At 43.0% G+C, this 144,179-nt stretch overlaps 1 protein-coding gene across 1 annotated transcript; it reads left to right on the forward strand.

Annotated features, from left to right (window-relative positions):
• The first annotated feature begins 3,124 nt into the window (after window positions 1–3,124).
• LOC126176329 (prolactin-releasing peptide receptor-like) lies at window positions 3,125–103,382 on the forward strand. The gene is made up of 3 exons (XM_049923480.1): window positions 3,125–3,457; window positions 102,706–103,313; window positions 103,358–103,382. Exons 1-3 carry the CDS (start codon window positions 3,125–3,127, stop codon window positions 103,380–103,382), a joined length of 966 nt encoding a protein of 321 aa, XP_049779437.1.
• Window positions 103,383–144,179: the final 40,797 nt, after the last annotated feature.

Here is a 144,179-nt window from a genome sequence, read left to right on the forward strand (position 1 = left end):
AATTAGGGACACTGTTGCTCCTGGGGTATCGGCGAGGACCATTCGCAACCGTCTCCATGAAGCTGGGCTACGGTCCCGCACACCGTTAGGCCGTCTTCCGCTCACGCCCCAACATCGTGCAGCCCGCCTCCAGTGGTGTCGCGACAGGCGTGAATGGAGGGACGAATGGAGACGTGTCGTCTTCAGCGATGAGAGTCGCTTCTGCCTTGGTGCCAATGATGGTCGTATGCGTGTTTGGCGCCCTGCAGGTGAGCGCCACAATCAGGACTGCATACGACCGAGGCACACAGGGCCACACCCGGCATCATGGTGTGGGGAGCGATCTCTTACACTGGCCGTACACCACTGGTGATCGTCGAGGGGACACTGAATAGTGCACGGTACATCCAAACCGTCATCGAACCCATCGTTCTACCATTCCTAGACCGGCAAGGGAACTTGCTGTTCCAACAGGACAATGCACGTCCGCATGTATCCCGTGCCACCCAACGTGCTCTAGAAGGTGTAAGTCAACTACCCTGGCCAGCAAGATCTCCGGATCTGTCCCCCATTGAGCATGTTTGGGACTGGATGAAGCGTCGTCTCACGCGGTCTGCACGTCCAGCACGAACGCTGGTCCAACTGAGGCGCCAGGTGGAAATGGCATGGCAAGCCGTTCCACAGGACTACATCCAGCATCTCTACGATCGTCTCCATGGGAGAATAGCAGCCTGCATTGCTGCGAAAGGTGGATATACACTGTACTAGTGCCGACATTGTGCATGCTCTGTTGCCTGTGTCTATGTGCTTGTGGTTCTGTCAGTGTGATCATGTGATGTATCTGACCCCAGGAATGTGTCAATAAAGTTTCCCCTTCCTGGTACAATGAATTCACGGTGTTCTTATTTCAATTTCCAGGAGTGTATATATACATATTACATAAAAAGTATCCCTGACAACGATATTTTGTTTATATATTTGAATTTCCCACGGTAAAATGGCCTAGAAGCACATACTTTAATATTAGAAATAGAACCCATGTCAGACAGTGTTATTTATTAAATAATCTTTAGAGAATGTATTACAAAACTACGTAAGAAAATATGCCAGGAAAGCTTTGCTGTATATGAACCTAGCTTTCTCGTGGTTTACACAAACAACGTCCCTTTCAGGTCTCAGATTCTATATATTTAAGACGTAGTTTAAACGAAATACTCATTCTGATATCTGTTGTTTATTATGGAACGCAAACTACATACAGCTGACTATACATTACTGTGGTTCTCACTCTGAGTAAATTATTCCTCAAAAGTCAGATGAAGAATGACTCTGGAGCTGTTCGTGGCACCTGTTGAAAAGCTGGCGCTGAATGGCTTTTATTAACTTTGAGCCGAATTAGGTGGGAACATAGTCGAAAAGTTTACATTTTAAATACGTTTGTATTAACTAGAACATTATTTAATGGTGAAATCAGTGGTGGCTCGTAAATTCGAAATTATCTCACAAACGCGGGCCCATGTTTGCTAGAACATTTTTATGAACACCTTCCTAACGTTTTCAGGACAACTTCTATTTACAGCGACACTGTATACTTCCCGTGGGGTGACTACCGCTAGATTAGGAATGACTGGTGCAGCAGGAAAGGCAGTTCGATAATGTACAAATGATAACACCGTATACGCGATCTTGTGTGTGTCCTTTTATACGTAAAGAAGTGCATCCATCGACAGGAGAGGTGAGTGAATTTCGCTACCAGGCATCTAGAGGCGCCGTAGTTGATGGCAGTCTCCGCGCGACGCCGGCAGCGCTGCGGTCGGCTCCTGCTGCCGCGCATGCGCGCAGCACAGGGCTGTGGACCACGCCTGGGGGAGAAACGACGCTCAGTCTGCGACCAGTTGTGCGTCGGTGCGGTCGAAGCCGGAGGGCGCTCCACGGTCTGCGGAACGTCGCGGTCGCGTTTACGATCGCACTGTTTGGCTTCAAACGTTCGTATCTTTTGCGATCACTGAATAGTGATACTTAGCGTGAGACTGACACGTGTGAAGGATCAAGTCTCTTTTGGAGCAAATGCTAACAGAAAGTGGAAGTTTTCTAGGATGTGCTGCAGTAGACAGAGCACGTAAACATTGATTGTTTGATAGCTGAGGGGCTCTTCAGATGCTCTGCTGTATCTCTACCAGATTCGATTCTCTTGCTCAGTACCTGCACGCTCAGCTCTGTTTCGATGGCGTACACCGATAATAAAATGGCAGGACGGATATGCATTGTAGCAGCATTGTTTGGAAAGTAAACAATGTACGAATGGAAGTTACTATTCGGAAGCTAAAGTTTTTTGATTCTTTGAGGTGTTTCTGAACAGTAAGAAATAACAAAAATATCCCATATTTTTTTCTGAATGTGAAGACATCGTAGTGTAACTTATCATGAAAGAAACAGCAATGTACTCTACCCACGATCGTGATAAGTATACCACAAATGTAGCGTTGCTGTGATTACGGGTTAAGCGAGTCAAAATGATTTCTAGATCTTTCTGTTTCACTGAATAGAGTTGTGGTTCCTACGTCTATAGGAAGCTACCGTGTGGTGTGTGGCAAGGGTACGTTGCACAGTAGTGTCCTTTTTACGTCAGTGTTACTCCTTTCATTGTTAGTTGTGGCACAATAAGAACTGTCATTTCGCTATTGTGCAGACCCGAACGTGATGACTTGCAAAGAGGTGTTTAGGTCATGAAGACTGAGAACACACAGTGACCAGACAGCCAACACATGGTGTGTATTTGTTTGTGGCTGACGGTATATAGACCAGTTGTGTCCTTCCCACCCCAAGTTTATTCCATTCTCTGATACTTTCATGTAAGGCCAAAAGTATTGAATTGCAAAGAGAAGAGCGTGACAATGGGAAATACTGTGATCTGACAGGCAGTGTGTTCTGTGAAGGGCAGTAGAGTCACTTCACCCGAATTTAATTCATCCGCTGATGCTTCCATGTGAGTCCTAAAAGTGTTCGCGTGTAAACAGATGTTTGGGAGGTGAAAATGTGGGACACACAGTGATCCGAGGATGGCTCTTATACTGTCAGTAGTTGAGCTGGGAGCGTGCATCGTGCGTTCGTGACGGGAGTGGGTGAGGCGTGAGTGTGAGAGGCCATGGAGGCGCCCTTCGAGCTGGCGGACGTGCTGGAGTACAACGGCACACTGTGGGTGAACGAGGAGGACCCGGTGCAGCTGACCTGGGTGCAGGCGCTGCTCGGCCTGCTCTACGGCGCCATCTTCGTCGTGGGGGTGACGGGCAACCTGCTGGTGCTGGTGGTGGTGGCGCGCGCGCGGCCCGCCCACACCCTCACCAACCTGTTCATCGGCAACCTCGCGCTCAGCGACCTCATGCTGTGCCTGCTGTGCGTGCCCTTCACGCCGCTCTACACCTTCATGGGCCGCTGGGTCTTTGGCGCCTTCCTCTGCCGCGTAGTCGTGCTGGCACAGGTCAGTACCTCTTTCGAACTGGGGGCAATCCTGAACGTCACTCACTCATGTGTACATATGAAATGCATATACTCAAAGCCTACACTCCTACATGTACAGGGTGTTACAAAAAGGTACGGCCAATCTTTCAGGAAACATTCCTCAGACACAAAGAAAGAAAATATGTTATGTGGACATGTGTCCGGAAACGCTTACTTTCCATGTTAGAACTCATTTTATTACTTATCTTCAAATCACATTAATCATGGAATGGAAACACACAGCAACAGAACGTACCAGCGTGACTTCAAACACTTTGTTACTGGAAATGTTCAAAATGTCCTCTGTTAGCGAGGATACATGCATCCACCCTCCGTCGCATGGAATCCCTGGTGCGCTGATGCAGCCCTGGAGAATGGCGTATTGTATCACAGCCGTCCACAATACGAGCACAAAGAATCTCTACATTTGGCACCGGGGTTGCGTAGACAGGTGCTTTCAAATGCCCCCATAAATGAAAGTCAAGAGGGTTGAGGTCAGGAGAGCCTGGAGCCCATGGAATTGGTCCGCCTCTACCAATCCATCAGTCACCGAATCTGTTGTTGAGAAGCGTACGAACACTTCGACTGAAATGTGCAGGAGCTCCATCGTGCATGAACCACATGTTGTGTCGTACTTGTAAAGGCACATGTTCTAGCAGCACAGCTAGAGTATCCAGTATGAAATCATGATAACGTGCTCCATTGAGCGTAGGTGGAAGAACATGGGGCCCAATCAAGACATTACAAACAATGTCTGCCCAAACGTTCACAGAAAATCTGTGTTGATGACGTGATTGCACAATTGCGTGCGGATTCTCGTCAGCCCACACATGTTGATTGTGAAAATTTACAATGTGATCACGTTGGAATGAACCCTCATCCGTAAAGAGAACATTTGCACTGAAATGAGGATTGACACATTGTTGGATGAACCATTCGCAGAAGTGTACCCGTGGAGGCCAATCAGCTGCTGATAGTGCCTGCACACGCTGTACATGGTACGGAAACAACTGGTTCTCCCGTAGCACTCTCCATACAGTGATGTGGTCAACGTTACCTTGCACAGCAGCAACTTCTCTGACGCTGACATTAGGGTTATCGTCAACTGCACGAAGAATTGCCTCGTCCATTGCAGGTGTCCTCGTCGTTCTAGGTCTTCCCCAGTCGCGAGTCATAGGCTGGAATGTTCCGTGCTCCCTAATACGCCGATCACTTGCTTCGAACGTCTTCCTGTCGGGACACCTTCGTTCTGGAAATCTGTCTCGATACAAACGTACCGCGCCACGGCTATTGCCCCGTGCTAATCCATACATCAAATGGGCATCTGCCAACTCCGCATTTGTAAACATTGCACTGACTGCAAAACCACGTTCGTGATGAACACTAACCTGTTGATGCTACATACTGATGTGCTTGATGCTAGTACTGTAGAGCAATGAGTCGCATGTCAACACAAGCCCCGAAGTCAACATTACCTTCCTTCAGTTGGGCCAACTGGCGGTGAATCGAGGAAGTACAGTACATACTGACGAAACTAAAATGAGCTCTAACATCGAAATTAAGCGTTTCCGGACACATGTCCACATAACATCTTTTCTTTATTTGTGTGTGAGGAATGTTTCCTGAAAGTTTGGCCGTACCTTTTTGTAACACCCTGTATATCTGTGCTCTACGAACCCATGTGAAGTGCAAGGTTCCAGTGGTTGAAATGGCTCTAAGCACTATGGGAATTAATATCTGAGGTCATCAGTCCTCCTACTTAAACCTAACTAACCTAAGGACATCACACACATCCATGCCCGAGGCATGACTCGAACCTGCGACTGTAGTAGCAGCGCGGTTGTGGACTGAAGCGCCTAGAACCGCTCGGTCACAGCAGCCGGCAAAGTGCAAGGCAGAGGCTCCTTCCCACTGAACCAGTTATTAGGTCTCTTCTCATTCCATTCACGTATGGAGCACAAGAAGAATTTATAAATGCCTACATGCCGGCTCCAATTACACTAATCTTGCTTTGTGGTCCCTACAGGTGTGATGTGTAGGAGGTTGTAGTATCTCTTTGATTGCTGGCCGCTGTAGTCGATCGGTTCTAGGCGCTTCAGTCCGAAACCGCACTGCTGCTACGGTCACAGGCTCGAATCCTGCCTCAGGCATGGATGTGTGTGATGCCTTTAGGTTAGTTAGGTTTACGTAGTTCTAAGTCTAGGTGACTGATGACCTCAGATGTTAAGTCCCATAGTGCTTAGAGCCATTTCAACTATTTTTTATCCTTTATTCCTTTTTTTAAAAAAATAGAGGTGGAGCCCCTCCACGCCCACACCGGCATGATGGCCAACTCAATAGGTCTACTGCCATCTCTGCATAAGGGTTAGTATTCACTAAAGTGAGGTGCCGCAGGATGTGGGTACTGCGATGTTAGCGTACGTCTAGTGAAGGTTAACCATTAATACGCGCTCATCTGGAGATAAATTGGGTCGAAGTCGAACGAAGGGTAGCGGTTTGAAGGGCAGAGGAAAAAAAGTGCCAAGGCAAGAGCCAAGGGAAAAACACCTCTGCCTTAGTTAGGTCGGGTGGTAAGACCAGTAGCAGATGTCTTGCTGCCTGCAATAGGTCGTGCAAGGATAGGCTTTGTTAGTAGTGGGTATAATGCGTGTCGATACCTTTGACGTTGTGCGGTGGTGTTGCTCGGGGGCTGCCGCTGGGTGCCGGTGTAGAGCTCTCGTTCAGCGTCAGCAACCTTCAACAGGTTTGTCATCGTTTTTGTGTCCGATAGGTCATATATCGGATGCACAATGTAGGGGGATGTTTGCGAATTGTTTGTGCGTCAGTGGGCGAGCTCGTCGGTGTCCCTGCTGTGGCCTGTTGGTCGGCTCTAATAGCAGCTGGTATTTACCATTCAGTGTTGCTGATATGCAGGGGCTTGCCGACGTTTGTCGCTTGTTTGTGTATGTTAGTTCACCATAGGTGGCTATGCCCTAGTTAGTAAGTGTCTTTGGCCGCTTGTGCTTCCACCTATGGTTGTGGTACCTTGATTCCTCGCTTATACTTTGATTAAAATAGGTTTACTATTGGCGTTTCAGCATGTCCAGTGGTAGGGGCTGGGTGTTAGCTATTCCCAGTTCTTCCTTGGAGTCCATGCGCTTCCCTTGATGCCTGTTCTACAGGCACAATCAGCGTATAGGGATGGCAGAGAATTTGGCATCTGAGCCATGCCCTCAAATGAGTGGCACAGTTCTCTACCTGACTGCACACTGCCTCTACTTCCATGCTACACTGTGTGAGTGTGCAGACGCGGATGAGGAGGAAACTGCGAAAGTGCTGCATTAAGTGGAAATGCAGTCTCACTGTATGAGATTTTTTGTATTTATATGAAGATGGTATCTGTTCTTTCGGACTTTCTATCTCTGGCACACCTCCCGTGAGACCCACATTGGCAGCTTATTGTCCTGCACTATATTCGTAGTGCCCCTGCCCATCATACTCATTACTCGCGGCTTATGATGACGGTATCTGTCCGAAAGAACAGATACCATCTTCATATATATATATATATATATATATATATATATATAGTTAAGGCTCACCGGCCATTTGACCATCTTCTTCTGTGCAGATGCACAAACAGTGCCCGAACTCTTACAGGAATCGGCAGTAAAGCCGCAAGTAATGAGTACGATGGGCAGGGGCACTATGAATATAGTGCAGGACAATACGTTGCGAATGTGGGTCTCACGGGAGGCGTGCCAGAGATAAGTCCCTGCAGTCACACTGTTCTCTGTGTCATCGGTGGCTCAGATGGATAGAGCGTCTGCCATGTAAGCAGGAGATCCCCGATTCGAGTCCCGGTTGGGGCACACATTTTCAACTGTCCCCATTGACTTATATCAACGCCTGTATGCAGCCAGTGGTATTAATTTCATTGTAACTTTTTATATTTCATACTGCTCAACAACAGATTACAAAAGAGAAACAAATTTTCAGCGTTATTTAGTTATTTTTAGCACGCTGAAGGCGTAACATAATTTTTATCTGGTACAAATTAACAGCATACAGACAGACACAGACAATTTCACAGATTTTTACACCCAGGTTGCCACATGATAGTGACTTAGTTTTATAATCGAAAAAAAAACCTCTTCACAGAACATATGAGGGGCAGTCAAGAAGTAATGCAACACATCTGCTTCCTGAATCCAGGCTGTATTTCTTTGGGATTCCAGTACCTCATACTATTCCCTAATCTTCTGGCTACAAAACTAAGTTTTTCAACATAATCCCCGGTGATTGATTGACTCTTGGTAGAATATTGTATCTCTGTACAATGTGACAGCTTTATGTCACCTTATCGCGATGGGTTGTATGCCCACATGGTACCACTCTAATAGCCAACGTCATAACCAACGTCTTGCTGCATCAATAACCTTCCCAACATCCATGTACTGCTTCCCATGGAGTGCATTCTTTATTGGGCGAAACAGACGGAAGCAGAAGGTGCTAGATCTGGGATGTATTGTGAATGAGAAAGAACAATTAGATGAAGTTTTGTGAGCTCCTCTAGGGTGGCGCCGAACATGCTGTAGCTGTTTCTTCAGTTTCCTGAGGGTAACACAGCTGTGTGCAGCAAACCAAGACATGGGATATCAGATAGGTTTGCGTGACCTTGTTGCAAAGATGACAGACGCCTTGCTCAAAGGCTCAATGTGCTTTTGTTCACTGTGAAGTGTCTGTAAACATTCTGGAAGCGCCTATGAATATCTGGTTTTCCGCCGAAAGAAACTCAATCACAGCTCTCTGCTTGGAATGCACTACCATTACAAACGCCTTTTTTTAAGGCTACGGTGTGTATACTGCTGCCACCTCTCAAGACTTCATGAAACTAGAGGGGTAGAAGTACGAATGTTCCAGCACATTGCACAACAAATTCCACATTATTTTCAACGGAAACTGGCCGAGAAAAAATGTGTTACACAACTGTTCGAACACCGCTCATATGTTGATCGAAATATTTTATCACATTTGCAACCTCAGTATGGAGGCATGGAAACTCTTCTTGAGGAAAATAATGACGACCTCAAGGACTTTTTAAAGTAAAAGAACTTGCGTTTTAAAGAGGAATTACTCTGCAGATCAACCAGTTATATCCGCACATGCAAAGTGGCGCTGTCAACTGAAACTGAGATCTCGAAGACAGATGTAAGATTGGCAGTGCGCTAAAAACATTTAGAAAGCTACCCTTGTAATACATTCAAGGCCACAATGACTTCTTCAAAACCCATGTTTCCTTTGATGCCAGTGAGTTTAAGGAATAGGACGGCGTTTTTGCCAGTATTTGGTCACATAATGCGATTTTCTTTTTTAATGCATTCCCATCAACTCAGAAACATTTGTTTTTCACCCTACAGTGTAGGCAGTGTGCAATCTATTCCAGTTTTGGTCCTTGCTCTCCTTTCTCCTTCAAAGATTCAACAATAGCGAGTTTTAAATCTAAATATTGTTTCAGGTGTTTCCTTTGACTTAACCAATGTACTTTGATGTATTATATAAAGTCTCCATAGTCTTCAAACGGTTCCATCGAAAAGTGTTGCAACTTACAGTATAATAACCTGTACAACTTCAGAAAATTTGCTATTCATACCACAAATTCCAAAACGTTCTCCATGCCTGCAAATTTAGTGCAGAGTGCTTCCTGATGTACAGAACAATGAAACTTGTCTGTTTATCAGTGGAATCTTTTGCTCTTTCATCGTCAATTAAATCTTCAAATTCTTTCCACAGGGTGTTGCAATATAGTTCCATAGCAAATCTGAGGTACCTGTCTATTATACGGCTGCATAATATTTATTGAGAATTCTCACCCTTCTTCCTGTCATTTCCGTGGCGTGGTCGTGCGGTAGCGTTCTCGCTTCCCACGCCCGGGTTCCCGGGTTCGATTCCCGGCGGGGTCAGGGATTTTCTCTGCCTCGTGATGGCTGGGTGTTGTGTGCTGTCCTTAGGTTAGTTAGGTTTAAGTAGTTCTAAGTTCTAGGGGACTGATGACCGTAGCAGTTAAGTCCCATAGTGCTCAGAGCCATTTGAACCTGTCATTTCCATTAATTTTGAACGCTTGTGAACTTTGTTTATACCACGAACAAATAGCGAAGGATAAACATCGCTAACACAGCAATTCTGCCAAACTGAGAAAGTCATGCTGACCAAAACATGCTGCACTGCAGTACTAAATGATATCTCACACTGTGCCTGGTACTTCCGAGAAGGACAGAGCATAGCATGGACAGGCTAAGCATGTATCTGCACGTGGCCTGCACATCGTTCTTGTGTGTGGTTTGGCACGCCAAGGCAGACCCTGCTTAGAGCCTTGCTGCATGAGCATATGGCTGTATGAGCCAGCAAATCTGCTTCCCACCACACACGTCTGTCAGTCACAAAAGTAATCGAAGAGTGCTGGTTTCTGAAACTTTGTAAGTAGGCTTTCACGTGATAGTTAGTGCTTATATACAAGCATCTCCCAGTTCAGCTTTTGTGGCCGAGCGGTTCTAGGCGCTTCAGTCTGGAACGGCACGACCGTTACGGTCGCAGGTTCGAATCCTGTCTCGGGCATGGATGTGTGTGAGGTCCTTAGGTTAGTTAGGTTTAAGTACTTCTAAGTTCTAGGGGACTGATGACCTCAGATGTTAAGTCCCATAATGCTCAGAGCCATTTGAACCATTTTTTTAGCTCAGCTTTTATATCGCTGTGGCACTCTTCCGTGTCGCAAATAAACCGTGAACATTTGTGCTGCCCTTCTCTGTATTCACTCAATATCCTCTGTTAGTCCTACTTTGCACAGGTCCCAAACACTGGAGCTGAAGCGACAAATGAAAATTTGTACCAAGGCTGGGATTCAAAGCTGGGTTTCGTGCTCTCTAGGTAGACGTGCTAGACACTACACCACCCTGTCACAGTGGCTTTGCACAACTCCTTACACTGCCCTGGCATGAGTCCTTTCTCAATCGAAATTCCCATTCACACGTCAGCCCATTTGGTATTTCCCCTAAACTGAACGGCACTGCAGAGGCTCTCCAGCTGTATTGGAATAGCACCTCAGCATAGAACGAAACAGGGAATTCTGCCCGAAACCCAGGCACAGGTGCTTTAATCAAAGCAGCTGGAAAGGCTCTGCAATGCTGTTCGGGTTTAGGGGGAATGCCAAGTGGGCTGATGCATTCATGGGAATTTGTACTGAGGAGGAAGGCATGCTAGGATATTACTTGCAGTTGTGCAAAGCCACTGTGTCAGGGTAGTGTAGAGCCTGGCACGTCTACCTAGTGAGGAGAAGACCCATGTTTGGATCGCAGCCTCGGTACAAATTTTCATTTGGCGCATCAGTCTGCATGTATACACCATAGAATGAAAGTCTGCCGTCTCTGACCTCTATCTGGATTGATGTAATTACTACATTTCATATCCTGACAAGTTGTCATTCTGATGTATTTTTATGAGTTGACTGATTGCTTTTGCCATTAGTTAATGGTGTAGCAATAAGATGGTTCAGTTTTTTCGTTTTGTGAAGTACACAGTTTACATTTTTGAAGACTCAAAGCAAGTTTCTAATCTTTTCACGACTTTTAAATCTTATAAAGATCTGAATAAATGTTTCGGCAGCTTTTTTCAACAGTACTTAATCATAGAGAACTAAACCATCTACAAAAACTTGCATTTTCTGTTAGTATTTTCTACCAGGTCATTCACATACAACACGAACAGCAGGGGTTCCAGCACACTTCCCTGAGGCACACTTGATGCTACTGCCAGTCACAAATTTCCCTTGATGCCCCATATGATCGTATACTCGATAATGTTTCATGTCAGGTGTGTATGCAAGAGGGCAGGGGAGGCTTGCGACATGATGAGCCACAAACCTTCCTCCCAAGGAACAGTGTAGTAAAAGCTACTATATTTTAGCATAGCCTATATCAGTGTCCAAATTTCTCTGTCCTCGCCTGACGAATAATATATCAAAACTAAGTGTCGGAAATGGCAAGAAATTCTAGGAATTACAGGCTATTCTTGAAGCAGATTACTTTTCTGTTGCTTGTCTGTGAGCTAATCCATCTGGGTGAGCATCCAGCCACTTCGACTGGATAGAATATACCAGCGAGGAAGAGGTGCTCACTCACAGCTTGACTGTGCATGGAGCCAACCACAAACCCCTTGTTGTTCATGACACCACAGGTAGAACTGGCAAACCATAAAGATTTGAATAAGGAAGGCAGAAAGGGAGCGAGCATCCCCTAAGAAAAGTGCTTTTCCAGCAGGACAATGTTGCATCTGCTGTGTTATCAGGAACCACTGTGCATGGTCTGCTTGCAGCAGAACAAAGATCATGTGTGCCTCTGGCTGGGCTACCACTGACACCACGACACTGCCAATTATGGCTACTCTCGTTTCATGAAATAGCTGACTGGACCATCGTGGAATGGTGCTCTGTTTCCGGCAGCGATGAGAGTAGGCAAATGATGAGCATACATGTGTATGGCGTAAACCTGGTAAGCTACCTATTCCATAGCGCATTCGGCCACGACACGCAGGTTCTTTTCCAGGCTTCCTGGAGTGGAGATTCATCAGCTACAACCCATAGTTCCGTTTGGTATTACTGCAGCAAGATAAAGTACCAAAACCAGTGCCCACTACACTGCACAGGATGTTATCCCTGAGCTATGTGTTCTTCATGGTGGCCGGCCGAAGTGGCCGTGCGGTTAAAGGCGCTGCAGTCTGGAACCGCAAGACCGCTACGGTCGCAGGTTCGAATCCTGCCTCGGGCATGGATGTTTGTGATGTCCTTAGGTTAGTTAGTTTTAACTAGTTCTAAGTTCTAGGGGACTAATGACCTCAGCAGTTGAGTCCCATAGTGCTCAGAGCCATTTGAGCCATTTCTTCATGGTGTACAATAGCCCTGGTCAGCAACATCACGTGATCTTTTGCCAATTGACTATATATGGGATATTATGAAGTAGAAACTTGCATGTACTTCTGTGTCAGGAATAGCCATTCCCCTATTGTAACAAAAGGCACATTATTCTTAGGACAGTCTATTAAAAGGTGCCATATGGAATCTTTATGATCGTTTGGATGCGAAAATACGTGTATGCATTGCCACCAGAAGGGGCACACAGTGTATTGATGCGACTCTTTGGACATATATGCGTGTCTCAAAAAAAAAAAAAAAAAAAAAAAGTGTGTGAAATCTTATGGGACTTAAATGCTAAGGTCATCAGTCCCTAAGCTTACACACTACTTAACCTAAATTATCCTAAGGACAAACACACACACACCCATGCCCGAGGGAGGACTCGATCCTCTGCCGGGACCAGCCGCATAGTCCATGACTGCAGCGCCTCAGACCGCTCGGTGAGTGTCTCATTTGGTCCGAATTTGTTATCATACACTCCTACAATGATGAACCATCTCTGAAATTACATCTCAGTAAACTGGCCTTCTCCATGAGGGTGTTGCATTCTTTTTGGCAGTGTATGGCAGTCATGATGTTCAGTTACCTAATATTGTTTTCTCAACTTTAATAACAATTCTTCACAGTGCCTTGCCTTGTGAGAAAGTTCTCTGGCTTCAGGTACTTAGTACTACCCATGTGATGCAAGGGGAAGGAGGGGGGAGGGTCGCTAGTTTTCTGCAGTTTCGACTTATATGGCATTTACAAGTGATTAAGGTGTCGAAAATACATAAGTTTCCAACACTATTAAATTTAGTAAACAAGATCTGAGTTTAAATGGCTCTCGTCGGCATTCTTCACACAGACCAATGGTATGTATCAGATACAAAAAAATCTCGTGAAGGAGGATTCGTGGTTTGTACATGTGTCAGTAACGTACACTGTACTGGTTAAAAGCTTGCAGGAGCAGCTTCAATAATGAAGCTAAGTTGAAACTGCTGTGGAAATTATACTACATGGTGGAGTCCATGGCAAAAAAGTTCTCATTATTTTGTCAGCATGATAGTCCACGCAATATAAAATCTAAATGTGCGCTAAATATTATTAGTCTTGCACTTTGTATTATGTATTATCGAGGCGCACACCTTGCAGACCTTCTCAAACGATTTTAAAGAAACTATTTGGTAAAAAAATTCATTTTTGCTTTGCTTATAGCTTTATATGTCACGTTCATGATGAAATGCTCATCATTTCGTTAATGGCCAAAGTTATTGTGATATTTACATGGAAGTATGGCACTGTGCGAAATTCGAAAAAGTTTTCAATGAAAACTAGAGTTCCCTATGAGATCGCGCTTGGTGCATATTACACAATATGTTGCAGCATATGAAATTTAGCTAACATATTGAATCTCACCATTCTCGAGAAAATTGGTCTGACATAGCAGACTCATTTGCGATCGCGCCAGCGATAAAGCCAGAGTGAAATACCCATGACATTCCTCATATTGCATAAGAAGTTTCAGACATCAAAGTGAGATTATGGTAAATGATAACACACAAAGAAGAGGATTTTACCATATCGTTGTTATGTAAAACTCTATTATCTACCGTCTTATTCCAATAACTACAGACTTTTTCGATGAAACATTGTAATTTTTAAGTGCCATCGATAGCTTGTGAGACAAGAAATGGTATGGGTTTTGGAACAACATAAGTGAAGGCATTACACGTTTTTTTTAACCAAGGATGTGACTTTTCATAAGGTAATGACCTTACTTTTCCTCAGTTCCTCACTTAATAAACCTAATAAACCACCGTTCAGAATTCTCTCACAATTGGATCTGCACAACATGCTAGTGAGGTACGACTGTGTAAACTAGGCTGAGTTTTTGGAAAAGAAGCAAATTTTAACATGGCAACCAGAGAAATGTGTAGGTTTTACTCAAAATTCGCCACTCATGACGCTTCTCTGACAGTTATAAATGGTTAATAAGCCAGGCAAAAACAAATCGCTGCATTTCCAGCGAAATTCTTTTTAGATACTAACCAAAGCAGAGGTGCCAGTTGATCTTTGGGAATGGCCACCATGCAAGTGTGGACATGGAGGGCTCCATTTAATATTTACAGAAAATGTGAGCTTAGGCTTCAGTTTAGAATGTCACTTCCCCTCCAGTCCTCGGCATTTCCCCTACATCGGCTGCCCGTAACCACCACCACTATCACTCTCCCCACATGTGCCCTGCCATCTGCAACATCTACTGGCCACAGTATTCTATATGCACTATAGTTCCTGTGAACAGAGGAAAATATAACAAACGCAACACGGAAAAATCAAAGAAGTCGATAAGCTTAAGTATTTGGGAGAATTGATACAATCAAATGCGTTAAATAGCACCAGAAGTAAGGAAAGATAGAAGTAGCATACAAACTCGCCTAAAAGCAATATAATGAAAGATCAGTATCATTCCAGTCAAAAATTAAACACTGTGCAACAGTAATTAAACCGTTTTTCCAATTTTTTTACTTTTCTTGGTGCATATACTTTAGAGCTCGCATTAATATGTGTCTGAACTTTGACCACAGTTATTCTCTATTTGTCACACTTGGACTTAATGCACTCAGTCTGTTAAGAAGGTTGATAGTAACTGTCTATTAATTTAGAACACAAACACTCTCCCGTCTTTCTTGATGAACTTAATGCGTTTGGTGACCATAGTACAGCACCTTCAAAGCTAATTTATCTCTTTGGTGACACTTGACAATTTCCAGTCTGATATATGTATTCTCACATTAGCAGTGGTATCTAATACACTGCAGATTTCCTAAGTCTCAAGTCATCGTTTACTGTCTCTGAAAGGGATTTGGTCGTTGCCAGTGGGCAGTACACACATTTGATACCTTGCTGTCATGAAATTCTATCGATTTTTCGAGATACGGTGCTCGTGTATGCAATGTAGGCTATCTTTTACAGTTGGTCTTCATAGGGTGTTGGTTGTGGTGTGGTCTTTTGCTTGAAGGTGCGTCAAATTTGGCAGTCGCTATAGCCGTTTCTCTGGACCACGTCGCTGACGGTTTTGGGCTTTCTTCGTCGGATATCTGTGGACCACCTTGTTCAGTATTCCTTGCTTCTGTGACGACTGATGACAGCTAGAGGCGTGGAGGTACTGGCCCGTGTGGGTTTCCTTCCGACAGACGCCATGTCCCAGTATTTCGTCCAGTTTTCTCTCTACCAGAACATCCAGGAATGCCAGCTTACTATTTTGATCCACTTCCATGTAAAACTGAATTTGGTTGTGGATAGAATATTAAGATGCTGCAAGAAACTTGAAGCTCATCTTTCCTGTGAGGCCAATTATGAATGTATTGTCAACGTACCTGTAGAAGACTAACAGTTATAATGGAGCTCAGTCTAGTGCCTTGTCCCCAAAGTCTTCTGTGTACATATTGGACACCACAGGTGACAGAGGACTACCTATAAGCACGCCATCAGTCTGTTCGTAGTGAAGTCTGTCAAATGCACATCTTTGCGTGAGGAAACTATTTCGTGTAGCTTCCTGGTGCCAGAACCGCTATGTCACGGGATTCCATTTAAATTTCCTGTTAGTACACCGTCAATAGTTTAAATCAGTTCTTTGGAATTTGCAAACTTATTTCCTGCAGTAGTTTTCGTGTAAAAAGAGTTTCTAGTAACAATTAACTGTTGATACATCCATTTTCAGTAGAGAAATATATTTCTGTTTCAGGAGTTTGCAATCTTGGGCTATAGTGAGAACTTTGCAGAGCTGATTTAGAGCTTGTTTATTCACCTAGTTTATATTTTGCTTATGTTCCAACTTCAGTAGCGCGTCAGTTGCGTAATTTTCTCTTCTGTGGGAGGTCTGTTTGTATTTTCTCAGTTACTCCTGACTGCTTTGTTAGTATTATCTGAGATCGTAATTAGTTTTTTTTACACAGTACGATATGGGTAGGGACTGTGTTTGCTGTGGGCGGACGCAAGGAGAATTGGCTGTTGTCCGTAAACAGTTGGTAGCTGAGTTGGCCACTGTCGACAGGCTTTTTGCTGCTACTCAAGAGCTGTGGAGATACTGGGACGCCAGTGACAAGACCTGCGACACCGTTAGTGCGACTGGAATACCCTGGTGACCTGGTTATCGCTGCGTCTTCAAATACGCAACATCTGACCTGTCTCTCTACACTCCAGAGTGGGTGGCAGACAGTGGTGGATTCGCGTGCTACTGGGCGGAAGGCAAAAGAGAGAACAGGCTGGACGGCTGGCTTGTTACGCCTTAGCAACAGGTACGAGGTGCTACCCAGTGCTGAAAGTACTTCTGAGCCAGCACGGTTTGCCTCTCCTGTTGGGCCAGCGGCCGATTTTCCTGTCCACTCCGGACAAGTGCAGAGGGTGCGTATGCTAGTGTTTGAAAGCTCTAACATTCGGCGAGTAATGGAGCCCTCAGGGTTACAGGAACCAGGGAGCGAAAGAATGCAGTCTGCACTCAGGTGTGTTAGCAAGAGTGACAGTAAACAAATTGCAGAGTATTTTAGTAGTCAACATCAAATATTCATTGCTGAGGAGAAGATGTGGAGGACAAATGGAAACAATTCAAAAGCAGCGTTCAGTAAGTATGTTCCGAGCAAGGTTTTAAGTGGTCGGAAAGACCCACTTTGGTTTAATAACCATGTTAGAAACCTGCTACATAAAGAGAGCTTAAACATGGATTCAAGAGTAATCAAAAACCGAGAATAAGCTTAAGGAGAACAATGAGAGAAGCGTTCAATGACTTTGAAAGTAAAATATGGTCAACCATTCTGAGTCAAAACTATAAGAAGTTTTGGGGTCTCAGGTAAAACTGTAAGCAGTTCGAAATTCCCTGTTCATTCACTCAGTGACCACACAGGCACCGAAACGGAAAATGACAGAGAGAAAAGGTCGGAATACTGAATTCCGTCTTCCAAAATAGCTTCACCGCGGAAGATCATAATACGGTCTCTCCTTCCAACCACCGTACGAACGTCGAAATGGCGAATATTCGGGTAGCCGATCGAGGAACAGAAAAGCAACTACAGTTGTTTAGTAGTTTAAACACGTTAGGACCTATAAGATTCTACAAAGATTATGCGAAAGAACTTGCTCCCCTTCTAGGAGTAATTTATCGTAGATATCTTGAGCAACGAAGGGTACTTATCGTTTGGAAGAAAGCGCAGGTCATTCTCGTTTTTAAGAAGAGTCATAGGACAGAGGCACACAATTATATTCCTATATCGATGACGACAGCTTGTTGTAGAATTATGGAACATGTTTTACGCTCAAGAATTTGACTTTTTGGAGACTGAAAATCTCCTCCATAAAAATCAACATGGGTTTGGCTAACAGAGATCATGTGAAACTCAGCTTGCTCTGCTCCTAGATGAGATCCATAGCGCTGTAGACAACGGCGCTGAGGTTGATGCCGTGTGGCTTGACTTCAGAAAGGTATTTGACACCGTTCCGTACCGCCGTTTAGTGGAATAAATGCGAGATTATCGAGTATCGGACCAGATTTTGCGACTGGATTTAAGACTTCCTTGCATTAAGAACTAAGTATGTCGCTGTTAAAGGAACAAAATCGTCAGATGTAAAGGTAATTTCCGGAGTGCCAAAGGAAGTGTGATAGGACCATTATTGTTTGCAATGTATACAAATGACCTAGTAGATAGTGTCGGATGTTCTTTAAGGCTGTTCACGGATAATGCGGTTCTCTATAACAAAGCAGCAACGCCAGAAGACAGTATCAATTTACAGGACGACCTGCAGAGTACTGTTGAATTGTTCAGGTTCTGGCAGTTGACCCTGAACGTAAATAAATGTAACATGTTGCGCATATATAGGAAAATAAGTCAACTACTGCGCAACTACACCAATGATGACAAAATGCTGGAAATGGTATCCACCATAAAATATTCAGGAGTAACTATCCAGAGTGACCTTAAGTGGAAGGACGACATCAAATAAATAGTAGGGAAATCAGGTGCCAGACTGAGATTCATCGGTAGAATTTTAAGGGAATGTAACTCATTCACGAAAGAAGTAGCTTACAAGTCGCTTGTTCGACTGATTCTTGAGTACTGTTCATTAATGTGGGATTCTCACCAGATAGGACAGATAGAAGAGAGAGAGAAGGTCCAACGAAGAGCGGTGGGTTTTATCACGGGATCGTTTAGCTGGCAACAGAGCGTTACGGAAGTGATAAACAAACTCCACTGGCAGACGTTACAAGAGAGGCGTTGTGCGTCGACTTTTTAAGCAACAGAATGCAGTATGTTGTCCTTGACAACGATTGTTCATCAGAGACAAGCGTATCGTCAGAAGTACCGGATGGAAATGTGACAGAAACGCTAGTCTGTTCTAAATACACTACTGGCCATTAAAATTGTTACACCAAGAAGAAATGCAGATGATAAACGGGTATTCATTGGACAAATATATTATAATAGAACTGACATGTGATTACATTTTCACACAATTTGGGTGCATAGATCCTGAGAAATCAGTATCCAGAACAACCACCTCTGGCCGTAATAACAGCCTTGATACGCCTGGGCATTGAGTCAAACAGAGCTTGGATGGCGTGTACAGCTACAGCTGCCCATGCAGCTTCAACACGATAGCAGAGTTAATCAAGAATAGTGACTGGTGTATTGTGAAGAGCCAGTTCCTCGGCCACCATTGACCAGACGATTTCAGTTGGTGAGAGATCTGGAGAATGTGCTGGCTAGGGCAGCAGTCGAATATTTTCTGTATCCAGAAAGGCCCGTACAGGACCTGCAACATGCGGTCGTGCATTATCCTGCTGAAATGTAGGGTTTCGCAGGGACCGAATGAAGGATAGAGCCACGGGCGTACCACATCTGAAATGTAACGTCCACTGTTCAAAGTGCACTCAATGCGAACAAGAGGTGACGCAGACGTGTAACCAATGCCACCCCATACCATCACGCCGGGTGATACTCCAGTATGGCGATGACGAATACACGCCTCGAATGTGCGTTCACCGCGATGTCGCCAAACACGGATGCGACCATCATGATGCTGTAAAGAGAACCTGGATTCATCTGAGAAAATGACGTTTTGCCATTCGTGAACCCAGGTTCGTCGCTGAGTACACCATCGCAGGAGCTCCTGTCTGTGATGCAACGTCGAGGGTAACCGCAGCCATGGTCTCCGAGCTGATAGTCCATGCTGCTGCAAACGTCGTCGAACTGTTCGTGCAGATGATTGTTGTCTTGCAAACGTCCCCATCTATTGAGATCTCGACTGCTAGTGATACGAGGCCGTTGGAATGCAGCACGGCGTTCCGTATTACCCTCCTGAACCCACCGATGCCATATTCTGCTAACAGTCATTGGATCTCGACGAACGCGAGCGGCAATGACACGATACGATAAACCGCAATCGCGATAGGCTACAATCCGACCTTTATCAAAGTCGGAAACGCGATGGTACGCATTTCTCCTCCTTACACGAGGCATCACAACAACGTTTCACGAGGCAACGCCGGTCAACTGATGTTTGTGTATGAGAAATCGGTTGGAAACTTTCCTCATGTCAGCACGTTGCATGTCTCGCCAGCGGCGCCAACCTTGTGTGAATGCTCTGAGAAGCTAATCATTTGCATATCGCAGCATCTTCTTCCTGTCGATTAAATTTCGCGTCTGTAGCACGTCATCTTCGTGGTGTAGCAATTTTAACGACCAGTAGTGTAAATAAATCATCTAGCGGAGAGAGTATGCATCAATCTCCTGATGATGCTCTTGTGGTGTGTGGAAACGTGTGTCCGATGAATCAGTGTAGGACGATGCAGGATGACTTAAATAAAATTTATAGTTCATGTGGTCTCTAAATGTAGAAGAATGGAAGTTAATACGGACAAGTAGCAAGATCAGACCTGTAATGTTAGGGTACAGTATTACTATTGTCCTGCTTGACACAGTCAAGTCGTTTAAATATCTGGGCATAACGTTGCAAAGTGATATGAAATGGAACGAGCATGTGAGAACTTTGGTAGGGAAGGTGAATGGTAGACTTTGGTTTATTGGGAAAGAGTAGTTCACCTGTAAAGGAGACCGTATATAGCGCGCTAGTGCAACCCATTTTTGAATACTGTTCGTGTGTTTAGGATCCGCACCAGGTCCGACTAAGGAAGAAAGGAAGTTAAGAGGCGGATTGCTTGATTTATTACCGGTAGCTTCAAATAACATGCAAGTATTACAGAGATGCTTCTGGAACTCAAATGGATATCTCTGGAGGGAAGGCGACGTTCTTTTCGAGGACCAGCATTTGAGGCTGACTGCAGAACGATTCTGCTGCCGCCAACTTACATTTCACCCAAGGACCATGGAGATAAAATTAGAGAGTTTGGGACATGTATGGAAGCCGGCCGGTGTCGCCGAGCGGTTCTAGGCGCTTCAGTCCGGAACCGCGCTGCTGCTTCGGTCGCAGGTTCGAATCCTGTCTCGGGCATGGATGTGTGTGATGTCCTTAAGTTAGTTAGGTTTAAGTAGTTCTAAATCTGGGGGACTGATGACCTCAGATGTTAAATCCCATAGTGGTCAGAGCCATATGAACCAACACGTCTGGAGGTATACAGACACTCGTTTTTCCCTCGCTGTATTTAAGAGTGGAACAGGAAAGGAAATTAGTAGTAGTGGTACAGTATACCCTGCGCCACGCACCATATGGTGGTTTGCGGCCAATGTACGCTGGAGCGCCAAACAAACTGTTATGGCCGTGCGTATTCAAATACAGAGATAAGTAAACAGGCAGAATACGGTGCTGCTGTCGCCAACGCCAATATAAGACAGGTGTCTGGCGCAGTCGTTAGAACGGTTACTGCTGCTACAATGGCAGGTTATCAAGATTTAAGTGAGTTTGAACGTGGTGTTATAGATGGCGCACGAGCGGTGGGACACAGCCTCTCTGAGGTAGCGATGAAGTGGGATGTTCTCGTACGAGCATTTCACGTGTGTGCTCTGAAAATCAGCAATCTGGTAAAACATCAAATATCCGACGGCCGGAGAAAGATCCAACAAGAACGGGTCCAACGACGACTGAAGAGAATCGTTCGACGTGTCGGAAGTGCAACGCTTTCACAAATTGCTGCAGATTTCAATGCTGTGCCATCAACAAGCGTCAGCGTGCGAATCATTCAACAAAACATCATCGATTTGGGTTTTCAGAGCTTTGATGACTGCACGACAAAGCTTTACGCCTCGCCTGGGCCCGTCAACATCGACATCGGACACTTGATGACTGGAAACATGTTGCCTGGTAGGAATCTTGTTTCAAATGCTATCGAGCAGAGGCAGGTGTACAGGTGTGGAGACAAATGCTCTTCCAAGTCATTTGCTGTCTTTGATAGAATTACAGTGTCATCGGCAACCCTCAAAGTTTTTATTTCTTCTCCCTGGATTTTAATTCCTGTTCCAAATTTTTCTATTGTTTCCTTTACTGCTTGCTCAATATGCAGATTGAATAACATCGGGGATAGGCTACAACACTATCTCACTCCCTTCTCAACCACTGCTTCCCTTTCATGCCCCTCGACTCTTACAATTGCCATCTGGTTTCTGTACAAATTTTAAATAGCCTTTCACTCCCTGTATTTTATCCTTGCCACTTTCAGAATTTGATATAGAATATTCTGATCAACATTGTCAAAAGCTGTCTCTAAGTCTACAAATCCTATAATCGTAGGTTTACCTTTCCTTAACCTTTCTTATAAGATAAGTCGTAGGGTCAGTATTGCCTCACGTGTTCCTACGTTTCTACGGAATACAAACTGATCTTCCTCGAGATGGGCTTCTGCCAGTTTTTCCATTTGTCTGTAAAGAATTCGTGTTTGTATTTTCCAACCGTGACTTATTAAACTGATGGTTCGGCAATTTCCACACCTGTCAGCATCTGCTTTCTTTGGAATTGGAATTATTATATTCTTCTTGAAGTCTGAGGGTATTTCGCCTGGCTCATACATCTTGCTCATCAGGTGGAAAAGTTTTGTCATGGTTGGTTCTCCCAAGGGTATCAGTAGTTCTAACGGAATGTTGTCTACTCCGGGGGCCTTGTTTCGACTTAGGTCTTCCAATGCTCTGTCGAATTCTTCATGCAGTATCATATATTCTATCTCATCTTCATCTACGTCCTCTCCCATTTCCATAATATTGACCTAAAGTATATCGCCCTTGTATAGACCCTCTATGTACTCCTTCCACCTTTCTGCTTTCGTTTCTTTGCTTAGGACTGGGCTCTTGATATTCATACAATTGGTTCTCAATTCTGAGTAGTCCTCTTAGATTGTTTGCAGATGATGCTGTCATTTACCGTCTTGTGAAGTCATCAGATGATCAAAACGACTTGCAAAATGATTTATACATCTGTATGGCGCGAAAAGTGGAAACTGACCCTGAATAAAGAGAAGTGCGAAGTTATTCACATGAGAACTAAAAAAAATCAGCTAAATTTCGATTACAGGATAAGTCACACAAATCTGAGGGCTATAAATTCAACTAAATACTTAGGGATTACAATTACAAATAACCTAAATTGGAACGATCACGTAGATAATATTGTGGGTAGAACAAACCAAAGACTGCCATTCATTGGCAGAACACTTAGAAGGTGCAACAAGTCTACCAAAGAGATTGCTTACACTACGCTTGACCGCCCTATTCTGGAATGCTGCTGTGCGGTGTGAGATCCGCAACAGGTACTGGCGGATGACATCGAAAAAGTACAAAGAAGGGCAGCTCGTCTCGTATTATAGCGAAGTAGGGGAGATAGTGTCACAGACATGATAGGTGAATTGGAGTGGCAATCATTAAAACAAAGGCGTTTTTCGTTGCGACGGGATCTTCTCATGAAATTTCAATCACCAGTTTTCTCCTACGATTGCGAAAACATGCTGTTGACACCCACCTACATAGGGAGAAATGATCATCACGATAAAATACGAGAAATCAGGGCTCGCAGGGAAAAATTTAAGTGCTCGTTTTTCCCGCGTGCCGTTCGAGAGTGGAACGGTAGAGAGACAGTATGAAGGTGGTTCATTGAACCCTCTGTCAGGCACTTTATTGTGAATAGCAGAGTAATCACGTATATGTAGATGTAGATTCTCCAAAGGTCTCTTTAATTTTCCTGTAGGCAGCATCTATCTTACCCCTAGTGATATAAGCTTCTACATCTTTACATTTGTCCTCTAGCCATTCCCGCTTAGCCTTTTGAAATTTCTGCGATCTTAATTTTTGAGATGTTTGTATTCCTTTGTGCCTGCTTTATTTACTGCATTTTTATATTTTCTCCTTTCATCAATTAAATTCAATATTTCTTCTGTTACCCAAGGATTTCTAATAGCCCTCGTCTTTTTACCTACTTGATCCTCTGCTGCCTTCACTACTTCATCCCTCAGAGCTACCCATTCGTCTTCTACTGTATTTCTTTCCCCCATTCCTGTCAGTTGTTCCGTAATGCTCCCTCTGAAACTCTGTACAACCTCTGATTCTTTCAGTTTATCCAGGTCCCATCTCCTTAAATTTCTACATTTTTGCAGTTTCCTCAGTTTAAACCAATAAATAGTTCAATACGAATAAATAGTGGCCCGAGTCCACATCTGCCCTTGGAAATGTCTTACAATTTAAAACCTGGTTCCTAAATCTCTGTCTGACCATGACAAAATCAGTCTGCAACATTGCGGCATCTCCTCCACGTATACAACCTTCTTTCATGATTCTTAAACCAAGTGATGATTAAGTTATTTCCGTGCAAAATTCTACTAGGCGGCTTCTTCTTTCATTCTTTACCCCAGTTCATATTCACCTACTACTTTTCCTTCTGTTCCTTTTCCTACTACCGAATTACTATTAAATTTTCGTCCCCCTTAATTATCTGAATAATTTCTTTTCTCTCATCATACATTTCTTCAATACCTTTATCATCCCTAAACTCAGATTGGAATGTATACCGCAGAGACAGGCTGGACAGTGAAGGGGGAGGCGTGTTTATAGCGATAAGAAGTGCAATAGTATCGAAGGAAATTGACGGAGATCCGAAATGTGAAATGATTTAGGTGAAGATCAGGTTAAAGCAGGCTCAGACATGGTAATTGGATGTCTCTATAGGCCCCCTGGTTCAGCAGCTGTTGTGGCTGAGCACCTGAAGGATAATTTGGAAAATATTTCGAGTAGATTTCCCCACCATGTTATAGTTCTGGGTGGAGATTTTAATTTGCCGGATATAGACTGGGAGACTCAGACGTTCATAACGGGTGGCAGGGACAAAGAATCCAGTGAAATTTTTTTAAGTGCTTTATCTGAAAACTACCTTGAGCAGTTAAACAGAGAACCGACTCGTGGCGATAACATATTAGACCTTCTGGTGACAAACAGACTCGAACTATTTGAAAAAGTTAACGCAGAACAGGGAATCAGCGATCATAAAGCGGTTACGGCATCGATGATTTCAGCCGTAAATAGGAATATTAAAAAGGGTAGGAAGATTTTTCTGTTTAGAAAAAGTGACAAAAAGCAGATTTCAGAGTACCTGTTGGCTCAACACAAAAGTTTTGTCTCAAGTAGAGATAGTTTTGAGGAACAGTGGACAAAGTTCAAAACCGTCGTACATAATGCGTTAGATGAGTATGTGCCAAGCAAGATCGTAAGAGATGGAAAAGAGCCACCGTGGTACAACAACCGAGTTAGAAAACTGCTGCGGAAGCAAAGGGCACTTCACAGCAAACATAAACATAGCCAAAGCCTTGCAGACAAACAAAAATTACGCAAAGCGAAATATAGTGTGAGGAGGGCTATGCGAGAGGCGTTCAATGAATTCGAAAGTAAAGTTCTATGTACTGACTTGGCAGAAAATCCTAAGAAATTTTGGTCTTATGTCAAAGCGGTAGGTGGATCAAAACAAAATGTCCAGACACTCTGTGACCAAAATGGTACTGAAACAAAGGATGACAGACTAAAGGCCGAAATACTAAATGTCTTTTTTCCAAAGTTGTTTCACAGAGGAAGATTGCACTGTAGTTCCTTGTCTAGATTGTCGCACAGATGACAAAATGGTAGATATCGAAATAGACGACAGAGGGATAGAGAAACAATTAAAATCGCTCAAAAGAGGAAAGGCCTCTGGACCTGATGGGATACAAGTCAATTTTACACAGAGTACGCGAAGGAACTTGCCCCCCTTCTTGCAGCGGTGTACCGTAGGTCTCTAGAAGAGCGTAGCGTTCCAAAGGATTGGAAAAGGGCACAGGTCATCCCCGTTTTCAAAAAGGGACGTCGAACAGATGTGCAGAACTATAGACCTATATCTCTAACGTCGATCAGTTGTAGAATTTTGGAACACGTATTGTGTTCGAGTATAATGACTTTTCTGGAGGCTAGAAATCTACTCTGTAGGAATCAGCATGGGTTTCGAAAAAGACGTCCACGAGACTCAGAGGGCCATAGACACGGGTTAACAGGTAGATGCCGTGTTTCCTGACTTCCGCAAGGCGTTCGATACAGTTCCCCACAGTCGTTTAATGAACAAAGTAAGAGCATATGGACTATCAGACCAATTGTGTGATTGGATTGAGGGGTTCCTAGATAACAGGACGCAGCATGTCATTCTCAATGGAGAGAAGTCTTCCGAAGTAAGAGTGATTTCAGGTGTGCCGCAGGGGAGTGTCATAGGACCGTTGCTATTCACAATATACATAAATGACCTGGTGGATGACATCGGAAGTTCACTGAGGCTTTTTGCAGATGATGCTGTGGTGTATCGAGAGGTTGTAACAATGGAAAATTGTACTGAAATGCAGGAGGATCTGCAGCGAATTGACGCATGGTGCAGGGAATGGCAATTGAATCTCAATGTAGACAAGTGTAATGTGCTGCGAATACACAGAAAGATAGATCCTTTATCATTTAGCTACAAAATAGCATGTCAGCAACTGGAAGCAGTTAATTCCATAAATTGGCATTAGGAGTGATTTAAAATGGAATGATCATATTAAGTTGATCGTCGGTAAAGCAGATGCCAGACTGAGATTCAATGGAAGAATCCTAAGGAAATGCAATCCGAAAACAAAGGAAGTAGGTTACAGTACGCTTGTTCGCCCACTGCTTGAATACTGCTCAGCAGTGTGGGATCCGTACCAGATAGGGTTGATAGAAGATATAGAGAAGATCCAACGGAGAGCAGCGCGCTTCGTTACAGGATCATTTAGTAATCGCGAAAGCGTTACGGAGATGATAGATAAACTCCAGTGGAAGACTCTGCAGGAGAGACGCTCAGTAGCTCGGTACGGGCTTTTGTCAAAGTTTCGAGAACATACCTTCACCGAAGAGTCAAGCAGTATATTGCTCCCTCCTACGTATATCTCGCGAAGAGACCATGAGGATAAAATCAGAGAGATTAGAGCCCACACAGAGGTATACTGACAATCCTTCTTTCCACGAACAATACGAGACTGGAATAGAAGGGAGAACCGATAGAGGTACTGAAGGTACCCTCCGCCACACACCGTCAGGTGGCTTGCGGAGTATGGATGTAGATGTAGATCTGCGGAGCTAGTTGTCATATAAACTTGGACTACTGCGGTAGGCGTGCTCTTCGGGTCATTAAGGCTACAATATTGCGTTCACTATGCTATTCGCAGTAACTTATCCGCGTTCCTATTTTTTATTTCTTATTAGCTTACTCCTGCATTACACCTATTTGATTTTATATTTATAACCCTGCATTCACCTGACCAGAAGTCCTGTTCCTCCAGCCACCGAACTTCACTAATTCCCACAATGTCTAGTTTTAACCTGTCCATTTTCCTTTATAAATTTTCTAACCTACCTGCCTGATTAAGGGATCTGACATTCCAAGCTCCGATCCATCGAACGCCAGTTTTGTTTCTCCTGATAACGACGTCCTCTTGAGTAGTCCCTGCCCGGAATCCGAATATGAACTGTTTTACTTCCGGAATATTTTAGCCAAGAGGACGCTATCATCATTCAACCATACAGCAAAGCTGCATGCCATTGGGAAAAATTACGGCTGTAGTTCCCCCTTGCTTTCAACCGTTCGGAGTACCAGCACAGCGATGCTGGTTTGGTTGATGTTACAAGGCCAGTTCAGTCAATCATCCAGACTGTTGCCCCTGCAACTACTGAAAAGGCTGCTGCCCCTCTCCAGGAACCACACGTTTGTCTCGCCTCTCAACAGATACCCCTCCAGTGTGGTTGCACCCACGGTTCGGCTATCTGTATCGCTGAGGGACACAAGTCTCCGTAGCAATGGCAAGGTCCACGTTTCGGGGGGGGGGGGGGGGAGAGACTTTATCTTACGACACCAATAATTGATGACATGTTCCGGATTCTTAAAATCTTCAAGTTCATTAGTCCTGTACAAAATTAAGATTCGACCAGCAGCTCCAGACAACACGTCTCTGCCCAATGAATTTACATAAAACTGAAACATAACTATTCTCGCGCAGCAGGAAGTCTGTCCATCATGACTCACCTTTCCAATCTGATAAGGCAGTGCCCCTACTTCGCTTGGGAGCCTGTTCTAGGCGATGCTCCGAAGACACCCGAGGAGCTTCGTTTGTCTTTTCGTTTAGCTTTTGCTGTCAGTTATGAACGTAAATCTGACCTTAGAAGCAAGTAGGCGATAGCTTGCTATTTAGAGATACTTACTCCAGAATGTTAAGTAAGTTTCATGCACCGTCATTACAATATTAACAAAAGCAAGTTAGCATTTTGGCGCGCAGCCTCCGAACATGTAAGCCAATCACATTGATAGACTACAATTCTGGCTGTGTTTCCCACGAGAAAGGTACCATCTGCTACTGGGCCTCACCCCACTGACTGCATCACATGCATAATGCAACAACCTCTACTGCTCTGAGAACAGAATCTTGGGGCTGGATGTGATGGCTACGAAAGTCAGAAATATCACTTGGTAGGTCCATGCCGTGGAGAACACCTGCTGTATTGCGTTCCAAAGGTGTACTGATCGCTACCGAGAACGTGGCCATAATGTGTTGGCTCATGAGCGTATACGGCTTGTGCCCCACAATGACGGAAACTTAGGTCCAGCTGCGCACTCTGTGGTGTGATCAGTTATTACGCCAGGCTCAGTTGGTGAAGAGCGTAAAGCGACGTCGAAGTGTTAAGAGCGAGTGCCAGCAGGCCTCGGCGATGTGGAAGTGAACACGTGAGCTATGACGGGGCTCAACGCACATATTGGACAATCCTCCGCCGTCCACGCGTTATGTTTGTTACACCCACCCCGTGCATGCGATGTAATGCAAATCGTTTCCTGCAGACAACCTTGTAGGTGGGGCACCCACAGCTATGAGTAGTCTTCTTGGGTATTAATATATCGCTTCAGTTGAATTTCGTCCTTTATTTCTAGATCACTAACGGTTTCGTGGCTCTAAAAGCCACCTTCAGCTCTAATGTTTTAGTTATATTGAAACCTTCCAGTCTCCTCTATATCTCTTTTGTTACGCAACCTTCCCTTCTACAATAACCTATGAAACCTCCCCTTAGGATTTCTATCTCTTGCTTAATAATAACAAATGAAATTTTCCCTTTGAAATAAATACTCTTTCTCAATCCTCGCATAAAAATTTAAATGCTGCTTATTAAAAGTGATTTTCTGATTATTTCGACGAAACATAGAATGTGCCGTCGTCGTGGCCCTCAGTCGTTACCTGCAATAACCCAAAACTGTTCCTTACCTTTCTTACTGTTACTGGATCGCCATCTGACTGCTACATCGAACTGCGACATGAATATACTTACTCTGTTTTACTATACTCTATTAGCTGCTGGTGGGCTGTCATAATAAGTGGCTGTATTTATTGCCAAAGCTGACGTTATTCTTTAATAGCAAAGCTGACGTCATTCTCTAATTAATTTGACCGAAGTTACATAATTCATAGTTAAACGTTTTCTTGACCACAATAAATTTTTGCAAAGTTTTACGTTGATGGTTTTTAGGGATGGAGATAATAATCAGTAATGTAACATTGCAGGCAAAAGTTAATTACATTCTGAATGAAATGATTTTACAAACGTTCAAATGGGACTTACTTTTTACAATAATCTTACAACTAGCATTGCGCAAACATACCTTCAGTAGTCTTGAGTTTCTAAAAAAAAAAAAAAAAAAAAAAAAAAAAAAAAAAAAAAAAAAAAAAAAATTCAATAATATTAGTTCCTCTTATGATAATAGTTAGCTGATGTCTCTGTACATCCGTTTATAATCTCTTGTAAATCATAGCTGGTGGCTGGCAGGCGCTTACTACTGACTTCCTACGAACGCTGAAGTGCGGTCTCTCCCGCCAACAATGCTTTCTGGTGCAGACAATACCTGCTACCATTACAAAATGTATTAATGCGCGGTCTTTCCCGCTCTTTTCTTAAAATGTATCCATACGCGGTCTCTCCCGCCCTTCCAATGTGCGGTCTCTCCTGTCAACAATACTTTGGTGCAGACATTCCCTGCTACCACAATTATTTCCAACATGACAAATATTAATTATTCCTATTTCATCCTATTAATAAAATATATACATCTTTCATAAATTGTAGTTTGACAATAGACAATAGAAATATACACGTCTTACAATATGTTCATCTGAAGATGGGGTTTTTATTGCCACGAGACCGGTAGTGATCTAGAAATGAAAACTAAATACAGCCGAAGCGGTGTATTAATACCCAAGATGACGAATCGTCTAGTTTCGTGAAGTAAGCGCTACACATTTATTATTTTTCATTTCGTATCTTTGTCAGTGATTAGGCGCTCACTTTAGAAAAAAATATCTCTCTGCTGCTGATTCGTTTTCACTTATCAGCGGAGAAAACAAATGTTTCAAATGGCTCTAAGCACTATGGGACTTAACATCTGAGGTCATCAGTCCCCTAGACTTAGAACTACTTAAACCTAACTAACCTAAGGACAACACACACTTCCATGCCTGAGGCAGGACTAGAACCTGCGACCGTAGCAGCCGCGTGGTTCCAGACTGAAGCGCCTCGAACCGCTCGGCCACAGCGGCCGGCCAGAGAAAACATAAATAACCGAAAGTGAAAGACGTTACAAACTTGTAGACCTGACTCAAGACAAATAGCGAGCACGTATTTGCAACAGATCGATAATACAGCGAGTTTTTCCGATATTTGCATTGTCTTAATCATTTAAAGAATCAACATTCAACTGCAGATGCTTTGATGCAATAAAACCAGTAGCCAGCTCCGCAGCCAAAGACGGGGAGGTAGCCTAAACTGGTGTCCAAAATTAAAGCAGCTAACCGCTATTTCCCCGTCCTGTGTCTAATTCACGCTATAATCATACAAACTGTCAACCAGATGTCCGTACGATCGTGTTCTGCACGGAAGATAACATTCCGCTCAATTGATAACTACACCAGCGATGACGTCATGGCACCTATCAGACGGGTGTTTGTCGGGTAGTCGCACATCCACTTCACTGTGTACACAGTCACAGACTTTGCAGCATGGCACAGAGAAGATGCCTACCAGACTCTCTTCGGTGGAGGGCCATAGACAGAAAGGAAGCAGGATAGTCACAAACTGATGTGGCCCGATGGCTTAATGTGAATCGTTCTGTTGTTCCTCGGAAGTGGCGACAGTTTACAGAGAACGAAACTATATCCCGGAGACCAGGACAGGACCGACCACACGTAGTTTCAGAAGAGAGGACAGTTATTTGGCTGTAAGGACACGAGAGTACCGCCTTAGTGCTGCATGGCAACTTAGCATATGAGCTCGCAGCATCCACTGGACGTTTCGTATCGAGGCAAACGGTGTACAGATGACTTCGGAAGAGTGGCCTTTATTGTCGGAGATTTGCTGTGTGTCTGCCTCTGGCGCGTCTTCACAGAAGGGAACTTCTAGAGTGGAGTCATCAAAATGCCACCTGGACGGTCGAACAGTGGACCAAAGTTGTTTTCACAGACGAGTCCCGATTTAGTCTGGAGAGTGATTCTCGATGGATTCGCATCTGGAGGGAACGTGGAACACGATTTCTGGACTCAAACATTGTGAAAGGAGACCGATATCAAGGAAGATCCCTAACAGTGTGAACAGGGATTATCTTTACCGCTCGAATGCCTCTTCATGACATTGTACGAGTAAATCGACAAGGTTTAACTGCTGTCAGGTATCGTGACAGGGACTTGGGACCTCATCTGCGGTTGTAGCGAGGTGCTGTGGACCAAGACTTCGTATTTATGGATATTAATGTTCGACCTCACAGAACAAGTGTGGTTGGTTCAAATGGCTCTGAGCACTATGGGAATTAACATCTGAGGTCATCAGTCCCCTAGAGCTTAGAACTACTTAAACCTAACTAACCTAAGGACATCACACACATCCATGCCCGAGGCAGGATTCGAACCTGCGACCGTAGCAATCGCGCGGTTCCGGACTGAAGTGCCTAGAACCGCTCGGCCACTGCGGCCGGCCAAGTGTGGTTGATATTTTCTTGGAAACGGGAGATACTGCACGCATGGCGTGGCCTGATCGCTCTCCCGATTTGAATCGATGCACTAGGGAAACGGCTTGTATAACGTCAGCGTCCACCAATCACTCTCCAAGACTTACGAGCTGGTCTGCAAGACGAATGGGCGTTATTGCCTCAACGTGAAACTGATTACATCATTGCCAGCGTGCCCTGTCGTTTGTCAGATCTATATTGTTGCCAGAGGTGGTCACTGAGTACTTTAACAATTGTCAGAATGTTGTGCAGATCCGTTAAGCTGGAAAAATCGAAGATAATTTTTTGTCTACCGTTATTCATGTTGCAGTTGTTTACGTTCTGTATTCTTTACATTGTTTCAATTTTACTGTCATCTGTTTGTACTGTTTTCTGGCACAATAAATGCAACCTTGTAAAATTTCCGTTTTTTTTGCTTTAATTTTGGAAAGCAGTGTACATAATACAGAAAGTTTGGCCCGACGCTGGAGAACTGCGGTGAATGTCGATTTATTTGTGTTGTCTGCAACCGTCTTGTGAGCACAGTCGCTAGTGGTTAGGTAGGAAAATGTTGTGTTTACTATCTCCAGACTGACCTACAGTGTGCGACTTTCTGGCCACTTCCCACACGAAACATACGTGGAAAACATGTGCCAACCTTCAATTATTAAGAAAAGGCTTCCTCAGCCTGCAATAATAAATTAACCCGAGGCTCATACGGGAGCAGTAACAACAGTGATCTTCAGAGGTTCTTTTTACAGATAACTCAATGCTTGTGACTGATCATGAGCCAGAAGGTATTTTGACTAACAAGACTTTTGACCAAAGACCAGAATTAAACATACATTAATAGAGCGTAGTTTTCACAGGCGTTCCTCACACTGTAACAGTTCTTCTGGTTTGGAATAGTTATTTATAATTATCTAACTGAACTGGATTCGCAACAACAAGAGAACATGAGTTGGATTTAAACGTAAGAGTTACTGCTTTTACTCTCAAATATACAACTACAAAAATAATTTTCGAATGTTTGTGTTTCACTTTCAGTATGTGCGAAAAAGAAGTTTTTTGGCATTCCTGTAATATATCTATATGAGGTAATTAATGATTTAATCTGATTGTATTAATTAGCTCATTATTAATTAAAATACAGCCACTTACTTGCATTAAATTTTCTGTATCGATGTAACCTGATACATCCATTGTCTGCACTAAGTTAGTCACTCTAATGCGTGATGTAACCAAATTATGCAGTACGACTTATGAACATCAGCACATGTCAGACGGGTTAATGAAACGAAACTGTCCTCTTGCAATGACGTCATAATGAACTGCATGTTCTCCTGTTTTCCTTTAAAGCTAGCATTATTCTGTTGTCAACACAAAACTGTAAACTGGACATGTGTGTTGAATTCACTCACAGATATCCACATGAGCAAATGTATTTAGTTTCGTCATCTTTTGCTGCTTCTGTATTCTTGGAGATGTGGTTCGTCTATGCAAACAAATGGAAAGTTGTTTGTTTCGTAGCACACACGTTTGTCTTTTTTTTTACTTGTGCAATATCTTCAGTCACCTGTAATACATGTTTGTCAGGCGTATACAATAATTGCGCTAAATAATGGTTCCAGATAAGTTCCTATATTACGGTTTTTTGTTATTATCTTGTTAGGTAGCTTGTCTGGTATCAAATATATGGGAATATTATGATTAAAATTATGGTATTGTGAGAACTGCCGTGTGTGTAATCGAAATCTAACTGAAATATTACGAACTTAAGATATTCCAGCCTGCAGTAGTCCCTGTTATCAACTTTGTGTAAGCAGTCGATCTATTACGCGTGATGGTTACCAAATAATTGGACTTATATCACACGGGATGGCCGCATAGATGCATGCATCGTGGATTTCACGGTCTAATAGTCGACATCATCGAGTGCCAAACGTCATTTCTAGCCGTCTCCGCGGACAAGAAATTGCAATCCGCTAGTCTCTCACCCCCATCCGCAAGTCTTTTATCCGTGTTTGTGGCTATTAAATTTTTATAGATCTTGTAACCTCCCCACAAAATAAATTCCGTAATCTCCCAACAGTAAAAACAATATAATTATTTATTTCATTCACATTCAGCGTAACCTTCCAATAGTTTATTATTCCGTAACCTAGGAATAATAAAATTGTGACTCACTTATAACCTTTTAATATTTGATTGTGAATTTAAACTGGTAAATTTTGGACGTCAGCAGTGCTGCGTCATGGCCCTGAAATATCATTCTGAATAAATTGAAAATTCTTACCTCAATGAAGTCGCCGGATAACGCATATATACCTGCTCTTACAATAAATTTTTGTGGAACAGCCCAGTGCAATGCTGGCCGATAGATTTGTCATGTATAAAAAGAACAACTGATTTTTCTTAGCAATAATCGGGATGACCATGGATTGGGGAAATTAGTAAATTCTTTAAATTGAGATGAGTGATTGTCAAAAGTTACTTTTTATAAGAAAGATTATTATTAAGAGATGTTTTTAGAAACATTTACATGAGACTTGATGTAACAATACTACGTATGCGCGAGGCTGCTTTTACCTTATACTGCAACGCTCAGGCTCCGCCATCGCTCCACCACGACCGGCCCAGCCAACACGATACACACGACTGCTCGCTAGCAACTACTTGTAACACAGTTCCTACTGCAGTCAACTCTGCTCTTTGGTCTCAGATTCTCTTATAGCTTACATATCGCAGGTAGCGCGTGAGCATCCCATCGAAATCACACCTGCTCGAGTGCGCTAGCAACAAATTCCTTAATCATGGACCTCTTACAATCTCTTCAGCCTGTTATCCACTTGTGTGTCCGCAGCTCGTTGCAACCTGTAGGTCAGTGGGTGCCGGGTTGGGTTCTCGGAGATTTTATCCGCTGGGGGACTCTGTGTTGTCTTATCCTCATGATCATTTGATCATCACCGACGCGCAGGTCACCGAAGTGGCTTCAGATAGGCGGCCGAACGACGCCAGAGGGAGAGTGGTGGAGGGGGGGGGGGGGATCTCCAAGCCAATATTGCCATATGTCGAGTTTCCAGAGGCATGAATTTCTTAACACGTCCATGCCCCCACCGCTATCCTTACATGCAAGTCAGCGTTTCCATACGTCGAAATTAGAAAAGTTATTTAAGCGACTTTCAAAATGACGACAAGTGGAATTATTTATGTGAGAGTTGCGCATATGTCCCGAACTTCCCAACGGAAAGAGCTTATAGAGTCGTTGACGAAGAAAACACGAACCCACAATGTCTGGTATGGAAACCGGAATTCCGTAAGAATCGTTGGGAAACATCCAGTACGTTAATAAGGTAGGTATCTGCCTTCTGACTTGTGGTGATCTGCATAGGTCATACGGCATACTTTTGGTAATATCACACGTCAAAGTGATTTTCGACAGAGTAAAATCAGTTTTGAAATCTTTTTGAACCGTATTCTGCCTCTGTACAAAAATCTAACACACGTATGCGAGATGTCGTGCCAGCTCGCATTAAGCTGCAAGTAAGTCTGAAGTACGTATCTGGCAACTGGAGCCACTGCAATACACGTATCGCATTCCGAAGAGCACAGTTCCTAATTTTTATGTTATCTACAGTACATTGAAGGTACATCGGAAGGTAAGATCTTTGTCTCAACAGTTCAGCTTTGTTTTTATCTTTCAGAGTTATTCAAGGGTTTGATAGGTCGCAGACCCTGTAAATATACGTGTTTTCTGGTACTTTACTTAATTCTCTAACCGAACTTCATACTTCTGTGCACAACACTCATTAGTCAATGATAGCGCCAGTTTGATCGCTGGCGTGTTTTTTAAGTAAGTAACGTTTTTAAATAAAAATAAAACAAGTAGACTTTTCTTAGCAATTTTTTTACATGAAAGCCTGTACTACAATCTAATTTTCTACATAATGACCATCAATATTTACACATTTATCTTTGCGTACAATAAGCTTTGAATATCACTTATTAGCGACGGGATGATTAATTGTGTTCATAACAGAAGTAGTTTGATTGATCTGCCCTAGTTGCATTTACCTGTATAAGTACTATAAGAAAGTAGCCACAGAAGTATTCTTGTGAAGGGAGATATATATACATCTTGACTGTAGAACATTTATATGGTTTTAACTAGGGCAATGTTTAAGATGAGTCAAGCAGAGCAGAGCAACACGCAACAGCCTTCAGCTGTGAGCACTGATGATAATGATGTAGTAAGATGAGAGCTTTTAAAGATGGCCGTACGAAAGTGCATGATGAGGAACAAAGCGGGCGCCATTAACTCATTACTGACGATCTGGTGCAGAAAGGTAACGAAAAAGTGAGGGAAAACAGACGCCTTACGATTTCGAGGTTATGTGATGGGTTTCCTCAGGTGCCAAGAAGAGTGCTTTATGCAGTTGTTAGAGAACGTTTAAATTATCGAAAGTTACGTTCAGGCGGGCAGATTTCTACGAGGATAGCTTTCAGAGCTGTCTGTACAGTATGATAAGTGCCTTAATATTCGTTTGAATTATGTAGAAAAATTGATTAAAGTACAGGATTTCATGTAAAAATAAAATTGCTAAGAAAAGTCGACTTATTTTTATTTCAAGCCGGTGCACTCTTACAATAGCACGCCTCGTATTTACATACGATTTTAATGAGCATCAACAGTAGTTTTAAATCTCTAAGGCTGCAAATAAATTTTCATTTCACCGTAATACACTCCTGGAAATGGAAAAAAGAACACATTGACACCGGTGTGTCAGACCCACCATACTTGCTCCGGACACTGCGAGAGGGCTGTACAAGCAATGATCACACGCACGGCACAGCGGACACACCAGGAACCGCGGTGTTGGCCGTCGAATGGCGCTATCTGCGCAGCATTTGTGCACCGCCGCCGTCAGTGTCAGCCAGTTTGCCGTGGCATACGGAGCTCCATCGCAGTCTTTAACACTGGTAGCATGCCGCGACAGCGTGGACGTGAACCGTATGTGCAGTTGACGGACTTTGAGCGAGGGCGTATAGTGGGCATGCGGGAGGCCGGGTAGACGTACCGCCGAATTGCTCAACACGTGGGGCGTGAGGTCTCCACAGTACATCGATGTTGTCGCCAGTGGTCTGCGGAAGGTGCACGTGCCCGTCGACCTGGGACCGGACCGCAGCGACGCACGGATGCACTCCAAGACCGTAGGATGCTACGCAGTGCCGTAGGGGACCGCACCGCCACTTCCCAGCAAATTAGGGACACTGTTGCTCCTGGGGTATCGGCGAGGACCATTCGCAACCGTCTCCATGAAGCTGGGCTACGGTCCCGCACACCGTTAGGCCGTCTTCCGCTCACGGCCCAACATCGTGCAGCCCGCCTCCAGTGGTGTCGCGACAGGCGTGAATGGAGGGACGAATGGAGACGTGTCGTCTTCAGCGATGAGAGTCGCTTCTGCCTTGGTGCCAATGATGGTCGTATGCGTGTTTGGTGCCGTGCAGGTGAGCGCCACAATCAGGACTGCATACGACCGAGGCACACAGGGCCAACACCCGGCATCATGGTGTGGGGAGCGATCTCCTACACTGGCCGTACACCACTGGTGATCGTCGAGGGGACACTGAATAGTGCACGGTACATCCAAACCGTCATCGAACCCATCGTTCTACCATTCCTAGACCGGCAAGGGAACTTTCTGTTCCAACAGGACAATGCACGTCCGCATGTATCCCGTGCCATCCAACGTGGTCTAGAAGGTGTAAGTCAACTACCCTGGCCAGCAAGATCTCCGGATCTGTCCCCCATTGAGCATGTTTGGGACTGGATGAAGCGTCGTCTCACGCGGTCTGCACGTCCAGCACGAACGCTGGTCCAGCTGAGGCGCCAGGTGGAAATGGCATGGCAAGCCGTTCCACAGGACTACATCCAGCATCTCTACGATCGAATCCATGGGAGAATAGCAGCCTGCATTGCCGCGAAAGGTGGATATACACTGTACTAGTGCCGACATTGTGCATGCTCTGTTGCCTGTGTCTATGTGCCTGTGGTTCTGTCAGTGTGATCATGTGATGTATCTGACCCCAGAAATGTGTCAATAAAGTTTCCCCTTCCTGGGACAATGAATTCACGATGTTCTTATTTCAATTTCCAGGAGTGTATTTACACTCAGTGATTAAAGCAAAAAAATTGTTAGTATTACACTGAAATAAAAAATATCTTTACAGTGTTGACTGGTGGGCAGTAATATGAACCTCAACAAAGTTCACTCTCACACACCATACTATGTAATAATTTCGTCTGTTCAAACGACTTGGCCGAGCGGTTAAAGGCGCTACAGTCTGGAGCCGCACGAACGCTACGGTCGCAGGTTCGAATCCTGCCTCGGGCATGGATGTGTGTGATGTCCTTAGGTTAGTAGGTTTAAGTAATTCTAAGTTCTAGGGGACTTATGACCACAGTAGTTGAGTCCCATAGTGCTCAGAGCCATTTGAACCATTTTTTTGTTCAAACGACTATGTGTTATACATATGCAAATAAGTGGTTTGAAGGGGATCGTGAATGCTAGAATGACAGGTCGCACTGTATTATAACATTTTTTTTTTCACTATAGAATGTATTGGTTGAAGACAAAGACCATTATTTTGACATGACGCTTACTTTTCACGTACATAAACGACGGATTCTAGATGTGTGCTGTCGAACGAACCAGAGCAGATTGAGACCAGGATCCACCTAACGGCGGGCGCTGATAACCTCGCTGTTGTGCGCCCTAAAACACTAATCATCATCATCATCCACCTAACGGCAGTTGCTGAAGCTTGTAGGCATGGTGGGAAAGGCGACATCGTGCGAGAAAGTTAAACCCCTTTGAATTTTTTTAACCTAAAAAAAGCTGGCATTACAGTGTACAAGTACGGTGCTTCCACATGTAAGCCGCAGTGGTTAGCACACTGGACTCGCATTCGGGAAGACGACGGTTCAATCCCGTCTCCAGCCATCCTGATTTAGGTTTTCCGTGATTTCCCTAAATCGTTTCAGGCAAATGTCGGGATGGTTCCTTTGAAAGGGCACGGCCGATTTCCTTCCCCATCCTTCCCTAACCCGAGCTTGCGCTCCGTCTCTAATGACCTCGTTGTCGACGGGACGTTAAACAGCACTACCCTAACCTAACCTAACCACATGTAAGCTGACTAAACGCTATTGGTGGTCGGGTAATGCACGTGTAAGTTGTTTATACCTGTGGGAACACGGCTATACTGTCAATTCATTTCATCCACCTCCGTAGCTGAGTGAGTCTGACTGTCGCGTTTTGGGCCGGGGTTCAATTCCCAGTGCTACAAGGGGTTTTACCTCGGTGGGAGGACTGGACCAGGGTCTTGTCAGCCCCATGATGTCAACCGGGCTGCAGCCTGAGCGAAAAGAAGACAATGACCGTAGCCTACAGAGTGGTCTGCTCTCCCCACCCCTCTTACGCCGCGTTCGAATGACGTCATACGTCATTAGATGGCGTGGCGGATGATCGGTATCGCGTGCCCCTCTGGGCTTGACCGCGGACTTTAAAACTGTGATATTATTGATGTATTTTGTAAGTTACTACTACGTGTCGTAATTAGAGAAACGGGTTAGTTGAAACTAGCCGAGGAAAATTTCAGAAACATTGTGAAGTTAAATGAAGGTGTGCTTCAAGTTGTCGTTACATCTTGCACACTGTTACATGTTATCCATGGAATGTACGTTACACCATTACCATCCCACTGTGCTACACTTCACGATTTACGAGGTGGTCACAATCAAACTTTCCCAACTTGAGAGGGCCACCACGAAAACCAGCGATCGTAGGACGATTAAAATTTCTGGGAACATATGTTCAAAAATGGTTCAAATGGCTCTGAGCACTATGGGACTTAACATCTGAGATCATCAGTCTCCTAGACTTAGTACTACTTAAATAACCTAAGGACATCACACACATCCATGCCCGAGGCAGGATTCGAACCTGCGACCGTAGCAGCAGCGCGGTTCCGGACTGAAGCGCCTAGAACCGCTCGGCCACAGCGGCCGGAACGTATGTAAGGACATGCGAAAGAGGAGTAACTAATTCACCATTGAAAAGAAACGCACATTTCAATTCCCACATGAAAGTGTAACATTTGTCAATCGCGTACTGTGTTTACGTTCCAGGTTACAAACGTTGTCCATGTGACAACCATCTGCATCCACGACATCCTGGAACCGCACTAGAGATAAGATTTTACAATTCTTCGCAGTACTTTTTGAACGGTGGACTAGGAAGCGTTCAGCTGTCGTGACACAGTTCGTGCACTGCTTGAAGCTCGCCATTGCGTCCAGCATTCTCAGCAATGACAACAGTAACTTCATCGACAATTTGTGGCGAAATGGGCCGTCAGCTTCCCCAAGGAGTAATTTGCAAAACGCCAGTTAATTCGAACTCCCGAATCATGTTCTTCAACCCCGCTGCGGAAAGAGGACCTCTCCGTATTCCTTTAATGCGTCGACAGACAAGAGCAGAACTACTGCTTTTAGTTTGATAAAACAGTTTTACGAGTGAACTAGTCACTTTGTCCACGCCCATGTTGACTGTAATACACACCGATGCTTGTGTTTCGACCCTGTGTCGTCGTACCAGTACCGGCGCCTACATTACATTACACTTATCGTTTCCCATAAATCCCTTGGAGAGGAGTCTCCGGGATGTGGAGAGAGTGTCATAGGCTTTGCTTTTCTTTTACTCAGGTACATGGATATCGTACAATTCTAATGCAGACAGAGTTATGAGCTATAATACTTGTGAAGATATTCATCGAGATGGAGTAGAAGGATTTGGCCAACTGGAAGTTCTTTAATTCACTCTGAAACCGATCTTTATCACTAACAAGACCTTTGATATGCTGTGGTAAGTTATTGAATATATCAGTACCCATGTATTTGACTCCTTTTTCTACTAATGTTAAGGTTTTATAGTCCTTATACCGATTGTTTTTGGTTCTGGTATTATAGTCATGTTTTGCACTATTTTGTGTAAAAAGAGACACATTGGAAATGACAAAGGACATTAATGAGTATATGTACTGAGAAGTAGCAGTTAGAATACCAAGTTTCATAAAGAGGTCTCTGCATGATGATCTAGGACTGACACCGGATATAATTCTAATGACGCGTTTCTGAATTTTGAAAATGTTCTCTTTGTGGGAGGAGTTTCCCCAAAAGATGATTCCATAAATCATTAGTGAATGGAAGTAGGTCGAAAAGCTAACTTTTTCATTTTGAAATCACCTATTGCTGCTATCATGCGTACTGCAAATGTAGCTGAACTAAGGCGTTTCATTAAGTCTTGAGTGTGAGTTTTCCAATTTAGGTTGTGGTCTATTTGTAGTCCTAAAAATTTGACACTGTCTACAGCTTTAATTTCATTGTTTGAATACATTATACTTAAAGGGTCAGGTATTGTTTGTGAGGTACTAAACTGTATGTACTGGTTCTTGTCAAAATTCAGTGACAATCCATTTGCTGTGAACCACCCTAACCAAGTGACAGTGCTAATCCTGAGGAGCCAAGTCTGAAAATCATTCCCACACAAACAACAAAGGAACACCGTCCTAACAGGTCCAATGGTACCGACCGGCCGCCGTCTCATCTTCAGCCCTTAGGCGTCATCGGATGCGGAGACAGAGAGGCTTGTGGTCCCGGCCGTTGTCAGTTTTCGTAACCGGTGCCACTATTTCTCAATCAAGCGTTCTTCAACTGGCCACTCAAAAGCCAACTGCACCCCACTTGCCACCGGCAAGCGGCGGATCTGGACGGTGACCCATCCGAGTGCTAGCCAAGCCCGACAACGCTTAACTTTAGTGATCTGACGGTAACCAGTGTTACCACTGCGGCAAGGGCGTTAGCGCAACATTCTTACCCACACGGTAAACAGTTTCCCGTGTAACTGGCTCAAGTAGCGAAAGTTTAATTACAGCCACGCCGTAATAAGATTGCGCATGGTGGCTAAGGTGGTGGTAAGGCTACCGGACTTGTATTCGGTAGGATGACCATTCAAATCCAGACATGTTATGTGAGCCTTTTCTTAACTAATTTGTGCCTAATTTTATTCTGAGAAGCTCAGTAATGTATGTCAATACCGTAAATGTAAATTTGATTCAAAAAGTACATGAAGTGAACTGAAGCGCAGCCGGACAGCAAGAAACTCTTTAGAGCGCAGTCCCCGCAACGGTAGTAGTTGTGAATCTTTGAGTATGGACTCTTAAAAAAAATTATTTATTTAAAAAAAGAGGACTGTTAATCTGTATCTTGTGGAAAGAGGGCATGTTGCTAAGCCCTCGCTCAGAACGTATTGTTACATTTAATGAAAATTGCTGTTTCAGTGATAAAACCGAGTAAAGTATATGTCATAGTTGCCAAACATTTATGTATACAAATTTTCTGGAAGTGAAGAATAGAAATATCTTGTTTTTGGAAAAGGAGGTGAACTTCATTGTCGTCGCTGGCTACCAATCGACAGAATTGTAAGTGTACAAAGTTCACTAAAATACAGGAAAGGAAATGCATTCTCTATAGTTTTCATACGTTCATATAGTTTCAATACGTAACATCCTCTCATAATTTCTTAATTGCAGTAATTGGATTATGTTCTTGTATAATAGTATGGTGCTGAACTCTACTGACCAATTTTGATGCAGCAGGACGTGTGATTTGAAGGAAGTTTGTGTGCCAAGCAGATTACTGTTTGATCTTACTTACTTAAAACAGTGGTCCCTTAGGTATGAAAGCTCCGAAAACTTGGGCTCAAAGCTATCCGCAATATGGCCAAGTAACCAACAGAGTCGTATTTTAAACCTTAAAGAACAATAACTTCCTCCAAATTATAATACGTCATCAAGTGGTGCAGAAGCTGATCATTCAAGGAGGCAGCAATCAAAATTCAGGTACCAGTTACGACTAAAAGTAAAAATCTCAATCAAAAATCAATCTCTCTCTCTCTCTCCAAACACATATATAAATATTCATATTACTATTAAGATAAAAGTCATTTTACAGGCTTTCAGTGATTTCCAGCCGGCCGGTGTGGCCGTGCGGTTCTAGCCGCTTCAGTCTGGAACCGCGTGATCGCTACGGTCGCAGGTTCGAATCCTGCCTCAGGCATGGATGTGTGTGATGTCCTTAGGTTAGTTAGGTTTAATTAGTTCTAAGTTCTAGGCGACTGATGACCTCAGAAGTTAAGTCGCGTAGTGCTCAGAGCCAACCAAGCCAGTGATTTCCATACGCTGCTTATAACCCTACCACTACTATTGTAATTTAGTATGCTTTTACCTAAATAACAGAAACTCTGTCTCTATGTTGCCACGTATAACCCTCTTACAATATAAAATACACTATGGGAGAATAGTCCTGTTAATAGGAAAAGCTAATCAATAGAGTTACCCTTTTTACAGGATTTGACAGTGTGTTATGTCTAATGGAAAAGTAAATCAGACTATTCAATTCTTTTCCTACGGTCTTACCCAATGGTTAGAAAGAAACACAGTATGAATAGTTCCAAGTTCATTTAGTGGTTTAATATATATACTAACGGTCCCCAGCCTATCCAGGCAGTGAAACAGTGAAGTATTGGAAAAGCAGAAGTATGAATTTTGCCTATTTTCTTGCTACTGTTTAAGTTGCTTCTTCAAACAAATATTAATCCACGTAAACAGTATTGGACAACACCCTTATACAGGCTTTTCATAGGAGCAAAAGTCCAGTAGATAACTTCAAGTAAATTAAAAAAAAGCACTTTCCATAATCAACAAACTTAAATAATAAAATACTTAGATACTAAAGAGCACACTTTTTATAGTGAACATTTCACTTCAAGAAAAACTCTTTCTTACTGGAATTTACTTTCAAAAACTATTATTCTTTGAACTCAGTTTAGTCATTTAACAGATTCTAGTAACTTGGCTACACTCTGATTTAATTTTACGTAAGCAAACTTTACGATAACACTTTGCAATAGTTAAGAAAACTTTCATTATTTACGCAAAGCCGACCGTTGTGGCCGAGCGGTTCTAGGCGCTTCATTCCGGAACCGCGCTGTTGCTACGGTCGCAGGTTCGAATCCTGCCTCGGACATGGATGTGTGTGATGTCCTTAGGTTAGTTGGGTTTAAGTAGTTCTAAGTCTGGGGGACTGATGACCTCAGATGTTAAGTCCCATAGTGCTTATGGCTATTTGAACCATTTGCACAAAAACAACTTAAACGGTGCCTCTTTGTATTAACTTGGCACATCATAAATCTATAAAACAGAATACTCAGATTAATCAAACACCAGGAAGGATGCCTATAAAGGTATTTGATTAAGATGAAATAACAGGGTAAACCAATTTCTTTAAAGTTCAATAATGATTATTAAAAGACAATTTAAATTAGTTGACGCTGTACAAAAGCAAAAATGAAAAAAATTTAAGGACGAAAAAGGACTTCTGCTGAACGTGGGCTTCACAAACATTCGCAAATACCTTTAGATGCCCGGTTTTCATTTGCTGTTCATCTTCACGTAATCACTGTCATTTATCTCATGTAGAATCGTAATATGGACGGTGCCAGAGACTAATTATTACTGCGGGTATTGGTAGTTGCGTCCTGGGATATCGATATCCGCCTCGACGAAGGCTTTTATCCTCGAAGCAATGATTACCGAGCATATATCTCCATCACCACATACCTCTAGCCATTGCGCACAAAACATCATTTTGGACCTCAATATGTGTGTGTGTGTGTGTGTTTGGTGTGTGTGTGTGTGTGTGTGTGTGTGAGAGAGAGAGAGAGAGAGAGAGAGATCTAGATAGTTCCATCTCGTTTGGAAGGTTTTAGAACCTAAAGCTCTGTACGGCATTCAAGCAACCTCACATGCTATATGTCACCACAACAACGCTCGGCAACATTTATCAAAAAATGTCGACGCATTCTTGGGGAAACGACGGCTTCTTTGGCAGCTGAGCAACAGAATGTTGAGCGCAGTTAATGTGTTACGGCAAAATAAATAATATAAAAATAAAATAAAAAATACTACGCGTTTATGTAATCTTGCTATCGTGTTCTTTGTTGAAATAATACACATTTATCTACAAGTGTAATCCGTGAGCCGGCGAGAAGCGAGGAGCGGAAAATAAATGGCTTAACGCCAGGTCTTCCCTGTCTGCGCGTCCGACAGACAAATCACCCATCGATCACGTAGAAAACTACGTCACGTACAAAAACCCATCTTTGACCAGTTCTTAAGGGCCGTTCCTCATGCTGGTAGCCTTTCCTATCCTTGAAACAGAGAGAGAAAAAAAGGATAAGATTCAAAGAAAATCTCCATGTTGTTTTACTCAGGGAGAGTGTTTCTAATACAATGAGTAACGTTAATATTCAGCCACTATGAGATTTTTACTTTGTAGTCTCATAACTTCATTCTTAACAAAACAAACAGAAAACATAACCAAGTGTTATATGAAGTTTTATATCTTGTGAATAATAGAATAATCTGTGGGGAGCGCACTAGAGTGTTTTATTCACCATGTACCGAGGGATAATTCGATCTCGATTAGACTACGGCTGTCAATTCTACCACACTGCGTCAAAGATTCATCACTCCAAATTAGATACTCTTCAATATAGAGCCATTCGTACCTGTCTTGGAGCCATGCGATCGACGCCCACCAACGCCCTTTTAATAGAAGCAGGGGAGATGCCCTTGAGCATTAGGCGCCAAATGTTATCGGACAAATTCTACATTCAAGGCATGGCCATTATGGACAGTTCCGTCTATCAAAGTAGAGACTGCATTTATCGACTGTGGATTGCATCCCACAGAAGTGCCAGCCGTTTGTGCAGCTTTGACACTTGGTCACCTGTCATACATTCTATACAGCATTCAGCGCATCTACCTGTTTTTGAATATGATCTTCAAACAATCTGCTCCCAGATCCCAGTCCATTATTTAAGTACGACCTGGCTGGACAGTACTAATGTCAACGTTGGCTTCAATCGTCCCGTTCAAGCACAATGGCCGGGTTTTCTCTGTGTATATACCGATGGCTCCAAAATTCCGCAAGAAGAGTGTACAGGATGCGCTTTTTTCTGCCCTCAGATACAGATCCGCGAAACCTTCAAACTGCCTACGAGCATTTCTATTTTCACGGCGGAGACAGTGGCAGTTTTGGAAGCACTTAAGTTTGTCTCTAGCACTTCCTTCCCCATGATATTGATAGTATCTGACTCGCAAAGCGTTCTTAAAACATTCAGTACAGTCGATGGAACAAATCAACCAACAGTTATATCTTGGATGTGATATCTGAATATATTCGCAGCACACGCACGGGCCGGACGATCCATTTGTTGTCGGTACCTTCCCACTCTGGTATCCTCTATAATGATGAAGCTGATGCATTAGCCAAACAAGCGGCAACCTTAGGCACCGTCCTGGATCTGCACCTTCCTTATACAGACTACTTACGTGAAGTCAAGGATTGCGCAAGACAACAATGGCAGGAAATGTGGAACGTTTCTCAACAGACAAAAGGCGGTTATTACGCAGTGCTACAACCTCGGATTCCTTCACAGCCGTGGTTCATGAGGACACATCTGGACCGATCCACGATTTCTACCATCATAAGACTCCGCTTCAATCATGCCTCTTTCCCACAACATCTACATCAGATCAACGTTTGCAGTTCACCAGCATGTGAGTGTGATCCTGAGTCGGAAACTGATGTCAACCACATCTTATTTATGTGCCCCAAATTTGACCGTGAACGGTTAGTCTTTCTGAAGACATTGCTGAGTATAGGCTACCATCTTCCTCAATCAGCTTCTTCTCTTTTGTGTACTAAAGACGTTCGTCTATATAAAGTGATAGTTAACTTCATCAAGAGTACTGGTTACAATCTGTATGTTTTTAATGGTGTACGTAAATTATAAATATGTCTTGCTGATGAAGATATTTCAGAATTGGTGTGATTTGTAAGCCAAGACACTTTTAATTATTTTCCAATTCAATTCAATTCAATTTTTAAAACAGTATGTACAAAACTGTAACAGTTAAGTTTTTTCTTGTAAATATGCATTTCTGTATTTGTTTATTCAATTATGTGTACATTGTCACTATGTGTTGTCGATGGCTAGATTGAGTACACCCTCAAAGGCCAAATAAACAAAAAAAATAGAATAATCTTTATCAGGTTGCCCTCCATGGGGTGGGTGCACGCAACGACTGTGGTTATATTGGGTTAGATGGAGCAGCGATAAGTCGTGGAATTAAGTTGCTTTAATATGACATTTATAGTCACAACGCCGATCAGATTTCGACCTGTGTCAGGTCATTATCAATGCAGTGTGGAATTGTAGCAGTTGTTCGTGCTCGAGTGAATGCTTACACAGTTCAATCATTGAACTGTGTAAGCATTCACTTGAGCACGAACAACTGCTACAATTCCACACTGCATTGATAATGACCTGACACAGGTCGAAATCTGATCTGCGTTGTGACTATAAATGTCATATTAAAGCAACTTAATTCCACGACTGATTGCTGCTCTATCTAACCCAGAATAATCTTTATTAACGTCAGTTACAAAAATTGTTTGATAATACGCTTTAGATAAAACTAGGTGCTGTTTCCACGTTACTTTAATGTTCGGACACTTTGAATGTTTACCGTCTTACCTCCTTGCCTAGGGACGCCAGATGAAAGTTGATGTCGTCAAGCCCTGAATCAAAATTGCGCAACGCATAACCGGGGAGAGGAGCTTGAGAGCGCTACCTAGAGAGCGCGTCTTTTCTTTACGATACTAGGCAAGGGGCTGGAGGGCTCACACGCTGATGTGTGGGTCCCTGCATTCTATAGCTTCTATTTTAAATAAATTCCTTTAACTTGACTTCTCTGTGATTTTTAAGGTATGTAAAAGACTGATGACAGTTGATTACCTATTTAGTTTGAACATTATCACTCGACTTTACAGCGATAGCGGCAATTGTTTCAGTTTACAGATATTACAATTTTACAACTTATAGCTCGGGTATATTATATAGTAATCTGCACGCACATTTCTACGGGTAAGACGGAATTGCGTCGGCCAAATGTATACCACCAAAGTCTCTCCATATTTTACCTTGGACATTCACTATGTGAGGAGGATAACGGGCAAACTGGGGACCAGATACTTTAACACAGGGGGTCAAATTTCCGGAATTAAACGAGCACATTCATTACCTTACACAATCCGAAGCTGGAAATAAAAGAATTAGTACAAATATTCAAATACCTGTCTTCCATGCGTGAACACTGAGACAGACGCACTGAGGGTCCGTCTGCTCACTTACCCGTCTTCTGTAACACTCCTAGAATATGGCGGGCACCCGGAGGTCTTCCTGGGCCCCGGTGGAGGGGATGGTCGAACCACTTGGCCGTGACCAACCTCTCCACCCCAAATCTTGTGACACTGGAAAGTGTTTGACTTTTACCTGCCTGTGCTGTCTCTCTGATCCCCTAGCCAGGAATAAGGTTGGCACTACTATACTACAGAACTACTTCATAACAAGGATTTGGCCACGCTTTACGGAAAGGTGTGAGGAGATTAGGAAAGTTCATGTGCAGATTCACATCCACGTACAAGAAATGCATAATACACGACACATATAAATACGTATTATGAAGCCTGACACATTTCTTTTCACCCGTCCACATGGGTTCTGTTGCACCCGCGGCCGGCCGCGTCGTGTAATAAAATTGGCTGCGGAACCGTCTCTGTTTCTATTTCCCGGTGCGAGCGAGCAGCGAAACCTGCTGCTTATAGAGTGGAAACTACTGTACCGTTTCAACTTGCCAGAACTAATTACTTGAGGAGAAATTTTTATAAAAAATTGGTATTTCAATATCTTGTCGAGTAGCCATTCTATTGTATCACTTCTTTCAAACGCTGGGACGTACTACTAATGACCTTTTTTAAATAATCAGTACACAGGTCCACTCAATCTTTTTCTAATGAATGCTTCGAAGTTTCTTTTAGGATAGTGGTGTTTTTCTAATACGTCGCTCTAGCTCTCCGCATACATTCTCAATAAGGTGGAGATCTAGTGATTGGGGTCGTGGTTGTAAGACTTTCGGGCAATTGTACAACAAATATCCCTGCAAAATGCGAGCCTTATGTTTCGGGTCATTGTTCTAGTGGAGTGGCCGAGCGGTTCTAGGCGCTACAGTCTGGAACCGCACGACCGCTACAGTCGCAGGTTCGAATCCTGCCTAGGGCATGGATGTGTGTGATGTCCTTAGGTTAGTTAGGTTTAAGTAGTTCTAAGTTCTTGGGGACTGATGGCATCAGAAGTTAAGTCCCATAGTGCTCAGAGCCATTTGAACCATTGTTCTAGTAAAACGTGAACGTGTTTAGTATCCCCATTTTTTCAGCAAATTGCTTTTTAATATGTTCATATAGGCGTATTTGCCTGTAATACCGTCGTTGAACACTAATTCGCTCTGTCCAAATGTGGATATGCAGCCCCAGACAATAACAGTGCCAGCTCCATACTTTACAGTCGACTTAATGTTTGTGGCAGTAAACTCTTCACTCTTCTTCTGCCGACGCCATCATTAGTCCATTCGACATAAAAATGTTAAATTTACTTTCGTCGGTGAAATGACTCGTTCACGATGCCTCCTAATAAAGTCATCACCTTAATCCAATCTCTTCTTTCGGTTCCGTTCATTCACATACGGTTCCTTTATAGACACTCTTCCGCTGTAGTCACTATCTTTCAATGCTCTGCGAATCGTTTGAGGATGTTCGTTTTTTTCTAGTGGCGTTTAGCAGCTCACTTCCTAATCTGGATCTACTGAATGTAGGATATTTTTTTTTATTATTTTTGGTATTAAATTCGACTTCTTCGGTTGGCCCTTTTGAGGTAAAGAGTCTATACGGTCCTCGTTTTTGAATCGTCTGACGATGTCACCCCTGTACTCTTACCCCTGTTGAGCGCAGTACCAATTTGTCTATATGATTCACCTTTCAAAATGGTTCAGATGGCTCTGACCACTATGAGAATCTGAGGTCATCAGTACCCTAGACTTAACACTACTTAAACCTAACTAACCTAAGGACATCACACACATTAATGCCCGAGGCAGGATTCGAACCTGCGACCGTAGCGGTCGCGCGGTTCCAGACTGAAGCGCGTAGAACCGCTCGGCCACAACGACCGGCGATTCACCTTTCGCGTAGTGAAAAATCACAAGCTGTCGTTATATCAAAACTGGTATTATTTTTGCGTAGCATTGTGCCATTTGGACAGTCGACCGCGCTTGTAAGCAAACACTGCCTCCCAACTCAGAGTACACAACTTGCCGTGAAGGATCAAAGTAGGTGACACATTGCCAACTCCGAATATCGAGCAGTGTTTCATTTAAATCGGATTGTTTAATAACTGTTATAGGCTTTGTAAGAAAAGTTCAAGCTTTTATTTACTGGACATCGGCCTTAATATAATACTTGATTACTTTTTGTTTTTTGTTTGTCAAGAATAATGTTACCCTCCGTCGGAGGTTCGAGTGGTCTCTCGGGCATGGGTGTGTGTGTGTGTCGTCCTTAGCGTAAATTAGTTTAAGTTAGATTAAGCAGTGTGTAAGCTTAGGGACCGATGACCTAAGCAGTTTGGTCCCATAAGACCTTATCACAAATTTAAATTTAAAAAATAAAGTTATGTTGCTACAATGTAAAAATCTCATGGTGGCCGAATGTTACCTTTACTCACCGTAAGTTTACGGAACCAACGGCAGTGTAATACGCTACAAGAAGCTTGTTGGCTTCCCGGACAGTGTACTGTTCAAAGATACGGACGGTCCACTCATATAAATGTGACCGATGCATATGTGCGACGTCAGCGTGTAATAACCACTTACAGAAGACACGTGGCAGCACTAGCAGTGGAGGGCTTATAAAGCATGTTGGGGGGAGGTGGGGGGGAGGACCCGGAAAAACAGCGGAGTTGTTGTCAAAATGCAGAAAGGGGGAGATTTATCTGAAGTCCATAAGGGCATGATCATTGCAAAAAAATGGCTCTGAGCACTATGGGACGCAACTGCTGAGGTCATCAGTCCCCTAGAACTTAGAACTACTTAAACCTTACTAACCTAGGGACATGACACACATCCATGCCCGACGCAGGATTCGAACCTGCGACCGTAGCGGTCTCGCGGTTCCAGACTGTAGCGCCTAGAACCGCTCGGCCACCCCGGCCGGCATGATCATTGCCTTTCGGGTCAAGTGTGGAAACATTCCCGAAACGGCTATGTTCGTAAACTGTCTGGGTGTCGCCGCGGTGAAAGAATACCGTGCATGGCAAAATGGCGGTATCCGAAATCGGCGCGGAGTCAACTGTGGTGCATCACAGGCCGCATAGATGGGTGAGCGACGGCTGCGGAGATGTGTACGGCCTAGTAGACGTGCAACTATCGAGCACCTGACCGCGCAGATGAACCACGGGGCCACCAGCAGTGTCTCGTGGACGACCGTTAAGCGAACGTTGCAGGGTATGTACTTCCGCTCCTGGTTCATGCACCCATACTGAGCAAGGATGCCCATACTGGGAGCAAGAAAGGGGGAGGGGGGCTCCCACCACCTCTCAGGGAAAGGAAAAAAATAGTGTAGCCACGTGATTTTCTTTCAGGAAAATTATCACAAAGTTGGTATTATGCAGGTTTTTAACAGAGTTGGAACTGAACACTTTTATAGCAACTTACAAGTCACCGTTCGTGTTCCAAGATTTTAAGAATCCTCCACAGCCTCATTTCTCGCCCCCACCCCCCTGCGAACTATAGTATGGGCGCCCTTGAGGCTGACTGCTGTTCATTGGCGATCAAGGCTGCAATTGGTATGCCAATACCGCAACTACACGTCTACTAAGAGGTGAGAGGTGGCATTTTCGGATGAATGACGTTTTTCGCTACATCAGACAGATGGCCATTAGCATGTATGGTGCGATACGTCTGAAAGAAAACACCCTGCAACAGACACTAGTAAGTCAACACAAGTATACATCAGAGATTCACTCTGTGTACTGCTGGCTATAAAAATTGGAACAGCGTAGAGCAATGCAATAAATGTCAAATTAAAATGAACTGAAACAGTAAGCACTAACGCTTTCTACGTTCTGCTTGTAAGGAGAAATTACGGAACGGGTTTCCCACACAGAAAACGTATTTGAATGTTGACTGCTCCTGAAAATATCTTACTGCGTCTCGTCTGTGCCACGTCTGCCACCATGAGTGAGGTCGACACTGTGGCCTCTCGATACAGTGGTCTAGTTTATCGATCTGCGATGCTGCTGCTCTCTTTGGTCGTGATACAGCGACTGTCGCACAAACACTGAATCAGAGGTTTCAGGAGGGGACAATCAATTTCAATCAGCATCTTTACGGCCGCACGCGACTAGCGCCTGAGAGGATAGAGATATTCTTCGCTCAGCCGCACAGGATCGCACAGCGTGTCAGCTACATTGAGCCAGGAAATGGGCTTGTCTGCAGCAAGACAAGTATCCACGATGGCTGGGGCACCACGGACTGTCAGTACTACTATTGTCGCGGCTTCCCTTTGACGCAGCAGCAGAGGCAGTGGTGCGCCCAACGACAAGAGTGAACAGATAGAGGAGTGACACCACATTGTCTCCTAGGGCGAATCCCCGTTCTGCTTGCGGCATCAGATGTATGGGGGCTCCGATAATAACAAACCTATCCCGTTTGTGTTCGTTATACGGACCCATAACCCAGCGCAGGTGAGTATAAGTTACCAATGGGTACACAACAGATCACGTTTGGTTCGCACACCTAGTAATTTGTACACTAGACATTTCATTCCTGACTTCGAAGTCTCTGTGGCATTATCTGTAAACCAGATAACACAGGACTGTATGTTGCGTGTTGGCTGTACTGCCGTGGCCTGCATCCATATACGTAGAACGGTGATCGACTCTTACCCTGGTCATTACGTTCTCCGGATCTCTCACCTCCAGGCTGACAATAAACTGACACACAGCCTCTCACTAGCTACTACGATTGATGAACAGTGGCGCAGAGCTGAAACAGCACGAATGGCGTGCTTGTATATCTCATCCAGGCTCTGTTCCACTCCACACCAAGCCACAATAAAGCGACTGTTGCTGCAAGAGGTGGCAGCTCTGTGCGCTGAATTTCTCACCCAGTATATGCCCAAATCACGTAGAGATTCAGTGTCTCCTAGTATAGCGTATAAATACAATAAGTAAAATTTCGTTATTAATTATTGCTATCCATCCTGATATCGTAACTTTAATGGCGAGTACTGTATTATTTATTTCAACTTACATATCGTCCAACCACCACAAGGGCAAAATAAGAGAAACTGGGGCTATACAAAAGGAAAAACTTTCTTCGCATGCGAGCATTGACAAATAGGATAAGAAATGAATAAAGTGATTCTGGTATACCATATTCCCTCTGCGGATCGCCGTTGCGGAGTACGCTTGTAGGTATACGAGGGTCACTCCAAAAGAAATGCACACTATTTTTTTTAAATCCATCTTTTATTCTACATGTTTGAAAGTTTTACAATGTGCAGATACATTCTATAGGAACAATATTTTCATTTCCCCACATAATTTCCATCCCTCTCAACTGCCTTACGCCATCTTGGAACCAGCGCCTGTATACCCACACGGTAAAATTCTGGACCAACCTGTTGGAGCCACTGTTTGGCACCGTGCACAAGGGAGTCATCATCTTCAAACCTTGTTCCACGAAGAGAGTCTTTCAGTTTCCCAAAGAGATGATCGTCACATGGAGCCAAGTCAGTGTTGTCCATCCGAGTTTTGTGATCGCTTCCATGGTTTTTTGACTGACATGTTGCCGTGCATTGTCGTGCAACAGCAAAACATCCTGCTTTTGCCAACGTGGTCGAACACGACTCAGCCGAGCTTGAAGTTTCTTCAGTGTCGTCACATATGCAGCAGAATTTATGGTGGTTCAACTTGGCATGTGTCCACAAGCAAGAGTCCTTCGGAATCGAAAAACACCATAGCCATAACTTTTCCAGCAGAAGGTGTGGTTTTGAATTTTTTTTCTTGGGTGAATTTGCATGATGCCACTCCATTGATTGTCTCTTCGTCTCTGGTGAAAAATGATGGAGCCATGTTTCATCACCTGTCACAATTCTTCCAAGAAATTCATCTCCACCATTCTTATACTGTTCCAAAAGTTCGGTACATACCATTTTTCTTGTTTCTTTGTGAGCCACTGTCAACAACCTGGGAACCCATCTGGCACAAACCTTTCTTAACGCCATTACTTTCAGTATTCTGCAAACACTTCCTTCCCCTATCCCAATGTAGCGTGACAATTCGTTCACTGTGATGCGTCTGTCAGCAGTTACCAATTCATTAACTCTCTGCTTATTGTCTGGAGTGTGTGTAGTACGAGGCCTGCCGCTGCGAGGACAATCCTCAATATTGCCGTGCCCGCTTTCATCACGTAACTGCTTGCCCACCGACTTAATGTACTGCGATTGACAGCAGCATCTTCATACACCTTTATCAACCTCTTGTGGATGTTTCCCACTGTCTCGTTTTCACAGCACAGAAATTCTAGACAGCACGTTGCTTCTGACGAACGTCAAGTGTAGCAGCCATCTTGAAGACATGCTGTGACGGCACCACTCACGGGAACAGGTTGAACTAAGTTTGAAAACAAACGGGAAGAATGTATCTACACACTGTAAAACTTTCACACATGCAGAATGAAAACTGTATTTTTACAAAAATAGTGTGCATTTCTTCTGGAGTGACCCTCGTATTTATATTATTTCAACAACTAAAAAAGATAAATTGAGCTATAATAAATGAGAGCTTTTGTTTTTAGTATCTTTTACTCATCTACTTATTTATTTACCATGCCCTGTTACATTCACCACAGTGTTGCGCAGATTCCAAAGTTACGGTTGCTTAGTAACGATTTATACATTCACGATCTCTTCCAGTTGAGTACGTCATAAACCTGTTATCAAAGATGGCTAACTGATATGTACTAAAACAAATCTAACTTAAGGCAGTATAAATGTTACATTAACGCATTCAGCTTGTGAATATATGTACTACAATATGGGAAAACTACACAAAAAATTGTTCCAGTTTGAGCTTAACAGGGACGAACGTGAACAAGATAAGAGTTTCTTACAGATTTGAAACTTTATTACCAGTTTCGAACATCAACAGTGCCAGTTTTCACCTCGCTACAGTCTATTAACCATGTAAATTACAATATATTACTAAATATTTTCTATGGTTTCCGGAATAAATGACTTTCTTTTGACAGTCAAAACATTTATGAAGTTTGAAAAGATTCTTTCAACTTCAATGGCGTTAGAAGTCAGAACTTCAATTCATTACTATCACTAAAAGAATATCGGAAATCTCTAACTTCCTCGTTCGCTCTGAGATGACATCACAAACAAAACGTTACCCAACATTTCGAATGCTCATCTTATTTACTGGAACAGATTGTGAGTCTTCAACATCGTCAAGTCGCTACTCCTTCGTGAAGTAATCCTGTGTTCCCACATCAGACACCAAACAAAGTTCTTATGGAAGAGCCGTTCACTTACTCTTCCAGAATGTAGTTTCCTGCAGAACTGTTATGTACCAGAAATATTCCCTGAAATTAGCTGGTGGTTAGAATAATTTTTGCAATACTTTTTAACACGAAACGTAGTGCGGATGTGTTGCGTAAGGAGAATCGTTTTTTACCAAGCCAGTCTCCAATTCAGACCGAAACGCTTAGTAAAGTATTTAGAAAACGGTGTAAATTTCAGAGCGAAATGAAACTTTATAAATATTTCAATCCTTTACGAAACCTGTTCTCGCTGACTACCCCCACAAAATGATGAAAGAAAAAAAAGTTTATCGCTTAGCATATTTTCGCTACGTGTACAGCAAAGCTCGGCATTAGGCATGACGTATTAATTTATTACTTTTTACTATTAATTCTATTCACAACTCATTTTGCAGACAATATCAAAATACACCACTGAACGTACACGCAAAATTATATCATTATACGACATGGAGAGAAGACATCATAAACATTGAAGTCCACAGCTCGTGGTCTCGTGGCTAGCGTTGGTGCCTCTGGATCACAGGTTCGATTCCCAGCCGGGTTGGGGGATTTTCTCTGCTCGGGGACTGAGCGTTTGTGCTGTCCTCATCACTTCATCGTTATCATTCGTGTCAGTGGCTAGACTGGATTGTGTAAAAGTTGAACTGTGTAAAAATTGGGACTTTGTACGGGTGCTGATGACCACAGTTGAGTGCCCCACTCACGAAACATCATCAAACCAAACATCATCAAACCAAACATCATCAAACCAAACATCATCAAACCAAACATCATCAAACCAAACATCATCAAACCAAACATCATCAAACCAAACATCATCAAACCAAACATCAAACCAAACATCATCAAACCAAACATCATCAAAAATATTGAAATGCGTGAAAAACTAGCTCTTGCTTAAAACGGAGCGCAAAGTAGCCGGACTGTGCTCACTCAGTATTCGATAGTGAGAGCACTTACCGACATCCAACAAACTTTAGACACAATTTCAAACATTTCCTGATCTTTTCCTCGTTTCGAATCCAACCTCAAATGCTCAACACATCAGCTCGTCTGTAAAATAATCAGACTTTTAAACTGTTTTATACTCGCGGCTTCAAGTCTTTGTTTACTGGTTAATCAGAAACAACTGCACCTATAATGATTAATGAACCTGCAGAAGATACATCAGTTACAGAAAGTTTTGATTTATCCGTAAAGTTTTGAAACGTTTCGTAATTTACAGTCATAATGATATTATTGTCAAAAATAGGACGAATAATACGTACGCTTATATTGTTCTAATTTTAATTATAATGTATAGTTTTTTACATATAATACGAGGGTTGGAACTTTAATAGTGGCAACTATTGATTCACAGCTCGTACAAGATAGATATGTGTTTCAAAGTTTTACTGACCTTCAAAGTAGTCACCAGCATTGTGTATAGCCCGTTGCCAGCGATGTGCTGTTCATTTTTGGAACACAACCTACGACCAGCTTAGAGGCAGAAATGATGACACTTTCTGCGGAACCTGACCCATCATTTTGCAGGACAAAGCTCAAGCACGTACATGATGATGATGATGTTTTGGTTTGTGGGGCGCTCAACTGCGTGGTTATCAGCGCCCGTACAATTATCCAATCTTTGCTCAGTCCAATTTCGCCACTTTCCTGGATAATGATGAAATGATGAGGACAACACAAACACCCAGTCATCTCGAGGCAGGTGAAAATCCCTGACCCCGCCGGGAATCGAACCCGGGACCCCGTGCTCGGGAAGCGAGAACGCTACCGCGAGACCACGAGCGGCGGACGACAGTGCAAGCTGTTACTGATTTGTTTGACTGATGGGGCTGCTAAGTGCTATCCCACCTACTGCACTCCCCTGACTTAAGCCACCGTAAGTTCAACTCGGTTTCTAAACTGAAGGAAACACTTCACGGCATTCGCTTCAGAACTGCTACAAATTCGTCGGGCAATAGACGCTCGAACTGGCAACACAACTGGCACTGCTAAGAGTATCCTACAACTTCCACATCGCTGGCAACGGGTTATCCACAATGCTGGTGACTACTTTGAAGGTCAGTAAAGCTTTGAAACACGTATCTATTTTGTATGAGCTGTAAATAAATAGCCGGCCGCGGTGGTCTAGCGGTTCTGGCGCTGCAGTCCGGAACCGCGGGACTGCTACGGTCGCAGGTTCGAATCCTGCCTCGGGCATGGGTGTGTGTGATGTCCCTAGGTTAGTTAGGTTTAAGTAGTTCTAAGTTCTAGGGGACTTATGACTTAAGATGTTGAGTCCCATAGTGCTCAGAGCCATTTTTTTTTTTTTTTTTTTTTGTAAATAAATAGGTGCCACTATTAAAGTTCCAACCCTCGTATTTGAAGCAAACAGTGTTCGTTCAATATCTTTTTCATTATGAAAACACCTTTCAAAAGTTGGAGTAATGTTTTCTAAATATCAAAATTTACTATACATACGGCACTGATGTCTGGTGTTCCTATTTTTTGGATGAAAGACATACCATGCACCTGCTTTCGGATGATTTTATTTTAGAGACAGTTTCATTCACATTTGTGTTAAATTTCCTTTTCTGCCTGAGACGAAGATCTCTTGGCAATCTACGTGATGACTTTTGTTTTGCGTTGGATATAAATTTCTGTCACCATAAGTCTTTAGGAATTCTCTTCATATTAGGTGCAGTGCTTGAAAACAATACAACATGTACATTGGCTGCAGCAAAATTCGGGTTTGACAAATCCTCGCGATGAAAAATACGTCTATCTTCCTCCACAAACGAAGCCAAACTGACATTAACTTCCATAACATCATCTACAGATAATAATAATTTTAAGAAAAGGCTGCCGAAGTGTTCACGTACAAGTTTTGTGCAATCTCATGACAATATTGAGAACTACATGCACTGTTGAGTGTAAAACTCCAACACAGTAATGGAGAGTTAAACATATTACTACGGCACTTTGAGCCTTTTGATCCCATTAAAATAACAAGAGTAGTAATCGAACTGAAACTACGATAAAGGATGGATAACACTTTGGCTAAAAGTATCTGGTGCTAAGAAGAGAGAGATCTACGTAATTCAGAAGACAAGCTGTAGTGAAGAACTGTAACTCCAATACCAGTAATACTGTAAATAACTCCAAATAAAATACTCCAACAGTAAGACAAAAAATTTTGGAAAGTTAGCCGGCCGGAGTAGCCGAGCGCTTCTAGGCGCTTCAGTCTGGAACCGCACGACCGCTACGGACGCAGGTTCGAATCCTGCCTCGGGCATGGATGTGTGTGATGTCCTTAGGTTAGTTAGGTTTAAGTAGTTCTAAGTTCTAGGGAACTGATGACCTCAGATGTTAAGTCCCATAGTGCTCAGAAACATTTGAACCATTTTTTTGGAAAGTTATTAAACAAGCTAAAAACATAAATAGCGACCTAAATAAAACTGAACCCACGGAAAATAGCTCTGGTAGAAATGGTAACACTTTCAAATTATTAGTTTCTCAGAGTAGCAGCAAACGTTGCACCGGTAGTATGCAATCAAATACAGATGTGTTAGATTTGTTTGTGCAGACGCTATGAACACAAATGGTTTTCTCCTTCAAAAATACAACCCGTAAGGAGATTGCAAAATTAGAGTAACTAAAAGTTGTTCATCTGATGACAATGATGGTATTTCTAGCAGAAAATTAAAAATTTCGCGTTGAATTGATAGACTTCCCCTTATCTTGTATTTGTAATCAATCAGAGTGCATTTCCTGACAGACAGATATGCTGTAGTGATACCATCTATTAAACTGAAGCAAAGCAAACCACCTCTAGTTACGTAACTATTTCAGTCTTTATAGTCTTTTAAAAAAATTTGCATAAAGTGGTCTATGACAGAATACTCATTTATCTGAGCACAAATTGTCAACTGCCTCTCAGTTTAGCTTCAGTAAAGGATTATCCTCGTAGAAAGCAATGCAATAGCTTACAAATGTAGTCCAGGCAGAGTTAAACAAGAAAAAGTACCCTGTTGGTATTTTTCGTGACCTTGGCGAAACTTTTGATTGTGTGGATTACAGAATTTTACTTCACAAACTAAGAGTACGGCCTGCATCATTAATAGCATCCCTGTTGCATGTATGGAGCTTAACTTTATAACAGAAATCAGAGGGTCCTTATTGGCAGACAGTCACAGACATTAAACTGAGCTCAAAATGCGGAAGCGTAATGACGAGTGTGGGATCTAACAAGGATCTGCTTTGGGTCCACTCTTGTTTCTAACGTACATAAATGATCTTCCAACTTCAAAGGACGGCTCAAAAACTGTTATGGTTGCTGTTGACACAAGCATAATAATCAAAAGTCCAAACTCAGCCCTGCTGGACACAGTTCAGGTAACAGCTCAGCAGTCCTACAAGTGCTTCTTAGCAGTTTAAGTCTCAATCTCACAAAAATTAGTGTTATGCTGTATCAAACAAGCTAAAAAACTTCTTTATAGCATCATAAATAGACATTAAACCTCATACACATAGTGCACTGTAATGTGTAAAATTCCTTGCGGTCTAGTTGAATAACCAGTTAACGTGGAGTCGACACATGATAAATTAAACACTAAGTTCAGACAAGCTTGTTTTATCCTTCGAGGTATCACTCAATGTGTTTATCTAAAAACAGATTTGTCGGTTTATTCTGCGTATTTTTATTCTTTGTTGTGTTATGGAATTGTCTTCTGGGTCAAAAAAAAAAATAGTACAAGAATAAATAATGGTCTGCAGAAGTAGGCAGTAGAAACATTGTAAAATCTTCCAAAAGAGATTTTAAGAATCTTGGAATTCTTGCACTCACTTCCCCATACGTTTAGTACTTAATGGTTCTTAGTCCTGCCAGTAAAAATCAATTTTGGCTGAACTCTCATCTACACAATCAAAATGTAAGGCACAAAAGTAATTTTCATGTAGACTTTGCCTACCTGTCTACGACTCAGAGTGAAGCTATGAACTCTGGTCCAAATACATTCAAGAAACTTCCAAGTAATAGAAAGCAAGAAATTGAGAATCTTAGCCAGTTCAAAAGAAAATTAATAACTTAGCCTACCTCATTATCCGCTCGTTCTGCAAATTATCTGAATATCTAGATTCAAAGATCGAAAATTTCTGTTAGCTACATGGCAAGTAGCAGCATTCGTTCTGAAGGTACATGGCAATTTGTAAAGTACTGTAGACAGAGCTTTATACTTACAGATGCGGATAACCATTTTCTTTGAAAAATACCTATATAGCCAAGGGAATATTAAGTTACCAATAGGAAATAAACAGCAGCTATACAGTATAACTAAAATGGCAACAGATTTTTCCAAAATTCTTTCTTCATTAAAATTAGATGGCAGTAGCAAGAATACCGTATTGCTAGTTTACTGTTGATACGGTATACAATCTATGGCTTGCTTACCTTGTGCCAACGTATATCGCGATTCGCTACACATCGCTAAAGATCTGAGGGCTTGTATATTAATAATAATGATAAAATTCAGATTGTTGTAACTACTTATTACAAATGAATGAAATCAGTCACGCTCTTTCTAATAATTTGCCGCTCTCCTTTCTCTTGTCTTCCTGTTTCGGAGACATCTGACTTGTATCATTTCTCAAGTGAGCGCTCTGGCTACAGAATAGAGTACGGTAAGAACACCTATGAAGTGAGCATACAGTTGCACAGAACAGTATTTTTATCGACAACATTTATACATTGCCTCCAAAGTCACGTGACCGTACTACAGCGTTGAGGACTCTCCAGAGATGCCATGCAAATAATGAATGTAACTGCAACGCTATTTACGGCAGGTATCTTTTTAAAGTGTCGTGAATTTTGTATTCATTTGTATCTTAACAATTTGCTTTCGACATCTGCGACGAAGTTGGCTAAAACCTTAAACCTTTGAAGAGAAGAAGGGACTTTCGCTTGTTTGCGACGAACGGAACATCTCAGATGTTGCACTTGATCATGTTGCAAAGTGATTTATACAAGATATCTGTATGTTGTGAAAAGTGGCAGCTGACTCTAAATAATGAAAAGTATGAAGTCATCCACATGAATACTAAAAGGAATCCAATGCTTTCCGTTGCGCTATAAATCACGTAAATGTAAAGGCTGTGAATTCACTTAAGTACTTTATGGATTATAGTTATGAATAACTTAAGTTGTAACGAACACAGATAATGTTGCGCGCAAAGCGAACCAAGGAAGGAATGAAAACTGTGTTTAACGTCCCGTCGACCTCGAGGTCATTAGTGACGGAGCACAAGCTCGGATGGTGTCAAGGATGGGGAAAGAAATCGGCCGTGCCCTTTCAAAGGAACCATAGCGCATTTCCCTGGATCGATTTAGGGAAATCACAGAAAACTTAAATTTGGATGGCCAGTCGCGGGTTTGAACCGTCGTCCTCCCGAATGCGAGTCCATTCGCTAACCACTGCGCCACATCGCTCGCTTAAAGCGATTTGTTGGCGGAACCATGGAGGTATAATAAGGAGAAACGACGATACAGACTGTACGTTGTTTTGAAGCCGGCGTCGCCATGTTAGATGCTCCGCAACATTAGCAGACGATTACTTCTTGTTCTTAATTTCTGTCGTGCGCACGCAGCAGTTGTTTTATATAGTAAATGTTACAATGCTTTAGTGAATAACACAGCGTCAATAAGGCATTTTCAGACATTTTTCTGGTCTTAAGAGCATTTGATCCAGTAATACGACGCATTTCACAATGTTAACGTAATTTTCGTTTTGTTACACGTTTCGAATAACCAAGAAGAGATTTATGTGATATGAAAAGGCTGCTTTCGTAAGCAGGTATTTTCTTAAACACGGACTAAAGTAATTGACGTTCTATGTCCTGTTTCCGAAAATGCTCTAAGCATATTAAGTTATGTTTTAGTCGGTTTCCAGTCTTTCCTTCTCACAGCGTTCACCCAGCGATAGTTTCGAGTTGGACTGATAGGAAATCTAAAGTTAAATGGCGGAAGTAAAACCACTATGTACAGTAAAATTACAGCAGAACCAAAGTTCATACAAATAAACAATACCGGGTGATCAAAAAGTCTGTATAAATTTGAAAACTGAATAAATCACGGAATAATGTAGATAGAGAGGTACAAATTGACACACATGCTTGGAATGACATGGGGTTTTATTAGAACCAAAAAAATACAAATGTTCAAAAAATGTCCTACAGATGGCGCTTCATCTGATCAGAATAGCAATAATTAGCATAAAAAAGTAAGACAAAGCAAAGTAGATGTTCTTTACAGGAAATGCTCAATATGTCCACCATCATTCCTCAACAATAGCTGTAGTCGAGGAATACTGTTGTGAACAGCACTGTAAAACATGTCCGGAGTTATGGTGAGGCAATGGCGTCGGATGTTGTCTTTCAGCATCCCTAGAGATGTCGGTCGATCACGATACTCATGTGACTTCAGGTAATCCCAAAGCCAATAATCTCACGGACTGAGGTCTGGGGACCTGGGAGGCCAAGCATGACGAAAGTGGCGGCTGAGCACACGATCATCACCAAACGACACGCGCAAGAGATCTTTCACGCGTCTAGCAATGCTTTGTTTTCTTTTTTGTTCTAATAAAACCCCATGTCATTCCAAGTATGTGTGTCTATTTTTACCTCTCTATCTACATTATTCCGTGGTCTATTAAGTTTTCAAATTTATGCTGACTTTTTGATCAGTCGAAATATCGCTTGAACGGGTTCAAATGGTTTAAATGGCTCTGAGCAATATGGGACTTAACATCTATGGTCATCAGTCCCCTAGAACTTAGAACTACTTAAACCTAACTAACCTAAGGACAGCACACAACACCCAGTCATCACGAGGCAGAGAAAATCCCTGACCCGCCGGGAATCGAACCCGGGCTTCAACGGGCCCACTTATGAATGAAATGTGATTTCATAGCACCTGAGACCATAATCAGAATGATTAGTACATCTGTAAATGCCCCAGGATGGCAGCTGTGATCAAAGAATTTCCATCAGAAGCTAATGTTTGAGGCAACTAATATGACGGAACTCAGCTCCCAGTTTGTGACGTAATTACAACTCCCCCTATTATACCTCCATGGACAGACCAGTTGGAATCTGTAACAGATCCACTAAAGATACTGCCTACACTACGCTTGTCCGTTCCCTTCTGGAGTATTGCTGCGCGATATGGGATCCGCATCAGCTAGGATTGAGGATGACATCGAAAAAGTTCCAAGAAGGGCAGCTCGTTTCGTATTATTGCAAAACAGAGAAAGTGCCCCGAATATGGTACTCGATGTAGAGTGGCATTCAATAAAACAAAGGCATTTTTCGTTGTGGCAGGAACTTTTCACGATATTTCAATCACTAGCTTTCTCCTCCGAACGCGAAAATAACTTGTTGCGCTCACGTAACTAGCGAGAAATGATCATTGTAATAAAATAAGACAAATCAGAGCTCGTACGATAAAATTCAAGTGTTCCTTTTCCTCAGGCGATGTTCGAGAGTGGAACATGGTTCGATGAACCCCTCCGCCAGGCCCTTAATTATGAACTGTAGATTGTATTGTATTGTATGTTAACCGGGGATCTAGAAACGACGGAGAGGCTCCGTCCCCGCCGCAGCCGCAGTGGTCCACTTAACCCCTCCGCCGCCCCACACCGAACCCAGGGTTATTGTGCGGTTCGGCCCCCGATGGACCCCCCAGGGAACGTCTCACACTAGACGAGTGTAACCCCTATGTTTGCGTGGGAGAGTAATGGTGGTGTACGCGTATGTGGAGAACTTGTTTGCGCAGCAATTTCCGACATAGTGTGAACTGAGGAGGAATAAGGGGAACCAGCCCGCATTCGCCGAGGCAGATGGAAAACCGCCTAAAAATCTCCACAGATTGGCCGGCTCACCGGACCTCGACACAAGTCCGCCGGACGGATTCGTGCCGGTGACCAGGTGCTCCTTCCCGCCCGGAAAGCCGTGCATTAGACCGCACGGCCAACCGGCCGGGCTGCACGTAGTCATGTAGGTATAGATGTACGAGGTCTGTTCAAAAAATTCCGAAATTTTTCCACAAAATTTTTCTACGCTTACCTTTTACTAATTGTGCGTAGTCTCCTTCAAAATATACTCCTCCATCGCTCCCAACGCCGTTTTCTCTTCCGGAAGCAGTTCTGGCACGCCTGTTGCTGGATCGCGCGAAGCGCCGTCTGCGAATTTTCCTGATCTTGTCAGTCGTTGCAAGATTTTGAACTTTGTAAATAAAAAAAAAAGTTCACAGGGGTCAGGTCTGGAGAGTACGGAGGATGAGTTAGCTCAGTGGTCGTGGTGGTTGTTGGGATGTTTAAGGGGGACTAAACAGCTAAGGTCATCAGTCCCCCATTAGCTCAGTGATTTCGCTTTTTGTGCAGTAGTCACACACCTACAGGGATGAATGTGCGGATGCGTTTATACTGACGCAGGAGCCATGAATTGTCAGGTTTCAGGCCGTTTGCATCTGACAATATTTCGTGAGATGATCGAACTGAAATTCTTTTGCAATCTCTCAGTCAGTCAGTCTTCGAGTGGCACGCACAATTTCGCTTATGTTCCTGACATGAGCGCCGTCGGTAGACGTCCTTAACGAAGGTTGTCTTTAACTTCCGTCCGGCCATTCTTAAACCGTGTGAACCATTCGTAACACCGAGTACGGCTAAAGCACTCAGCACCGTAGGCTTCCTGCATCATTTGGTGTCTGTCTCTAAAGGTTTTCTTGAGTTTATTATTAAACGATTAATAAATACAAAGATTAATTAATAACAACATCTTGTTGTATTCCTGTTATCCTCCGCCAAGCCTCTTTATTCAGCTTATATTCCTTGTCGATGCTGCGATGTTCGATTACTCCATTTATGTGGTCTGTCAAAGAACGTCTGTCGGGTGGTTTCCATTCATAAACCTTCTTTGGCCACCGATGATCTGGCATTTTCATCATATGCCTGTACCATTTTAATGATTTTCTTTCAATTCTATCACTGTATCATTTGCCTCCATTCTAGCGCTTTCTTCCTCATTAGTTTTTCTTTCGATTCTTGATATTCTGGCACTCCTACGCAAATAATCCATTTCCACAGCTGTTAGTCTTCTTTTAAGATCCGCATTTAAGAGCCATACTTCTGATCCATAGCACTGATTCAACCACTATCTTACCTACTCTTTTCTTATTGTTGGAAATATTCTTATCCCACCAAAAAGAATACATACACCCTAACACTTTTCTGCTTTGCTGTATTCCATATTTTACTTCTGTATGGCGCAATCCATTTTTATCAACATGTGCCCCGAGACATTTAAATTTCTCTACCTGTCTCATAACTGCTTTGTCATTGATGTGCACGTCAAATTTAGCATCACAAGATACTCTGTTTTTGTTACCCTCATTTGTAGTCCCCATCTATTGTATTCCTGATATAAATAAATGTCGTATCGTGAACTCAAGCTTATAATCATCTTCTTGAGTTTCACGCAAAATTTAATGCAGACTCTTTGCTCCTCTAACTCTGCCATCTCGGAATTCGCAAGCTCTGCTACACAACGTCCAACTCAACACAGCACTGAACAATAACTAACAGACGTACAACAATGAAACTTCCGGCAGTTACACATTAAACACAGGCGTGTGCAAGGCTGCCAACCGGATTTCGCTCCAACACACCATTGGCGCGAAACTACGAATGTTCCGGAGTTTGTGAACAAACCTCGTAGATACAAATCTTACCTGCCGATTAACACTGTTTGAAGTGTGTGTACACTGAACAGTTTGACTGACAGCGCACTATCAGATTTATCTAGCATTTGTCTCGTCAGTAAACAGCTATACAGTCATATGGATGATGGCTCTGAGCACTATGGAACCTAAATCTGAGGTCATCAGTCCCCTAGAACTTAGAACTACTTAAACCTAACTAACCTAAGGACATCACACACTTCCATGCCCGAGGCAGGATTCGAACCTGCGCGGTTCCAGACTGAAGCGCCTAGAACCGCTCGACCACACCGACCGGCTACAACCATATAAATTAACCCTACAGTATTAACTATTTATAGGCTGTGTCTCGATATATTTCATATACCGCCTCTAACTAGTATGATAACTGCGATTAGACCTTCTTCGTTGTACTTGGCTACGAATATTTGTTTCCCCCTATGGCGTATGTGTATTTGCATCTACAGCAACAACAGTGATTCACGACTGCTGCTACTGATAAATAAATGTGTAAAAACAGGGCAAACGTTTTAGTCTTGGTGCAAAACGAAAGTAAACAGCGTTATACGGAAGTCACGAGACAATCGCAGTTTTATGTTGCCGACATGTGCAGTCCACTATGCTCACTGCATAGATATTCCTACTAAGTGACAGCGGAAGAAGAGATCGATAAATAGCGAGTAAAAGTGCGAAGGTCTAAACTGCAGAACCGCACGGAAGAGACTGATATGAGCTAGGCTTCCATTTTGTAAACGTTGTCTCTTATTTTCACTCAAAGGATGAAACAAATATGGCAGAATATGCATTTTTTATTTGATATTAAAGACGTGAACTTCAAAACTAACGTGTAACATACCGGTATATGCACATATGCTAAAATGTGTCGTTTAATTGTCACTACGAAACTGATCCAGCAGTTCACAGTTAATTAACATAAACACGGTCCGTAGTAAGCCGTAACACTATTTTTATTTAATCGTGCGATTAGCTAATTTCGCCTACTTGTTACTATCAAGCACTTGTAACATTGAAAAGCACTACATTGTCTGCATCCGTCGCACGCATAACTAACACTTTACACACCTCATATTAAGATAAAATATTACTACGCAAATTTCTTCTACGGGCCATATTAAGCATATGGAGGCTGTGGATCCCAAGAAATACAAAATTTTAACTCCACAATTAGGTGTAAGTTTGTCCAGTCGCATGTGCGGCAGCTACGTACTTTCGGCAGCCGATTTCCGAGAAGGTTATAAAGCCCTTAGTGGGCTCTAGCGTTTCTTGGAAATGTAAAGAAGAGACTTCCAAGTCCCAGTGAATGCGTGGCGGTGAAACTCCGCCCCCACTGTGCCTTTTCAAGAAACGACCTGCGACCAGAAAATTGCCTTGCCGTTCCTTTTTTTGCCCTTTGCGCCAGGTGCCGCCTTCTTGTTCACAAACTGCCTTTCACGCCCTTAGGATAGACTCCCGAACTCAGCACACCGCAGCTACACACGTGCTGCCCCTTAGCTGACAACGTTTTGCTGTAAACAGACAATTGCGCTGCTGCGCCAATTGAAGGAAAAGTAGAAATTCAACAGTGTAATTTATTCGTCAGTGTAAATTCGGAACTACAGTTGCCGCTATACGGCTTCAACTGCATTCCAACGAACTTTCATTGTGATGTCAGCGCAACAGAAACGTAAATGCGTTGGAGATAATACCGCATTTTTAATTGAAATTCGCAAATTTGTTGTGGAACATATACGAAACTCCTACAAAATATTTGCTGATTTGGTTAAAGTATACGAGGTGTCGTTTGCGCTCTATGTTGTAACGTTCCATGCCACCGATCAAGGGAAGTTCTGATGGCGAAAGAGCTGATTTATATTGCCAGTGACGTAACTATGTTTTCGTTTCGATCGAGGGGAAATATTGAGTATTAACGTAACAACCAGTTTAATCCTTCGTTACTGTCGTACATTAGTTTAACGTTGTTAGCGTGGTTGTGTTTCCGTAATACTATGTTAGTTGTTTTTATTTGGAAACAAAAGAAAACGTGTTTCGTTCGAAATGCTGATGAACACATTATCAGTGAACCTTGACAACATATGTCAATTGCCAGACGATTTGCTTTTTCATAACAGCATTACGTTCTTAATGTTTGGAAAAGCTTTTTTAAATTTTTCAATCATAATGCTTACGTTGTCAGAAACAAGAGAAACAGTAAGTACATTTATATTGTCATATTTTAGTTGTGATGTATAGTTTGCTTACACGTAATACTTGGGGCAGTGTTCACTTAGTGCTTTCTTTAGCCTTGAAACACCTTCCACACTCTTGAACAAACTGTCAGAAGCACAAAAATTTACTGTATGGTATCCTATTGGCTGCCTCCAAACTGACAACGAGACGCAATGGCGACATCTGCTGCTTACCGAGAACAACCGCGACAAGTGGACGGCGCTCTGTAGAATTTAGCCGCAGATTTGGTTGTGAATTAATAGAGCTGTGTGGCTCTGCAGAGGCAGACGCAGTGGCCCTAACGCCTGTCTGTTATGACAAGGTTGCGGCTGACCACAACTCACGCAGGCAGAGGTTATCACTACAGTGCAACGTCGACCTCCAGACCTACGCTTTCAGCCGTTTCTTCCTCATTTGCATATAGTTATCAGGTACCAGTACACATTTTCCAGAAGACAGTTTCTTCATCTACGGCGATCTACTTGTGTTACTTGCCTTGCTTCGTCCATTCTTAGTAATGTTACTTCCAAGATAAAGAGAACACTTCCATTTCTTTGGATATTGTGGCGCTCCAGATTCTAGTGTCGAACAAATCGTTATTAGCGTTGCAACTATTGTTCATTTCCTACGTCACTGCTTTGTTTAATCTTAAGCCATGCTACTGGGTAAAGTATGTTGCCTATTTATTTAATTAAGTCTCCACTGTTGACCGTACGTACAGTTAGAGGGGTATGGACAGGACTCTCTTCAGATGCTGATATCTGCCGATATTCTCAGAAAAAAAAAACTTGTAAGTTCAAAATCTGACATTTGTGTGGAGAATGAATAATAATATCCAAAGTGAAATTTATGGGAAAACTTTCAGAACCATTGGGGATGAGACCTGGGGTTAGACAAGGCGATGGGTTATCGCCTTTGTTGTTCAGTGTACTTCTAGATAGAGTCCTGGAAGAATGGGAAAATAAACCTGAAGAAGAAAATTGCTGGAAACCAATTTCATTATCAACCAAGAAAATAACCTACGAATCCCTTACTTAGACTTTACGGGAGTTACTTGTGAGATGGCTATAAAACATATAGAAACTCTAAAAGAATGTGCAGAGAAAGTCGGCCTGCAGATATTGTTTGAAAATACAGTGTTTACAACAACAAATTTAGAAATTTTCCAGTTACAAACCAAATATGGAGAAATTAACACTGTAAATAGCTAGAAGAAATTATCTCTGAAAATATGCACAACAAGAAAGAATACAAAAATCTCGTAAAGTTTTAGGATTAGTGAAAAACCTCTGTGATAAAAAATGCTTATCTTTAAATGCCACAATTAATCATTACAAAACAGTAATTCTTCTTTCAGGAGTGCTAGTTCTGCAAGCTCAGGTGATAGAGCACTTGCCGCGAAAGGCAAAGGTCCCGAGTTCGAGTCTCGGTCGGGCACACAGTTTTAATCTGCCAGGAAGTTTCATATCAGCGCACACTCCGCTCCAGAGTGAAAACCTCATTCTGGAAACATCCCCCAGGCTGTGGCTAAGCCATGTCTCCGCTATATCCTTTCTTTCAGGAGTGCCAGTTCTGCAAGGTTCGAAGGAGAGCTTCTGTAAAGTTTGGAAGGTAGGAGACGGAAAGCTGTGAGCAGCGGGCGTGAGTCGTGCTTCAGTAGCTCAGATGGTAGAGCACTTGCCCGCGAAAGGCAAAGGTCCCGAGTTCGAGTCTCGGTCGGGCACACAGTTTTAATCTGCCAGGAAGTTTCATATCAGCGCACACTCCGCTCCAGAGTGAAAATCTCATTCTGGAAACATCCCCCAGGCTGTGGCTAAGCCATGTCTCCGCTATATCCTTTCTTTCAGGAGTGCTAGTTCTGCAAGGTTCGAAGGAGAGCTTCTGTAAAGTTTGGAAGGTAGGAGACGGAAAGCTGTGAGTAGCGGGCGTGAGTCGTGCTTCAGTAGCTCAGATGGTAGAGCACTTGCCCGCGGAAGGCAAAGGTCCCGAGTTCGAGTCTCGGTCGGGCACACAGTTTTAATCTGCCAGGAAGTTTCATATCACTGCACACTCCGCTGCAGAGTGAAAATCTCATTCTGGAAACATCCCCCAGGCTGTGGCTAAGCCATGTCTCCGCAATATCCCTTCTTTCAGGAGTGCTAGTACCCGTGGTCTAGGGTCAGTCTGCTTTCGGCTGCGGTGGGACGAGGACGTCCGCTGCGCCCCGCCGTGCGCGACCGTGAGCGCTTGCTTGTGTTTACCTTCTCGCGGCGCGAGTTGTATTTGTTCCAAGTTCAGTGCGACTATGGCACACACATGGCACCACGATACGATCAAAATTACTTTCCAACCAGATCACGCGCGTCCTCGAGCCTATGAAATAGAACAGTTCATACGCGACGATCTACGTTTAGATCCGGCGACTGTCGTCGGAATACATTTTTCTATAACGGCGAGCGTGGTTCATGTTAAAATGACCAGTGCAGAGGTCTGCGCGACAGTGGTGTCTAAATACTCGAACTCTCTCAGATTCAAACATTCTGACGGGCATATCGGTGCAGTGACGGTGGATCATGCAGGCATGGGCCTAAGGACTGTACGGGTTTTTGAGCTCCCCTTCGAGGTCCCTGAGGAAGTTGTCAAGGACGCCTTCCGACCATATGGCAATGTTATCAGCCACGTTGCAGAAAAGTGGCAAACTTTCTCGACGTATAAGGTCTACAATGGTGTGAGCCAAATTAAACTTGAGCTCAAGAAACATGTGCCGTCCTATTTGAACATCGGTGGCTGTCGTGCAATCATCATGTACGACGGTCAACCGCGTACCTGTTCCGGATGTGGGCAGGAAGGCCATGTTCGATCGAGCTGCTTACAACGTAGAATTACGCAGATACCAGTAGGAGACTCCGTTTCCCCGACGAGGACGACAATCCTGCCCCTCACGTACGCTCAGACGGCGATGCGCACCATAGTTGAGGACGAAACGGGCGATCAGACATCCATCGACGTCAGCAGTACCAAGGGAGGAAGAGGAAGGACCCTCGGTGCCAACCCATATGTCGTCCCCCTCCACAGCAACAACAGCAGCAACAGTCCCACGGACTCCAGACGCAACATAACATTCAGAACGCGATGGACGTGGACGCGAACATTGTCCCGACCGCGGCTTTCCTAGCGGAAGGTGATACGACGCTGGATTGCCTCCCACATTCGGATACGGATGTCCACGTTCGAAAGCAACGTTCGCCTCGACGACGCAAGCGACGTCGGCGGACCCCTTCTGACAATTGCCTCCTACACACGGCCGGTCAGGAAGGTGACATCTCATCAGACGCAAGGATGCTGCGCCTGCTGAGGATCTAAGTGGTGTAGACGGTTCACTTGCCCATACTACGAGTGCCCAGTTACTTCTTGCACCACAGACGCGGAAGGTCGCGTCGATGGATGGCGCTCCGTCTACCTCTACCAAAGACGACGTACGTAAGAGAGATTTAGGTGCCGATCAGCTACACAGCATCGTGTTGCACCCACTGTGGTCGGACGATGTTGAGGAACTTCCTGAAGAGGGCACGGGTGACAGGGGAGGGGGTGGCGTTAGGGATGCCATTCCTAGCGTGAAAGACTCATAATTAGTAACGTGTTTGGTGGGTCCGGCATCTCTTGCGGTTAGCTTTGATTGCCATGGCGTCTACCCTAGGTGAAGAGGCTAGGCAGCACACCTTTCGCCTTGCCACAATCAATATCAACGCGATAAGGGCGCCACACAAACTGACAATGCTACATCGCATGCTTGATGCGGCGGACATCGACGTGGCCCTCTTACAGGAAGTATGTGTCGCTAGTTTCTCTGACTTCTACGAATATACCGCCCACATCTCCCACGCCTCTTCTATCGATTGTGTTGTGGCTGTTCTGCTACGGGACGGTTTGGTGGCTACGGACGTACTGTACTTACCGAGTGCAAGAGCCATGGCAATAACTGTCAACGGTGTACGACTCATCAATGTATATGCCCCTTCAGGATCAGGGAGACGGAGAGATCGGGCCCGCTTTTTTCGGAAGATATTAACGCGTCTATTTATGGGCCGCGTAGACGATATGGTGATCGGAGGAGATTTTAACTGTACATTATCTCCGTCTGATCAGCAGCCACATCACGTCCCGTGTGCGGAATTGGAAATGATAGTGCGTGACCTCCACCTGATCGACACGTGGCGCCACTTCCATGGCCCAGCTCCTGGTTACACCCATTATACGAGTCATTCACCAAGTCGGTTAGACAGGATTTACGTCACACGCACCCTTTCGACGGCGACGAGAGGAGCAGAGCTCTGGCCCACTGCATTCACCGACCACACAGCCTATATTTGCACCATTGCCCTCCAACCTGCACGTGTGTGGCGCAGTAGGCCCCCCCTGTAAACTGAACGTCGCCCATCTGGACGAGCCGGCATGTAAAGGTACTATCGAAGAGTCGTGGAACGCGTCCTTACAGCGTCGTGGTCGTTACCGATCGACCCTCAGTTGGTGGATTGAATGTGCGAAGCCTGCTCTTAGGCGCATCTTCATGGCTTACGGCCGGGAAGCGGCGGCATGGAGGAGGAGCACGGAAAACTTTTATTACACCGTCCTACGGAAATGTCTTGCTATGGAGCCCTCACCTGACAGGCAGATCATAGTCAATCGCGTGAAAGCGCAGCTCGTCTCCTTAGCACGCCATCATTTACAAGGCGTTGTTATACGGTCGCGTGCTCCAGACATGATACAATCAGAAAGGCCATCTATGCATCACGTGCTCCTAGAACGCAGGAGGCGCCGTAGGGCACTGGTAACCGACATGATAACGGACGACGGACGACGGACGACACGTGGCAGAACAAGCAGATATAGCAGAAGCCTTCTATGGGCATTACGCTCAGCTGTATTCAGCAGTGCTCCCTGATATGGCGACGGTAGACACCGTTTCAGCACATGTCCACGATACAGTTCCACCAGACATGGTACCGACTTTACTGGGAGAAGTGACAGAAGAGGAAGTGCTCGACGGCATTGGTAAAGGTGCTCCCCATAAATCACCAGGAATCGATGGATTACCATTAGAGTTCTATCGAGCATTTAAACAACTGTTGGTCCCGTGTTGGGTTGAAATTTGTCAGGAATTGATGTCCCCGGGTATACCGTTGCCTGCACCGTTCTTGGAAGGACTGATTGTCCCCATCCACAAGCCGAAGGGACGGAATCATGTCCGCGATTATCGCCCCTTAACGTTATTGAACAGCGACTTCAAGATCTTTTCGAGGCTGCTATCAGAACGGCGGCACACTATTGCACGTCCTGTCCAGCGATAAGATGTCCTGGGGGGGGGGGGGGGGGGACCCAACAACATCAGAACTGCGTTATGTCGTTACAGAGATCTCATCTCCCTTGCACGGGTGAGACGTTTGCCGGCAGCCCTGGCGTCTATCGACTTTAGCCAGGCTTTTGACCGTGTGGGCCACACTTTCCTCACGGTCGTTCTACGGCGCATGGAATACCCCGACCCCCTTATCACAGTGCTGACACGCCTTCTGCATGGGGCTACTTCTCGAGTTCTTGTTAATGGAAGACTGACGGCACCCATGCCGATCCGCCGATCAGTACGACAGGGATGTCCATTATCAACATTGTTATTTGCATTGGCCTTAGAACCTTTGTTGTGTGGTCTCCGAGACAGGCTCACTGGGATACAGTTCGGCGGATCCATCTATCGCTGCACCGCATATGCGGATGATTTGATGATAGTCATACGAGGAGCTGACGATATGGCCGCAGCGTTCGACCGGATTGCAACCTACGGTACAGCTTCTGGTAGCCAAATCAACGTTGACAAGTCTGTCGCCTTGAGCATCGGGGTTGGGCTACCGCAGGAACACATTACCCCCTTACGCTTCAGTGATACTGTCCGCTGCTTGGGCTTAGATTTCATGAACGACATGCGACGCGCGACGACGCTCAATCATCGATGCCTTCTTAACAAAATTAGGGCCGGAATTGCAAATCAGCGCTTGCGATCCCTCAACATCGTTCAGCGGGCGTATTATGCCAATGTATACCTTGCGTCCCGCATACCGCATGTCGCCCAAACGCTACCCATTCCGAAACCCTTGGCTCGTAGCATTATGACAGCGCTGGGGTACTTCGTCACCGTTGGTATGTTACTGAAGATCAGATACCTCTTACCCTCCCCAAGGAAAAAGGTGGTCTCGGGCTGGTTAACGTCCATGATAGGGCCATTGCCCTCTATGTTAGCTCACATTTATGTCTGCTGCGCCGTTGTTCTACGAGCCTCACGAGTCTGCTTCTGACGGCGCTACGACCTGCTTCACTAAGAGCGCCGGTGCCACTACAGGACATCCCAGCGCCCCTCTTTTATATAGGACGTTTCTATTTAGAACAAAGTTATTGCAGTGTAGCGCTCACGACACCACAAATGGCCACAACTCGACGCCTATATCACGACATGCTGCAACACCGCCCCCTAAATGTGGTAGAACTAAAATATCCTGACGTACGGTGGCGCGTGGTGTGGAAGGCTGTACACGATGCCATGCTTGATTCCGATGTTTCCCAATGGTACGTAGTCGTTAATGGGAAGCTGGTGACGCAAGAACGTCTCTACAATATCCACATGGCAGAATCTCCCAATTGTGTGGGTTATAATACAGTAGATTCTGACGAGCCCCACCTCAGCTGTGGAGAGGCGGAACCGGTTTGGCACCTAGTGCGGCAGATGCTGGCTTATCTCTTGCGAGTTAGGCCGGAGCGTATATCTGCACGCACGTTATTGTTTCCGGATGAGACATTTTACCCCAAGACTCGAACCAACTCCGTCACCTGGATACGTGGACATGCGGTCCATTACCTCTGTCGCGACGGACACAAGAATTTCCTTGACTTCTGGCTCTATTTGCAAGAAAGACATCATGCTATTTCCGGGCATACCAGATATCGACAGTGCTTCGCAAACTACCTATGGAGTGCCTTTCACAGCCCGCCGTGCAGCTGGAATGTTCCAGGCAGTGGCAGATGAGGTCAGAACGAACTGCAAACGATCATATATTGAACAATCTTTATCAGTGGGCGCAGTCACTGGGAAGCCTAACTACGACGTGGTAGCTTTCTTTTCATGTTATTTCTGTTTCAATCTTCGATGGTGTCTTCATTCTGTTTTAGTTTTCCAGGCTTGATTAACTATGACTGTTCGCACATTGATATCTATATACATAAAAAAGATTAAAAAAGTGGGCAGGAGACCTGCGTTCGAATCCAAATAAATACACAAGAACAAAATAAAAAAGGGGTAGCGTCTTTGATTCATAATCAAAACGTCTTCCGTCCCGGGTTCGATCCCCGCCACTGCCTAAACTTTGATAAATAATCAGCATTGGCGGCCGAAGACTTCCGGCATAAGAAGTCAGCCTCATTCTGCCAACGGCCTTGTCAAAGAGGGCGGAGGAGCGGATAGAGGTTCAGGGCACTCTCTTGTCGTAGGGTGGGAAATTGCCCCTAAAGGCGGAAGAATCAGCAATGATCAACGACATGACGATGCAGAAGGCAATGGAAACCACTGCATTAAAGACACGTAACGTGTATCCACAGGACATGTGGCCTTTAATTGAAGAAGTGTCATGATCATCTCTCCATTGGCAAAAGATTCCGGAATAGTCCCCCATTCGGATCTCCGGGAGGGGACTGCCAAGGGGGAGGTTACCATGAGAAAAAGATTGAATAATCTACGAAAGGATAACGTTCTACGAGTCGGGGCGTGGAATGTCAGAAGCTTGAACGTGGTAGGGAAACTAGAAAATCTGAACAGGGAAATGCAAAGGCTCAATCTAGATATAGTAGGGGTCAGTGAAGTGAAGTGGAAGGAAGACAAGGATTTCTGGTCAGATGAGTAGCGGGTTATATCAACAGCAGCAGAAAATGGTATAACAGGTGTAGGATTCGTTATGAATCGGAAGGTAGGGCAGAGGGTGTGTTACTGTGAACAGTTCAGTGACCGGGTTGTTCTAATCAGAATCGAGAGCAGACCAACACCGACAACGATAGTTCAGGTATACATGCCGACGTCGCAAGCTGAAGATGAACAGATAGAGAAAGTGTATGAGGATATTGAAAGGGTAATGCAGTATGTAAAGGGGGACGAAAATCTAATAGTCATGGGCGACTGGAATGCAGTTGTAGGGGAAGGAGTAGAAGAAAAGGTTACAGGAGAATATGGGCTTGGGACAAGGAATGAAAGAGGAGAAAGACTAATTGAGTTCTGTAACAAGTTTCAGCTAGTAATAGCGAATACCCTGTTCAAGAATCACAAGAGGAGGAGGTATACTTGGAAAAGGCCGGGAGATACGGGAAGATTTCAATTAGATTACATCATGGTCAGACAGAGATTCCGAAATCAGATACTGAACTGTAAGGCGTACCCAGGAGCAGATATAGACTCAGATCACAATGTAGTAGTGATGAAGAGTAGGCTGAAGTTCAAGACATTAGTCAGGAAGAATCAATACGCAAAAAAGTGGGATACGGAAGTACGAGGGTCAGTCAAAAAGTAATGCCTCCTATTTTTTTTTCTACGTTTAATTGTCAGGAAATTTAAATGCAATTACATAGGTTGAAAACCACAACATTGAGGATCATTTTGTCATTTTTCAATGTAATCTCCGCCCATCTCTACAGTTTTGGTCCATCTTTGAACAAGGGCATGTATCCCAGCACGGTAAAAATCACAGCTCTGCTTCCTAAGCCATTGACGCACGGATGTTTTGACGGCCTCCTCATCTTCAAAATGAATCCCACGATGAGCTTCTTTTAGTGGCCCAAACAGATGGAAGTCTGATGGTGCCAGGTCAGGGCTGTATGGGGGATGAGGCAAAACTTCCCATCCAATTTTGACAATCTCGTCAGAGGTGTGACGACTGGTGTGTGGTCTTGCATTGTCATGCAAAAGAAGAACATCTGCCATTGATTTTGTTGGGCGAACTCGCTGAAGACGTGCTTTAAGTTTGTTGAGGGTTGTGACGTATTGAACAGAATTTATTGTGCATCCCTGCTCCAAAAAATCAACCAGAATCACACCCTCTGTATCCCAGAAAACTGTTGCCATAACTTTCCCTGCCGATCGCACAGTTTTGAATTTTTTCTTCCTCGGCGAGCTTGTGTAACGCCACTCCATTGACTGCCTCTTTGATTCGGGTTCAAAAAAATGCACCCATGTTTCGTCCCCGGTCCAATTTTTTTCAGAAACTCATCTCCCTCCAAACGGAAGCGCTGCAAGTGTTGGGAGGCTATTGTTTTCCTTGCCTCTTTATTCTGATCGGTTAACATTCTTGGAACCCACCGTGCACAAACTTTTGAGTACCCCAATTGTTTAATAATCGTGATCACACTGCCTTTACTAAGAGAAATAATGCGACACACTTCATCTGCAGTCACCCGACGGTCACCACGAATGATGTCATCAACTTGCTGAATGTTGTGTGGAGTCACTGCACTCACCGGCCTGCCGCTCCGCTTTTCGTCAGTCAACGGTGTTTGCCCTTCAGCTTCCTTACAACGACGAACCCATCGTCTAACAGTGCTGACATCCACTGGCACAACACCATACACCTTCTTCAGTCTTTCATGAATGCGTATGGGCGTTTCACCTTCTGCATTCAAGAATTCAATCACACAACGCTGTCTCAAACGAACATCGATGTCGGCCATCTTACAAACTTCTGCTGTGCTGCCACCTGTTGACACAGAAAGTTACTACTGCAGTGGATTGCAGAAGAAGGTTTGAGGAATGGCGCCAAATTCAAATTTTTCACTTAACTTAATTTCTTTAAGTAGAAAAAAAATGGGAGGCATTACTTTTTGACCGACCCTCGTACTAAGGAATGACGAGATACGTTTGAAGTTCTCTAACGCTATGGATACAGCAACAAGGAATAGCGCAGTAGGCAGTACAGTTGAAGAGGAATGGACATCTCTAAAAAGGGCCATCACAGAAGTTGGGAAGGAAAACATAGGTACAAAGAAGATAGCTGCGAATAAGCCATGGGTAACAGAAGAAATACTTCAGTTGATTGATGAAAGGAGGAAGTACAAACATGTTCCGAGAAAATCAGGAATACAGAAATACAAGTCGCTGAGGAATGAAATAAATAAGAAGTGCAGGGAAGCTAAGACGAAATGGCTGCAGGAAAAATGTGAAGACATCGAAAAAGATATGATTGTCGGAAGGACAGACTCAGCATACAGGAAAGTCAAAAAAACCTTTGGTGACATTAAAAGCAACGGTGGTAACATTAAGAGTGCAACGGGAATTCCACTGTTAAATGCAGAGGAGAGAGCAGATAGGTGGAAAGAATACATTGAAAACCTCTATGAGGGTGAAGATTTGTCTGATGTGATAGAAGAAGAAACAAGAGTCGATTTAGAAGAGATAGGGGACCCAGTATTAGAATCGGAATTTAAAAGAGCTTTGGAGGACTTACGGTCAAATAAGGCAGAAGGGATAGATAACATTCCATCAGAATTTCTAAAATCATTGGGGGAAGTGGTAACAAAACGACTATTCGCGTTGGTGTGTAGAATATATGAGTCTGGCGATATACCATCTGACTTTCGGAAAAGCATCATCCACACAAGCATCGAAGCTGCTTACAAGAATAATATATAGAAGAATGGAAAAGAAAAATTGAGAATGCGCTAGGTGACGATCAGTTTGGCTTTAGGAAAAGTAAAGGGACGAGAGAGGCAATTCTGACGTTACGGCTAATAATGGAAGCAAGGCTGAAGAAAAATCAAGACACTTTCATAGGATCTGTCGACCTGGAAAAAGCGTTCGACAATATAAAATGGTGCAAGCTGTTCGAGATTCTGAAAAAAGTAGGGGTAAGCTATAGGGAGAGACGGGTCATATACAATATGTACAACAACCAAGAGGGAATAATAAGAGTGGACGATCAAGAACGAAGTGCTCGTATTAAGAAGGGTGTAAGACAAGGCTGTAGCCTTTCGCCCCTACTCTTCAACCTGTACATCGAGGAAGCAATGATGGAAATAAAAGAAAGGTTCAGAAGTGGAATTAAAATACAAGGTGAAAGGATATCATGATACGATTCGCTGATGACATTGCTATCCTGAGTGAAAGTGAAGAAGAATTAAATGATCTGCTGAACGGAATGAAGAGTCTAATGAGTACACAATACGGTTTGAGAGTAAATCGAAGAAAGACGAAGGTAATGAGAAGTAGTAGAAATGAGAACAGCGAGAAACTTAACATCAGTTGATGGTCACGAAGTCAATGAAGTTAAGGAATTCTGCTACCTAGGCAGTAAAATAACCAATGACGGACGGAGCAAGGAGGACATCAAAAGCAGACTCGCTATGGCAAAGAGAAGTCTACTAATATCAAATACCGGCCTTAATTTGAGGAAGAAATTTCTGAGGATGTACGTCTGGAGTACAGCATTGTATGGTAGTGAAACATGGACTGTGGGAAAACCGGCACAGAAGAGAATCGATGCATTTGAGATATAGTGCTATACACGAATGTTGAAAATTAGGTGGACTGATAAGGTAAGGAATGAGGAGGTTCTACGCAGAATCGAAGAGGAAAGGAATGTTAGGAAAACACTGATAAGGAGAAGGGACAGGATGATGGTACATCTGCTAAGACATGAGGGAATGACTTCCATGGTACTAGAGGGAGCTGTAGAGGGCAAAAAAAAAAAAAAAAAAAAAAAATTAAAAAAAAAAGAGTTCTGCAAGGTTCGCAGGAGAGCTTCTGTAAAGTTTGGAAGGTAGGAGACGAGGTACTGGCAGAAGTAAAGCTGTGAGTAGCGGGCGTGAGTCGTGCTTCGGTAGCTCAGGTGGTAGAGCACTCGCCGCGAAAGGCAAAGGTCCCGAGTTCGAGTCTCGGTCGAGCACACAGTTTTAATCTGCCAGGAAGTTTAATATCGGCGCACACTCCGCTGCAGAGTGAAAATGTCATTCTGGAAACATCCCCCAGGCTGTGGCTAAGCCATGTGTCCGCAATATCCCTTCTTTCAGGAGTGCTAGTTCTGCAAGGTTCGCAGGAGAGCTTCTGTAAAGTTTGGAAGGTAGGAGACGAGGTACTGGCAGAAGTAAAGCTGTGAGTAGCGGGCGTGAGTCGTGCTTCGGTAGCTCAGATGGTAGAGCACTTGCCGCGAAAGGCATAGGTCCCGAGTTCGAGTCTCGGTCGGGCACACAGTTTTAATCTGCCAGGAAGTTTAATATCAGCGCACACTCCGCTGCAGAGTGAAAATCTCATTCTGGAGTAATTAAACCCTCAATGTTATATGTTAGGGAAACCTTGCCACTAAACAGGAAAACTGATATAGAAAATCTAAAGAAAGAAGGAAGAAAAATAGTTAGGGAAATTTTGGGACCAAGATGGACCGAAAATGGATATAGACTACAGGAAACGTCCAAAATTGAAGAATATTCTAACACAGAGACGGACATGAGGAAAAGACGCCTCAAATTCGATGGCTACATAATGAGGCTTCCCGAACACAAGATTAACAAAAAGAATAGTAAAATACATAGATTCCCTCGCTAATGGAGGAGAATGGATCCAAAATGTTAACAAAGACTTAGAATTAGCCAAAATCACCAAAGAAAAAATAGACGTGAGGAACAATTTTAGACTTAAAGTAGAAGAATGGGAGGTTTAACCAGAGGCAAATGCCCGAAGAACCGGAACAAAATGGAGCGATGAAAGAAGAGCTAAATTCTCGCAATGAGAAACTGGTGGGCAAATAAAAAGAACCAGAAGAACGGAAAATGAACCATCTTCACTTAGCGTCTTCCACTCTGGGAGCTTTTCGAGTAATAATAATAATGATAATAATAATAATAATAATAAACCCCGTAGAGGCCCGGGAAAAGAATAGGCCTCCGGTATGTTCTGCCAGTCGTAAAAGGCGACGAAAAGAACAAACCACTATTAGGGCTAACTCGCCTTTTAGTGTGATTAGTTGGTTCAGGACAGAACTAATGAAGCCTCGGACAAGCGCTGTCATGGTCGGGGACGACGCTTGAACCCTATGCCTGTCCACAATGGTAACGACACTGCTAGCCACACGGAAAATGATTTAAATCCAAATAGAGGTGTTTTGCAGGATGTGCTTCCTGCAACCACTCTAAAAGGAAAACAAAGACAGAGGATGAGATGGTCAGATGAAGTTAACCGACACCTCATGTTCTGTTATTACCAAGCAACAAACTTAGGAACCAACAAAACTGGATACAGATCACAAGTATACACAACATTTTTTACCAGATACCAGGAATTAAAATCTTTAACAGAACAACGACTAGCTGATCAGATCCGTGTTGTTGTTGTGGTCTTCAGTCCTGAGACTGGTTTGATGCAGCTCTCCATGCTACTCTATCATGTGCAAGCTTCTTCATCTACCAGTACCTACTGCAACCTACATCCTTCTGAATCTGCTTAGTGTATTCATCTCTTGGTCTCCCTCTACGATTTTTACCCTCCACGCTGCCCTCCAATACTAAATTGGTGATCTCCTGATGCCTCAACACATGTCCTACCAACCAATCCCTTCTTCTAGTCAAGTTGTGCCACAAACTTCTCTTCTCCCCAATCCTATTCAATACTTCCTCATTAGTTATGTGATCTACCCATCTAATCTTCAGCATTCTTCTGTAGCGCAACATTTCAAAAGCTTCTATTCTCTTCTTGTCCAAACTAGCTATCGTCCATGTTTCACTTCTATACATGGCTACACTGCATACAAACACTTTCAGAAATGACTTCCTGACACTTAAATCTATACTCGATGTTAACAAATTTCTCTTCTTCAGAAACGGTTTCCTTGCCATTGCCAAAAAAAAAAAAAAAAAAAAAAAAATGGTTCAAATGGCTCTGAGCACTATGCGACTTATCATCTATGGTCATCAGTCCCCTAGAACTTAGAACTACTTAAACCTAACTAACCTAAGGACATCATACAACACCCAGCCATCACGAGGCAGAGAAAATCCCTGACTCCGCCGGGAATCGAACCCGAGAACCCGGGCGTGGGAAGCGAGAACGCTACCGCACGACCACGAGCTGCGGGCTTGCCATTGCCAGTCTACATTTTATATCCTCTCTACTTCGACGATCATCAGTTATTTTGCTCCCCAAATAGCAAAATTCCTTTACTACTTTAAGTGTCTCATTTCCTAATCTAATTCCCTCAGCATCACCCGACTTAATTCGACTACATTCCATTATCCTCGTTTTGCTTTTGTTGATGTTCATCTTATACCCTCCTTTCAAGACACTATCCATTCCATTCAACGGCTCTTCCAAGTCCTTTCCTGTCTCTGACAGAACTGCAGTGTCATCGGCGAACCTCAAAGTTTTTATTACTTCTCCATGGATTTTAATACCTACTCCGAATTTTTCTTTTGTTTCCTTCACTGCTTGCTCAATATACGGATTGAATAACATCAGGGAGAGACTACAACCCTGTCTCACTCCCTTCCCAACCACTGCTTCCCTTTCATGCCCCTCCACTCTTATAACTGCCATCTGGTTTCTGTACAAATTGTAAATAGCCTTTCGCTCCCTGTATTTTACCCCTTCCACCTTCAGAATTTGAAATAGAGTATTCCAGTCAACCCTGTCAAAAGCTTTCTCTAAGTCTACAAATGCTAGAAACGCAGGTTTGCCTTTCCTTAATGTAGCTTCTAAGATAAATCGTAGGGTCAGTATTGCCTCACGTGTCCCAACATTTCTACGGAATCCGAACTGATCTTCCCCGAGGTCGGCTTCTACTAGTTTTCCCATTCGCCTGTAATGAATCCGCGGAGGAATTTTGCAGCTGTGACTTATTATACTGATAGTTCGGTAATTTTCACATATGTCAACACCTGCTTTCTTTGGGATTGGAATTATTATATTCTTCTTGAAGTCTGAGGGTATTTCGCCTGTTTCATACATCTTGCTCACCAGGTGGTAGAGCTTTGTCAGGACTGGCTCTCCCAAGGCTGTCAGTAGTTCTAATGGAATGTTGTCTACTCCCGGGGCCTTGTTTCGACTCAGGTCTTTCAGTGCTCTGTCAAACTCTTCACGCAGTATTATATCTCCCATTTCATCTTCATCTACATCCTCTTCCATTTCCATAATATTGTCCTCAAGTGCATAGACCCTCTATATACTCCTTCCACCTTTCTGCTTTCCCTTCTTTGCTTAGAACTGGGTTTCCATCTGAGCTCTTGATATTCATACAAGTGGTTCTCTTTTCTCTGAAGGTCTCTTTAATTTTCCTGTAGGCAGTATCTACCTCACCCCTAGTGAGATAAGCCTCTACATCCTTGCATTTGTCCCCTAGCCTTGCCTGCTTAGCCATTTTGCACTTCCTGTCGATCTCATTTTTGAGACGTTTGTATTCCTTTTTGCCTGCTTCATTTAGTGCATTTTTATATTTTCTCCTTTCATCAATTAAATTCTGTCACCCAAGGATTTCTACTAGCCCTCATCTTTTTACCTACTTGATCCTCTGCTGCCTTCACTACTTCATCCCTCAAAGCTACCCATTCTTCTTCTACTGTACTTCTTTCCCCCATTCCTGTCAATTGTCCTCTTATGCTCTCCCTGAAACTCTGTACAACCTCTGGTTCTTTCAGTTTATCCAGGTCCCATCTCCTTAAATTCCCACCTTTGTGCAGTTTCTTCAGTTTTAATCTACAGGTCATAAGATTGTGGTCAGAATCCACATCTCACTGGAAATGTCTTAAAATTTAAAACCTGGTTCCTAAATCCCTGTCTTACCATTATATAATCTATCTGAAACCTGTCAGTATCTCCAGGCTTCTTCCATGTATACAACCTTCTTTCATGACTCTTGAACCAAGTTTTAGCTACGATTAACTTATGCTCTGTGCAAAATTCTACCAGGTGGGTTCCTCTTGCATTTCTTACTCCCAATCCATATTCACCTACTACGTTTCCTTCTCTCCCTTTTCCTACTGTCGAATTCCAGTCACCCATGACTATTAAACTTTCGTCTCCCTTCACTACCTGAATAATTTCTTTTATTTCATCATACATTTCTTCAATTTCTTCGCCATCTGCAGAGCTAGTTGGTAAATAAACTTGTACTACTGTAGTAGGCGTGGGCTTCGTATCTATCTTGGCCACAATAATGCGTTCACTATGCTGTTTGTAGTAGCTTACCCGCATTCCTAATTTCCTATTCATTATTAAACCTATTCCTGCATTACCCCTATTTGATTTTGAGTTTATAACCCTGTAGTCACCTGACCAGAAGTCTTGTTCCTCCTTCCACCGAACTTCACTAATTCCCACCATATCTAACTTTAACCTATCCATTTCCCTTTTTAAATTTTCTAACCTACCTGCCCGATGAAGGGATCTGACATTCCACGCTCCGATCCGTAGAACGCCAGTTTTCTTTCTCCTGATAACGACATCCTCTTGAGTAGCCGAGCCCGGAGATCCGAATGGGGGACTATTTTACCTCCGGAATATTTTACCCAAGAGGACGCCATCATCATTTACCCATACAGTAAAGCTGCATGCCCTCGGGAAAAAATTACGGCCGTAGTTTCCCCTTGCTTTCAGCCGTTCGCAGTACCACAACAGCAAGGCCGTTTTGGTTAGTGTTACAAGGCCAGATCAGATTGTTGCCCTTGCAACTACTGAAAAGGCTGCTGCCCCTCTTCAGGAACCACACGTTTGTCTGGCCTCTCAACAGATACCCCTCCGTTGTGGTTGCACCTACGGTACGGCTATCTGTATCGCTGAGGCACGTAAGCCTCCCCACCAACGGCAAGGTCCATGGTTCGTGGGGGGGGGGGGGGCAGATCCGTGTAATAATCAAAAATAACAGGATACGCCAGTCAGAACTAGAAAACATCAAACAACAAGTACAACAAATACTGGAACAAAATAATGTGCAATCAGAAGAAGAAGAAAGAGCAAACAAACAAAGAACAACACGTATCAATTAAACAATCAGAGGAAAACGAAATCTTAAGACAGCAACCAGAACAAGCACAAATAGAACACGAAGTGACACACATGTTAGATATAGAAGAAAAATTTCAGCTGACGTATATAGAATACAAAGACACAAATACAGACATTAGACCATTCTTGCATACACCACCAAATAACCCACAAGTCGAAACAACAATAAGAACTATCAACACAATCATACATAACAAAATAAATGAAAATACAACTATGGAAGAGTTACAACTACTGGTTTATAAGGGAGCACTCACTACATCTACATCTACATCCATACTCCGCAAGCCACCTGACGGTGTGTGGCGGAGGGTACCTTGAGTACCTCTATCGGTTCTCCCTTCTATTCCAGTCTCGTATTGTTCGTGGAAAGAAGGATTGTCGGTATTCCTCTGTGTGGGCTCTAATCTCTCTGGTTTTATCCTCATCGTCTCTTCTCGAGATATACGTAGGAGAGAGCAATATACTGTTTGACTCCTCGGTGAAGGTATGTTCTCGAAACTTCAACAAAAGCCCGTACCGAGCTACTGAGCGTCTCTCACGCAGAGTCTTCCACCGGAGTTTATCTATCATCTCCGTAACGCTTTCGCGATTACTAAATGATCCTGTAAGGAAGCGCGCTGCTCTCCGTTGGATCTTCTCTATCTCTTCTATCAACCCCATCTGGTACGGATCCCACACTGCTGAGCAGTATTCAAGCAGTGGGCGAACAAGCGTACTGTAACCTACTTCCTTTGTTTTCGGACTGCATTTTCTTAGGATTCTTCCAATGAATCTTAGTCTGGCATCTGCTTTACCAATGATCAACTTTATATGATCATTCCATTTTAAATCACTCCTAATGCGTACTCTCAGATAATTTATGGAATTAACTGCTTCCAGTTGCTGACCTGCTATATTGTAGCTAAATGATAAGGGATCTATCTTTCTGTGTATTCGCAGCACACTACACTTGTCTACATTGAGATTCAATTGCCATTCCCTGCACCATGCGTCAATTCGCTGCATACCCTCCTGCATTTCAGTACAATTTTCCATTGTTACAACCTCTCGATATACCACAGCATCATTCGCAAAAAGCCTCAGTAAACCTCCGATGTCATCCACAAGGTCATTTATGTATATTGTGAATAGCAACGGTCCTACGACACTTCCATGCGGCACACCTGAAATCACTCTTACTTCGGAAGACTTCTCTCCATTGAGAATGACATGCTGCGTTCTGTTGTCTAGGAACTCTTCAATCCAATCACACAATTGGTCTGATAGTCCATATGCTCTTACTTTGTTCATTAAACGACTGTGGGGAACTGTATCAAACGCCTTGCGGAAGTCAAGAAACATGGCATCTACCTGGGAACCCGTGTCTATGGCCCTCTGAGTCTCGAATAGCGCGAACAGCGCGAGCTGGGTTTCACACGATCGTCTTTTTCGAAACCCATGCTGATTCCTACAGAGTAGATTTCTAGTCTCCAGAAAAGTCATTATACTCGAACATAATAAGTATTGCAAAATTCTACAACTGATCGACGTTAGAGATATAGGTCTATAGTTCTGCACATCTGTTCGACGTCCCTTCTTGAAAACGGGGATGACCTGTGCCCTTTTCCAATCCTTTGGAACGCTACGCTCTTCTAGAGACCTACGGTAAACCGCTGCAAGAAGGGGGGCAAGTTCCTTCGCGTACTCTGTGTAAAATCTAACTGGTATCCCATCAGGTCCAGCGGCCTTTCCCCTTTTGAGCGATTTTCTCTATCCGTCTGTCGTCTGTTTCGATATCTACCATTTTGTCATCTGTGCGACAATCTAGACAAGGAACTACAGTGCAGTCTTCCTCTGTGAAACAGATTTGGAAAAAAGACATTTAGTATTTCGGCCTTTAGTCTGTCATCCTTTGTTTCAGTACCATTTTGGTCACAGAGTGTCTGGAAATTTTGTTTTGATCCACCAACTGCTTTGACATAAGACCAAAATTTCTTAGGATTTTCTCCCAAGTCAGTACATAGAACTTTACTTTCGAATTCATTGAACGCCTCTCGCATAGCCCTCCTCACACTACATTTCGCTTCGCGTAATTTTTGTTTGTCTACAAGGCTTTGGCTATGTTTATGTTTGTTGTGAAGTTCCCTTTGCTTCCGCAGCAGTTTTCTAACTCGGTTGTTGTACCACGGTGGCTCTTTTCCATCTCTTACGATCTTGATTGGCACATACTCATCTAACGCATATTGTACGATGGTTTTGAACTTTGTCCACTGATCCTCAACATTATCTGTACTTGAGACAAAACTTTTGTGTTGAGCCATCAGGTACTCTAAAATCTGCTTCTTGTCACTTTTGCTAAACAGAAAAAATCTTCCTACCTTTTCTAATATTTCTATTTACGGCTGAAATCATCGATGTAGTATCCGCTTCATGATCGCTGATTCCCTGTTCTGCGTTAACTTTATCAAATAGTTCGGGTCTGTTTGTCACCAGAAGGTCTAATATGTTATCGGCACGAGTCGGTTCTCTGTTTAACTGCTCAAGGTAGTTTTAGATAAAGCACTTAAAAAAATTTCACTGGATTCTTTGTCCCTGCCACCCGTTATGAACGTTTGAGTCTCTCAGTCTATATCCGGCAAATTAAAATCTCCACCCAGACTATAACATGGTGGGGAAATCTACTCTAAATATTTTCCAAATTATCCTTCAGGTGCTCAGCCACAACAACTGCTGAGCCAGGGGCCTATAGAGACATCCAATTACCATGTCTGAGCCTGCTTTAACCGTGACCTTCACCCAAATTATTTCACATTTCGAATCTCCGTCAATTTCCTTCGATACTATTGCACTTTTTATCGCTATAAACACTCCTCCCCCTTCACTGTTCAGCCTGTCTCTGCGGTATACATTCCAATCTGATTTTAGAATGTCTTTACTGTTTATATCTGGTTTCAGCCAACTTTCTGTCCCTAGTACTATGTGGGCATTGTGACCGTTTATTAATGAGAGCAGTTCTAGGACCTTTCTATAGACGCTCCTGTTGTTTACTATTAGCAGATTAATAGTTATTCCCTGTTGCATTTTGCCTACTCCTACCTTGCCGCGTCTCAGGAGGCGTCTTGTCGGGCCTCGGGAGGGAATTCTCTAACCTTAAAAGCCCACATGCGCACTTCACACGTACTCCGCTACCCTTGTAGCCGCTTCCTGCGTGTAGTGCACGCCTGACCTATTCAGGAGGACCCTACATTTCTCCACCCGATAGCAGAGGTCGAGCAATTTGCACCCCCGGATCTCCGCAGAATCGCCTGAGCCTCTGGTTTAAGCCTTCTACTTGGCTCCAAACCAGAGGACCGCGATCGGTTCTGGGAACGATACTACAAATAGTTAGCTCAATATACACACTAGGCAGAGATCAGAACCAACCAACACACAGAAGAAACCCACAAAACCAGCATGGCAACACAGGCTAAAAATCAGAATAGAAAAATTGAGAAAGGACATCGGACAGCTAACACAATTTATAAGAAATGAAATATCATACAAAAACGAAAAAGGTTAGGTAAAATCTCACAAAAAGCGATAGAGCAATTAGATGAAAAGAAGCAGAAATAACAAGCATTGGCCAAACGACTTAGAAGATACAAAAAAAGTGAAAATAGAAGGAAACAAAACCAAACATTCAACACAAACCAAAAGAAATTTTACCAGACAATAGATAACACACACCTTAAAATAGACAGTCCACCAAACATAATAGACAAGGAACACTTCTGGAGCAACATATGGTCAAACCCGGTACAACATAACAGGCATGCACGGTGGATACAAGCAGAAACAGACACATACAAGATGATACCACAAATGCCTGAAGTGATAATTTTTCAACATGAAGTCACCCGAGCAATTAATTCTACGCACAATTGGAAAGCCCCTGGAAAAGATAAAATAGCAAATTTCTGGCTAAAGAAGTTCACCTCAACACATTCACATCTAACTAAATTATTTAACAGTTACATTGCAGACCCATGCACTTTCCCTGATACACTTACACAAGGAATAAATTATCTGAAACCTAAAGATCAAGCAGACACAGCAAACCCAGCAAAATATCGCCCCATAACATGCCTACCAACAATATACAAAATATTAACTTCAGTCATTACACAGAACTTAATGACACATACAACACAGAACAAAATTATAAATGAAGAACAAAAAGGCTGCTGCAAAGGAGCACGAGGATGTAAAGAGCAACTGATAACAGATACAGAGGTGACGTATCAAGCTAAAACCAAACAAAGGTCGCTACACTACGCATACATTGATTACCAAAAAGCTCTTAATAGTGTACCCCACTCATGGTTACTACAAATATTGGAAATATACAAAGTAGATCCTAAATTGATACAGTTCCTAAACATAGTAATGAAAAATTGGAAAACCACACTTAATATCCAAACAAATTCAAATAATATCACATCACAGCTAATACAGATTAAGCGTGGAATATACCAAGGAGACTCATTAAGTCCTTTCTGGTTTTGCTTTGCTCTGAACCCACTATCCAACATGCTAAATAATACAAATTATAGATATAATATTACTGGAGCATACCAACACAAAATCACACATTTGCTATACATGGATGTTCTAAAACTACTGGCAGCAACAAATTAACAACTCAACCAATTACTAAAGATAATAGAAGTATTCAGCAATGATATAAATATGGCTTTTGGAACAGACAAATGTACGAATAATAGCATAGTCAGGGGAAAACACACTAAACAAGAAGATTACATATTGGATAACCACAGCGACCGCATAGAAGCGATAGAAAAAACAGATGCCTATAAATATGTAGGATACAGACAAAAAATAGGAATAGATAATACAAATATTGAAGAAGAACTAAAAGAAAAATATTGACAAAGACTAACAAAAAGAATGAAAACAGAACTGACAGCAAGAAACAAGACAAAAGCTATAAATACTTATGTTATACTAATATTGACATACTCGTTTGGAGTAGTGAAATTGAGTAACACAGACCTAGAAGCACTCAATACACTTACACGATCACAATGCCACAAATGTAGAATACATCACATACATTCAGCAACAGAAAGATTCACATTAAGCAGAAAGGAAGCTGGAAGGAGATATATAGATATAAAAAAACCTACATTATGGACAGGTAGACAATTTAAGAAAATTCGTTATAGAACGAGCAGAAACTAGCAAAATACACAAAGCAATCACTCTTATAAATACATCGGTTACACCATTGCAATTTCATAAACATTTCTACAACCCTTTAGGTCACATAATATCGACAGATACGAAGAAAGTAAATTGGAAAAAGAAAACACTAAATGGCAAGCACCTGTATCATCTAACACAGCCATACATCAATCAAGACGCATCCAACACATGGCTAATAAAAGGCAATATATACAGTGAGACGGAAGGATTCATGATTGCAATACAGGATCAAACAAGAAACACCAGATATTGCAGCAAGCATATTATTAAAGATCCCAATACCACAACAGATAAATGCAGACTTTGCAAACAAACAGAAACAGTAGATCACGTCACAAGCGGATGTACAATACTAGCAAATACAGAGTACCCAGAAGACATGACAATGTAGCAAAAATAATACATCAACAACTTGCCATACAACATAAAATAATAAAACAACACATTCCCACATACAAGTGTGCACCACAAAATGTACTGGAGAATGATGAATACAAATTATACTGGAACAGAACCATTATAACAGATAAAACAACACCACATAACAAACCTGACATCATACTCACCAATAAAAAGAAGAAATTAACACAACTAATCGAAATATCCATACCCAATACAACAAATATACAGAAGAAAACAGGAGAAAAAATTGAAAAATACATCCAACTGGCTGAGGAAGTCAAGGACATGTGGCATCAGGATAAAGTTGACATTATACCGATTATACTGTCAACTACAGGAGTCATACCACACAATATCCACCAGTACATCAATGCAATGCAGCTACATCCAAACGTATATATACAACTACAGAAATCTGTAATTATTGATACATGTTCAATTACCCGAAAGTTCCTAAATGCAGTGTAACATAGACCGTACAGTTAAAAGGAAGTCACGCTTGATCAAGGTCCGCGTCACTTTCCATTTTTAATAGACATAACGTCTGAGAAAGGAAAGAAATAATAATAATATATCCCTCCCCGAGACGAGATACTGGCAGAAGTAAAGCTGTGAGGACCGGGCGTGAGTCGTGCTTCGGTAGCTCAGATGGTAGAGCACTTGCCCGCGAAAGGCAAAGGTCCCGAGTTCGAGTCTCGGTCGGGCACACAGTTTTAATCTGCCAGGAAGTTTAATATATCCCTGTTTGAACATATCTGATTCGTTTCCAAAAATTGAGGATTATGCTGTTCCCCGAATCGACGCTAAAACAAAGTAGAAAATAAATACTTTATTAAGACCGTTCTAAGCGCCACATCAGAAAACTGACGGGTTCTAAGTACCAATAAGAAAGTTTTTACAACCTGATTGTTGCGAAGAAGAAAACAACAAGCGACTGCTGATACTACTATTTACGAGGGCTATTTCGTTTTTCAAGGTGTGAGCGGTCGCGAAATTAAACCACACTGAAAATCCGATGAAGCTTTGTGCAGATGTGTTGCGCAGTAGCTCTGATACGCCTGTCGATCGCGTCACGTCGCACTTTTCACTTCTGAGCACACAGACAACGAACGAGCTGCAGAGCAGCGTAGAGAATTGGCAGAAAACACAGGCGGCTGCCAGCTGTGACTACGATGTTGGACAGATGTCTAAGTCGGAGTATCGATTACTTAGAGAAGTCGGTGGAAGGTATGAAATGTAAAAAAAGTAAAACATTTTTGATTATCACTGTGGTTTCCATTCTGCGACAGATAAAAAACAAGAAAAAAAAGTAGCCCTCATATTTACATAAACAGCGACGTTACCGGTTTAATCTCCCCCCTCCTTGCTAATTCTATCTATTTCCCACATTAGTCTTTTATGAAGATCTGAGAGGAGCGAAGACTACAATAAGCTTCCTAGTTTACTTTGCTTGTCACGCAGAGTTGGCTCCAATTCTTCTCGTCTAGGGGTCTAATTCTCGAAGCTCAAAATGTCACACTTTAGGTCTTCGCGGTTGGATTGAACTAAATAAATTTGAAGACCGTTGTTGCAGAATTTTTGTTTGTACGTAATTACATTTTCTCACATTTTAGTACACCATAGAGGTTTTTGATTTTTCACATTAACAAAGCCGAGAGTACATTGTTCGCACAAAATACAAAAATGCGTCCTATCACATCAGAGGCATGTTTATTACTCTCACACTCTGCGAAAATAACTATAATCCAAAGGGTTTACAATTTTTCTTAACAAATGAATTTCTACTAGTTTCTGTTGTATTATTACTTTCGATTATTATTTCATAAATGGATCCAGAAATAACCATAGTAACCACACAGTATTGCGTAATTAATAAAAAAATTTTAAGTGTGCCAATAGTTTGTAATTTCAAATGTTTCTAAAAAAAATAATTTTAACCCTACATTTGGAACTAGTACTTATCGATTATAACATCGAAACTAAAACATCTTATTTTAGTAATTCATTTTCTTAAATTTTAGCTTGAAGTGTAATATACTGTGTATAAAATTATATGTAAGTTTTCAGAAAAGCAATTGAGATAATACTGACTTGTCCAAAATTCAAAAAATAATACTGGTATTCACAACTACCGTTGAAGAAAAGTCGATTTTCGAACCGACTGATTCATCTTCAGATGGCTGTTGTTGTGTACATTAGTTGCCCGTTTATTTTTTCAACAACTAGTGTAAACATCAACAAATCAAATATATACGTGAGCAGCTTTCTGATGATGAACGTGTCTGTCTTCGTAGATAAATAACATTACTAAAAGTGGATGGTTGTTGTTTTCGTCTTTGCAAGACTCATATTTTGTACACAACCACGGACTCTAAAATGTGGATTTCCAGCTAAATATCAAGAAGGTAGTTTTACTTCCAAGTGCCATTAATACTGATGTAACACGTTTTATTTGTGGTGATATACATACAGAAATATAGCTTTAGTTTTTTTGACTCGTAGTAGAGCAGTCAACAAAAACCACTTCTCATGTGTTTTAAATTTTAGATCGCCAGAGGGAAGCACAGCTTGACACAAAAACCATGCGCCATCTACAGGGGATAGGAAAAACAATGTGGATACCTGTACTTACTTGGAAATGGTTTATTAATAAGGAGTTGGACCTGCATTTGCCCGTAATATAGCTGCGATTCATCTTGGAATAGTGGCATATAATGATTGCATAATGGAATGTTATGCTACTCTTCGATCAGATCTTCTTCGAACTCCTACAGTGACGACGGAAGCGGAAATCTGCTCCGGAGTCTGCGCTCCAATACCGCCCACAAAGGTTCGATAATGTTCAAGTCCGGGGACTGTGCTGGCCAGGGAAGACACTAGACACTGCAGTTCAGTTGCACGCTCCTCATACCGCGATTGTACTGTCCTGACTGTGTGAATGGGTGCATTATTGTCCTGAAATATGGCATCATTGTTGGGAACAACATTTGAATCATGGAGTGCACCAGATCATCTAAAAGGTTCACATAATCTTCGGCTGTAACCCGGCCTTTGAGACTAATAATGGGACCAGCAGAATACCATGTCATGGCTGCCCACACTGTCACACTTGCACCTCCATGCTTAACCGTTGGAATCAAGCAGTCAGGATTATCGGCTTCTTTTGGCGTTCTCCAGACGTAAACCCTGCCCGATGTTGGAAATAACGAACACGTTGACTCATCGGACCATGTGACGTGTTTCCACTTATCAGCCGTCCAAGACACCATGTTTTACGCTTCCTTGCGTTGGTTGTCGTCACTATCGATTTCGGTATAGCAGCTCGTCCATTAATCTTCGCTTTATGGAGTTCTCGGTGAACAGTGTTGATAGATACGGGTTCTCGAAGATGGCTATTGAGCTCTGCAGTCACTTTAGCCGCCGTAGTTTTGTGTTGTTTTGACACAATACGTGTTAGCGCACGACGATCTCTGTCATTTAGTTTTGATTTGCGCCCACTATTACATTTCAACGATGATGGTTCAAATGGTTCAAATGGTTCAAATGGCTCTGAGCACTATGGGACTTAACATCTCAGGTCATCAGTCCCCTAGAACTTAGAACTACTTGAACCTAACTAACCTAAGGACATCACACACATCCATGCCCGAGGTAGGATTCGAACCTGCGACCGTAGCGGTCGCGCGGTGCCAGATTGAAGCGCCTAGAACCGCTCGGCCACCAGAGGCCGGCTCAACGATGGTGACTTTCCATCTTTTGTGAAGGTTGTCATGACTTTTGAAACAGTTGCTCTTGAAATATTTAATAAGTTGGCTGTCTTGGTTACTGATGCTCCAGCTAATCGGGCGCCCACAATCTGCTCTCTTTGGAACTCAGATGGGTCTTTCACTGCATGTCGACCTCGGTCTCTGAAGGCGAACACGAAGTGTGCACTACTCGTAAGGCAACGGTCTTGCCGCAGTGGTTACACCCGTTCCCGTGAGACCACCGAAGTTAAGTGCTGTCGGGCGTGGTCGGCACTTAGATGGGTGACCATCCAGGCCGCCATGCGCTGTTGCCATTTTTCGGGGTGCACTAAGCCTCGTGATTCCAACTGAGGAGCTATTCGACCGAATAGTAGCGGCTTCGGTCAAGAATACCACCATAACGGGCGGGAGAGTGGTGTGCTGGCCCCACACCCCTCCTATCCGCATTGTCTACTGAGGATGACACGGCGGTCGGATGGTCCCGGTAGGCCACTCGTGGCCTGTAAGACGGAGTGCACTACTCGTTAACAACCTGCACGGATGCCAAGTCAATACTGAACACGCACAGTCCAGAGCAACGAGCCTTACCTGCATTGTTGACCGTCAAAGACAACCACCCTATTACTACCACTGTTCGCATTATTTTGCCTGTCCCCCGCACTAATTCATGTTTGGAAGTCTCCCCATGGTTTGGCACCTGGATCAAGTTTAGGGACATGCAACGGACCACCGAGGACACCATAGCCCTGAAATAGCGGTTTGCGATCAACTACACATAGAATGTTATTCAGTTCTACTCCTATTAACTTTGAAGACAAAAATCTGCGTAGATGCGGATATCCGACCTTACACTTATTGGCTTGAATGCGCCTTATCCTGGAGACAGTAAATGTGTTCTTCACATCTGAGTAACTGAAGATAGCGACGTAGCGATCTTTCTGAATTTTCACAATATGATACGTCCGTCCTGTTTCCATCCCACCAGTAGCTGCCTTAGGCTGAACCAGACCTGTTTCGGCTGCGTGGTTAGCTGTCTTAGCAGTTTACGAAAGCTGCCACAGACGGATACGCAGGATGTTCTAGGACACTCTGTCATTGGAAAGATTATTCGCTTTAGTGATGCAATGAACACGTTCCCCAAAAACATCCACAAGTACACAATCTAGAACTCATTACATTCATACTGTGGCGAAACAAGCGCTGTATTGTTTTAGAGATACAGGGGTGAGCGAGTGTGTCGGGACTTACCCCAGTTCACTGCTAGTAGCGCCACGTCACCATAAGCGTCTGTGCGTAGTACATAAGCATTGTACCATAATTTAAGAATAAAATTAAAGGTTAAAGTTGCTTTCCCTAATTTTGTCAGCATGTGCTTTAGCATATTAATGTTTAAACTGTCAAATCTGAGATTAATCGGATGAGTATCTTTCTCTAAATACATGGTATTAAGAAAAAAATAAGTGGTGCTAAAATAATAAAGCTAGGAAGCCAAAAATTGGTTATAATGTGCAGATGCATGTCAAAATTAACTGGTATGTCAACGTGTTTAAAGCAATATTTTGGTCAGAATCCACGTTTTTAAGAAAAATTGAAGGCGCTAAATATAAGACTTAGAAATATGAAAATTTGTATGACGCTTCAGTTTAGCATAAAAATAGGAACTACGTGACCCCCATTAAGCTACCTCCAATGGTTTTCGAATAATTTACTGAAAACTAAATTTGAAACAAAAACGTCCTTATTTGTACTAAATTATGTATCTGTTATATTAATGCTAGAAAGTTCTGATTACAACACGTAATGAGACCTATTACGTAATAGCGCTATGACAAGTTTCAAGACCTGGATGTAAATAAAAACAAATGTAAGGCCACTTAAACTAGTAGTTCAGAGCTCATGTTCTACTGTCAGTTCCGTTCAAAAAATTGTAGAGTGGAAAGTTTAAATGCAGTCGAGCTAAAACTTTTTCTATGATTTTAGCCGTTTATACAAAAATTACGAAGATTCTAAATTGATTCATGGCATTGTTATAAAATATTATGTGTCGGAGGAGGCGGCCATTTAGAGGCTACTACTGGTGGCATAAGGCAGATGACAACAGGCGTTCCCTTGGCCGTCCGCTGCGCCTGTATATAAATACAGCCGGAGATGCAGTGACTTCAATTCACTTCGCACTCAGCTACCGTAAGGTCCTTGTCAGTCAAACGCCGCATTACGGGATACCTCGGATGACGTTACAGCCAGACCGCAACTAAACTCATGTTAATTAAAGTGTAGTTATTACACTTTACTGGAAGGAGGCTTGCGCAGACTGTAGTAATAGATCTACACACAACTTTCGTAAGTTTTACTGCGTTGCAACAACTTGTAAACAAAGAGACAAATGAATGACAGGCATTGGCTGCGAGCGGGAATTCATTGAAATCGATTGGCGTGAGAGGCACCCACATGCCTTGCTCATACTGTGGCATCAAGCACTCAGGCCTGCAAGATGAGTGGTCTGCCAAGCGAGTGGATTCATTCTTATTTATCGAGTAACATGAACTCTCGTACTCACAATTAAGTTACAAATTATCCTCCTGTATGATTAATACGCAACGGAAACACGCATCTGACTATCAGTAATTTACAGAACTCTGACTGTACACTACGCACTGGCAATACCACATTTTCTTTTTGTCTTTTATTTAACGGCTTTTGTCAACACGTGGCCACTGCACTGAATATGAATGGCGCACACATTATAAATTCGGGACATTATGGCAACATACAATTCAAGGGAAAAGTCCACCAATCTTTTTCTTTTCACTATCTTATTTATTCCGATAAATTCTCTAACCTAAACACACAGATTCTATAACCTACAACAAGAACACATGAGAAATTCCGCCCAGTGGGCATGGCTTTGCATTGGTGAATCTCTATATTATGGTCTCGTAATTATTTAACGCTACAGTGTACTTTTTGGATAGGATGGTGGCTCTTTTATTATGTCTCACACTTCGGCTCTCACAATCATCATCACGAAACTTTCCTCCAGATCGAGCGGTACAGAAGGAAAAAGCATAACCCACTAATCTTTTGAAACTACCTCGCTACACTCCCATGCAAACCACACATACCCAAATTACATGACATACACCACACTACAACATGAAATACAAGATAGTGAATAGTCAAAACATTATCCCTTTCAGCTTTCCCACTTCAATTAATATTTATCCCAGTTTCACACGACACTGCCCCACTTTGTAATTCTACTTTCCTACTATGAACTCTGGAGATATATGCACGTCTTCCTGTGCAATGCAAGCCATGTGGCGTTGCTGGATAGACGGCCGACTCACCTTGCTTCTCTCTCAGAGTTTGAATCTAGCGTCACACGGAATCATATCACGCAAAGTAATATTAAGAACTTATTCATCACACACGCGAGTCCTCAACTGATACCATGGACGAGTACTTCTCTTTATCTTTTGTCTCATACACAGTTTGAGACTCACACAGTACTCACCACGTGGAAGTACTCGTCTCTAATTTCAAGTCCTGCACACGCCATTTCTTAAATATTTCAACTTATGGTACACACGCTATTTCTTAAATATTTCAACTTATTGTACACACGCTAGTGATTCAGCTTAACTTAAGCACACGGAAGTATTTCAACTTATTGCTACACGTGGTTTCATTGTGACCGTTGGCCACTTCCGAAGATTACTACAATCCCATTAATATTACCTGCCTGACATTTAATTCTCCTCACAAAAGTTCCTGAAATAGAGAAATTATTATTTCAAACTACTCTTAAATATTCCACATGCATACCATGACTCCACTCTTTCGTCATTACGGAGCACAACTAAAACAGGTGTTAACAGCACAGGATCCAGCGGCAGAGTGCCGAAACATGGCCGTTCTCCAGGTCCTCTCACACCTCTGTCGAAGTGGGGGAGCACCTTACTACCCTATTGGTCAGCCACATTTCAGGCACTCAAAGCTCCGGTAAATTTCATCTCTTTGGTCCCACCAAAGGTGGCCAAAGGATCGACTCAAAGATGATCATATATTCACATTCACTATCTGTGGTTAGCAGACGACCATACATTCATTCATTTCAAAAGATCTCACCGAACTGGACGTAGGGATTTACTTTGTGGGAGTGCACATGTGATCAATTAAATAAATAAATTGTCATTCTTTCCCACACTGGTATCCGGCTTCGCTGTATTAATTGAAATTGAGTTATTTTACAAAAAAAATGTGTTCTGACAAAAATAATGAAGTATGTTGTACCTATTTTCAATGTCGGGCGGTACTGTACCCTTTCAGGCGTGCTAGGGTAGTCCACGCAGTTGCAATGACTACTGTGTTCGGATTATTAGTGGTCAAAGCATCTGCCTAGTAAGCAAGAGGTTTGGGTTCGAATCCCAGTCTGACACTAATGTTCAATTCTCCTAATCGATTTCAATCAATTCCCGCTTACAGCCAGTGTCTGTAATTCTTTTGGGTCTAATTAGTAATAACACATGGATCAAAATGGTGCCTGTCCTTCGAGACATGTCCGAAAGAACTGACGCGACATATACTTGTAAAAAAACACTATAAATCAAAGTATACGAAATCAGTGGCAGTGATGCAATTCCACAAATTGCTACAGTCGCATGTTCGAATCCTGCCTCGGTCATTGATGTGTGTGATGTCCTTGGGTTAGTTAGGTTTAAGTAGTTCTAAGTTCTAGGGGACTGATAACCTCAGAAGTTAAGTCCCATAGTGCTCAGACCCATTTTTTTGAGCAAAAGGCCGCAGGAGAAAATAAGTCATGGGATAATAATATGCACATATACAGATGGTGGTAGTATCGCGTATACAGGGTATGAAAGGGCAGTGCATTCGCAGATGTGTCATTCGTAATCAGGTGAGTCATGTGAAAAGTTTTCTGACCAGATTATGGCTGCATGGACGGGAAGTAACAGACTTTGAACGCGTAATGTTAGAGTTGGACACATGAGACAGTCCATTTCGGAAATTGTTAGGGAATTGAATGTTCCAAGGTCCAGAGTGTCAAGAGTGTGTCGAGAATACCAAATTTCGGGCATTAGTGCTCACCACGGCAGCGCAGTGGCCGACGATCTTCACTTAATGACCCACAGCAGCAGCGTTTTCGTGGAGTTGTCAGTGCTAACAGACAAGCAACATGATCTATCCTTCCTGGGGGACCATAGATAGGCTATATAGATTTTTTGAGAGAAATTTCCACCATTTGACTTAATGGATCGTATATTTTACACAATCATGTTTTCGTCATTATAGCTTTTCAAGTACATCTTGAAATGTTAAAATATGTCAGACTGGTCTGTGACATGTCATCATCAAAAAACATATTTGTGGTCTTATAGACCAGTTGTTGTAACACACTTGTTATCGACGATACATATAGGGCTGACATTGTGTACAGTGAAAATGCATTGACACACAATATGGCGTATTTAACAGCAAACATGTTTCTGTGACCCACACTCATCACTTCTGCTCATCAATGGTGACTGGTGAACATATTGGTAAATAACAATAGTTATTCGTAACAGCTGTGTATGGAGTGGCAATATTATAACTCCTCAGTTGCTCTTGCAATCTCGCGTAATCGCTCTCCATTCTACATCTACATCTACATGGATACTCTGCAAATCACATTTAAGTGCCCGGCAGAGGGTTCATCGAAGCACCTTCACAGTTCTCTGTTATTCCAGTCTCGTATAGCATGCGGAAAGAATGAACACCTATATCTTTCCGTACGAGCTCTGATATCTGTTATTTTTTCGTGGTGATCGTTCCTCCCTATGTAGGTCGGTGTCAGCAAAATATTTTCGCATTCGGAGGAGAGAGTTGGCGATTTGAATTTCTTGAGAAGATTCTGTCGCAACGAAAAACGCCTTTCTTTTAATGATTTTCAGCCCAAATCCTGTATCATTTCTGTGACACTCTCTCCCATATTTCGCGATAATACAAAACGTGCTGCCCTTCTTTGAACTATCTGGTAAGGATCCCACACCACGCAGCAGTATTCTAAAAGAGGATGAACAAGTGTAGTGTGTGCAGTCTCCTTAGTAGGTCTGTTACATCTTCTAAGTGTCCTGCCAATAAAACGCAATTCTACACTGGTATAGGCCATTTGCAGCCAACGTAAGACTCAAGTTACTAGTTTTTGGTTAAATGGGCAGTGGCGGAAGACTGGTCAGTGGAGTCTCCAAGTATACCAAAGCAGTGAGTTCGGAGGTGACAACATAGGCAAAAAAAAAAAAAGGGAAATTTGTGGTAATGTCTTATGGGACCAAACTGCTGAGGTCATCGGTCCCTAAGCTTACACACTATTTAATCTAACTTAAACTGACTTACAGTAAGGAAAACACACACTTCCATGCCCGAGGGAAGACTCGTACCTCCAACGGGGGGAGCTGTGCAGACTGTGACAATGCGCTGCAGACTGCTTGGCCACCCCATGCGGTTACATTGTAGGTGACACCCAGTTTAAAATGAGTAACAGACCTCATTTCTGATCTATAATAGACATGATAGCGACTGACTGTAATCTTGCCAGAATAAATTTGGTGCTCATTGTGTGATTTTTCTTTTTTTGAGTCATCAGCCTTCTGACTGGTTTGATGCGGCCCATCACGATTTCCTCTTCTCAGCCAACCTCTTCATCTCAGATTAGCACTTGCAACATATGTCTTCAGTTATTTGCAGGATGTATTCCAATCTCTGTCTTCTTCTACAGTTTTTATCCTCTACAGCTCCCTGTAGTACCATGGAAGTAATTTCTTGATGTCTTAACAGATGTCCATATCATCCTGTTCCTTCTCCTTATCAATGTTTTCCACGCTTTCCTTTCCTCACCGATTCTGCGCAGGACCTCCTCACTCCTTACCTTATCAGTCCTCCTAATTTTCAACAGTCTGTAGCACCACATCTCAAATGCTTAGATTCTCTTGTGTTCCAGTTTTCTCACAGTCCATGTTTCACTAGCATACATTGCTGTGCTACAAAAGTACATTCTCAGAAATTTCATCCTCAAATTAAGGCCTATGTTTGATACTAGTAGATTTCTCTTGGACAGGAATGCCTTTTAATGTCTTCCTTGCTCCATCTGCCTAATTATTTTGCTGCCTAGGTAGCAGAATTCCTTAACTTCGTCTGCTTCATGACTATCAATCCTGATGTTAAGTTTCTCGCCGTTCTCATTTCTGCTACTTCTCATTAGTTTCGTCTTTCTTCGATTTACTCACAGTCCATTTTCTGTACTCATTAGGCTGTTCATTCCATTCAGCAGAACATTTAATTTTTGTTCACTTTGACTCAGGATAACAATGTTATCAGCGAATTGTATTATTGACATCCTTTCACCTTGCATTTCAGTTCCTCGCCTGAAGCTTTCTTTTGTTTTCCATCATTGCTTCTTTGGCGTAGCGGTTGAACAATAGGGTCGAAAAACTACATCCGTGTCTTAGCACTTCGTTCTTGGTCTATGTGCCCACTGTGTGCGGGCCATATATCTCCCAATCCTTGTTGCGTTTATGGGTGTGGTGGATGTGTGATGTCTAGTGCTGATGTAGAGCTGGGAGGAGAGCGGCTGTCTTGACAGCGGAGCGCGCGCATGTGCCTGTTATGTGTGTGCGTGTGTGTGCAGGGCACCAGCGTGTACGTATCGTCGCTGTCGCTGGCCGTGGTGGCTGCGGACCGGTACGTGGCGGTGACGCAGCCGCTGCGCGCGCGGCCGCGCGGCGCCTGCTGCCTGTTCGCCGTGGCGGCCGTGTGGCTGTGCGCGTGCGCGGGCGCGCTGCCGTACGCGCTGCACGTGCAGCACCGGCCGGCCGACGGCGCCTGCGAGGAACACTGGCCGTCGGCGCGCGCGCGCGCCACCTTCGGCGCCGCCACCTTCTGCGCGCAGCTGGCCGTGCCGCTCGTCGTCGCCGCCTTCTGCTACGGCCGCGTCTGGCTGCGGCTGCGCGCGCGCGAGCGCGACCGGCGCGCAGCCAGCGCCGCTAGCCCGCCCGCCGCGGTGCGCGAGGCGGCGCGCGCGCGCGCGCGGCGCACGCTGCGCCTGCTGGTTGCCGTCGTGGCGGTGTTCGCCGCCTGCTGGCTGCCGCTGGCGCTGCTCAACCTGGCCGCCGACCTGAGCGCGCGCGCCACGCGCTGGCGCTTCTTCCACCTCGGCTTCTTCGTGGCGCACGTTCTCGCCACCAGCTCGGCCTGCTACAACCCATTCCTTTACGCCTGGCTCAACGACAACTTCCGGCGCGAGTTTCGCCGCCTGCTGCCCTGCTGCTGCGGGGGCGGAGGCGCGGGCGGCGCCCACGCCGATGACGTCGTCGCCGGCGCCTGCGAGCCCGGCCAGTCGGCGCAGACGCTGCTGCCAGAGTCCGACGTCGGCGTCGTCGCGGTCCCAGTCGTTTCCTACTGCGCCTCTGGCGAGATCGTCCACTTCTCGACTGTCGAGAACCTGTTGGACCTCTCTCCCTCCATCTAGGTCAGTCTCCATAACTGACATTCCTTGTAGATCTGGTATTCTTCATATATCGAAAATTTCGTGCTCTACATAATGAAAAACTGCGCAATTTACTCCTCATGGATCCGGTAGAAATGTCGTGTGACTGGGGCCTCCCGTCAGGTAGACTGTTCGCCAGGTACAGGTCTTTCGATTTGACGCACTTCGGCGACTTGCGCGTCTATGAGGATGAAATGACTATGATTAGGACAACACAACACCCAGTCCCTGATCGGAAAAAATCTCCGACCTAGCCGGTAATCGAACCCGGGCCCTTAGGATTGACATTCCTTCACACTGACCACTTTTTTTTCCCCACCTTAAGGCCTCCCATCTCCCCTTCCATTCGCTCTCCTTCATGCGCCTTATTCGGCTGCCAGGGGTAGCCATCTAAAGAATGAAAAACTGCACCTGTCATTCATTTTTTAATGCTTGGCACACCACGTTTCTAGAATCTATTCTCATTTTCAAATCTATTTTTTTTACATATGTGTTTTTGTGACGTTCTCATGTCTGATTTTCTGCCTGTCTCGCGTTGTAGTTGTCTTTACGAGGCTATAGTGGAACTGGATAATCGGACAAAATTGAATTTTCTTATATTCTGTGTTTATGATGGTATTTTTGTTTTTCTACTTACAAGTATTGTGCCTTCACGATTACACAGAATGGCACACACAAGCAAAGCATCATTTACACTGTTTGTTTCTGCCATCAAAACAAGCTATAGAGATATTACTACATTATGGTTTCACAAAGAGTTTGCCCACAGTCAAAGGTGTTTAATGGTGCACCTCGAAATTGTTGTACAGCACAAAAAGTAAGTTGAAAAAAGATTCAGTGATAAACTACATAGCGAATCAGTAATTTTTTAAAACGTTTTTCCTACGTGTGATAACAGTACTAAGTTTCATAAATATATACATTTTCTCAGAGAGAGAGAGAGAGAGAGAGAGAGAGAGAGAGAGTAATAATGGCAAAATAAATTTTATAATCAACATCTTCGCATATATAATATAATCCACATAAAGTGTAACACCTCTGACTATATACAAGTCTTTGCGAAACCATAATGTCGTAATACCTCTGTAGCATGTATTGATTACAAAAAAAAAAAAAAAAACAAACAGTATAAATGATTTGCCTGTGTGTCATATTCTTCATAATGAAGGAGCCACAATCTTGGAAGCAGAAAACAAAAATACCATCTCAAACAGAGCATCAAGAAGATTCCATTTCCTATTGTACTATAACCTCCTACAGACAACTATGGGGTGTTAAAAAGTATCTCTGCAGTGCTTTACGATTGTTAGCCGCCTGGGTTACTTCCCTTCAAGTGGACTATGCCAACATTCCTCTGTTTCTTTTATCTCACCCAACGTCAGTAGTATCGTTGGTATGTGTCGTTACGTGTTGATGTGAACCTTTAAGTTTAGTTCCTTTGTTCATTTGTTTCATTTTGGTCACTGTTAAAATGCAAACCATTGAAAAACGTGTGTTTTTAGTCAAACAAGTGTTCAAAGCTGGCGGTAAATACACAGTTTCAATTCGTCGAACATTTAATTAAGTTTTCCCGGAAACAACACTCCCACATCGCGATACTGTGCTAGATTTGATTAACAAATGTCAAAGTACTGGTTCAATGACTGATGCACCGAGAAGTGGTCATCCTAGCGTTTTGTCTGAGGATAAACTACTCGATATTTCCGATAAAATCTCCATGAGTCCGAACAACTCAATAAGAATACTCGCCCAGGAAATCGATGTTAGTGTCGGAACGGCCCACACAGCTGTAAGGAAAAAATTAGAACTTTTCCCATACAAAGTGACAGTCGTGCAAGAACAGAAAAATACTGATCATGGCAAGAGACTGCATTATTTTCAATGGTTCAAAAATTTCGTGCAACAAAATGGAGGGGATATTCTTAATGAAACAGTTTTCACTTATGAGGCGTGGTTTCATTTATCTGGGCACATGAGCTCGTGTGTGGAGTACTGCAAATCCATTGTGTATTCATGAGGAACCACTTCATTCTGTGAAAATAGGACTTTGGATTGCAATTTCTAGATATCGGATTGTGGGTCCCATATTTTTCAATGAAACAATAAACACAAAACGATACTGCAGTGATATTCTGTTCCCATTCATAGGAGAACTTGTTTTAAGTGAAATACTGAACGGTTATTTTCAACAAGATGGTGTAACCACGCATACAGCTCGCGTTTCAATGTCACTGCTTGCTGATGTTTTTGGTGATCGCATAATTTCACAGGGACTTTGGAGTCCACGATCGCCTGAACTAATACCACCTGTCTTTTTCTTCTGGGGTGCAGCGAGAGCAACCGTCTATAAAAACCATCCAAAACCCATCGATGAATTGAAACCTGCAAATCCACTTTCACTGCTTCTGTTATAGAAGAAATGTTACAGCTTGTGTTTGGAAACATGTTAGACGAATTGAATTGTGTATTCAACAACAGAGGGGACACTTTCAACATTTAATGTGAAAATTTGTAAGTAAGAATGAATATTCAATAAATTAATAACTTGTATTTCACTGAGTTTAATTTCGGTATATTCACTGTGGCATACAGCACGTGTGCCTAACAATCATACGGCACTGTGGAGAGATTTTTTGAACACCCCATACAATGCAAGAGAGAAGGAAGATCACACCTGCAAACATAAAAAAAACATTTCTTTTGAAGAAATGCTCTTGAAAATTGGAATAAGTTCTCGAAATGCGTTGCGCTAATCATGAAACAATAAGTAAATGTGGTAGTTTTTCGTTGTTTAAATCATGAATTACACACTTGCAGGATTTCCAGAAATCATCAGTTATGACAAACAAAAATGAGTCACTGAAAACTTACTTATCTGTACACTGAGGACGCTCAATAATATGCACTCATTATATTACACATGAAATATACTTTTTACAGATTACTGTTGGACAAGAAGTGCGGTCCCACAGGGCTCTGTTCTGAGCCCATTTTAGTATCAAACTTCAAAAATATCTAGGCGGTTTCTTGATGAACCAATTGAGTTAGAAGCTCAAGTCCTTAAAGGTCATTCAGCAATACTACAGACCATAAAATTTTTATAGGCCACACCGTTGGAAGCGAATGTGAGTTTATACACTGCCAGATCAAAAACAAACATCCTTGCAACAGGTCTGACAGTATTCATAACACGTCCTCTCTTCTCATAACTCACATTTGCTACCAAATGGGTGACCTAGCAGCAGATACAGACCTACATAACCATGACACTGTACAGCCTCGTTTTTAGATATAGGTTTCTATCATCTTCTTGTCCCTTCGACAGGCTCTGAAAACCTTGAAGTTTGTCTGTGTATTTTTGTTACACGCCATTTATCAATCATTTGCCATCAAACATGGGAGGTGATTCAAAATATCTTCTGTTTATAGGTGGCATAAGTCTGTCTGTCTGTCTCTCTCTCTCTCTCTCTCTCTCTCTCTCCCTCTCCATCTGAGCAAGTCTCAGAAGTTCCAACAGTACCGACCAGCTGCCGTGTCATCCTCACTTGATAGGCATCACTGGATGTGAATACGGATGGGCATGTGGGCAGCACACTACTCTCCTGGCCATTGTCAATTGTCCTGACCAGAGCCGCTGCTTCTCACTCAGTCAGTTCCTCAATCGGCCTCACAGGGGCTGAGTACACCCCCTCCACAGCAACGCTTGGCAGACCCAAACAGTCACGCATCCAAGTGCAGAAGTCTGCTTCGCAGAAGAGGCTCTGTGAAGTTTGGAAGGTAGGAGACGAGATACTGGCAGAATTGACGCTGTGGGGACAGGTCGAGAGTAGTGCCTGGGTAGCTCAGTTGGAAGAGCACTTGCCCGTGAAAGGCAATGGTCACGAGTTCGGGTCTCGGTTCGGCACACAATTTTGATCTGCCAGGAAGTTTCAGTTCTTGCATAGTTGTCAAATCTGGGACGTTACAGGCTAGAAGAACTTGCAGACTGACAGACATATAACGTATGGTGTAACAGTATCTAGAACATGCAAAGTCAAACCTGTTTGCAAAGTAAAGTTTCGTGATGGTCATCGAAGTAACTACAGAAAATTTATCGCTATCGATGGAAGCTTAACTGAAACTGAGTCATTCAGTCAGCAGAGTATGTCAAGGACCTCGATAAGGAACATCTGCACAGTAGAATTTGCAGAATCGTCGTTGGAACATGTGGGAGCAGATTCATCAAGCAGCACACATTATGTCTATGATAGAGCACGCTTCGAAAAATACAGTGTTTGGAGACTGCTAGTGGAGCAGGAATTCAGTAAATCCACGATGGGGTCAAGTTATTCTGAACCCAGTAATCAGTTTCTTCAATGGAATATTCTGTAATGCGCATATTGAGACTGGTATTAATCCTTCTGAAGGGTTGTTGTCAGTTTTAGTATTATGTGCCTATATCAATAATGAACTAAATACACATTTCCGATCATTGGTTGTTTACCCGAAAGCACTCAATGTACGATTCTCAACAGTCTGCATAAATTTGAGCCAAAAGATTTGTGACGTCCTGTTCGTGTTACACCTTTTATCACTACTTTATTGTTCTTGTTGATTGATGACGGAAAATATGTTCTGAGATATTTAATCGTGACAGCATTGGTAGGGAGGGCGAAGCGCGTCATCTTGAATAGGGAATCGTCGACAGATGTATACGTATGTTCATGCGTGCCGCATGGAACTGTGTAGGGCCTTGTTTGCAGATGATGCTATCGTTTACCGTCTTGTAAGTTCATCAGCCTTTAGAAACCAGTTACAAAATGATTTATACGGGATATCGGTATGTTGCGAAAAGGAGCAATTGACTCTAAATGACGAAAAGTGTGAGATCATGCACACTAGTACTAAAAAGAATCCACTAAATTTAGTTTGATCGACAAATAATACAAACCTAAAGGCTGTTAATACAGCTAAATACGTAAGGATTACGATTATGAGTAATTTAAAACGGAACGATCACATAAGCGAATCAAAGACTGCGATTTATTGGCAGAACACTTATAAGATGCTAAAGAGAATGCCTACACTATACTTGTCTGTCTTCTTTTGGAGTACTGCTGTGTGATATGCGATTCTTGCCAGATAGGATTGACGGAGGACATCGAAAAAGTTCAAAGAAGGGCGTCTCGTTTTGTATTATGGCGAACTAGTGGAGAGAGTGGTACGGATATGATGCACGTTTTTTTTTTTGGCAATCATTAAAAAAAGAGACGTTTTTCGATGCGGCGAGAACTTTTCACGAAATTTCAATCACCAATTTTCTCCTCCATAACGATATGAAATTGAATAATAACATGGGGTCAGTAATAGGTAAACCATCTACATACGTAATCGCAAGCCACCTTATGGGGTGTGGCGGTGGGTATACTCCACCGCTATTAGTCATTTCCTTTCGTGTTCCACTCGCAAACAGAGTGAGGGAAAAACGACACTCTACATGTGTCCGTACGAACCTTGCGCGAAATATGCGTTGGCGGCAGTAGAATCATTCTGCCGTCAGCCTCAAATGCCGGTTCTCTAAATTTTCTCAATAATGCTTCTCGAAAGGAACGTCGCCTTTCCTCCTGAGGTTCCTATTTGAGTTTTCGTAACACTTGCGTGTTGTTCGAACCTACCGGTAACAAATCTAGCAGCCCACTTCTGAACTGCTTCGATGTCTTCCTTTAGTCCGACCTGGTACGGATCCCAAACACTCGAGCAGTACTCAAGAATAGGTCGCTCTAGTATCCTTATGCGGTCCCGTTTACAGATGAAACCACACTTTCCTAAAATTCCCCCAGTAATCTGAAGTCGACCATTAGCCTTCCCCTAGTCAAATTCTTTCATGCTCATTCCATTCACATTACTTCGCAGCGTTACACATAGATATTCAACCGACGTGAGTGTGCCAAGCAGAACTCTACTAATGCTGTACTCGAACATTATGGGTTTGGTTTTCCTACTCATCTGCTTTAACTTACATTTTTCTATTAGAGCTAGCTGCAGTTCACCACGACAAACAAATTTTCTCTAAGTCAAATTGTATCCTCCTACAGTCTATCAACGACGACACCTGACTGTAGACCACAGCATCATCAGCAAATAGTTCTAGACTGCTGGCTACCCCTTCCGGTAGGTCATTTGTGTGCAGGGTGACAATTATTGAACTACGAGTAGATGAAATAAAATCGTCATAACTTCTGAAAGGTTTCCATTAGGGCGTTCAAACTGGGCGGTTGGCCGCTGGGCATGATGGGAATTGTACGGTTTGATTTAACGACGAATCCCAGTTTTATTTGGATGGGTTCGTCAATAAGCGAAATTGGCGAATTGGGGGGGACTGAGAGTCCGCATTTTGCGATCGAGAAGTCTCCTCACTCTCAACTGTATGGTGTGCAATGTCCAGCCACGGAATAATCGGTGCGATATTCCCTGATGGCACAATGACGGTAAGTGAAGGTTTTGGTAGACTATTAGACGATTTCATCCCCATTATCCAAAGTGACCCTGATTTCGATATGATGTGGTTCATGCAAGACGGAGATCGACCCTATGGAAGCAGGAGAGTGATGTCCTGGTGGAGTACTTTGAGGACCGCATTCTGGTTCCGGGGTACCCAGAGGCGACTGTAATAGGCCTCGATTGGCCGCCATATTCTCCAGTTCTGAACACATGCGACTCTTTTTTGTGGGGCTGTATTAAAGATAAGGTGTACAGCAATAACCCCAAAAACCACTGCTGAGCTGAGAACAGCCACTGGGGAGGCCATCGACAGCATCGATGTTCCGACACTTCAGCGGGTCACGCAGAATTTCGCTATTCGTCTGCGCCACATCGTCACCAATGATGGCAGGTATATCGAACATGTCATAACCTAAATCCGAGTATCTGTAGTGACGTTTACATCTGCACGCCGTAATTTGTTACTAGTTTAAGTTTTTTTCCATGTAGTTCAATAATTGTCACCGTGTGAATGATGCGGTCGATACTGTAGGAAGTTCCTTGAGGTAGCAGGTGGTGCCGTTGTCGGAAGGAAAGTTGCAAGGCCAGAAAACTGTAGCAAAATGTAGGAATATAAACAAAGGAATCGTGCTTGGTGTAGCGAAATATGCGCAGGGGTTATACAAAAATATGGGAACGCCGTGAACAATCCATGCTTGAACATAAATGGAGATGCTAGTGAAGCCAGCAGGTTACGCTGCTCTGTTCCGCCACGAACGGCACCTGTGGAATGCCCTCAACTCGTTTCAACTGCCAGTCGGGGGTCGCAACAGTGTTCTATGTAGGTGTCAGTGCGTAATGTCGGCGCTAAATGGTACCGTAAGGTTGTTTTTGTACGATCTCCTCGGCGAACGCGAAGTAAATTATGGTAAGAGAACATCGCTGTACGTGTTTGATCAACTTCTCGTGGTGTATCGTCGAAAACACCCAGACGTGGTTCCATGCTCCGCCCACATCCAATCCATTTCGGTATCAGCCATAATTATGTCTGTCAATACCGACAAACCGATCGAACGTGGGCAAAGCGTTGGTGTTCGCGTGGTGGGTGCTTCGGTAACCCAAGATAACTCAAACGTCTCACGTTTTAAGAGATACCATGTCGAAGATTTATAGCGCAGACAGAGAAAACGGAAAAACGTCATTTTCCAAGTCACAACGCCGACGAAAGTATGTTTCGAGTGACCGTGACCGACGGTCATTGAAGTGAATTGTGACGAAACATTAAGAGGACGACAGATCACTGCAGAGCTGAATATCCCATTCGCGAAGTCTGTCAGCAATGGAGCTCCATAAGCAGGGATTTCGAGAGCGAGCTGGAATTCCAAAACCACTCATCAATGATGCAAGTACTTGTAACAGAAAAACGTGGCGCCGCAACTACAAAACCTGAGCTTTGGAGCAATGGAAGAGAGGCATCGGGTCGGAAAAGTCTTGTTTTCCACTGTTTCCAACTTCTGGACGAGCGTACGTGGCCCAAGATTGAATCACGGTGGGAATTTGGTGATGTTTTGGGCAGCCGTATCGCGTTATTCCATGGGCCACATGGCTACCCTACAAGGTTGGATTACTGCCAGGTATTATGAGATCATTTTAGCGAATCAGGTCCATCCCGTTTGTTTCCCAACGGTAATTCTGTATTACAAGATGACAGGGACACTATTCACCCAGCTCACATCGTGCACGACTGGTTTTGTGGGGACCAGGATGAAAGGTCGCGTCTGCCTTGTCCATCACAGTCCCCAATTGAGTCTTTATGGTCTACTTTGCGTGCGTGATCGCTATCCACCTCATCGTTTCCTGAACTCCGCGCTATTTTGCAGGAAGATTGGTATACAATCCCCTAGAAAACCATACAAAACCTATATTTATGCATTCTGAGATGACAGGAAGCTGTTTTGAATGCCATCGGTTTTCCTAGACCGTACTAGGCGTGGTAATATTTTGTGCTTTGGCGCTTCCACATTTTCGTCCACCCCCTGTAGCTAACACCCAAACCTCAAGATGTGAGACACTGAGATCGGTGCCAAAAGTTATACGTAGATCGAATGTGGTATCTAGGAAGCCTGCCAACTCGGACCACTAGACAAACATTCAAACAAGTCGCATTAAAGAGTTCTATTACAAAAAGAAAATTACAATACTTAACTTTTGCAATTACACACATGTGTTACAAGCAGAGGGCGACATACAAAATAATTAATCTTCTTCCATATAAACAATCCCAAGTCTGTGCTACATAGAGAATTCAAGCAAAGTGACAAGAGATGACGCTGCTATCCAAGTCGCCGGTCTTGACGCTTCTGTTGAACTGGGGCGTCACCAATTTTATTCTTTATTTTCTTTATTGTATTTCAATTGGCCATCGGGGCGGGCTGGCAGCAGCATATCCGCTGCTCTTCAGCCAAAAGACATAGAACGAACAATAGAAGACATTCAAAAATAACAGAAAGGAGAAAAATGGTGTATGTAGATATAAAAAAGGGGGAACATGGAAGACAATGGACAAAAAAGGGGCGACTGTAAAATGGAGATAAAAACCATAAAAAAGCAGCGCACACAAAAAACCACATGCTGGGACAATTAAAAGAACACAAGGTGCATTGTGACCAGAACATAAAAGTATCGACGAATGGCGTAGCACAGAACAATCACTGATAGTAACATTAAGTACAAGGCCAGCACACAATTAAAATCACACCTCTGGACACACAGGAGAACAGCACTAAACACAAAACTGACGTGACACACTGACGATGATCAAAATGGAGGCTCTGCCAGGCGCAAGGAGATAAAGGAGAAGGGAAGAAGGGAGGGAGGGGAAGCGAGGGGGGGAGATGGGCGGGGGCCGCACAAAAGAGGGCCGGGTAGGGAGGGATGTGGGAGAGAAAGAGGCGAGGATGGGGTCACAGGGGGGGTGGGGCGGGAGGAAAATCCGCTCTCGGAGAAGTAGCGGAGAGGAAAAAGGGGGCCCTGGGGAGGGGGGAACAAGGCCAGGTTACAGTTGGAAGGAAGGGTATATGTCATGGCGAAGTTCATCATCTGGGAGGGGAAGGCGCTGGAAATTGCCCTGATGAAGGAGATGGAGGGTGTGGAGGTGGAGAGAGGGAATGGCAACGGGCGGAGGGTGGAGAGAAGGCGTCACCAACTGGTCGCAGCGGTTATGTCCTCTTCACATAGGGGCCACTGCTGCGTTGTCGTCCTGGAGGGAGGTCTGGTCAGCGTGCGATTGGCTGACTTCTTCTCACAGCCTTCTCTGCTTTCTCGTGCAACGCTCGGCTTTATGCCGTAGCATGGGGTATCGAGCAAAACACCGATTTAGTTCGTACTATGCGCTGTCGTCCAGTAGAACGTGCGTAAACAGCAATTAAAAATAACACCAGACCTACAGAGCACATAAGATGCATATCTGTGAATAATCGTTTTGTAGATCTCGCCTGGGTGCTTGGGTACTTGGGTAGAGGGTGATGCCGTCGCGGCAAAAGTTCCACGTTCAAATCCCACTGATGACTATTTAATTTATCTGTTTATGTGTGTAACTGTTATATGGGAGAACATCTTGCTGGCAGGTAAAAGAACTTTTCGGAATTTGTAGCAATGTTCTTTTGGCAGTCTGCTTCCTCTTCGTTAGTTGAAAGTAGCAAACCTATAGAGTACAAGGTGTACAACTTTGCCTCCGTCGTTTGGCGATAGGTGGCGACAACGGTAAGTAGCGGTCGAAAGAAACAGATCGCAGGCATCAGTCAGTTAGTTTGGACCTTAGTCAATATAACCTCATTCAGACGTTAGTCGGTTTGTGTCTGCATCATAAAGTTGTTCTTGATTGACAATGTCAGTTGACGAGCCTAATGCTCTTTATTTGCGGGAGGTATCACTGTTTTGTTTCAGTATGAAGAAAACAGCGGGTGAGTCTCATCGAATGCTCTCAAGTACGTATGGTAAGAACGCTATTAGTGAAAGAATGTGTCGTGAGTGGTTTCAACGCTTCAAGAACGGCGTTTTTAACGTCATAGACCTACATAGCGATGGAGGAGAGAATGTTTTCGAAGATGCAGAATTGGAGACATTGCTGAGTGAAGACTCGCGTCAAACTCAAGAAGAATTGGCACGATTAGTGGAAGTGACAGAGCAAGCCATTTCAAAACGTCTCAAGGCTATGGGCATGATTCAGAAAGAAGGAACTTGGATCTCGTGTGAGCTGAAACCAAGAGACGTTGAACGGCGTTTGTGTGTTTGTGATCACTTGCATCAGAGGCAAAAACGGAAGGGATTTCTGCATCGCATTGTAACTGGGGACGAAAAATGGGTTCATTACGATAACCCTAACCGCAAAAAATCGTGGGTATATCCCGGCCATGCTTCCACGTCGACGGCCAAACCGAATATTCACGGTTCTAAGATCACGCTCTGCATTTGGTGGGACCAGCTCGGCGTCGTGTACTATGAGGTGTTAAAACCAAGTGGAACAATCACAGGTGCTCGTTATCGAACGCAATTAATGCATTTGAACAGAGCATTAAAAGACAAACGGCCCGCAATGCAGCAAGAAGCGCGATAAAGTGATTTTGCAGCACAACAACGCTCGATCCCACGTTGCAAAAGAGGTCAAGACGTACTTGGAAACGTTAAAATGGAAAGTCCTACCCCACCCGCCGTATTCTCCAGGCATTGCTCCCTCTGACTATCACCTGTTTAAATCAATGGCTCATGGCCTGTCTGACCAACACTTCCGATCTCATGAGGAAGTCACAAATTGGATCGATTCGTGGATCACTTCAAAAGATGAACAATTTGGTCGACGCGGGATTCGTACACTGCCCGAAAGATGGGAGAAAGTATTGGCCAGCGATGGGAAATACTTTGAATGATACATGTGTAACCAATTTGTTTCATTAAAACCTCATATGTTGGGGAAAAAACGGCTGAAACAAAGTTGTAAAACTTGTGCAATTGTACAGATAGGTGTGATGCTCTACTGGACACGTACAAGAGAACAGCTAGTGCATTTGTAGTTTCACAGAATAAACATAAACAATCGGAACGGTAGAATAAAAGAACAATTGCACCCCACATGCGGAAGTATTAATAGTCGCATATAACACTGACGCATAACACAGTAAAAAAACAAGGTCATCATTGGGTACGTAACCAGGTCCCTCGGTATGACGATCTAACGCTCTACCACTTCCCCCCCGGAAGCTATACATGTTACGCACTTCCTGTGCTCCGTAGTTCTGATGTTACTTTCAGTTACCATTTACACATGTTCTACTGGACGACGGCACACAGTACGAACTAAATCGGTGTTTTGGTTGATCCTGTATCGACATACGACGTTTGGTACCGATCTGAGCGTCTGACATCTGGAGCTTTGGGTGAAAGAAAAACCGTCGTGCGACCTATTCTTAACTTCGCGAGGCAGTCTAGGTTCAACAGAAGAAATAGGGAATACACAAATAAGAGCAACGATTTTCGCGACTGTATTGTGTCCGCCTCAAGAGGAACGGGACAACATATTTGGCTCCCTACCGGACACATCATAATACAGTCCCGACGGTAAACTTGAACTCGCGCGAAACCATGTCGCCACTCATCCAGCGCTTGTACCATTCGGCTGTGCAGTAGGAGACTAAAGAAATTATAATTATAAACGAAACACCCTCTACCACGTAACCTCTCAAGGCCTGGGTATCATAGTTACAAATGTATATGGGTTGTGCGTTGTTTGCCGTTTCACTAGACCAAGACGAAAATAATGTCGGCAATTCTAACTGGAGAGATGGTTCAAATGGCTCTGAGCACTATGGGACTCAACTTCTGAGGTCATCAGTCCCCTAGAACTTAGAAATACTTAAACCTAACTAACCTAAGGACATCACACACATCCATGCCCGAGGCAGGATTCGAACCAGCGACCGTAGCGGTCGCGCGGTTCCAGACTGTAGCGCCTAGAACCGCTCGGCCACTCCTGCCGGCAACCGGAGAGGAACACTGTCATTAGAAACATAGTACTTAAATCACAAGTAAACAGTAAAGAATTAATTAAATGAAATAGTTTCAAACACTTCACTGGTCTCGTTAAGATATTATTTTATTTATATAGACTGCAGCGGCGAGTGAAAATTTGTACCAAGGCCGGGAATCAAACTTGGGTCTTCTACTTACTAGGCAGGTGCGCTAGCCACTAAGCCACGTTGGTACAGCGGTTCGCAGAACTGCACCGATTACCCTCTCACGCCTCGATCCAAATTCTCTCTACCGCCCCAGTCGATTGCCGAACTTGGTACAAATTTTCACTCGCCGCTTCAGTCTATATACATAAAATCATACCTGCATGAGACAACTTAAGTTTCTTAAATTGTGTCATTTCATTTGTATAAGTAACTGGTCCAGTGTTCAGGCTGGATCCCTCATTTACGTTCGGTGCTGAGGTGCTATTTCAGAACGTGGAGAGCCTCGGCAATTCCGTTCGTGTCAAAGGAGAAATTTAAAGTAAACTGGGGCGGCAGTGAGAATCTGGATGGAAAATCTGTGCAGCTGTGCGAACTGTTGTGCCAAGCTGGCTTAGCGGCTAGAGCAGCTGTCCTGTAAGTACGAGACCCGGGTGCGATTCCCAGCCTTGGTATAAATTTTCACTCACCGCTTCGCTCTATAGACATAAAATGATAATTTTTAGTCCTGTGCTGAAGAAGGTGGAAAATGTAAAGCTCGACGCTGAAGGGTCCAGCTTGTTCCTCACAAAAAATTATGCAGCTTAGGGAGTATGCTGAAAATGGAAAATTATTGGGTGCTTGTCAGTCCGATTAGTTCTAGATTCTTTCAAATGTGGGCAACGGTGTATGCACTGTCTGATGATAAGTGTCTGGACACCTAGCAGTGGACGTTAATATGTGATGTGTACACCTTTTGCTTTCATGATGGCACTATCTCTGCTGGGAATGCTTTTAATGAGGTGTTGAATGTCTGTGAAGGAATGGCAGCCCATTTTTACTCAAGAGCCGAAACCAGAGAGGGTAATTATGCTAGACGCTTGGGTCTGGAGCGAAGTCGGCGTTCTGACTTTAACCAAAGATGGTCTGTTGCGTTCAGGTCGGGAATGTAGGCAGGCTGGTCCATTTCAGAAATGTTATTGTCCGCAAACCATTGTATCACGGATACTGCTTGATGACGTTGTTCCTTGGCATGCTGATACAAACAGCCATCATTTCAGAAGTGTTATTCTACTGTGCACAGTACATATGTGTGGTCACATCCTTCCGAATTTAGTATTTGCTTAAGCGCAGTATGGGGACCACATCTTAACCACGCAAAACACTCCCATACCGTAACACCATCGCCCCCAACCTTCGCTGTTGGCTCAGACCATGGTAGCTTGTAACGTTCTCCAGGCATTCGACAAACCCAAGCCCTTCAGTCGGATTTTCACAGGCTGTAGCGTGATTCATTACTCCAGCTCACTCTTTTCCAGTCATCCAGTGTGATCCCCTTTACACCACCTCAAATGTCGCTCAGCACAGACTTCAGAAATGTATGGCTTAGGAGGAGCTGCTTGACCATTGTACATTGTAGCGCTACGTACAGTCACTGTGATAGCTGTCCTTATAGTAGTAATTTGTATCTCGTGAATGGTTCCTTCCACTGTTTTCATGCGATTTTTCTCAACCACCCTACGCACCCCAAAATGTCCCTGTCGATCAGTCCATCTGGTCTACCTGATCTTTGTTTCGTTGTCGTTGTTCCTCCACGTTTCCAGTTCACAGTGACTTCACCAACAGCAGATTTGGGTAGCTTTGGAAGGGTTGAAATGTCCGTGGTGGATTTGTCACCCAGAGGACTTCCAGTGAGTAGTCCACGTTCCACGTCACTGAGCTCTGCTGAAGGACTCACTCTACTGTTGCTGTTTCTCTACTGACAACACAACACTCATCGCCTCCTTTTATACTGGTGGATCACCACTCGTGACATCTAGTGGTCAATTCCGTATTACACAGGGATGTCAGGATACTTTGGATCAGGTAGTGTAGATAGAAATGTGCGAGTTTATAATATGCAACCTTACGTGTCTCACACTACAGACTCCAGTTAACAATTTATTTGTGCCATGAACTATAGCTGCATTTTGCATTTCGTCGAGCCCACAGCACTACGTTTCACTGCAACGTAACCAGCCGTTTGCGTTTGCGCCAGTGTATTTGGTGAACGTGTAGCAAGAAACCGTTGCTATTCTTATTGTTTAAATTTGTCTTCGACAACGGTATTAACTGCGAGAATTGTTAGGTAGAATCTAACAATATCCTGTTACCGGGGTAACTTCACAAACTTTCGAGTAAACAGCTTTTTTTCCCCGTGTTATTGCAGTTCGCACGATGTTCCTCCTCTTTGAGGAGTCCAGAGTGTTTCTGTGCCATCCGTTCGTACTACCAGCTCCGATTAACACAGGTAACATTATCTGCGATACGAGGCATGTGATTCCCTTCTCGAGTACGTAAGAGGGTGCTGAAGCGATGCACAAGCTCGGAAACCCGGCAAGTGTCTGCGGACGCTACGTCACGATGCAAATTGCGGCTACGTAATATGCCCTCAGCTTATTGTCTTGAGGAGAGCATCCGTTCCAGACTGAGGAAGTAAGTACGCCAGGCAACTGAGGAGAAATTCACCTTAATGCCCTGTACCAGCAAACAACGAAGCAGGTAACTCAGCAGAGCAGAAAAGAGTTGTTCTTAATGCGTCTTCCGGACGTGGGCGAAACACTTTGCGTGGAGTCGTTAACTTATTATAAATCGTTATGCCGTTTGCTTATTTTGTTGAAGAATCTCATACTCATTAGGGAACTTTGCATACGAACTTTTTCATTGGTACGAAAAATATTACTTCTTTGCAACCGTCCCTGTTGCATACATGCTGTCATATCTTAGCAATAGAAACACGAGGGCCATATCAACAAATAATACAAAAGGAATGAAACTAGTTCCAGAATGTGGAAACATTAAATATCGTGTTCCACAGGAATCTGGTGCCTGGTCCTCTCTTCTTTCAAAGTACCGGGTGATCGAAGTCTGTATAAATTTGAAAACTTAATAAACCACGGAATAATGTAGATAGAGAGGTAAAAATTGACACACATGCTTGGAATGACATGGGGTTTTATTAGAACAAAAAAAGAGTATTGCTAGACGCGTGAAAGATCACTTGCGCGCGTCGTTTGGTGATGATCGTGTGCTCAGGCGCCACTTTGGTCATGGTTGGCCTCCCTGGTCCCCAGGCCTCAGTCCGTGCGATTATTGGCTTTGGGATTACCTGAAGTCGCAAGTGTATCGTGATCGACCGACATCTCTAGGGCTGCTGAAAGACAATATCCGACGCCAATGCCTCATCATAACTCCGGACAAGCTTTACAGTGCTGTTCACAACATTATTCCTCGACTACAGCTATTGTTGAGGAATGATGGTGGACATATTGAGCATTTCCTGTAAAGAACATCATCTTTGCTTTGTCTTACTTTTTATGCTAATTATTGCTATTGTGATCAGATGAAGCGCCATCCGTCGGACATTTTTTGAACTTTTGTATTTTTTTTGTTCTAATAAAACCCCATGTAATTCCAAGCATTTGTGTCAATTTGTACCTCTCTATCTACATTATTCCGTGATTTATTCAGTTTTCAAATTTATACTGACTTTTTGATCACCCGGTGTATAAATGATTTACTATGTCCTTCGGTGGACTCTTCAAAAGCTGCCATGTTTGCTAAAACAGAAATATGTCGATAAAGGGCCCACACACATCCATACCAGATACAGCCAGTAGAATAGTACATGAGGCTTACAAGTGGTTCACAAAGAACAGCTTGACCAGATACAGAGATCAATGGGCACACAATAAACGAAATTGTGTGAAACCTACAGCCATCCACAAGAACAGGAAACTAGTGAATAAATTGATCAAAAACGTCAGTTCTGCCTGCTTTACACTTAGAAATAACTTTACATAGTTTCCCATTATGGCGCAAAGTTCTGCTCTGGGTTGAAGACATTGGGTACAAAATTGGAAACCCTAGAATTAAATACCAGAGTAGAAGAGTATATTATTAACCACTCCTTCTACAGTTTATTGGAATATTTGGACTCAGTATTATGAAATGATTCTCTTCAAAAGAACACGTAGTAACGATTAAACGCTGTGTTAATAAGCAGTTCCTGCAATAAATTTTCTGCCACAAGGTAAAAGTGACACATAGTATAATGAGGAACATACAGGTCTGTGCCTGAGTCTGGAATGGCTAGAAGATTTATCGTCGATGGCTGCACGTTGATCGGCCCCATGATCCTTCCAAAAAACTTCGGTATCTGCCACCAGTGGCAGCAATGCGGATCCTAGTGCTGTCTGTGCAAGTCGACCTCCGCCCTGGAACTGGCCTGGGATGATGGTGAGAGGTGTTGATATTCACAGAGTGCTGGGTCTGAAGGATGACGTCCATGGGAAGTCGAGGAGAGGGCTGCTGATGAACTAGGCCCAGATCAGACGGCTCTAGGTTTATCAGCGCCCACCCAACGGAAGACCCCACCCAGTCAAGCCACGGACTTGGCAGCTGCAGTGGTGTAACCTCCCAACCTCATATGGTAGATGGGGACTGTTACCTGCTGGAACTGCCTGATTGGAAAGTAGGGGCCTCAGTGTAGAGACTGACTGCTGTGGCTGGCGCTACTGTCAGTGCCTGCTTAGGCACATCCTGCTGATCTCAGGGTCTTGTCAAACGTATGGGTGCCTACTGGGAACGCAGGATAGTGTTTGGAGCCCTTTGCCGTGGACTCAGAGGCAGCTCTGGCCGCTAAGTGAGACTGGGGAGTTGATGACAACAAAAACCACGGCGTGGGACAGAGGTTACGTGAAGGCTTGTCCGGCCACTGCTGTATCCGATAAATGTGGTTCTGATGACAACACAGTTGGCCACCTGGAAACATCGCGAGTTACATGTGGTGGTCCAGCGTCTTGCTAAGCATTGCAGGTACTTGACTTGGTTGTACGATGCGTTGGCATTTTATGCTCAAACTACTGTTCTTTGAGGTGTGTACTGAATTGTGTCCCACGGCGCTATAGTGGCTAAAGTGGGGAAGACACCGTCGTTGATGTCTATGTAAGACTTGCACCTAACTTTTACCAGCGACTATGTAAACCTACAGCTATAGATCGTGAGAATGGGTGAACTGCAATGCATTTTTCGTTTGAACCTTGTAATGCATCTATGGCTGCCAATAATAAAAATATCACCTAATGTACGGCTCTCATAACGCCGTTTGAGCTAAAATGCAACCACACAAATTTTTCTCAGTTCTTCATTGTCTATAGGGTAATTAGATCGAATACAGGCAGAATAATAAATAAAATACTAGCACGCAATTTGCTGGAAGTTTAGAATAAGTAAATGCTATGATGGTGACAACAAATTATTATAAATTACTCTAGTCGAGTAAAACTATTTGCGATAGAATACCTGAGTTTATTCAAATAAGTATCACAAAGTTAGCTACTGTTACATACTGTAAACCGTAACTGTCATTTTGGTCCCAGTAATACAAACCAGCGCCAAGCGTGCTTGAAACAATTTAAACATCTGTAGACTGACTCATGAGTCCTCATATATTGTAAAGTTTCTAAATCGTCTGTGCCGATACTCAAAATAAGCCGCTGTTTAAATGTCCACGAAAGAATACGAGTCCGACCTGTTTGCTAAACCATCAATAAATAGAAGTCCTGATTGACTCATCAGTCACAAAATAAACACAGATCCCGACTAACCCAGAAGCCGCTAGTAAATACATGTCCCGACAATTTCTCATGCCACAAATACGTACAAGTCCAGACTGTGTCTGTCAGACGGGTAATTCAAACACATAGTCAGCTTACACAACAGGAAAATGTTACATGTTCTCACAAATATTTGCATAATGAAGAGATATAAAAAACCTAATAAATCAAGAAATCAAATAGATACACATCAATACTTTTCAGAGATGACAGCAATGCTATCATCTGAGATATCATATGTTATAATCACCTGAAGCGTTTAAAAGTTGTTAATTCAGAGGTTCATTGTGAAAATGTTCATTCACTGTGAAATATTACCTCCTGTAGTTTTAAAGATGTTGGAAATATTGTGGTGTCATTGGATATGCCTGATTTATCTGAGATCGCCGATGTATTCAGATTTGCTTTAATACTTGACTGTGAGTTATTATAGATTCTTATGAAGCTATAAAAAGTCATCTTTCAGCTTGCCTGACATCCGCCATTTCTTGAAGCATTGTCTGCACAAAGGCCATGCGAGCAACAGCCTTCCAAACTTCCAGCTCTGTTACCTTCCCATTTCTGGCAAAGCTGTTCATCTTTGTACACGCACTGCCAATACTGGATGACCGAATCACTCACCTACATATGCGCAGCGTTACAATGCGCAGCAACGTTCGCTGAACGATCGTTGTGGAGACACTGTTGACAGCCCCTTGTCTCACCTGGGCGGCCAGTTGCTCAACATTTGCTCGTCTACTCGACCTTACACATCCCCGCAGCCGGCGTTCACCCCTGTCATCTAGGGCCAGTGGTGCAACCCAGTCGCATCGGCACCAGTTTTCGATAGCGCCCTTCTGACATGCACACTATACCTTAACCATGACAGAACGCGAACAGATTACAAACTTAACCATTTCGGAAATGCTTCCGCCCTCGGCTCGTCCTTTTGGACGTCAGATAAATCGCTCTGTTTCCGGATTACAACAACGACTGCACTGTTTTCCGCGATCCCCGACACGCTTTGTGTACCCTACACTGCTAGTGCTGCCACCTGGTGCCTGTGAGTGGCTGTTGCACATTGATGTGACTGGACAGTGTAATACGAGGGGCACTCAATAAGTAAAGCAACATCTTTCTTTCCTCGTCCAGTTGAGGTTCAAAAATGAAAGAATTTGTTGTAGGGCATCGTGAAATATTCCCTCTGCAGTCTCTGTAGTTTCATGAAGTCCCGGTAGCTGGCGACGCTATACTTATCTTTCAGACTGGCGTCTGTAGGAGAGGTGCTGACAGTTAATAAAATGTTTCGGGCTACACTACTGGCCATTAAAATTGCTACACCAAGAAGAAATGCAGATGATAAATGGGTATTCATTGGAGAAATATATTGTACTAGAACTGACATGTGATTACATTTTCATGAAATTTGGGTGCATGGATCCTGAGAAATCAGTACCCAGAACAACCGCCTCTGGCCGTAATAACGGCCTTGATATGCCTGGGCATTGAGTCAAACATGGCGCGTACAGGTACAGCTGCCCATGCAGCTTCAACACGATACCACAGTTCATCAAGAGTAGTGACTGGCGTATAGTGACGAGCCAGTTGCTCGGCCACCATTGACTAGACGTTTTCAGTTGGTGAGACCCGTACAGGACCTGCAACATGTGATCGTGCGTTATCATGCTGAAATGTAGGGTTTCACAGGGATCGAATGAGGGGTACAGCCACAGGTCGTAACACATCTGAAACGTAACGTCCACTGTCCAAAGTGCCTTCAATGCGAACAAGAGGTGACCGAGACGTGTAACCAATGGCACCCCATACCATCACGCCGGGTGATACGCCAGTATGGCGATGACGAATACACGCTTCCAATGTGTGTTCACCGCGATGTCGCCAAACACGGATGCGACCATCATTGTTCTGTAAACAGAACCTGTATTCATCCGAAAAAATAACGTTTTGCCATTCGTGCACCCAGGTTCGTCGTTGAGTACAGCATCGCAGGCACTCCTGTCTGTGATGCAGCGTCAAGGGTAACCGCAGCCATGGTCTCCGAGCTGGTAGTCCATGCTGCTGCTAACGTCGTCGAAGTGTTCGTGCAGATGGTTGTTGTCTTGCAAACGTCCCCATCTGTTGACTCAGGGATCGAGACGTGGCTGCACGATCCGTTACAGCCACGCGGATAAGATGCCTGTCATCTCGACTGCTAGTGATACGAGGCCGTTGGGATCCAGCACGGCGTTCCGTATTACCCTCCTGAACCCACCGATTCCATATTCTGCTAACAGTCATTGGACCTCGACCAACGCGAGCAGCATTGTTGCGATACGATAAACCGCAATCGCGATAGGCTACAATCCGACTTTTATCAAAGTCGGAAATGTGATGGTACGCATTTCTCCTCCTTACACGAGGCATCACAACAACGTTTCACCAGGTAACACCGGTCAACTGCTGTTTGTCTATGAGAAATCGGTTGGAAACTTTCCTCATGTCAGCATGTTGTAGGTGTCGCCACCGGCGCCAACCTTGTGTGAATGCTCTGAAAAGCTAATCATTTGCGTATCACAGCATCTTCTTCCTGCCGGTTAAATTTCGCGTCTGTAGCACGTCATCTTCGTGGTGTAGCAATTTTAATAGCCAGTAGTGTATTATGCCGTGGTCGAATGGATTTCGCATTCATAACTAACTTTTCGTTACTATCTGCAGAGGACATTTTCAACGGGGATATGAGCTTTTCCGAGTGTCCTATTCTCATCCTGGCTCCCTACTGACTGCAGCAAAATTCCGTTTAGACGTGGTGCCGCGCTGTGGCGTTACGTCACACATTTCGAATACCAGAGCGCATTTCGCCGTCGTGGATTGTCGTCGTCCGCTGTTGCTGTCACCCCATGGTGGGAGCCTAGTACACATATTCTTCAGCACCGAGATCCAAATGTCATTCAGTTTTAATGTTACGCTCAGAAGGGCGTGAAATTTAATGTAATTCTTTTTTTGGCCATTTTTAGAAGCAACTGCCGTTAAACAGTTAAATTAGTTAGTTCATTCGATTTCTAAGTAACTAATCTACCGAAGTAATTTCTTTCCATATCTAACTTTCTTAACTTTCGAGTTAGTATCGGACATACCTTAACTGTTCATTGACATTACGTTAAAACTAAATTAACTGATAGCAGAAATCGTGTTGCATTAGGTCAGTTTCTTCCACTTAGAAATGACGCTTGTAGAATGCTGAAAATGCTGGTAAATGCCGAATCAAAAGCTAGACGATGTTAATGTCTTCCGGTAATTGCTATGATCATTCTTCCCAGATGATTTCCTTGACGTCTCCTATTTCAAATAGTATAAGCGGAGCAAGGAGGACATCAAAAGCAGACTAGCGCTGGCAAAAAGGTCATTTCTGGCAAGTATCAAACATAGGCCTTAATTGGAAGAAAGTTCTGAAAATTTACGCGTGGAGCACGGCATTGTATGGTAGTGAAACATGGACTCTGGGAAAACCGGAACAGTAGAGAATCTAAGTGTTTGGGATGTGGCGCTGCAGACGAATGTTGAAAATTATGTGGACTGATAAGGTGAGGAATGAGGAGGTTCTTCGCAGAATTGGAGAGGAAAGGAGTATGTGGAAAACGCTGACAAGGAGAAAGGACAGGATGATAGGACATCTGTTAAGACATCAGTGAGTGACTTCCATGGAAGTAGACGGACCTGTAGAAGGCAAAAACTGTAGGTTTCAAGTGCTACTCTGGGATGAAGAGGCTGCCACAGGAGAGGAATTCGTGGTGGGTCGCATCAGACCATTCTGAAGACTGATCACTCAAAAAAAAGCTATAAAATATTGCAGCAATAAACTCAAATTTTAGCATTCTTCGTGGTCCAAGTTCACAGTTTCCTGAATTAGTTTAAACTGACTATCCTCTTCAAGAATGTAAAAAAAAATGTTGCATGGTTCGGAAGCAGATCTTCACGCATACTTAATTTTTTTCTTTTTTTCAGTCAGTCAGTTTTTCCTTTTCAGCCAGCGAAACGCAACAAAATGAGGCCAGTAAATCGATTCACAAACCCCTGTTTACTGCTGTTAAGAAGCTTTTAACGTTCATCGTAGGTGAAGGGGCTTAGTTTCCTCTAAAAACTTCTTAAGTAACAACATTCACAAGTCTATCTAGTAACAAAAGCTCGTTACTCAGCTAGTAAGAGTTTTAAAAACAAAGTTCGCATATCCTAGGCCAGATCGATCGTTTCGTCTGGTAGCACACCACAAGTATTTTGCGTAAGAGTTGTCACTACAGTCCGATTAAAATTACTTGATAGTTGACACTTGAAGCGTTGGAACTGGTTTCGTCCAATCATAGCGCTCAGCGTCCGTTCACCATTGCAAAACTGCCACAATAATTCGTCAGATCACTTCAAGTTCCTTGTCCGGCATTCTTTGTTGATGTGTTATGTGTCCCAAATCATGGGTCTGGCACTTTTATTTAGTATTTCATCATAAATGACAATCACGCCACAAACAACACACACAAATAACGATGCTAATGAAATATATACGTTTCATACACACCTTAACTAAACACTATTGAATGCTTCCGCTCAAGACGCAATTCAACGTCATCTATGCGGTTATCATAATCACAGAGATGGCTTACATCAGATAAGTTTCGGACGACACTGCGTGGACCCGAGTTTTATAAGGCTGAAATTCATCATTGCGAACTGCATGATTATGGTTAAAAATACAACGTTGTCACTCAGGGTTGTGCCATAGCGCAAGTGTTAGCGTAAAAAGTTGTAATGTTAAAGGTCGTAGGTTCGAATCTCATCAAATAGCAGGGTTTCTTTTTATTTCTGAATCTAATCAAAAGAGTTTGATCATCATTTTTATTTAATTAATCGATTTAAATGTATTTTTTTATTTCTAATTGTTTGCCACGTCATTTTCATCATCGTATTGACTTTTTTATTTTTCTACCTAACGTTCTACTTTCGTCTGGAATCTGCCCGTGTCGTCTATAATCTGCAACCAAGTGCCAACGAGAACTGCTCATCAGTTGGTAACGTGACAGGTCTTGTAGCCAGTTTTAGGTAACCAATGATAGCAATGACTTACAGTTCGCTTTTGAAGCTAAAACTGAACTTTTTCTGCCTTGGTTTGTTCGTAGAGGTTAGCTTTCATAGCCGTGAACAAAGCGAACGTGATTTTAGTTTTTCTGCAGATTGTTGACCACCGCTTTCTCGGTTCCAACGCACATCACGAGGTTTTTGTTAGGACATGAGTTTAAATTCGGGGCTACAAAATCAGTCTCCTGTCACAGCTATCATTCGACTTAAAGTCAGTTATTGACAGAGAATCTCGCGTTTCCGACATACCTTGCGGCGGCCACTTTAAAAATTGCTCCGCATTAACAGAATTTCTGAAGTGGCTGGCCGTGATTGTGTGTTACCTAGAACCGAGCAGTAGCCGGCGGCCGGTTTGGCAACACTGTAGCGAAAAGTGACAGACATCAACTGTCAAGTAATTTTAAACAGACTATAGTCGTGCCCCTGTTGCTGTGGAAATTATTAGCTGCAAATGTGTTTCATACCTATGGGTACAGTTCTGCTATTTATTTATTTATTCGTGTCAGAAGCATTTACGATGTATAAAATAATGTACAATATGTCGTGTGTATTTATATTTACAAGACAATTATTTATACTTTTACCACCCAGAAGTTAGCGACCTCTTTTGCATTTGGCGTTGCATGTAGCAGGTCTTCTGTTGTGCATGTTGCTGGACATTGGGTACACTGGAGCAGGTGGAAGGTCATCTGCGTTGCTCCACACTCACAGAGCGGCGGCTCATCTAGGAAACCCCATTTAGTCAAATTGCTCTTACATTTCGTGACACCCAAGCGTAGTCTGTTGAGGGATTTCCATGTATTCCAATTCTCTGTGTAGCCGAGTGGTAGTCTTTCGATTGGTGTAATCCATCCCACAGTACTGGTAAGCCTTGCACGCCATAGTTCGATTCGGCATTGCTGCGGTGCCACAACTAGAGCCTCGGTAGATCTGAGGAAGCTCTTTCTGGATTTTTGTCGTGGGTTTGCTGGTTGATATCCATATAGGGGGTGAGCTTCAGAATTTTCTGATTTTTTCTTCTCACTTTTTGCTGCTACCTCTCGGTGGATGTCAGGGGGCGCAATTCCCTTGAGGCTGTACAGTTTATCCAGAGGAGTAGGCTTCAGGCACCCGGTGATGATACGACAAGTATAATTAAGAACGACATCTACGGTTTTGGCATGGCAAGAATTGAGCCACACTGGGTTTGCGTATTCTCCGGCAGAGTAACACAATGCAAGGGAAGAGGTTCTCACAGTGTTGGCGTGTGATCTCCACGTTGTGCTTGTTAGCTTTCTGATGATATTGTTCCTGGCTGCACTTTTTGCTTGGTATTTAGGCTGTGCCTCTTATATGTTAACGCATGGTCAAGGTTGACCCCTAGGTATTGGGATACGTACAGAGTTCTAGTGATGTTTCTTCCCAGGTGATTTTGAGGGCTCTAACTGCCTGCCGGTTTTTAAGATGGAAAGCGCAAGTCTGTGTTTTTCTAAGGATTTGGTCTCAACTGGTTTTCCCTGTAATAAGCTGACAGTTCTCTCGATGCTTTGGACAGATTCTCTTAAACAGTTTCAAAGCAGCGGGCTTGGGCGGTGATAGCACAATCGTCTGCATAGATGAAGCTCTGTGTTCCTTCAGGTAGTGGTTGATCATTTGTGTAGATGTAAAACAAAGCTGGAGCAAGCACGTTTCCCTGGGGTAATCCGTGGTTGATCATTTGTGTAGATGTTAAACAAAGCTGGAGCAAGCACACTTCCCTAGGGTAATCCGTCTTTCTGTGATCTCCATCTGCTTCTCTTGCCCTGGAATTCAACAAAAAATCTTCTATTTTCAAGGAGATTCCTTATGAAACAGGTTAGCTGGTAGCCTCCAGTGTCATTGTACAGCTTCATAAGAAGTCTTCTATGATTAATTGTGTCATAAGCTGCTGTTAGATCTAAATACAGCCCCTGTGATCTCTTCCCTTTCAAAACCATCTTCGATGTGCTGTGTTAGTTTCAACACTTGAGATGTGCAGCTCTTTCCCTGTCTGAATCCAGCCTACTGTGGAATGTATATTGTCTCTAACTTCTCCGTTAGTCGGTGTAGGATGAGTCTTTCAAGAAGTTTATACAGATGACATAGGAGAGATATAGGGCGGTAGCTTGGATCATTTTGGTCCTTGCCTGGCTTGCGGATAGCTATAACTTTGGCTTTCCTCCAGAGTTTAGGAATCTTGCAGGATTGGACACAGTTGTTCATTAGGTCTCTCACCCATGCTTTTGTTATCGGCCCAAAGTTCTTTATCTGCTCAACTCTTATATCATCGAGGCCTGCCGCTTTCCCATTTTTGCACTTACTCAGAGCGAGATCCACCTCAGTCTGGGTAAATGGCAGGAGCAGAGTATTGGTTTCTTGGTCAGGTGGTCTCTCACATGTCTTCTTACCAGGCCTGGTTGAATAAGGTGGTTTCCCATTTTGTATAAGATAGTGTGCAATTTGATCAGCTCGGACATTTTCATGCATATTCGCCTGTGAAGGGTCATTATTCAAGCGTTGTAGAAGCCTCCAGGCCTCGTGACTACTTCTACTCATATCGGAGTCTTCCATCAGTTTCTCCCACTGAGTTCTCTTTGCCTCGGAGATTTAGGAGAGGATAGATCTAGCTATTCGGGAGGTTTCCTCGCTAAATGGGGTATAATACTTGGGTATAATACTTCTCGAGCAATTTAGCTGTTTCTGAAGTTACGCCCTGCAGATAGTTTGTCTTGCAGCCTCTCGGGATACATGCTCGCGAGCAAAATTTAACAAGCTCAATAAAGTGTTCATACTCTTTAGGCACTGTCTTAATTGTATGAATTTTATCGTCCAGCAGTTTGGAAAGTTTCGGCCAATCTGCCTTTTTGAAACTATACCTTCGACTAAAACCAGTTTCTCGGGATCTTATGATGGGAAGAATTATTGGTCTATGTTGTGTGTTAGGTATGGGATGACACACTGATTTGTGGCACTGTTGCGCTTCATTTTCACTCACAAATAAAAGGTCAGGGTTGTACCCTCGTTGCCACCTTCCCCTGTCGAAGGATGGAGGTAGTTTACTATCATGAATGAGGGAGAGGGAGTTAGTTTCAGCCCAAGATATAACAGCTTCACCATTCTCATGTTCTCGAGTGTATCCCCAGGCATGGGTGTGGCTATTAAAATCCCCTATTACCACAGATATCTTCCGCGAATCAAAGTTTTTAGGAGGAACAAAGGAGAATTGTTCGGAAGGAGGCTTTTACATTGACGTGATCACACAGTTGCTGAGTTCCAAGGTGATGACCTCGATGTTATTGTCATGTGTACAATAGGCACACAAGACTTTTATTTGTGGCTTGACCAAAATAGCACTTCCATATTTAGCATGAGGTATTTCTGCAGCTAGCTGGAAACCAGGTATTTTCGGTCGTCTTTGCTGGGTATCTCTGTGAGTTCCTTGTATGCACAGTACGTCACACTTCTGTTCACGGCACAGTTCTTGAAGCAGCTGTTGCTTAGGTTGTGACATGCCTTCAGTATTTACGGAAATAACTGTCAGAACAGGTTCTAAAAAGAACCGTTTATTCACACGTGTCTTGTTTGAACTCGTAAGTGCTTCTGGAATGCTGATGTTCAGTTTAGTACCTATTTCAGATACCTATGCAGGGGCGCCACGTGCAGGAATCAGCTTCACCCCCACGGTTTTGCTAAAACTAGAATAAGATAACCAACTGAATGCTGAGTTCATCCTCAAACTGAGGCGTATTTAAAATATGGAAGCTAGTGGAGACTACTTGTGCACACATCCCTCGAGCGAGAATTGGAGTCCACACACTCAAATGTACACAACACTATGAATACTTTGAATGCCACAACTACGTTCTCCTCTTAAACTAATAATTCTTTGTTTACAACGAATAAAAATTTCTAAAACTAGCAGAATTCGAACCCAACAGTTATAAGTTTCGACTTACCGCTTCATTCACTACTCCATTCTTTCACTTAAGTGCGGTGCTGTTATCGACTTGTATGGTCTGAAACATCGGGTGGCACAGTTGACTAAAAGCATGCGATAGCTCTAGCAATATGACCTGATTCACTAAATTTCACTTTCAGTCTCTGAAAAGCCTGACTTTATTACTAGCTGTGATGTTTAGAGACAAAATGCATTTCCACAACATTTATGATACTTACGAGGAAGGTATTTATGAATCTTTTCCGAAGTGTGTAGTCGTCAATGAATTTGGCTTCTGCAGTGAAGAAACTGCTCTCCACCTTGCGCGGCACTGCGTTTCCTCTTCTGTCGTCAGTAGGTACTTACATGCATCAAGGCGATACGTCACACCTGAAAGAATTTGATTAAGGTCACATTCTTGCGCTTTATGAAGATGCTTTATGAAGCATTTGCCGTCCCCTACAACACAGCAAGTCTATGATTCATCTCTGGGCGAAGAGTTACGTTGGCTACTGTGGGAGTCACACCAACACAAACAAGGGAGGAGAGAAGTTGCAATGGCTAGAGGTAGGAATCCAGAATGATCTGCACATAACACTTGAAGAAATGAACACTCTATTTCTAATAAGAAAAGAGCTTAACTTCTCTTGTGTTTCCTGTGCCTCCTACATGCAGCCACATCACTCACATTTCTACTCGCACAACGCAGCTACGTAACGTCTTCCTATTACTCAGCACTGACGCTCTCGAAGTCTGCGACTGAACTGGGGCCGACCAGCGATGGGCGGCTGATGATATCAGTGTTGACAGGGGGCGCTGAACTCTGTCTTCGTGGAGGTGTGGCGCTGCCCGCTCTTTCCAGTGGCGCGTGGGTCAGCGCCTTCTTGATGCCGTTTCGTGGCGCTGCACTGGCCTGTCTGCAGTCGATGCTGTAGGACTGCACAAAGAGGATGGTGGATGAAGGATCGAGACACTAGTGTATTCCACTGCAGTTATGAAGACTCTTTCACGACAAGCACAGAAATTAGGAACACCCATAAGCTGTGCATAAGCTGCTTGACTGTACATTCTCATCTCAACGAGAAAGGAAGGTATGGACTAAAATCGGCCGTTAAGGAAATGTTGAAAGGGAAACATAAGGCTGCCGAATTAAACTTCGCACTGGCGTACAGAAGGAAGCCGCTTTTCTACTGGGACCAAGATATATTTACGTTGAGACGGTATTTTTCAGTTCACCAAATGGATCTGTCCATGTATATCATTCAAGTGGAGAGAGACTCAACAGCAAATTTGTGCTATCTGTGCTGTGCTGTATGTTTGATCTCATTATTTAATACTGTCTTACCACCATGTATCTAGCGGTTCTAGGCACTCAGTCCGGAGCCGCGCGACTGCTACGGTCGCAGGTTCGAATCCTGCCTCGGGCATGGATGTGTGTGATGTCCTTAGGTTAGTTAGCTTTGAGCAGTTCTAAGTTCTAGGGGACTGATGACCATAGATGTTAAGTCCCATAGTGCTCAGAGCCATTTGAACCATTTTTTTGAACCACCATGTATGTACGGCATACACACAGCCTGGGCGCAGTCTATGTATGGTGTGTATGTGGTGTATTTGTGGCGTAACTGAGGCGTATGCATGGCGTAATTGTGGCGACACTGTGGAGCAACTGGAGCATATGTGGAGTAATGACGCCAGTTCACCAATTACATATCCAGTTTACTGTTTCCGGGATCTGGCATCCTATCTAACTGCCAATTTTACAAACGGTTTTACCAATTTCCAGATCTGGTGTCCTACCAATTACCATACCGTACAGCCAGTACTAACAATTTATAAACGTGATATAGCTGACAGTTAAAAGACTCTGCAACTGCAAAGTCAGCTGCTAGAATTTTATAAACTGCAAGTGTGTGTGCTGTTATCGGTTGATAAGGTTTAAAATAATAAAAACGATTTTATAGAATATATTCAAATATATATCGTCAGTTTCCAATCGTCAATTACAGTAAGACGTCAAGGACAAAAAGTGCAAAGTAAAATTTTTGGGGAAAGATCAGAGCCCATAAGAATTAACGACGGTGTTCGCCAAGGAGATGGATTGTCGTCACTCGCCTTCAGCTTCATCCTAGACCAAGTCATAAGGAAAAGGGAAAATGACGTAAAAAACCAAAATCTCTTGAAGCCTACTTAACTTGGAGATCAAAAGATGACATTCAGATCTCTTGCTTAGGTTCTGCAGACGATTTAGCGATATTAGTGGACTGTGAAATCACATATTCCTCTGGAGACGCTGGCCTATAAATGTTTGTAAAACTGAGTTATCCACCGAAATTTAACATTCAGAAAATAAACACTAAGTATGAGCAAATCAAAATGCACTTACATTTCAGGCATTTCGGTGAGATCATAGAAGCAGCAGGGCCAGAAAAGAAAATATAGTGCAATTACAGAAACTCAAGCCAGCATACGGAAGAACGCATGACATCTGCATCGAAAAGTGCATGTCTACACGTACAAGCGCTGCTCATTGCAGCACTATTATTAACCTAAAGCTTGTTATGACAGCGGCTCTCTATTTCACAAAAGAGGAGGCGATCTTGAAAACCATCCAAAGGAAGTTTGGAGGATTGCGACCAGAATTCTTGGCTCAGGAAAAATGCAGACGTATACAGACCGAAATCTCGTTAACGAACAGGCAAATTATCAAACCTGGCGACAGTCATTACAAAACTGAGGTTAAAATTTTATAGACATATTCAAGACTCCCGACATTGAAGTTTACACACGGGATTATGGCATAGATCGGAAAACTAAGGAATATACCACTGACCCATCAACTTTGAAAAGGACCTCGAGGAAGCCTAGATAGAAGCAGTCTAAGTAGCCCACAGAGGGAGAAACAGAGCCATTGGATGATTAGAAGTGTTTTGGTTAGAACGTAAAAGCACCGAGTTATCCAACATGGTCCAAAGTAAAAAAAACATGGTCTGTAAAATGCATACCTTACGAGGCATGAGCAGTTGTTCATCTTCGATACTATAAAACATCTTTTCTACTGCAAGATCTTTACTTTCCATATTTGAAGAGGAGAAAGTTTGACCAAAAATAATAAAAATGTCTAGTAAAAATGAGGTCTAAGATCCACGCTTTATGAGCTATGAGCATTTGTTCATCTTGACTCGTGTGAACCACATCTCTTCTCCTACCCAACAAGCACTCACAGCTCGTATGGCACGTATTTTAAAGTCCGTGTTAAGTGTACATTTCTTCATGTTTTCGTTTAAGGAACCTGCCCGTAAAGTTTGCCGGTGTTTTCCTTTTGGGGACCTCTGTGTCACTCCAAACAGACGTCAGGCGCTCTTTCTCTGGTGTTTCGGCAGATGTTTTGTATTTCGTTTTTGTAATGTATATTTCGAGTCTGTCGAAATAAAGAATACACGTCTTTCACGCAACACGCAGTGTCGACAGAGAGTGTCACTTTGTTTCCCATTACAATATATATAATTGGAATTTTGCATGACCATTGTACAGACAGGTCCCATATTAGTCTAATGTGGTATTCACTTTATAGATACATATTAACAGGGACGTGAAGAATATCCAGTACTCCAGGAGCGACTGAGCAGCACTGCTGCATGATAGTAACAGTGCAGTGCTGTGCTGTTGCAGCTGTAGTACTGATTATTCTTCGTGTTCTACAGTCCCAGTTAATATGTATCTATAAAGCGAATACCACATTAGACTAATCTGGGACCGTTCTGTCCAATGGGCACACAAAATTCCTCTTTAAAGATAATTTTTTTTTTTGTAACAGTAAACAAACCGACGTCTCCCGCTGATTTGTTTCCTTTTTTTTATCGTTTGGCAGTCTTTGTATGGGCTGACTCCAGGTACACATTACAAAAAGACTATCACAAATATCTGTCGAAACCCCACAGAAATTGCGACTGAGGACTCTAAGGGAAGATATCAGTTGACCCTTTCTTTATTTTATGTAATATTTAAGCCAATAGCACATCATCTGAATTGATAACTTTCCATGACAATGTGTATTTTAACCTTAAGACACTAAAGGAAAAATAGTGGTGAGCACACCACTCATTGTTAACTCTGTTGTAGTTATTTTGATTTGTGTCACGTGTACCAATATTTACATTCTACATATTGTCTCATTCCATATCAAGGCGACATTCTCGCACATACCGATTTATGGAACAATTATTTGCTTAGTTAATTAATTAATTAATAATACTTTATATAGCATCAACAGTAGAATGAAATTAAAGGTTAGTCTATTGCTGCTGTTTGGAAACATGAACAGAAGCGAGGAATGGAATGACTGTTACAGAGTCTGTGCTAAAAAAGATGCACTAACATGTGAAGTAACATAGACTGCCCAAAGGTAGTTACAGAGAAGTAAACCAGTAGCAAAAGGGAAGGTTACAGCAAAGACATATTCGCATAATCGCCACCACCTGGCACAGATGAATAACAGAAGCAAACATGTAAAGCATGCTGGAAAAAAAGAAACTACTTTCTGAGACCTCCTCCAAAGAAAACTCTATAAGAAAAGAGTAGATCATGATCCATTCACATATAGATTCATGATCCACTTGGACAAAGAATCAATAAATTAATTAACTGCTTTAAAGAAGTTATTCTCTTGAGTGAGGCTCGTTTCTTTATTTTAAACAAACACATGATTTCATTGGATATTAACTAATTTTCCCTTCGATATTATCCAGCAGACAAATGGTAAAAACAATGACAAAAATTATGAGCTGTTTCGAACAAATAAAAAATACCAAATACACATGCTAAAGTTACTTAGATCAAATAAAAATTGCTTTGTTTGCTTCCATCATGATCTGCACAACAGAATGGAAAGTTCAAAATATAATAACTTCCCTAACAACGATGCAATGTGGTAGGTATGGGTACACCCTGTATGTACATTGACGGTCCATGTAGGACACTAAAAGAATAGAAAATACAATTTACATACTATATTCCTGACAATGGCACAACATCATACAATTACAAACATTTTAGGGTCCACACCCGCCATAAATTTCTTGAAGGAAGAAATTTACTCCATTGTCTGTTTTTATTACTATTTTATTTTGTGTACTGCAATGTTTTGGCTTTGTAGCCATCCTCTAGCTAAATGTTGTAACTCATTAACTAGTAGTAGGCATGCTCAAGCAAAATGCTAAATCATTTCCCTGGAGACTGACTACATAGCTGAAATGTTGTAATGTGCAAAATAAAATCTAATTAGTAATAAAAAACAGGAAATGTAGAAAAGAATAAAAAACAGTTTTTTTTCATTCAGACGGCCTTCTCCTAGCCGAATGAAGACTATTGGCTGTTAGTGGACAGGAAACTGATGATGGAATTTGCTGTCCACAGGGTTGGTGTCCGGCTGGAATCGAGACGCCTGGCAGTGCCTCTACCCCACACGACCAGGCCGCCTACATTCCAGCCACATCTGTGGGAGTCCAGCCCGTCCAGAGTCTGCCACAGCCACTCTACGCAAAGGACCTGCCTCTCACAGATAGTAATGTTCATGATATCGAGCTACTGGGCACACCGGAGATGGGTTACGATACAGATCGCCTACTGGAAGACTTCCTCCTCTAGGGCAGTTGCAAAGCCAATAAGGTCAACAGTCTGTGCATATAAGACTAGGTCTCTGAAATGCAGTCTCATGTAACATTGTTATATGAATCAACAGTGGGAAGACCTATAAAAAGTCCTCAGGCGTGCACATCTAACAAGTCTCAGTACATCTGCCCCACTACTGTCACCTACTGATACAACTGAACTAGCGAAATGGTTTGAAGTTACTGGCTTATAATATACCTACAAAATCATTCAGCTCAGTGTGAGCATTTTTGTGCATCGTTAGTGTTTGTAAAACAAAGAAGGTCGAAAGTCCTAATCTAATTATACCTGTATGTAGGATGCTACCTTTATGTACAACTGAGGCCCTTTCACAGACAACCCATTAAATGCATACACAATTCTATATTCCTCAAAAACTATAGGCAATAGTAATTTTAGGAACATCATGTTTAAGGATTACTGTTACGCTTTCATTGTCCCCTAGTGCTATGCAAGTTTATTACACATTTCTGTTGTTATCCATACCCCCAGTTACACCAATGTTTAAGTGACATCATCCTGAGACACCATCGGGTTCACTATTATCCTTTTTTTCTCAGAACGACTTATTTTGGACCGCTGTCCATTTTAAAATTTCGCCTTGGTGCAGTAAAGATGTGGAAACCTACAGTAGCTTGGTAACCTTGTCTATTAAATACATTCTTTTAACAATCTCATAGAAAGTAGGGACCACATATTTGTACATGTAATACATATACAGAGAAAGGGGCAGCAGTCAAGAGAAAACTGAGGCAAAACGTCAACAAACATAACATACATCACGTAATGCTAAGGAGTCAGAATTTCCAACGTTCGACGTGCTTGTACAGAGTACTGATTTTCACTCTATGTTCACATTTAACTGCCATTTGGAGAGACACTTTCTCTCAATGCATGTTCACCAAGCTAATGGTACTTCCATCTCAGAAAACGTTTTTGCGTTACTGGGACTCGTCATTTTGCCATCGTTTCCTTGTGTACACTATTCTGGTTTTTCCCAAGTAATAGCCTTGGGTCTAGTTTGATGCCACTAATTATCTATGCCCTAATCTTTTGATTTCAGCCTACCCCAAAGTTCTAGCTAATTTGTTTTATGTAATCTAATATTTATCTACCGTTCTACCTGCCTCTCGGTATTGCTACTTCAAACGCCAGGTAAAATTCTCAATTTACATGGTGTCCCACTAACCTGTTTCTTCTTCAAGTGAGAACTTTCTGTAGACTTCTTTCCTTTCCCACTCTTTCAAGCACCTCTTCGTTTTACGCTTTTTCTGCCCACTTAACTTTTATCATAGCCATTTCATGGAACCACTTAGTATGGGGCGTCGCATTTGTTGGCTTTCTTAACTGAGTTTGAGTCTCTTTTAGAGGATTACGAACTGTGAATATATAAGAAGAAGAAATCGCTATTTGCAACAGTCACAGCACGGAACAAATGGTTTGTAAAATTATCAGATGACGTCAGTTCTGAATTTTCTACACGTGCACCCCGTTATCGCATTCACCCTTTTCTGCCACTCCCCTCTGCAGCCCAATAGGTGTAACAACTTGACAAAGAGCTTCTGGTTACCTTCCGAATCTTCTCCACAGTCCGAAACGAAAAAAAAATTAAGGATCACTACGAACATGACTCCACAGAAAGTGATTACACTGCAGATGAAACCAGACTGACATTTCACTGTTCACAGAAATTTTCAGTTTTAGTTGACTTTGGCCATCTGTAGCTTAATAAGAGAAGAAAACAAATAAAATCCATTTCATTTGTTTGTTTTTATTCATATTGGTTTTGTCTGTAAGATTCTTGTGTGGGTTTTGCCTCCTGACGGAAGCATGATCTCTCAAAATGGGTTGTGTGTATAATATATTGCAATTTCATTATTAAACATTGTGGATAAAGCTCATAAATAATTATCGGAAACAACTGAGTCCTTTTATTCAGTGAAACTGGAGGCAATTAAAGTAATGATATACTGATACGCTACAAGTAGTTGATAATGTAGCTTTGAAGTGTACCGCTCCTTCTCATCACAAATTAAAGAAAGTGGATGTTGTCTCAAACTGAATATTTTTCTGTGAAATACTTTATGACTGGGGCGCCAAAAATTACTTTAGAAAACAAAAATTTCATGCATTAATCAACATGTACCTCAAATATGTCAAGTGTTGAATGGCATGCTAAGCTTCATTGACTTAACAGCTAACTCTCAGCAAGAGACTTGTGAAGATGAAGTTTTAAATATGACTTCAAATTTGTCTACAATGTGTGGTTTTTTCACAGCTGTTAAGGTTATATGTACTCCATAAAAATATTTCTGGTGGTTTTATTGGTCTGCATGCAGTACATTTCAGAGATGCAGTGCATTTTTGCTTTTGTATTTCTGTATCAATAATCCCTTTACCATACACAGGGATGTAACAGTATTGACACCATTGCTAGTCAGAAGTGTACCGTCAAGTCTGTGTGAAAAGCATCTGTTCTGCACATTTTTGAATAGAGTTAACTGGGTAGTACTTGCTGTGATGATACGTGGCCAGACCTCACACAAAAGCAAGTAAAAACTTCAGCTAATGTAGATTATGCATAATGAATGTAGAAAGCTTGTTTCATAACTACATTATCTTGTATAGAACAATGTAATCGAAATTTACTTCAAGGCATAGCTTTTACTGTGTGATGCTTCTGCAAATCTCTAGTGTTTATGAATATTATTATATGGTTCAAGTGATTATTTAGAATAACAGTGAGAAATACCATCTTCCTAAAGGCTCTCTTTCAGGCACTCTTTTGGTCTTCATTCCAATCAGTTATCATTTCTGTAGAAAGTAATGTTGACAAGGCAATTGTGCATCCTAACTGCATGCCAACTAGCAACATCGCATCCTTCTGCCCCAGCTGCCAGTCACGAAGTTTCCTTAACAGCTGTGTGCACATTTGTTTCACTTTGCCTTTCCTCTTCATTGATTTAGTTGATTTTCTCCTTGCTCTATTAAACTACTATAACCTCTTTATTTTAGTATGCACATGTACTGTATGCAGCAAAAAGATGCAATGCAGCCTTGATTTAATTTCTTTTTATTCTTGAGTTTCGAAAACTTTCGTATTTCCTACTCCAAGTAACCTGATAACTGTAACAGTTGTCTAAGTGTAGTGTCTGACAGTTTGATGTCTGATTATACGATAATTTTGTCACATACGTTCACCATTCAAACTGTGAAACACAACGAGCGATACTGTTAAGAAGACAGTAATTTTGGGAAATGATGTAGAATTTATGTGCTTTTTCTATTGCATCTAGCATTCATAGCTTGAACGAAACAGCAGTGACATGAACACAACTAAATGTATGCTCGTTCTACTCTGGATTCAATAATACACAAGTGAAATACATCTGTGACTAGTCTATATGTTTGGTACTTATCCAAAATGTCTGTCGCACAAATGAATGTACGTAACATATTTGAGGAAAATGCTATTGTTTCATTACATTTTTCACTTTAACAATAAAACTAACTGTTGTTTTACAGCAGAAACGACGTCGCCTTTTTCTTTACAACAATAAAGATAACGTCGGTATGTAGAGCAGAAACGAGTTTGCAACACCCTGCAGTTATTACAAATTTTTTTCCTTCTGCTAACGATTTGTATAGTATTAGTTTTAGATTTGTACATTCACCCTTAGGTATCTCTAACAGTGCATGTGTGTGTGTGTGTGTGTGTGTGTGTGTGTGAGAGAGAGAGAGAGAGAGAGAGAGAGAGAGAGAGAGAGAGGGTGTCTAAATGTCGGTTAGGCGTAAAGGAAAATAATTTTGTGCTCTCAACACCATCAGTGTCAATAGTATCTGTTTATTCATAAACAAATAACAGAGAAAACATTGGAGTGTCTTAAGAACTAAACTTATTATTCACTTAACTATAAGAGCACTTGACTGTGTACTAATAGTTAAGTTCTGTACAGCAATAGTGTCGAGTGATATATATGCAAAACATGTTAATACTGTGAAATGCTTATATGATAATATGGCTAAAGCCAAATTATGCAAAGGGTTTTCAGGTCACGTCTTCATAAATGAGGGCCACAGACTATGTTCCTATCTTTCACAAACACTTTCAAAGTATGTGTTAGTGAAAAACCTGAACACTATTCTAGAAAAATGAGTGTTCACCATGGAGAAAGATATCTACATGACCTATCGTTTCCTGATGACCCGGCTGTGCAAGATGGTGACAAAACGCATTGAGGAATGTGCAATACAGGGAAACAGACATCGAAAACAACTTGGAGAAAACTATGAAGAATAAAAAAATACGCAGAAATTCAGTTGATTGGGGAGTCACTGATGAAAACGATATATATAAAGTTGGACTAGGAACAACTGTAACGAGTTATCTAAACTAATCATTGTGTAGTACTAACATTAAGAAAAAGACCATACGTCCACATCATCTCTGGAGAGCACTGTCACCTATGGTTCACAAGTATGGATCCTCTGCAGTAAAATAAAATCAGGAATAAGGAGAGTAGGAAACAGGTTTTGTAGACAATGCTGTGAGATGACTTTACGAGATAAAATTGGGTTGACTGAAATTGAGAGAAAATTGCAAATTTAAAAAATAACTTTGTGATGCTGTAGGAGAGAAGCAGTTACCATGGGATTGTGACATAAGTTTAATGACGGAGGAGCTGCCACAGGTAACTTGAAAATGCAGCCCTGCAAAGAAAAAGAAATGAGATGGACTGAGGAAAAGTTTGGGGTAGCGAATGAAAGACATTGTGAGAAGATGGCATTTAGAGCCACGGAAGTGACAAAAAAAGAAGTTGTGGCTCTTAGGGTGTGGCAAATCTCCTTTGAAGCTGTAAGATAAAGACTTCACCTCATAGATAGACAGATTTTTTTTTTACTTTTGAGAGTGTCATAGGCTTTGTAGCATGACAGCCATGAACAGTTTATGTTTTGCAAATCAGACTCCTGCATCAATGGGCAATTTATAGTTTATGCTGACGCTTGGCGCTCAGTTAATTTGGTGGTGTGATCGAATATTGTTTTACGTGTGCAGCAGGTGCATGTGTAAAGGTAAGCATGCTAGGAAAAATCTAAGGTAATTTTAAATGAAATTACTGAAGTAATAAGAAAAGCATGTTGGGCGTGACTCTGACAATATTTCAAACGATCTAAACAGTTGAAAACACAACTGGTGCTGTGCCAGTAAACTGTTTTGATATTAAGAGCTGCACTCTTTCAGTACAAACAGTGTACTGTAATAAACATAGACCAATCCTTCTCACAGTAATAAATTAGTCTTATTTATGGATTCTTTTGTTACTTCTTGTTATAAAAATTCCATATTTAAGGTTGAATAACAAGTACACTGTTTTTTCTAATGATTTCTGTTAAAATTTATAACTAGTTTTCGGCTTATTAGGCCATCTTCAGGAAACAACTGACTAGCGTACACAAGGGACACTATCTACAATATAAGATACAATCCACTTGCACACAATTTTGTGCACCAAATTCGTTTTTAACGTTTACATTGCCTAAAGTGAAATTTCAACGTTAAAAAACAAATTTGGTACACAACATTCTGTGCAAGTGAACAGCATCTTTGCTTGCAATTATTGGTTATCTAAGAAATAGTGTCCCCTGCAGACGATAGTCAGTTGCTTCCTGAAGATGACCTAATAATCAGAAAACTCGTTAGAAGTAAACGAAAATCAGTAGACCAAAACTGTGTACTTGTTATTCAACCTTAAAAAAATTAGCTAAGCACGGATGGTAATGAACTGCCAATATACTTTAAGTAAGAGACAGAACTGACAGGTTAATATCGAGTTTCTACAGTACATATCGTGGGCAGAACAGATCTGAAATCTAAAGATGATACCAAGCACCAACAGTCCATTCGCAGATGGCTACACACGTAAATGCCATGGCTACGGAAATTCCGTGTGGGCTTTCTTATAATTATTGCCTGGGTTTTGGAGGTGTTTTATCTCAATAGCCACTGGTTACACCAGAAAAAAGCTGTTTAAAATGGAGTTGGATGAACTGTTTGGACTTCTGGAGTGTTGGTTAGAGGGCTAGGAAAGCAGTGTCTTCAGTGTACTGAATTAAGTGCAAAGCAGAGGGTGATTTAGGCGTATTGGCAGCGTAGAGGATAAATGAAGGAAAGGAGAGAGGACAGAGAATTGGGGCACAACTGCAACAGTGTATTAGATATGTAGATACGTGAACAGGTATTGTTATTAGCGACAAAGAACGGAAACAATAAAGTGAGCACAGTTAATTGGAAGAGATACACTATGTGATCAAAAGAATCCGCAGACCTGGCTGAAAATGACTTAACAAGTTTGTGGTGCCGTCCATCGGTAATGCTGGAATTCAATATGGTGTTTGCCCACCCTTAGCCTTGATGACAGCTTCCACTCTCGCAGGCATACGTTCAGTCAGGTGCTGGAAGGTTTCTTGGGAAATGGCAGTCCATTCTCCACGGAGTGTTGCACTGAGGAGAGGTATCTATATCGGTCGGTGAGCCCTGGCACGAAGTCAGCGTTCCAAAACACCCCAAAGGTGTTCTGTAGGATGTAGGTCAGGTCTCTGTGCAGGCCAGTCCATTACAGGGATGTTATTGTCGTGTAACCACTCCGTCACAGGCCGTGTATTATGAACAAATGCTCATTGTGTTGAAAGATGCAATCACCATCCCCGAATTGATCTTCAACAGTGGGAAGTCAGAAGATGGTTAAAAAATCAATGTAGGCCTGTGCTGTGATAGTGCCACGCAAAGCAACAAGGGGTGCAGGCCCCCTCCATGAAAAAAACTACTAAACCATAACACAACCGCCTCCGACTGTTGGCACTACTCACGCTGGCAGATGACGTTCACCGGACATTCACCATACCCACACCCTGCCATCGGATAACTACATTGTGTACCGTGATTCGTCACTCCACACAACGTGTTATCCACTGTTCAATCGTCCAATGTTTACTCTCCTTACACCAAGCGAGGCGTCGTTTGGCATTTACCGGCGTGGTGTGTGGCTTATGAACAGCCGGTCGACCATGAAATCCAAGTTTTCTCACCTCCTGCCTAACTGTTATAGTTCTTGCAATGGATCCTAATGCAGTTTGGAATTCCGGTGTGATGATCTGGATATACGTCTACCTATTACACATTACGACCCTCTTCAACTGTCGGCGGTCTCTGTCAGTCAACAGACGAGGTCGGCCTGTAGGCTTTTGTGCTGTACGTGTCCCTTCACGTTTCCACTTCACTATCACATCAGAAACAGTGGACCTAGGGATGTTTGGGAGTGTGGAAATCTCGCGTACAGACGTATGACACAACTGACACCCAATCACCTGACCACGTTCCAAGTCTATGGTTCTGCACAGCGCCCCATTCTGCTCTCACAATGTCTGATGTCTACTGAGGTCGCTGATATGGAGTATTTGGCAGTAGGTGGTAGCACAGTGCGCCTAATATGAAAAACGTATGTTTTTGGTGTTGTCCGGATACTTTTAATTACATAATGTATGTCTGCACTTTGAAGAGGAGATCATAATGTCACACATGGTCATGGGCTT

Source organism: Schistocerca cancellata, chromosome 3 (genome assembly GCF_023864275.1).
Source record: "Schistocerca cancellata isolate TAMUIC-IGC-003103 chromosome 3, iqSchCanc2.1, whole genome shotgun sequence".
Lineage (NCBI taxonomy): Eukaryota > Metazoa > Arthropoda > Insecta > Orthoptera > Acrididae > Schistocerca > Schistocerca cancellata.

Coding starts and splice junctions, on each gene's coding strand:
- LOC126176329 (XM_049923480.1), top strand. CDS start 3,125: ATGGAGGCGCCCTTCGAGCTGGCGGACGTGCTGGAGTACAACGGCACA. Junction 3,458..102,705: donor GCGTAGTCGTGCTGGCACAG/GTCAGTACCTCT, acceptor GTGTGTGTGCAG/GGCACCAGCGTGTACGTATC. Junction 103,314..103,357: donor TGGCTCAACGACAACTTCCG/GCGCGAGTTTCG, acceptor GCGGGGGCGGAG/GCGCGGGCGGCGCCCACGCC.